The following is a 141,842-nucleotide window of genomic DNA, read 5'->3' as shown; positions in this document are numbered from 1 at the left end:
TAAAGTCTTGCTAGTTGAGTTTGTATTTTTCCCTACTTGAGTTTTGTGTTCTACTAGTGTTTTGTCCTAGTTCGTATTGGATTCAGATTTTCTGTGATAGCAGCAAAGCTAGACTCCTTAAGTAATGGTAATTTTTATATATTTTGAGAGCAGCAAAGCTAGAACCCGGAGGTCTTGTACTTCCTTCAAATGCAATGGTAATTTTCTGTCTCTTTTATCTTTCAATTGTTGTGGCTTGTACATCTTTAGTTATAAATACACGGTTGCTGTTTTAATGTCATTGAATTGACAATCATATCAACCTCATATGTTGTTAACTTGTGGATTATCAACTAGAGTACGTATGCAGCTTCGTCAATATATTTTTGTACAACATTAGATGCTAAATGAATTTGGTTCTGTCATGCTGATTTTGTTGTTGACTGCTTGCAGTTGTACATAGCACCTATATATTCATGTTGCAGGTTTCATAGCTATGTATGCTACACTTGCCAGTCGTGATGTGGACTATTGTTTGATTCCAGATTCCCCCTTTCTTTCTTAAAATGACGAGGTGGACTTTTTGAGTTCATTGAAAAACGACTTAGAAAATGGACATATGGTTATTGTGATTGCTGAGGAAGCAGGACATGATCTTCTTTTAAAGAGCTTGCAATCCATGAACCAACAAGATGCTTCAAGAAACAAGCAACTTAAAGACGTTGGGTTATGGATATCTCAGAAGATCAGGGTATTACTCGCAATCCTACAGAGTTAGTGCTTGGAAACTTCCAAAGCTAGACTCCAATGAGGCCATGAGAGCAGCAAAGCTTGCAAAGCTAGACACAAGTAAATTTCTAGATGTATTCTGCTATGAGAGTACTATTAGATGTACTCCTTTTGGGGATAAAAGATTAACTTTGCACAATTCATTTTGGTGCATGATGTGAATTATAACAATTTCTTCTATATATATATTGATCAGTTAATTTGGTCTTTTTTGATTCCACATCTAGCAAATATAATGCATTGAATCATTCTATTAGGACTACAATAACCACAAAAAAACTGTCGTATGTGCACAATAGTCACAATGACCCAAAAATAAAAACTGTCGTCTGAATGTAAAATAGATAATGGATACTTTGAAAAACTGTCGTCTGAATGAAAGACACACAACGGGCATAAAATAAAGCGACCTCTGAATTGCCTTCACACAACAGTTTCTAAAGTCGCCCGTCGTCTGAAGAATAGTCACGCAACAACTAATGCTGTCGACAGGTTGCGGACATGTTGCGCGCCATGCTGCCGAGCCCTTCACACGACGGTTCCCTACAATCGATCTTCATCAGACGGTGCCTCGATAGACGACACTTTGCCTCCATATCAGACGACGGTTTTTAGCCGTCGTCTGATTCAATTTTTGTAGTAGTGTATTGCTATGATTTTTGCAGTCATAGTAACATTGATAAGTACGTATACCGAAAAATATCAAGTGGTTTTTTAAATCCATGGAACCAACTCTGGAAGTTTCTTTAAAAGGCTAAAAATGTCTGAGACCGTGATTTTGCACTTAAAACCATGGGACTACAGTATAGCATACTATTTTTAAGCCAAAATTTCAAAATTTTATTTTCTCATCAAAATCTTCTCATCCCTAGATCAACAATTTTTAGTTCCATCACTGAGAGCAGCTCCTAAACATCATGTTTTACCAATACTGAGATTATGACACCGAGAATTTTAATAAAGAAAAGTGTGTTAGCAAATATTTAATATGTTATAACATGATATTTCATGTTATGTCAAGACTGCCACAGTTTAAAAGTAACCTCTCAAAAGAATTAAGAGAAAAATGTATCATTAGTGCCTGAACTCTTGTGCACCGGCTAAGTTGATACCCAGACTCTTGTGTCTCAACCTTTTTTAATCCAAAAGATTCAAAACTCTGAGATTGATAGTCTGTGTGCAGCAGAACACAAACTGGAATCGAATCTCCAACAGTAGAGAGATGGCGAAGATGTGGAGGATTTTTAAGGAGTCTGGACCCCCCCCCCCCCAAAAAAAAGTTTTCTAATCTACTCATTTATCTCCTATTCTTTCCTAATCGAGTGAAATGAGAATCCCATCGACAAAAGCATACTTTTGAACAGGAGTATGAGCCCCAACAAAATTTAATTTAAGCCAAATGATGGGTGTCCATAGTAATTCCATAATTTGACAGAATTACCATGTGACGAGATTATTAAGGAAATTTGAATTGTTATAAGAGTTGGAATTGGAAGTACTGGTAGAAGAAGTCTAGTGTTGGGAGAAAATCTGCACACAGTGAGCGTAAATGTCACCCAACATAATTTCACTCGTATTCATTTAGTGAATAGAGTTTTTATTATTTTGGGTTCGATCCATTCAAGACAGAATGTGTCTCTTAATTACAATCCCTTGTTACAGGGAAACACCCTTTGATTCCATTTATGAAGAAACCAATTGATGGGATGTGTGTTTGTTTATTTGTTTTTGCGGCTGCACCCGGATATGTGAATGGGTTGCCTACGTACCCTTGGAGAGGGATCAAGCCACTCGTAGTTCAAGAGTTCCAATGAGTGGATGACTCATTGGAGGCTTTTGATTCTGGAATTAGAGTAGTGTTTGGGACGAATTTGGTTTAAGTGGACCAGAGATTCGATTTTGTGTTTAGGATGCGGTTGCATCTAGATAGATTTGGTTCTAGATTGCCTACATACCCTTTGCGGGATCAAACCACATGTAGTTCCGGCTTTTTAGATTTAAATGGGTAAATGACCCATTTATTTTGAATTTGTGTTTGGGAAAGTGTTTAAAGCCCTTGAATTTGGTTTGGACTTTATTTGTGTGATTTGGGAATGAATTTGATTTTTTTCTGGTGTTGGGAGAATTTGACTGGAGTCAGTGATTCATTTGGGATTGGTTGAATTTGACTGGTGGAGTCAGGGATTCTGTTTGGAGTTGCGGTTGCATCTAGTGGGTCGCTAGACTGCCTACATACCCTGTGAAGGGATCAAACCACTGTAGTTCATCATATTTGGGATTTCGGTTTTGTACCGACTTTTTTATCCGACGGATGAGTGTATGTTTTTTTGAACCCGTCAAATGTATTTCTTTGGGACACCTAATTTGGTAGAGTGTCTGTTGATTTGACCCAGACCCGATGTACTGAGATTTGCAGTGAGCCTTGTGATTTGGAATGGGCTTTAGGCTGCAAATTAATCGGGCTCGAGCTTTAAAGTGCTCTGGACACCCATATTTATCCTCAGGCTTTAGTTTCATCAACGCCAGGTGGAAAAGTGATATGGGCATCATAATGGGCCTTGGACTTTGTAATGGGCTTTGTGTCACCTTCTTCACTTATCGGCGAAAAACAATTTGATGGGGCCTGAACTTTTGCGAAGTTGTATAACGGGCTTTTGAAATTGGGCTTCGTACTGCTCCGAAATTGGTTGAGCCTAGCAGCTTGCAACCCATGGATGGACACCCATAAGTTTTGATTTTATATCTACACCCATTTTGAACCGACTTCATGTCTTGGACAAAATTGAAACCCAAAGAGGCCAGGTCGTGGAGTGATTCCCCGTATACAGACTTGATTTGTATATTTTGAAGGCTTTTGTTTTTTTGTTCAAAGCTACAGTAGCACCATGCATATGAGACTTTTTGACCAAGTATGTTGATCAATTTCCCACCGCCAAGCCTCGTGGCTGTCAATTGGTCTTCCACTGTTTTTTTTTTTGTCTTCTTACAAATCACATCATGGCCTCAAGAGATTATTTAATTAATCTTGCCATCATTCTTCACTTTGTCTTTATACTGATCATGCTACGGCCCCAAGGATCATTTGGTTAATCCTTGCCACATTTGTCTTCTAGTTAAGCATACATGGTCAGGTTTGAATGCTTTGTTTAGACAATTAATATGGCCTCCACCATGTTTTGTTTCCACCGTTTCAAGAGACAAAGCTGTAGCCCACCACTTTGACACATAATTTCAAAGCACTTGTCCTTCTCTTTATGTGCCTTCAACGTCTTCTTCTCCAGGAACAATTGAGTTCATTCACCTCATTTTGGTAGAGTCTCTGTATGTATTGCAGATGCAGGTGAAGACAGGAACTTGGACAGCGTGGTTTCTGGGATTTGATGGACAAAGTGAGTCCAGATTTCTCACATAGAAGTGAAAGGCTTCTGCTTCACAACTTGGTCTCAGGTTTCTGATTTCTTTCCTCCTTGCTTGCAGGTTGTTGGAAATACTCCAAGAGAACATCAAGGGTAAATTATTTCCTCCAGACACCAATTTTATGTTTTGTGTGGTTGATGTTCTGGCTGTTGTGTTCTTTGCGTGGCTTATTTTGCAACTGGTGCAAGGCCATTTGCTGCACTGCGGTGGAAAGGAAAGGAAGGAGGCTTTCGGTGGTGACCGTTGTTGACTTCCAGAACGGATGGCATGACACTCCACCGATTGGTCATACACTCGTTGATACACATGTATCGTATACAAGATTGCGACCGTTCGGGGATCTCTATGGCTCCACAGCGACACCAGTAAAAGAGACCCTGCAAAAAAAACAAGAGGTAGCAGAGAGGCCTCAACCTTTTAGCGTCTGCTTGCCGGCTCCTCCTTCGAACTGCTGGAAACTTCTTCTCTCTTTTGCAGCAGGGCTTCACCTTTCTCTTGATGTGTTTTCTGTCCTCCAGTCCTTCTTGCTGCTCCCCTTTTTCTCATCTGTGTGGTAGCTCCTTTTATAGGAAAGTAATGGATAAGGTGGAGCTGAGGATGACTCCAGTTTGAAATTGAAATGATTTGATATTCAAAACTAGTTTGACCGAGTTTGTAGGTGTTCGGCCAGCCCCACAAAGCTGCTGGAATTTGAATTGATGATAGCTATCTTGGCTTTGATCTCATCATAATTTGAAAAGTCCAACTAACTGTTGTGGACGTTAATGTGCATGTATGAGCCAAACAACTTGAAATTTGAAAAACTGCATTATCTCTTCCAACTCTAACTGTGGTTGATCTCATCAGCTTCCTCTTTATTTGGTTTGAACGTACTTGGCCTCTTCTTTTGCAACTAATCTTGAAGTCATCATTTCATGCATAATTGATGCAACATACTGCATTTGAATTCCCTAAGATAACATAATATTATCATAAGAAATAATGCAGCAAAGCCACCTCTCCAAAACTTGAACGTCACTATTTTTTTTTTGTTTCAACATCTAGTAATTGAAACTTTATGAGATTAGTCGTGATTGGTCAACTTTGGTCAATCCTGGTCAAACCAGGAACAGTTGGTTAGACGATTAGATAGTCGTCGAGAATTTAAATACTTATTTAACGAATTATTAACAATCATTATGTCGGAATCTTGGACTACAGTTACCCGAGAAACGGAAGGTTCGTAAATCTCAGACAACATGAATTAAGCGACTTCATAATCTAGGTAGGGGATTCGGGGCATTTTCTCTGTTAGTAGCTTTGTTTTTTTATATAAAGTGATGCATGCATGATGCATGTTAAATTTCATGGTTTGGTTATGTTTAAATGCAATGCATATTAACCACTTCATGAGAGATAACATTGGTAGCTTGAGAGCGAAGGGTGGCACTGACTTTCTTGGGTTCGATCTCCAAAACCTCCAGAGGATTAGCTACACCTGTTGGATTGTGTGCAATCGTAATGACGACCCGATTCCGCATGTGTAGCTAGGTAGCGGACGCTCTTGCTACGCTTAATTACTTGGTTATGAATTGATTTGAGGTAAGGTCGTGTAGTTGGTCTATGGGACTAGCCTTCAGGTATTGTTTTGGGCCCGCATTCACTTGAAGTTCATGCATCAGATTTTATATCAGAAAATCATTTAAGTTGTCATTCTTAAAGAAAATGCATTTACATTTGTTTTTTTATACTGGCGCCACAAAAGATAAAAAGTTTTCAAATCTAGCAGGGGTGAAGCCCCCTACTGAGCAACGAGGATGAAAACTCACCCCTACAACAGTGTGGAAGCAGGTACTGTGCACTAGTGATGAGATTGATGAATGAAACGGGTGTGCGGAGTCATCTTGGGTAAATGTTTGTAATAGACATAAGTTCCAAAGTTTAATTCAATTTCTTGATTATTTAATGCTACCACGGAAGTCGTTGGTTGATCATTCATGTCAAATCCGATAATTCGAGGAGTTGATTATTTCTTGATTCCTTATTTACTCAAGCTTTAGACAAACAAATATTTGAAATAAAAGTTTTACAGTTTTCATCTCAAAATTATTTTAAATGATTCCGGTGTGCGTTTTACGGAAAATGATTTACTAAAATGCCTTGCAGGTTTTGGAATGTAAATAGAACCTTCGGTTTGTGTTTCAGGGCCTCGCGGCACTATGACATGCTCAAGCTGGTGAGGTGCAGTTTGGAGCGTTACAAGGAGTTTTAAAAAAAAATTGGGCAAAAATCCAATCTTTCTAGGGTTTCAGCAATGAAGATATAAAAATTGGTTTCTTTTAGTGCTTGAATAAAGAAAGAGTATTATGGAAATCGACATGTGTGTTCTAGGTTTTATATTATTTTTGTTTTTGGACTATGATGGTTAACTTCAAATATTAGGATTTTTGAATGTTGTAGTCTGAATCCGGAAAAAATCGATTTGGGAAAAGTTTGAATACGATTCAATATCAAGTATTTTACATCTGAATGAGCATGAGCATTTTGTTTGGATTCATAATAGTTGGAGAATTTGTTGTCTCTTATTGACATTGATATTGATTGTTCAGGTTCATATGTTAGATTTTGCAGCTTCTGACCATCTGTGCACAATGGAAATCTTCCATGGGACCAAGAAGTATAAGGTGGCTAGGTTCAAAAAGATTGGGGGGGGGGGGGGGGATCTATTTAGAGGGGCTAGATCTTAGAGTTGTTCTCATGGGTGGAGATGAACAACGTTGCATATGCATTGGGGGTACAGGGAGAAGCCTATCTCCTACCATGTCAAGCTGCCTCGAACATCAAGCAATGAAGGATTCATTCCAATTAAGAATGATGCAGATGCTCTAGAAATGGTGAAGGTGATACATTTGAGTAAGAGGCATATTAATATGTATATAACAGGGGGTGGTCCTAGGAGGAAGAAAGAGACTGAATTAGATGATCTGAAGCCAGAAGACCCTGACTGGGAAAATCCACTGAATAAATGGAGTGCAGCAGAGAAGGAAAGAATGTTTGAGGTAGTAAACTTACAGGCTAGTTAGTACAACAGCTCTCCAAGCAGATTACATGTGGGGACCAGTGCTCCAGATATCATTGATCTCACATATGGAGTGGTGGTTCAAATGGTAATAAGGTGAAATAAGGGTTGCTGAAGGCTTTAAAGAATGTGGAGTAAATGTTGGGGTTGGGCCAAGTCAAGACACATTTGAAAGGTTATCTGATATTGTAACAGATGTGTTGGGTTCACAAGCAACTGCAGGGCAAGAAAATGTGGGACACAGTAGAAAAAGTTTTGAAACAGAGAGGCATAAGGGTAACTTTAGGGACCCTCTACAAAACCTAAAAGAGTTAAGCATGTTGCTAAAAGGCCTTGGCCTGCCTCTGCTATAACAGCTCTAAAGAAAAAGCTTGAGGCAGAGGTTAGGGAAAGGGAGGCAATAGCTGAAAAAGAGACTGCAGAGGTTTAGGGAAAGGGAGGCAACGGTTGAGGAAAGGGAGGAAACTGATAGATTGAGAGCAAGAGAGGCTGCAGAGCAATTGGCTCAGGAAGAGGCAGTAAAGAGAGAGATGGACGCTGTAGATAACAGGGCAAGAAAGGTTTTAGCTGTGAAAGAGAAGTTGGCTGAAGAACTTAGGGAAAGGTTAGCTCAATCCAAGCAGAATAAGAGATCTAGGGGTGAAGATAGTTCTAGCAGATTTACTCCAGCTGAGAAGGGCAAAAGACCTGTTGAGGCTGCAAAAGTGAACAGGAGGGGGGAAGAAACCAAAGGAGCCAAGGTATAATATAAGAGGGAAAGGCAAAGGCAACGATGCAAGAGTTTAGGAGGTAGTTGATGATGATGGTTCAGACTTCTATGTCGATTCAGATTATGATCTCAACCATGATGAGTTTGATGATGCTGAATTTGAAGAAAACATCACAGAACAAAGAGTTGTTGAGGAGTTTGAAGATATGGGTTTCAGAGGCTATTGTTCAGATGAAGCTGGAGATTCTAATAAGTTAGAGAGTTTGAGTCGATCTGATACTGAAGAAGATGAGGATGGCAATCCACTCCCAAAGAAGCTTAATAAATGAGTGAAGATCAGACCTTGGATCAGATATATGGATCTAAAAAGTCCCAAGTTCAGGTTAGGTTTTGGCATTCCCAAACTCAGAGAGCTTAAGGAGGCCGTGAGGGAGTCTGCAATCAAGAATCAGCTTGGACTGTGGTTTGAGAAGAATTCTAAGCACAAGGTTGAGGTCAATTGTCAATGGGACTGCCCATTTAGATTGTATGCTTGCATTTCAAGGGGTAAGGGTCCAACTTTGATTATCAGGACTTTGAACAACAAGCGCATATGTTTTCAAGTGGAAACAAGCCATTTCTTAGAGTACAACAGGATTGCCAAAGAGGTGTAAGAAGATCTGCTGATGGATAAGAACTGGTCTAGAGCTGGCATCCATAGTCACATAGAGAAGAAATACAAGTTGGATGTGGGGGTGTAAACCATCAGAAGAGCTAAGAGAAAAGCGAAGACGATGAATGAGGGCCACTACAGTGAGCAGTACAACAACCTTGCTGCTTATAGGAAAGAGTTATTAAGAAGTAATCATGGTTCCATAGTTGAAATCAAGGCATGTATGAATGTTGAAATAAGGAGGTTTCAGAGAATCTACATCTGTTTTGCAGAATGTAAGAATGGGTGGATGAATGGTTGCAGCCTCTCATTGGTTTGGATCGGTGTCACCTAAAAGGGCACCATCCTGGACAGTTATTAGCAACAGTTGACATAGATGCAAACAATAAAATATTCCCAATTGCATATGCCATTGCTGAAGCTGAGAACCAAGAGACCTAGACCTGGTTCCTAGAGCTTTTGAAATGGGATTTGAAGATGGAGAGGGCCAGCAGCTATACCTTCATTATAGATAAGCAGAAGGGGCTGGGAAATGCAATAGCAGGTTTGGACTAAATTTTTGCTTTTAATTTGTACACTTTGTGTGAAATTAAAATGAGATATTGAGGTGTTGTTTTTGTTACAGGCTTTGTTGTATAATCTGTTTACTTTAGCTTTGTGCATTATAACTGCAGGTTGGTTTCCAAATGTTGAATATAAGCACTGTGTGAGACATCTCTATAACAATTTCAAGACCAACCATCCAGGAGAGGGGCTGAAGCAGTTGGTTTGGAATGCAGCTTGATCCAACATTGTTGTGTGGTACAACAAGCACATGGCTGAACTGAGGGAGCTTATTGATGATGCTTGGAAATGGTTTCAGGACAAGAATCCAGCACAATGGTTTAGGGCCTATTTCAGAGGTGTGATATACTACTCAAAAACCTCTATGCTATTGTACCAGGCAGGGATAAGCCTATACTCACTGTGTTGGAAAAGATTAGAATGGATATGATGGTGAGGCAAGCAAACAGAAGAGTGGCTTGTGAAAAGTGGAAGGATTTGGTTGGACCTAGAATCAAGAATATTAATGACAAGATTGGTCAAAGGACAACATTATACAGAGCACACAGATCAGAGGAATTCATATTCCAAATAATTGGTGGGAATAGTGGCAGCAAGCATGCAATAGACTTGGGCCTTCATACTTGCACTTGTAAGAGGTAGCAGCAAATTGGGATACCATGTGTTCATGCCATCTGTGCAATAAGGTTCAAGACACAGGAAGCTGCCTTATACTATGATGTCTACCTCATGCCCTCAACCTATTTGGAATCATACAACCCCATAATCTATCCTGTAGTAAGCCAAGAGGGATTGGCAACCTGTTGAGTACCCAATTGCACCTCCACTTTACAAACAGCAGCCTGGTATGCCTAAAATAAAGAGGTTAAAGGAACCAAGAGAGAGGAAACAGACCACAGCCCCCTGCACCCAAAGAGGGTAAATTTCCTAGAATTGGTATCAAAATTTCATGTAGAGTATATTAAGCAAGGACACAACAAGCTAGGTTGTCCAATCACCAAGGCATCAAAGACAGCAGCATCAGTAAGTACTTAAACTCGAGTTTAACCATTAGCACTTTTTACTCTGTTTACTTTTTCTTTAAAAATTCAACAGGGAGAAAGTTCATCAAATGGACCAAATACTGGTAACAAGAGGAAGATAACCAACAACAAGGTATGTTTTAAATTGTCCTGTTTGTGACTTGTGATATTGAAATTGCAATTGTGGTGAATGTTCTGTTTCTTTGTTTTGGATATGATTTTGGTAGCCCAAAAGAACATCTCTTCCAAAGGGGTGTTCTAACTTGAAGGAGCATATCATAAAGTCAAGGAAGACATGGCAGAAGGTCAAGGATGTTGTTGGTGGTACTTCTGGTGTCAATAACAATGCATCAACCTCACAAAAAGTGCAGCAACCTCCTACTCAAAGCAGCCAAAATCCTGCTGCAAAAGGTGCACAGAAGAAATCATCCCAGCCTATGCAACCAAGCCAAGCTTCCTCTGAATGGGCTGGTTTTTAAACCTAAACCTATTGAGTTTGCTGTTTCTTAGCCTATTTTGATTGCAACACTTTGGAATCTTTGGAAAAGAAGTTTCAGTTAGGGTAGCTTTAAACTCTTGGATTTCAATTTAAGTACAAGTTGTGTATTCAGTGCTGCTGGACAAATTATTCAAATTATGCATCATGGAACTGTATTTATTTTGATCTGCCATGATTTTTGCTTGTAAGAACTGATGTGGTAATTAAATGGGTGTTTTGGTAGAATTTGATTATGGTACATGTGTTTTCATTAGTTTCTTAGTTCTTTTCTAATGTTGATTTTGATGGAGAGAATACTTAACCCATTTGATCAGGTTCCTTAATTACTGGAAAATGGACTGATATGCTGTTATGTTGCTAAAGTTAATTTGGAGGGAAAGTTGTGTGGCAAATGAATTTTAGAGGGAAATTAGTTGTTGGGAGAAGCTAAGGGTCATTCAGGTCATTTGCCCTTTTTTTTAGCCTACGTGCTTGCACGTGATTTTTTTAACTTCGCTGTCTGAGAAATTGGAAATTATTCTATGCACCGACGGTGTAAGTGACCCAACCCTTATAAAATAATCTCAACCCTTGATATTTATTATCAACTTTATTTTTAATAAACAAAAAGTGTATTTAATGCAATCTAACCATTTATTTATGTTTGTGCAAGTGCACGGCGGTGCTCTGAATAATCTCTCCTGAGAAATTTGACGAAAGTATGTCAACAATAGTAAAATCATTGTTCAAGTATCATATTGGTAGCAATAAAAATCTGGGTATTAACTTAGCCGGTGCACAAGAATTAAGACACTAATGGTGCATTTTTCTAAAAAATTAACATAAGTAAAATGTTCAAAATAAATAGAACTACAACCACAAAGCCCACATACAATGTAAGATCTAGAAATGAAGGACACGAAGGACTGGTCTAACCTTTCACTCACTCCATTTCAAGTTCCAACAACAAAAGCTAAAAGCCTAGAACTCAAAACTCGCCCCTCTCTTCCTAACTGCGAATTCTCGATGATCGGAGTTGGAGACCTCTTCCCTTGATAGTGCTTCAAGAATTCCCTATACGATGAGTATTTCAGGCCCATTCATTCCGTAGCTGTCGGCGTCCAAGATCCTCAAGTTCATTTCTCATTTTTCTTGGTCCTCCGGTTTTTCCTTGTTTCCTTCCAGCACATATACTAGCAAAGAATCGGGGGGAAATGGGTGTACACACCAAAAAGAAATCTAGGATATTTTCATCGTTGAGCGTTGATTTACTTGGCCTAGTCATTAACAAGGTTAAGGACAAAGAAGATAGAAACTCGTTACCTCAGAACTGCAAGCAATGGTTTAAATTGGAAGGTCTAGACCGGTCATCACTTTCCCTTGATGTTAACAAGCCCGGATTTTCCCTTCCTGCACTAACTAGATTCCCCAATATAGTCAATTTGACATTATGGGATTTCAAGACCCACACCGACCTCGAATTCATAGCCAAAGTATGTCCTAAAATCGAGAGCATCATGATTGAATGCTGAGATGAGAAGCCAAAAGGTGATGGTTGTATTTTAAGCCGAAAAGGTCTCTGTGCTTTGGGAGATGGGTGTCCCAAATTGTCCGAAGTTGAGATTATTGGGCCAAACGCAACAGGGGATTCTGGAGTTGATGAGCTTTTACATTCAGCACAGAACTTGGAGCCCCTGGTTTTGCTAAAGAATAGCTTGATATCGGGTGAAGCCCTCAGAGCAATTGGGTTCACATCTTCCATTAGCATTTTAGAGCTAATACATTGTTATAACATTACAGATGAGGGATTGGCTTTTTCAGTGAATGGATCTACCTCAAAAACCCTTAAGAAATTCGTCCTTTATACTTGCCCTAAAATCACTAATACTGGGGTCGAGCTTTTGGGCAAAATGTGCAGCTTGGAGCACCTGGAATTGTCCTCTGGGGGAGAAATGAGTCAAATCACTGATATTGGAGGTGTGGCAATCTCTGCAATTCGAACCCTCAAGGAATTGAGATTGAATCATCTAAACGTGTCAAACCCTACCATAGTCGCTCTTGCACAGAATTTCCGCAACTTGGAAATACTTGATATAGGGGGTTCTGAAAGGGTAACTAGAGCTGGCATTTGTGCATTTTGCAGTCATAAGTGCTTGAAATTCCTTGAATTGCACGAGTTAAATATCAATCTTTTTAATGTGGAACGGATAGTGCTTGGATGCCCTTCATTGGATTCTATTGTCGTGGATTCACGTAGGAGGCTTGATCTAACTTGGAGCGATCAATTGATGCATGACAAAACTAAAAGAGTTGTTAAGTATGTTGTAAGTTATGCTCTTGATATGTATTTGCAGGACTTTTATGTTCTATGATATTTACTTATTTAGTTAGTAGATTGTGCTTACCCATGCTCTAGCTTCAGATTTTGCAAACTTTTTCCAAGTGGGAGAAAGATCTGTAATGAGTTTTGAACACATGTAGATGATATTTTATGAAAAAAGTTGGAAATTTCAAAACTCTTCATTATGGTAACTTCCCAAGATTCATTCATGGAGACTATTCTCCTCTGGATTTTCGTTGAGCTGTTGTTTCCTACTTCCATATTTATGCCTTTTTGCTCCAACTTCTTTCTGCTACTGTTTCTTGGCTTGTACTTCTTGTGGACACCATTGTTATTGTTGGTGTCATAGTTTTCATGGTTCAAGTTTTCATGTCTCATTTGTCTTCTCAGATAGCAATGATGCGCAGTCTGCTGTTGCAATGCGCTGCTCATCATAGATACTGTAGCTTTGATTCTGCTATGTTCTTACTACTGCTGGACATCTCCATTGCGAGTGACTTTGCCAAGAGAAGGCTCATATTTCAGGAAAAAAATATATATATACATATATATATATACATACATACATATATATAGGTAATTGATCCACTTAAATGGGTAGAAGAGAGGTCAAGAACTCCAGATAAACAAAGGTGGTTTTGTAGTTGCAATTTTCGTACTTCAAAGTAGCAATTGTTTGCCTAAAATTGATAATATAATTTCCTGGAAGTAACAATGTTGGTTGTAACCATATGCATTTGTGTATTAAGTCTTCCAACTTGCACAACTTGAATTAAAAATTTGGGATTTCATTTCATGATTTATGTAAGACCACTATGAGACTGTCATTTTATCACCAAAAAAGCAGAGGACAACCCACAAACTGTGCTATGGAGTCCCAAGTATAAGGTGCACTATTTGGATTTTATATACCGGAAGGTAGGCACTTTCTAATATATGGATTTCGATAGTAGTTGTGAAGGAGCTGCCATTGATGACACCCTGCTGTAATCTTCATCATCTGCACAAGTAGAGTATCTCCTGGTCTAGCTTAGCTGCACCAACTACGTTAACTCCCAAATGTGCATAGTAAAGGAGGAGGGATATTTAGGATAGATAGCCCCAAAATCAAAGACTATTTGTGGCGTCAGGAACAAAATTCTTCTGGCAACGTTAGCATGAATTTTTTCAATTGTTGAAATTTGTTAGTTAAATTTGAAAATCTTATTGGAGTTGAATATATATGATCCTCGAAGACGCAGAATCAGGAGTCAACAGTCTCTTATGGTTTGCAAGATACAAAATAGAAACATGAAAGTTTGCAACCAGGGATAGGACTATTTACTTGGTCTTATGCCCCTAACATTTGACTGCAATTGCGGTTCAATACACTTGTGTCTGCTATGTTCGAATATTAATTATAAGCAGTTGCATTCCCAGAGCAGAAAAAAAAAAAATCTTCTGTAATGTAAATAAAAGCATGATTGAGCGTGGAAAAATCTATCAAAGTTCTTATCTCTCGTGTGAAGAGGATGGTCCGATCCTCCATCATATTTGCTTTCTTGGTTTTTATTTTATTTTTTTATATCTTGTTCTTTTATCTTTTGTGATATCAACATTTTTTGATACCCAATATGTTCATTGTTGTTGTTCAATTTGATTTTTTTTTTTTTCAATTGCAATACTTGAAAACCTAATAGCAGTAAAAATGATTTATGAAACCCTCAAAACCCTAGGGTTAGGGTTTGTTACCATTCATCAAAGAGGAAAGCAAAACTCTCCAAATTAACAATGATTTTGTTAATGTACATAAAACCTCCTTCAGCAGTGATACCTACAGTTATTAGATATGAATAGTAATGACTGTAATGGAAATGATTCATGTGTGGAGCATTTAAAACTCAATGGTGAATGGACATGCATAGGACAAGTTCACTAAAGTCGCTGAATCCTAGTTCGATATGGTATATATAGTGGTCTCATACTTCTTCTTCTTCTTCTTTTTTTTTTTTCAGTTGAAAATGTTAATCCTGTATGCATTTCAGCAAGCTGTACAATAATAATTTTCCCATAGGGCCATCAAAAAAAGTCATTACGCAGAGTACACAAAACAAGCACACCCTACGAGAAGTGTACTTCTAAGTACACCGCTAGCATACCTACCTTTTAAGATGAAGCACAAGAACAAGAAACTACATAACTCCGAATTTAAATAAAACTACCTACGAAGCTACTAGCAACTTGTTGATCTTTTCCACTCAAGAAGAAAACAAAACAGCCTCAGCTTCCTTAGTTGAGGTAATCAGCTCCTCAAAAGGAATCAGACCCTTCTCAGCAAACACTAATCTCAAATGGCTCCTCCATTGAGTTCTTCTCCTCCTCAGGCATCCTCGTATCACCATCTGAAGTCATCACTTCTTCAATTGGCTTAGTTTCCACAGCTAAAGGCATCACTTCTTCAGCTGGATCAAATCCTTCCTCCACAATAGGAGTCTTGCTAACCTCCTCATCTTCAAGAAGTTTGAGATACCTCTTTTGACCTTTGACTTGACTCGAGAAGGCTTCTCAGACTTCACAGTAGTTGCTTAATTTAACTTTGTTTTTAGAATTTTTGGAAGAAAAAAACTTCGCTGACCAGCCCTGGTCAGCAAGGGCTGCTCATAACCAATCATAGTTCTACACATAGGCTACCTTTTGGTCCTGTTCCCTTTTATCTCTTCCTTTGCAGGTTTACTTCATTTACAATTATGATTAGGGAAACATAGTGGGCCCATATTTGAATTTGTTTGTTCTAATATATTGCAGCTCTATTCATCCTCAATGCTCAAGGTAAACAGTTAAAATTATACTATTCAGAATTCCTATTGCTGATAGACTTGAGCTGATTGCTATTTGCACTAATACGAGCAAAGAATTGAAAAAGGAAAGACAAAAGTTGGAAAAATTGAAAAATTTTAGAGTTAATCTTGTCAAAGAAACTCCCAATTATTGGAATATCATTTATAGACTTCAAACAAGAATCTATAAAGTAGAGCAAGATATAGAAGATCTCTTATATACTCTGCAAGAGGAACAAAAACCTCTTGATTACTTGAGCATTGGTTAGATCCGCAAATCACTGGTATCAGAGCTTGTAAAATAGCTCAAAAGGGGAATCCCCAATGGGGACAATGTCTGATTTGATAATAGAGAGACTGAATTCTCTATTAAAATCTTCTGATGAAAAATATCAGAACCTACAGCAAGAATTATCTAGATATCAAAATCATCTAGAAAAAATACCTGTTATAATCCACCAATTAGAAAAATTGAAAAACAAACTGGATTATATCAAGGATCTTCCAAAAACGGAAGTAGAAAATCTAACAAGTGTTAGTAGAAAAATCAATGAGCAGCAAAAAACGCTGGATTCTATGAAAAATATACTGAAGGACAAGAAAGTGCCTACAGTAAAAACAAAGAAAGCTAATGGATTTAAACCATTAGAAAGACCAGAAAAGAATCTTGTTCCAAACATGATTTTTCTGGATCCCTCAACTAGTTCTACTACTATTCGGTATTAAAACCCAAAAGAAACTCGAGATGTCAAAATGATAAGCATCTTCGGGAAAAAGAAAGGAGTACAACTCCTAACTGCTGAAGAATTTGAATATAATGAAATCGAGCATGAGGTAAAAAACGCTTCAATTCCAAAGCTAGATTTCAAATAAATCTACAAAAGGGGAACGTTTGATCTAATGGATAGCCATCATTTCAAACTATTGGAATTTACAACCCCTTCTACAACAGGAGAAATAGATCTTTTGATGATCACTCCTGCAGAAGTTGCCAGAGCAAGAGCAAAAAATTATCAATTTATGCACATTTGAGCAGTCCAAGTAGACATAAAACTCTTGGCTCGAGAAGGCATAAACTGTTCAATTCTATGTGTCCTCCAAAACAATAGACTAACAGATTTTCAAGCTAGTCTGCTGGGAACCCTTGAAGCATCTCTATGCATTGAAGTGGCATATTTCAACTGTTTCCAAATTTCTCAACCAGCTTGAAAGATGCAGCCCACTGTCTACGACTGAGAGTCAAGACAGATGGCATATCTATGAAAAGTGATATGCAAGAATTGGCAATAGTATACAGAATATACTATAAACTGATGAGTACCACAGTAGGGCCAAAGACAAGGATATCAAATATCCCTGGTCTTACTACTAGATTCCTCACTAGTCAGAAAAACCATTCACAACAAATTCACAAGGTTACTTGGAATGAAGTAACTTTTCCTATTGAATGGAAGTTATCTGGTCCGAAGCTACCAGCAGAAAGTGCAAAAGCAAAAATTTACGAAAGTAGAAAGACTGGAGAAATCAGTCTAAATTTTGACAATCACAGAAAAAGTGATGTCATCTGTCCTGAAAATATCAGGATAAACAAAAATCTTCTTAGAAGAAGCTAGAGAAGCTAGTGTTAGTGGTACTAAATTCTCTGACGAACCATCAGAGTCCATCACTAAAGAAGAATTAGAAGCTGATCTGAATAGACAAGCCAATATGCTTAGAGCACAAAAGCTCTATTATCTCTATGATGAAGCAGAAATCTGCGAAGATCCTGAACGATTAGAAAAACTAATCGAAAAAATGAAAATTTTCAATCCAGGAAAGGAAACAAAACTCCTTCCCTACCAAGATATTGAAATGGAAAAAGGAGATAGCTCCAAAACTTTCATCACAAGAGAAAAAGGAAAAGTAAAACTTCCTTTACAGAAGGCCGGCCCTACGGGCAGAAATGGAGAAAGAAATTCTCAAAGATTTGTCCCAGAGGACAAGATTCCCAGAGTACCAATTTCCAACTATGGTATCCGGCTAGATCTAGACAAAGCTCTAGACAAGAAAAAAACTCTTGACCAATGGGTAGACAGCCTGATGATGGCATATACTCTTACCCTTGGAAAATTTGAAGCTCCTGATCTTCAGATGTACTTTGAAACTACTCTCACTAGAGTAGCAAAAAAGTATTACTTCTCTTTCAAGGAAACAGCCAGAGGAAAAGAATGGCTGGAAGAAATCAAAAATTCAAAATCTCCTTATGATTTTGTAGTACCCCTGTATGATCAGTTCTGTGGAGATCTCTCAAATTTGAGTGAGAAAGCCAAAGAAACGGCAAAATCAAATATCTATGCTCTCAAAATCTGTGACATGAGATATTTTGAAGAATACTTGAATCAATTTCAAGAATATTATTGTTCAATTGGTGAACTAGATAACACTGATCTAGTCAACTTATTGCACAGAAAACTCCCTGAACCATGGAGAACAGCTGTGCGAGAAAGCATAGCCGAAAAACCAATTGAAAGATTTTCAGTTGGAGGAATTGCCGACAGAATTAGGCAATTGCTAAAAGAACAATGCAAAGCCAATCTTAGAGCTAAGATGGCCAAGAAACAACTCAAAGGAGTTGAGAATTTCTGTTATGGAATACTGGATATGCCAACCAACTGGGGATGTCATGAATCCAAGTTCCACAGAAAAAGAAAAGAAAAGTATTACTCGAAAAAATTCAAAAGGAGTAATAAGAAAAGAGATTGGAAATTCAAGAAAAGTTCCAATTACAAGAAACAAAAGGATGAAGATCCTAAAAAGAAATTCTTCAAAAAAAAGAAGAATAATAGAGTCAACCATCAGAATACTCAACCAGGCAAGAAAGCTTGCAGATGTTGGTTATGTAAAGCTGAAGGGCACTATGCCAATGAATGCTCGGAAAAGGGTAAAAGATCTACTAAAGCTCTATTTGAAGAATATGAGCCTATAGTAGAAATAGCAAATATGAAGGGCTAAGAAATAGCCTATTCTGATGATGAAGAAGACGACAAGTCAGTATACTCTGCCTGGTCTGAAGAAGAAAAATCATCTGATTCTGACATAGATTCTGAAGTAGAGTACTTAGAATCTAGACAGATGAATGTTTTGAGAATTAAAAATTGGGAAGAAAGTAAGACAGAAGCATCAATGTCTTCTTATTAGGTGAACCCTAGTACATTCGTTTGTGACTACTGCTTGTGTCACGAAAAGAATGGTCTCCCCATGTTTTGCGAAGAGTCGAAAAAGACTTACCACAAAGAATGTTTCATAGCTTAAGCAAGAAGAAAAACCAAGAATGGCCTTGTAAGCCAATTGGTGGAACAAAAATATGAAGAATATTTCTCCGAACAAAAAGAGAAAGAAGAAGAAAAAGATGTAGAAACTCTGTTCCAAAAAATTGTGGAACCTTCTCCTCCATCTTCCTCAAAAATGAAGGAAGAAATCATCGATGAAGAAAAAATCGATGAAGATATTGAACTGGTTGAACCACCAGAAATTGTTCCAGAAGAATGTAAACCATTCATTCCAAAGGAACAAGCTCAGGAAAATGAGCTTCAACAATCGAAGGTCGTCTCTACTAGTAGATACAACAACTACATATATAGAGATTGGACTAAAGTTGCCAGAGCACAAAAAATACCATCTACATGCTTTTGTAGATAATGGCTCGGGATTTACAGTTGCAAAGAGATTTGCAATTCCAGAAGAACTCTGGAAAGAAGATAAAAAAAAACAACTACTGGAGTTACGTTTGATGGAAGCCATCTTACAATGAATAAAGTAGCAAAAAATGTTCATATTACCATTGGTGGAGGAACATTTATCATCCATAATGTCTGGCAATCTGAAGGCCAAGGATCAGATTTCTTGTTAGGAAATGATTTTATTCTCCAACAGAGATTCGTCCAGGATGAAGAAGCAATAAGCTTCCGAAAAGAAGAGCGGGTATTCTGGTCAGACCGACTTACACAAGCAAAAAGTGTAGTAGGTCCCAACTTTACTCAGCAATATCAGAGATCGCAACAGAATAATGGTGATCTTACCCCCTACAAACCCAAATTTGAAACCATCCTCCAAATCAAACAACAAGAAGAACTACTTGTTGAATAAACTTCTTCCGAGGAAGAAGAAGAAACTAGTTTCATCCATGAGCATAACCTCAAGCACTTTCAGAATAAGCTTGAGTCTCGGCAAATTCCCACTCTTGACAAAATCAAGAAACTACTCGAGCAGAACATCAATGTAGACCCTCAGAAGTTTTGGAACACCACAAGGACATTACGAATGGTTAGTAATGCCTTTTGGTCTAAAACAAGCTCCCTCAATCTTCCAGAGAAAGATGGATAACATCTTCAAACATGTTGCGGAGTTCTGTGTCGTCTACATTGATGACATCCTGGTCTTCTCCAAAAACAGAGAAGAACATATGAAACACCTCCACGAGGTTGTAAAGCTGATATTTCAGCATGGAATTATCCTAGGAGAAAAGAAAATATTCTTTATCCTCGATGAAGTTGATTTCCTAGGAATAAACATCAAGAATGGAGTGCTAAAACTCCAGCCTCATATCCTTGAGAAGATCTGGAAATTTCCAGATAGAATTCCTGATGCCAAGAGTCTAGAGAGATTCGTAGGAGTCATAAATTATGGGAGAGATTTCATTCCCAAAATCTTAGGACTAACAGCAATGTTATCTCCTAAAACCAGTTCCAAAAGAAAATGGAACTTCACGGCAGATGATGAAAAAATTGTGAAGCAGATAAAAAATCTCTGCAAGAATCTCCCTCCACTCCAACAACCAGAGGAAAATGATGAGATCATTCTCCAAACTGATGCGAGTGACAATTACTGGTCTGGTGTTGTTCTAGCAAAAACGTCTGGAACTAACATTGAAAAGATCTGTAAATTTTGTAGCGGCAAGTTCAGCCCTGCAGAACTAAATTATCCCACAGGGGAAAAAGAAATTTTGGCTGTCAAGAAAATAATTTTAAATTCTCCAGCTTTTCTTGGAAAACCCTTTACTGTCCTCACCGATTGTGCTAGAGTAAAGAATTTCAAAACATTTAAACTTGATAAAGCTGCTGATAGAGGAAGATTAGCCAACTGGCAATTGTTTCTTAACCAATATGATTATAATGTGGAATTAATAGCAGGAAACAAGAATTATCTTCCAGACTCCTTAACTAGAGAACTGGCAATGTTCAGCCGAAAAGATGACGACGAAGGTCGTAATCCCAGAAGCAGAAGACCTAGGAAAGAACATGAACCTGCTGAGGATCCAAAAGAAAAAATCCTCAAAAGATTCCTGCTAAGTCCAAAAGGATTAGCTTCAACTGATCAATCTCAGGGGAAATGATTGGCTAGCCCGTCTCAAACAGCAGACGGTAAAGGCTCATCAAGACCGTTGACGGCTGCTGCTTTGCCAAAAAGCAGACCTACTCCAACTGGAGTTATAAATATTTTTAATTATGAATTAAGAACCTTTGATACTCCTGTGTTCAGAACTGGCAGGAGACTAGCTTACCACCAGAAAGCAATTCTGGATAATCTCCTATTTTCTTTTCAGGAAAGAAGCAGTGGTCTAATGTTCCCAGCTCTCTTTGCACTAGTTGAAGAACTCTATGAAAATGCTAGGCCACAGTTTGAAGAACTTCATACACAGCAGAGTGCTGTTAGAAAAGAAAAAATTCACTTCCGTGAAGATCCAGAAAGTGCTAGGGTCCCTATCATAGCACTCAAAGAATCAGACTGGCATGAATTCCATAGTCTGATCGGAAGTCATAATTCTGAGGACCGTATTCCTCCAACTCTCTTCATTATTGCAGGACCATATGTTGGAAGATACTTAGTTAATGTTCAAAGTGACATCCTCAAGAACACAAGCTTTGGCTTGTTGAAAATGGTTTTGTCCATAATCTGTAGACTAAAACAAATGATGATCTCAAAGGCTTGCCCCCTATCATTGTCAACACAGTCAAAAACATTAGAAAAAATAACTGCATGCTTCGTCTGAAGTTCATATCCACTCCTCCATAATGGATCCAGAAGGCAAACGGTGAGGTTGCGTATATTTCTCCATATCATTATGTGAGAATTATTCAAATGAAATATCTTCAGCCTGCCTGTGTTGGCTACAATGGCCAACCAAACTCAAGCATCCCATGGATGAAAGCCATGGCTCTAGAATATATCAAAATGATCATCTCTGAAGATATCAACAATACCTTCCTAGCAGCAGGAGAAAAAGCTATTATCACTGCTTACGATCATCCTGACGTAGTCAGCAGTGACCTCTTCCTATCTCTCACAAGAAAGGAGATAGATTCGACACTGGCATGCTTACAGTGGGTTGAAAAGCTAGAAACAGACAACCACTACAAGATGTATGTTGATATAGATGTCGAAGACAATGCAACAACTGCCCGTATGGCGCAGGCAGATAACGACTCGTTTGTCCTTGGTCACAATTCAGAAACAGACGAGAACATGTGAAGCAGCAGGTGTAGAAAGTACCGAAAGAACTTTTGGACTTAAGTTGCTTTTGCTTTTCAAAAGACATGTGAAAAACATTTCACCTAAAGGAATCTACTTTTCCTCGTCCGACCTCCACCAGCAGGAGCACTCAGGAAAGCAGGAATTCACGGAGTCGTTCTGTACATTTTGTTGTTTTGAATTTTAGTTTGGAGTCCGCTCCCTATATAAGGAGCTTTAAGTTTCATTGTAAGACATTTGAAAATTTCCATATCAGTTCTAGATTCGAAAAATAGCTTAGCAATTCTAGATCATAAAAATCGAGAAGAATCAGATTCTCTCAAGAAGTAAGAAAGCTATAGTAGCAGTGTGCTCTTCCCTTCCGGTTTAAGTGTGAAGCTTGCTTTCTTTACAAGTAAGTAACTGTAATCATTCTTATGGATAGCTAAACAGCTTACTAGTTGTTTACCTGAGAATGAGGCTCTGAATTTCTGTAATCATGTTAAATAAATAAATTCTATATGAAGCCCAATATGTAGTCTGAAAATATTTGTTTAAGTTTTGAATCTGCAATTTATCTGTTTATCAGTTAAAAGTTAAGATTGACTATTCAAAAAAAGAGCCTAGAACAACAGTGATTCCGCCCCGAAAGTAACGGTTTAGACAGGATGTCGTTACGTGAAATATGGCATGTTGAAGGCTAGATCTATGCTCTTTTGAATTTTACATTGCAAGCTTGATAATTGTGAAAACAGATAAAGGTAGAAAAGGTTGAAAAAGAAAAAAAAAGAGGGACAATTGTTATACACTTAGAGGAGTACCCAAAACCTGGTCAGCCAAGTACCATCATTTTTGGAATGACCGGGTTTCTTCTTTTGAGGATAGATGATCAGACGAACATCTTTCTGAGGGATAGAAAGTGACAAATCTTCAACTCCGTCCATTATAGGAGCAGGCCTACTCGTATATCATACATGGTACATCCAATCACAGTAATGCTCTGTTTACTTACAAACTCTTTCAACTTGGCGGAAATAATTTTTTTTTTCATTTATATATATAACCAAAAAAGAAAAAGAAAAAATTGGTCATTGTCATTTTATTCCAAATCAGTGCCTGCAATATCAATCAAGTCTATCCAAATCTTAACTGGTGTCTTGGATCCGTTAAGGATGATAAAAATTGGACGTGTGTTCATATGAATCTTGTTCCACTAATACACGTGCCATCCAGAATGATTAAAAACTGACACCATAGAAAATTAGGATTCTCAAACATATTTGAGACCGAAATTGGAATAATTAAATTCTCACAAATCACATGTTGGTGGAGACGTGGAGTCCCTTCAATAGATGAAGCCTCCCCTAGTACCATATTCATTGCAAGATTAGGTATTCAAGTTATAATATCAAACGTGTCAGCAGATTCAGCACACATCCTTTTTTAGAGAGAGAGTGTCTAATAAAACCAAAAAATTACAAAGCTTTGTCCTAATGGAGATTTGTTCTAATTAAGTAGCAACAAAAGCTGTAAATGTTTATCCTAAAAGTTTTTTTTATTTTATATTTTTTATATTAAATCTTAAGAGAATAACAACATAAATTCTATACTACTCTAAACGGAGAACGCGAACTAGTATAGTCTATATAAATAGAATAATGTTAGGTGAATCACCTTTTTAGATACAACTACATCCCATCTTATTTGGCACCTAATGTGACACAATCTATCATTTAATAAAATTCTGTGATAAGTCAAATTTTCTGCTACATCAGTTGCCATCTGGTTCATCCATGAGTTAATGAGGTCCAAACTTTATCCACAATAATCACTCTTTGATCTGGACTACTGATAGTTTTTCCTAAAAGTCTCGATACATCATGAAAGCCAATCTCAAGAAAAACTTGAACTTGTTCTGCACTGTGTCTCAAACTAATCAGACCACATGCAAAAACAACTCGCTATTGATCATGTCATAAGACTGAATTGGCATAATAAAAAATAAAAAGCAAAGAAGTTAAACTTCCTTGAATGTCTTTGTTATATTCTCCTCTATCTTTAGATGAACTGGATGATTTGAGGTTAATTTGCAATTATAACTAGTTGAACGCTCTAAGAATGTACTTTCTTAGTCCCGAAAGGTCTCATTCAAAAGATCACCTATGCAAGGAGGGACCGTCCATGAGGGGCTAAGATAAGTTGTAGCTCACCTCATTTTGTGAAGAGAATAAATAGTTTACACTTATAACATTTTAGATATAGCGACACAAGTTTTTTTTTAATAAATAAGATATCTTAAATTTAACTCAAGATCGACCACTTATTGTATAATTAAAATGTTGGTTCTATTAAACTGTTGTGAATAATAATTATTTCTAACAACAAATTCCTAGATTTTGGCCGTGTTAAGATATAGAACTCAAAATGCACAACCGTTACTACTAAAAATGACACAAATAGTATTCCATCAAAAATTTTGATCTGAGTACATGAACTACTGTTGTCGTCAAAATTAACCGTCATAACACGACCACAACCATGACGCACCACGTCCATAACCTAAAGATATGTCTAGGGCGCCTCTCCATCGCAATCATTAATAATAGAAGAGAAAACACAATGTTCGTGGACGTCGGAAGACAATGGCGTCATACGAATTCAGATCGGATCTGTGAAGCCCGAAAACAACTCCACCGTCAGATAGAGAACCAAGCACAACGTAGAGGTTAGAGTTTATCACGACCATGCATGAGAGAGAGAAATTAAACTCTCACAATCGACAATCGTCTTTTAACGTACACATAATCTTCTTCAGAAACACTGATTTCAGACATTAGATCTGAATAGTGACGACTATAATTGCTGAAAAACACTAGTTAGTTAGCTAGGTCGCTTTCGTCATGAAAGAGGCTGTTCTTAACATTTGGTCCCGCCAGGGTAGAAACCCCAGGCCAGGAGGGTGAAGCATCGAGTAACATGTATGGTGGCACATCATGGTTAACTTATTAGCTGGGTTTCATGTTACAGCTAGCCAACTGGAAACTCATATATAAAACTCTGCGAGTGTGTTTTGGATGGATCGAATCAGGAGAGGGTGAACCAATCCGATTTATTCAAAAGTGAATACAAACAAGCTTGTCCTTGAAGGCGTGAAGACTCTCTCAACGGCCCACACTCTTTTAATGATGAAGCCAACAATTTTCACCCCCACTATTTGTTTGTTGGTTTATGTGCATGCTTACAAAAGGGTCACCTGCCTTGCCATCACCCCTCTCTCCCTCCCACACGTGCTCATTGCACTTGCTTTGGCTTCTTCTCCAGTAATAGGGTGGCCTCCAATAATTAAGCTTCCAATTAGGTTTTTATGTGTTTTTGGTCCACCCACCCAGCATATATATTCACCCTGTTATGATAACATATTTTAACTTAATAATTTACCGATATAAATTTTAAAGCATCCTTTAAAATAATTATAAAAAAAAAAGTTAAAATAGAGATCATTTAGTCATTTAATTGAATCAAATAAATAGATGATTTATGCAACAATTACTACTATTATGACTTTATGATGAATTGACCATGTATTAGAGTAACTAAAATGTCTCCAATTTGTGTTGATTTTTTACAGAGTTGATTTTTACATTACGTAATAAAACTTAAATAGTTTGATTATAAATTTACAGAGTTAAAATCGTTAATAATAAGAGAGAGTGAATGAGCACGTTCACTCAAAAGATGAACTTAAGAACCATTCATAATGATATCTTAACACAATAACATAAAACACCATTATTATGAACAAATGTATACGCTTATATGAAACTCTACAAAAAATGTAATTAGAATAAAAACAGATGACTTAAAAATGATTGAACGATTGTAATAAAAAAAATGATTGAACAATATTGCGACCCTATCAAGTGTTGCAACCGAAAACTGTAGAGCTGGATAATACTAATAATCTTTTGTATAATGTTAGTGTTATTTTCTAATTTAGGGAACTTATATATAGATTTTGGAGTGTAATGAGATATTTGGTTGAGTGGATATAGAGAAGGCAAATAAATTAGTGAAAGGGAATAAGAAAAATAATTTATTAGGAAAGAAAATGAGAATTATCCGAAAGGATGTTGTGCACGCCATTCAACACACGCGGGACGTCAGGAGACTCTGCAACCGCTCGAAAAACAACTCACAATATCTTCAACTACAAAATATGAAACTGGGAAATTATTGTGTGCCTCCACCCTCACCATTACTCTAAAGTCCCAATCATATCACAATTCACATGCATTATCATGCTATTAACTTCCTAATACAGCAATCTACCCAATTTTGATCCAAATGCAGGCCCACATTTGGGATCGCAAAGAAATAAGGGTTACCAATCAAATTATAACTAAGCAATGCATGTGATCCCTCCACACGAACTAACTATGTGTTTGTGAGTTGTCAACTTGTAATGATCAAATGTAAAGAAAAAAAAAATAGGACAATTTTTTTTTTTTTTGGAGAGAATGTAAAAGATCACAGCTGGAGCATTATATAAATTAAGGTCCAAATACCAGCGATAAACATGTCTGTTTACTCGGCCAGAGAAACAAAACATATATAAAAGGAGTTCTAGCAAAACACTAGGGCTGGCATTTTAGGCCGAATGGGCCGAACCAGTCGATTTTCGAACCTGCCTGTATCGCATTGGACCGACTTATCGGCTTACCGACATTTCGGGGCAGATTGGCAGAAGCTTTGCAAAGTTCTTCACTATGTTCTTAAAGACTCAATTGCATTCGGTAGAAGCCCAATACTGAAATAAACTAACCAAAAATTCAGTATACCTATTTTCCGGTTTGAACATTTAACGGTTCGGTGACGATTGCGAATTTGGCTTACCGAGCAATTTCAATTCGATAGCGGTAGACCCAAATTATGCTTGGTTTTGAGCCGAATGCAACCCTACAAAACACTAACCATTAAGGTCAAAAGGAGTGCATGTATTGAAAGTAAAAATATTGCTTGTAGTCACCCTATCCAGAATATAAATGTCACTAACAAGAATTTTGAGGCCACACTTTAGGTGTGCATATTATAGATTTAGTTTCACGGTGCACCTCTTAGAACAACTCCAACAGATTCCCTATATTTTGATTTTCCTCTACTTTAGGCAAAAATGAGACTGTTTTGCTCCAACAGATTCCCTATAACTATCTCTATTTTATAGAAAGAGAGGAGAGAGAAAACCAAATTCCCTATATTTACAGCAAACTCCAAAATTTTAAAGAAGAATATGGAGATTTTATAGATTACTGTAAACTAGGGAATCTGTTGGAGTTAAAGAAGAAAAATAAGCTAAAGGTTTGACTTTTGCTTCTCTATAATACAAAAATTATAGGGAAGCTGTTGGAGTTGCTCTTACTCTCTTAGTCCTATTCTTAGTAAGATAACAACATGACAAGTCTTGAAAAAGCTTACCTTTTAATATTCCCGACTTTTTTAATATTTTATTGAACTTTTCTTTTTTAATGCTAAATGGAATTTTGCTGAATTTGTCATCATTCAGTACATTTGCAAGAGAAGCATATAAACATTGAACCTTTACTTGTACCCGAGATGGTTAAGATTACCCAAAATGCTTGAAAGATTAATTCTCTATATGCCTCTCTTCATCCAACGTTTCATGCCAAGATCAGAAGAATGAGGCATAACGTCGTACGTCCTGCATTCTTAGTCTGGGTAGGATTAGTGGTCCATGACGCTATGAGCACACGGCTGGTAGCAATAGTTGCATTACAATTCAATCATGCTCCATTAGCAATAGTCATGTTCATTACTAAAACAGAAAACCTGTCGTCACTCTAACCTGGAGGAGTGGCCATGATCTGTCAAAATCTTCTCACTCTAATTGGTAGACCAAATCTTAGGTGTTGGACTGGTCTTTGAGTATATACCTTACGAACTTTTTAGCCTCTTCCACATTAGGGTTGTTGGTCCAATGAACATGGATGCGAGGGTTAACGCTTAATTTTTCTTGTTTGTTATAATTACTTGATGTCTTGATGTACCATACAAATTCTCGTAATCAACGACTACAAGGAAAACATGAGTGGCTCACACTATATTATAAGACCAGTAAATGTTTAACCCTATTCTATTATATATATATATATATATCTTAAAGTGTCAGTGAAATTTAAATTCATGACTTTCACAGTGTTATCTTTTTTTTTTTTGATATAACCAACAAAGTCACGTAAAAGACATATAAGTTATACATAATGCAGAGGACAACCAGGTAGGGTTACATTCAGCTGGAGAGAAGATTGAGTCAATGAGGCATAACGTCGTTCTGCATCTTAGAGCAAGTTCACCCGTAGTCAAGAAATGTTAAGGTCGAGAAGTCCAGAATTCGACCCGTCAAGATACTGTTCACTGTCACTGGACATGGGTTTACACCCGTTGTTTTTCTTGACCGGTCAAGACTGTTCATCTTTTACTGTTCATCAATTTTACTATTGGGTCATTACTGTTGGATCACTGTTTCAATTGATACCAACAACCCAGATTAAAGGACTGTTGGAATCAAAATCACTTAAGAAGCCAACGGTTCGATGCCAAGTGTCCTGCCGCCCAGTCAATGTCGCTACGCAACAAAATCCTGCTGCAGGTCGGCCACGTTGCGCTTCTGGATTGGTCCGTGTCTTCCACCCTTGGATTTTGCCGCGTCTATCTCTTCGCAGCCTTCCTGATGTCACCCACGTTCTCCTGTCCTGCAGCGTTGGCAGCTCCATGACTTTGGGCAAGAAAAAAGTCACAGCCTTGCCCTTTTTCTTAGCCTGGGTCATCAAAAGCCATCTTTTGGCTGGTCAAAACACAACTGGTGGAGGAGTGTTTTTGACAATGGCTGGTCAACACATCATCATTCCCTCACTTTGCCCGGGCGGGCAAAGTGATACCGTTGGACTTGCTCTTAGAGTCTAGCTAGGATATTATTTCCATGAGCACAGGCCACATGCTAGTAGCAATAGTTGCATTACAATTCATACATGCTCCAAAAGCAAGTCACATGTTCATCACTAAAACAACAAACCTGTTATCACTCTAAACCTGGAGGAGCGGCCATGATCGTGTTAAAATCTTCTCACTCTAATTGGTATACCAAATCTTAAGTATTGCCGAATTGGTTTGTATACCTTACGAATTTTCTAGCCTCTTCCACATTAAGGTTTGTCGGTTCAATGAACATGGATATGAGAGTTAACTCTTACTTTCTCTTGTTTGTTATAGTTACTTGATATACTATACAAATTCTCATAATTAGCAACTACAAAAAAACATAAGTAGCGCGCTCATACACAGATGTTTAACCCTATACTATTTCACATATTCTAAGGCGTTAATGAGATTTGAACACGCGACTTTTACAATGTTGATTTTTTCATATAACTAACAGAACACATAAAATAGATATGCGTTATACAGAATGCGGAGAGATCAACCAGGTGATAGTACAAACATAAATTAGATGAGACATCACAGGGTTAGTTGCATGTTTTGCTGCAAGCTAGATGTGATATCACAACTCCATAAAGGTTAGTTGCATTTTGGTACATCATGAGGTTGGTGTTGCGAAGCAGCCAATCCCTACTCAAAAACATGAAAACAACAGCTCAACACTGAAGAATTTTGAGTAAAAAAAAGAAAGGCGATTCCGACATCTATGCGTCGAAAATATGCGCCAAGCTTTATTTTTAAGCACAACTCCCCCCCCAACTTTATTATCCACCACTGTCACCATTCTCCAATCCTGGCCGTCTATCAAAACCACACCACACCATACACCCACACCGCAGAGAATCATTTCCCAATATCCTCCTCGAATATGTGATTTTTTTTTCGGAATATAAACCCACCCGCGAGCTTCGCAAAAGGCTCTCCATATCTTTTATCTATCTCTCTCTCTCGCTCGCTCACACTCTCCAGCCTCCCGAGTTTAGTTTTTTTGAATTCTCCGGCGTACGGAAACCTAGGGTTCCGGCGAGGATGGCGGTGCTGCTCTCGTACCTTGCCACGGAGATTGTGATCCCGGTGTGCGCCGTGGTCGGGATCTTGTTCTCGCTCGCGCAGTGGTACTTGGTGTCGCGCGTGAGGGTCACGCCCGACCGCAACGCGCCGGCGGCGGGAACCAACACCAAGAAGAACGGCTTCAACGACTACCTCATTGAGGAGGAGGAAGGCGTCAACGACCAAACCGTTGTCGCTAAGTGCGCTGAGATTCAGAATGCTATCTCCGAAGGTACACCTGTCTTCCTCTACTCAATCCTTTCGACGTTTTATTAGATCTGGTGTTTTGTTTTGAATTTATGATGATCTTTTTTAAGGTTAGAATTGTTTAACTGTGCTTGTTTGCTCAGAAGAGCTCGAGTTTGGTACCTTTGAAAACGGAGAAAATCTAGGAAAGTGTAACAGTGGTTCAGTTAAACTCGGGTTTTTGTGGTCTGCTATATCTCAGCAGCCAATCAAACGGTGTCGTTTGTCTGTGAATGGATGTGTGTTTTTTCTTTAGTATTATTGTTCCTCATGAGTTGGGTGGTGATGAGGATCTGGTTTAGAAATGAGTTTTGTGTTTGAGTACATTATTCAGATCTAAATCTAGAGAAGATAGATTTTTGGTCCTTTGCTCCCATAGTGATAACTAGCAATTAATCATTTTTGTCCTATATAAATTAGAGTGAGTTGGCTTTGTGGGCGTTACCGTGTATTATCATGAATTGAGGTGCACGCACGTGTCACGTGATTTCATGTAGCAAGTGGTGGAGCATCTTTGAGTATAAAAAACTAAGGTTATCTTGATTTTGTGGGTATAGTATTCTGTCCGATTTGTCTGTATCTAAATTAAAGGTTTATTTTTCTTATAAAAAAAAAGAATATCTTTCATAAGGTTTTGAAATGATTTTGTTTCTTTCCTGAAAAAGAAGAGACATGCTATGTGAGCAAATGAGCATGTATTTAGTTTTGCTATTAACACAGGTAGTCACAGTACTGCTGGCAGTTATTACCAACTGCTGGTATTACTTTGACAGCAGTCACAGTCAGTAAAGACAGATTAATTTTTTATTTAAAATATAATTTTTTTTTTTGAAGACAGATATCTTTGCTCTAAAAAGATATGTTTGAGTTCTTTCAAAAAGAAAAAAGAAAAAAAGAAGAAGATATATTTAGGTTGCTGCTAAGCTTTGTTCAAATAATGAGATAAACATGAATCCTTTGAATTCTTATTCCTTCTCTGTGTTAGCCTTTAACCTAACTATATTCTATGCCACTTTGGAATCTGCTTTCATCATGATGTCCTCAACATTGAAGAGTTTAGCTGCCTTTCTGGTGTTAATTTTGGTCCTTTATCATTGGCTTTTATTTCTGATTTATTCAGATTATCTTATAATCTATTTCTTGGCTATGCTCTTAATCTATGTCTGTAGGTATTGGTTGCAAGCAATTAAGTATCTCCATTTTATTGAAAAATATGTGTTTATTGTTGTACAGGTGCAACATCCTTCCTTTTCACCGAATATCAGTATGTCGGGGTCTTCATGGTTGTTTTTGCGGTCTTGATCTTCCTCTTCCTCGGGTCGGTGAAGGGCTTCAGCACAGAGAGCCAGCCGTGCACTTATGATGTGACAAACACCTGCAAGCCAGCACTTGCTACTGCAGTCTTCAGCACTGTTGCTTTCTTACTTGGTGGTATCACCTCACTCCTCTCTGGTTTTCTTGGGATGAAAATCGCCACTTATGCCAATGCCAGGACAACATTGGAAGCAAGAAAAGGTGTGGGGAAGGCCTTTATCGTGGCCTTTAGGTCTGGTGCAGTCATGGGTTTTCTCCTTGCAGCCAATGGTCTTTTGGTCCTTTACATTACCATCAATCTCTTTCAGCTGTACTATGGTGATGACTGGGAAGGCCTTTTTGAGGCAATTACTGGCTATGGTCTTGGTGGATCAGCAATGGCTCTTTTTGGGAGAGTAGGTGGTGGTATCTATACCAAGGCTGCTGATGTTGGTGCCGACCTTGTTGGTAAAATTGAAAGAAACATTCCTGAAGATGATCCAAGAAACCCAGCTGTAAGTATTATTGATTTTTCTTAAACTTTGTCTTTAAGATCAAATTATGGGGCTTTGATGATAAAAGTTTTTGGTTTAACCTTCAGGTGATTGCTGACAATGTTGGTGATAATGTCGGGGATATTGCTGGTATGGGATCCGATCTTTTTGGCTCATATGCTGAATCATCTTGTGCTGCTCTAGTTGTTGCTTCCATTTCCTCATTTGGAATCAACCATGAGTTCACCGCTATGCTGTATCCCCTCCTTGTCAGTTCTATGGGCATTCTTGTTTGTTTAATCACAACCTTGTTTGCCACTGATTTCTTTGAGATCAAGGCGGTCAAGGACATTGAACCAGCTTTGAAAAAGCAGCTTATCATCTCCACTGTTCTTATGACTATTGGAATTGCAATTGTAAGCTGGGTTGCTCTGCCATCATCCTTCACAATTTACAATTTTGGAGTTCAGAAAGTTGTAAAGAACTGGTAAGATCTGTATGAGTTTTGTTACCAACTAAGGAAGTACTAACCTGACTTCAGAATCAATTCATTGGTTCTGGCCATAATTAAGTTTTCATTTGATTGGCCATTGCAGATGGTATAAGATGCATTGGTTCTGGCCCTAATTAAGTAGATGTATTGTTTTGCAGGCAATTGTTCTTGTGTGTATCTGTTGGTCTTTGGGCAGGACTTATCATTGGGTTCGTCACTGAGTATTATACTAGCAATGCATACAGGTACTACAATATATTTTATAATGCCTTTCTTCTTTTACTACTTTCAAGTCCTGTATCCACTTAACCATTTCATCTATTGTTCACAGCCCCGTGCAGGATGTTGCTGATTCCTGTAGGACTGGTGCTGCCACCAATGTTATCTTTGGACTTGCTCTGGGATACAAATCAGTCATCATTCCAATTTTTGCCATTGCAGTCAGCATTTTTGTTAGTTTTAGTTTCGCTGCTATGTATGGCATTGCAGTGGCTGCTCTTGGGATGCTGAGCACCATTGCTACAGGGTTGGCAATTGATGCCTACGGGCCCATCAGTGACAATGCCGGAGGTATTGCTGAAATGGCTGGCATGAGCCATAGAATCCGTGAGAGAACTGATGCTCTTGATGCTGCTGGGAATACCACTGCTGCAATTGGAAAGGTAATTTTTATTTTGGAATGTTCATATATTTATATTTGGAAGTAGCATGTTGTCTTTTTGGGTTGTGCAACCAATGCTTCAGCAGGAATATTCACTTGACCTCTCTTGTTCTGTTTGATCTCTTTCTAAACCTTAGAAATACAAAAATACCATGGCAAGTTTTTTTCTCTCCTTTTCAATTATATAAGCATACTTGTGTGTTTCCAAAGGTGGCTGCAAAGTCATTCAGCTAGATTTTGGTGCTATATTGCCACTATTATCAGTGGTGGTATTGAGTTGGAAGGCAAGTTAATGTGCTTATGTTTTTATTAAACTGCCTTTTGTCTATGTCCTCTGTAAGGACATTCCTCAATTGCTTCATGTTCCGGGTGCTTTGTCTCGGCATTATAGCAACAGTGCCCTGTGATGAGACTTTTGTCATGTTTAGCTGTTTCTATTATATTTTATCTTGATCTATACGAAATGTATTTTCGGTGTACCAATGAATTTATTTGGATATTTGATTCCAGGGATTTGCTATTGGATCTGCTGCTTTGGTGTCTTTGGCACTATTTGGTGCCTTTGTCAGTCGTGCAGCAATTTCAACAGTTGATGTCCTAACCCCAAAGGTCTTTATCGGATTGATTGTGGGTGCAATGCTTCCTTACTGGTTCTCTGCCATGACCATGAAGAGTGTGGGAAGTGCAGCTCTGAAAATGGTTGAGGAAGTTCGCAGGCAGTTCAATACCATCCCAGGACTCATGGAGGGTCTTGCCAAGCCCGACTATGCTACCTGTGTCAAGATCTCCACTGATGCATCCATCAAGGAGATGATTCCACCTGGTGCCCTTGTCATCCTTACACCTCTCATTGTCGGAACATTGTTTGGTGTGGAGACCCTCTCTGGTGTCCTGGCTGGTTCCCTTGTTTCTGGTGTCCAGGTAAATTTTAAACATAGATATTTCAGTATTTTTTTTTTTTGACTTGTTCCAGGTGTCTTTTGATTAAATGAGAATTTTCATTTGCTTAGTAGATGTTGATTTGCAAGTTTGTCCTTCTTATCAGGTAGCAATATCTGCCTCCAACACTGGTGGTGCATGGGACAATGCCAAGAAGTACATTGAGGTAAGCATTTTTTTACCTTTTAGGTTCTCTGGTTATTATCATTTCAAACCATATACATCATTTGCTAATGGGTTTATTTTGGGGTGATTGCAGGCTGGTGCTTCGGAGCATGCAAGGACTCTTGGCCCAAAGGGGTCCGACCCACACAAGGCTGCAGTGATCGGTGACACCATTGGTGACCCACTGAAGGACACTTCAGGCCCATCACTCAACATCCTCATTAAGCTCATGGCTGTGGAGTCCCTTGTGTTTGCTCCCTTCTTTGCCACTCACGGTGGCCTGCTCTTCAAGATCTTCTAAGGAAAGGAGGCTACGCCACTTTCCTGAGTATTGGGTATCTATATTTCTTTTTGTTCTATTTTTGTTCTGCAAGGCAGAGTTTTATCAGCCCTACTTTTGTTGTACCAGTATCTCTATCCTCCCTCTCTTAGTTAGTGTTTCAATTTGATATCAACTCTGAGAATTAATGACGAAAATTAGCTTTCTCGAAATGAAATTTCTCTATATGAAATGTTTTATTCAGAGAAATTGGATGTTTTGCTTATGTGTCCTGCTTGTGTTCGAACCAATGTCTTCCTAGAAGTTTGAGGATTAGTTTGGCGTTTCAGTTTTGTATTTTTAGCTATCGCAGAGAAAAAACATGTACCGAAGCTGCATGATGTCTTCCTACATCATGATGAAACATATACAGGCTCGCCAATTCGCATCAAGGAATGCTGCAAAGCATAGGAAAACCTGCTTGAACTGATTGCTTGGATGCATACACAATGGACTTGCTCGCTTAAGGTTGATAGAAACTGGTGAACCCTCGTTACCTCATTGGTTTCTATAGAGTGCCTTTTAACACCTCTTTGGGTGATTCAAACCTTTTGTCATTTTTCTAATGTGAAACTCAAGGTCAGTTATGTTCTTCTAAACTATGTGATTGGTTATTTGGTAGGAGAGGATTACTGGATGATTCCTTATAGTTTCTGCTCCTCAAAAGGAGAAGGTCTTCTGTGTGGTTGTAGCGCCATGTGGCACTTCAATCACACTTCTCCATTTAAAATGTTACACACATACTATCTTTACAAGTGTTCAATGAAATTCTAAAATTGCTCCACATTTATTCTTCAATTGACTTGCTGCACCACACAGTGGCACAACGACCGTACAGAAGAACTGCTCCTTCAAAAGCCAAGAACCGATTAAAAGAATCTTGACTAGATTAGTTTAGCAAGTAGGTTTATATCAGGATTAAGTGATTAACTAAAACAGCACCTGAATATGTCTCATTGTCCAGACTCCACTTTATTGAAAATGTTTTTAATAATGATTCTTAAGAGTTGAAAGAGTTCAAATGGAAAAAACATTTGAAACAGTAAATAATACTCTTGAAAATTTCATTTATCTCGGTCATAAAAAATGCAAGTAAATTATTGCAAGAATAGCTTCGAGTTTAACAGCATCTCCAACCGTCAAATTGCGCTTGAAAGCTCCAAAAATACAAGTTTAAGTGGGGAGATTCTATTGGCCCAGCAAAACAAAAAGTAGGAGATTCTAATATTCCATTGATGTTTTCATGCTTTTGCTGATGACTTCAACACGTTTCAAATCTGTGCTTGCAAACAAGAAAGAGTCAGATGCACTATTAAAAAGAAGGTCACATGCGAGTAACTTGCATTCATTATTTCCCAGCCAAAGCCAAATAACATAATCCTCATTTTCAGGGCATACTACTGTGGGAACCATTTCAGAGATTTATTTTCTATTAACGAATTTCATTTTAAAATTAGAAAGAAAAAAAAAAAACAACACCTTTCCTATTTTTTCACATGTACAATGGCAATGACAAGTTCAATTAATAATTTGAGGTGTTTAAACACCATTTCCTCTTTATATTCCAGAGCCAGTTTCGTGGACTTCGCATTGCTTTTCATTCCAACATCTCAAGTTTTTGACTCTCCCTCTCCCTCGCTCTCTGTCTTTGTTTCCACTTTCTAAAATGCTCTCATTCTCTTTCACTCAAACCAAACCTTCACTCCTCCCTCCAAATCTCTACCCATCTTCTCACTCATTCTCTCACTCTCTTCTCCCACCTCTAAAACCCGACAAAAACCGGACCCATCTTCATCTCCAAAGCCTAACAATCCAAGCCATCGATGCTGCACAGCCCTTTGACTACGAGTCTCAACTCAAAACCCACTACCAAAAATCCAATGCTCTCAAAATTGGCATTATTGGCTTCGGCAACTACGGCCAGTTCTTGGCCAGGTCCTTCGTCCAACAAGGTCACACTGTCCTCGCCCATTCTCGCTCTGACTACTCCAAACTCGCCCAAGAAGTCGGCGTTTCGTTCTTTACCGACCCCAATGACCTCTGTGAGCAACACCCAGAAGTGGTTCTCTTATGTACTTCGATTATGTCCAGTGAAAAGGTAATCAAAACCTTCCCATTTCAGAGACTTCTTCGAAATACCTTATTTGTTGATGTTCTTTCAGTCAAGGAGTTCCCAAGAGACTTGTTCCTCAATTACTTGCCTGCTGAGTTTGACATTCTTTGCACACACCCAATGTTTGGTCCACAGAGTGGTAAGGACTCGTGGGTTGGTCTTCCTTTTGTGTATGACAAGGTTAGGATTGGGGATTGTGGTTTTAGGCTCAATAGGTGTGAGAAGTTTTTGGACATTTTCGCAAGGGAAGGGTGTAGAATGGTGGAAATGTCGTGTGCCGAGCACGATAGGGATGCTGCAGGGTCACAATTTGTCACACACACAATGGGGAGAGTGTTGGAGAAATTCAGATTGGAGTCCTCGCCGATTAATACTAAAGGGTATGAGACTTTGTTGAACTTGGTGGAGAATACGGCTGGGGATAGCTTTGAGTTGTACTATGGGTTGTTTATGTATAACAAGAATGCAATGGAGCAGCTGGAGAGGCTGGACATGGCATTCGAGGATCTTAAGAAAGAGTTGTTTGGGAATTTGCATGAGGTTTGTAGGAGACAGTTGTTTGGGAGTGCTGAACGGGTCGAAGCCTTAAGAGAAGAAGAGGATGCAGAACCGCAGGAGTTGCTTTCGACTGGTAGTCAAATCGGAAGCAATGAGGATCGTCGGAATGGTGCGCTAAAAAAGGTTACGAAAATGGTCATGCTTCTCTGAATTCAGCTCCTGTGTATCTAAGATAATATGCCTAATGTAAACCTAAACCGTTTCTATGGCTGAAGAGCTTGTGGCTCGTGGTTGTGTATGTTCTGTTTCTATTTTCTAATGAAGAAGATCAGTGTTATTGCTTCTGTGCAGATGATAATGATGATCTGAATTATTGAGAGGATGTAGTTCTTCACTGCGGTAATGCATATTTTCAGTTAGGCTATCCATGGCTTTGTGAATCTTTCTACTCTTTCTTTAATTACTTATGTCAACCATTGACTGAATCCGATATGAGCTTGCACATTGCGGCACATGCTCTTTAGACTTATAATCCGATGGAAACTAAATCGAATGTGGTGTAGCGTTGGATCCAACTCATAGTAAACTATTGCAATTTTGCAATATAGAAATACCAAGGAAAATTAGAGACTGGAACTAGAGGGACTTAAACTTGAAAAATAGGGATGCACTAGACTAGGAGGAATCACCAACAAGGTCCACACCGTTAAATGAGGAATACTTGAACATTAAACAAGCTGTAACCTACACTCAACCGCCAAGGGATAGTGGGAGCTTTCAAAGAGAATTAATATCTAACAATAATGGGTGACCGATCGAGTGTTTTAGGAAAGAAAATCAGTGTTTTTTTTTTTTTTTTACGAAACCTAAAACACAAAACCACGAGGGACACCTCCCCCAGCTGATCCAAATGTAACGCTGGGGACACAGACAAAGGGAGGCAGAAAAACCAAATAGAAGGCTCAGGCTAGCCATGAGCTAGATCAGCTAATTTATCAGCCACAAAATTGGCCTCCCTGTGCACATGGCGGAAAATAACACTTTGAAACTGCCGAGACAAACTAAGGATATCCTGTACCAGCACTCGAATACGCCAGGGACTGAGCTCCTGCCCTCCAGACAATCCAGTAAAATTTTAGAATCCCCCTCAACCACAATATGAGAATTATGATGGTGAAGCAGTGCCGTGTGGAGGCCGTCACGAAGTGTAGTAGCCTCAGCCACCAAAACACTTGCCAGCCCTATGGACTTATTCACTGCCACTAGCGAATTACCAAACTCATTGCGTAAAACAAACCCAATAGTAGCCCTGTCATGCCGAACCGATCCATCAAAATTCAATTTCACGCAATTCAAGTCTAGAGGGTGCCATTTAACATAGAAAGCCTTCGAGGTAGACGACGGACTAGCTTTAGGATTCACCTTAGAATAATTAACTCCTACCATGATCGCAGTAAAGAAAGTACGTTGAGGAAAGGGTTGCTTCTGCTAGAAGATAAGCTGGTTCCTCGCAAACCAAATGGACCAACCTAGTAACAGGGCATGCTGAAAAGCCTCCAAAGGAACCATTCCATGTTACTAGGTTGGTCCATGTGAGTGGAGAAGGAAATGGCGATAAGGCCCAGACTTGAGACGAGAAGTCACATTGAAAAAACAGATGTGAAGTAGTTTCTGAAGCATGGGAATAGAAAGGGCAGAGAGCTGGGACATTGGGATGATGCAAGGAGAGGCGGTCCTGTGTTTTCAATCGATTCCTGAGTAACAGCCAAGCAAAAACTTTCACTTTAGGAGGGATAAAAGGTTTCCAAATTTTAGCTAGTAGGACAGCGTGAGAGCGGGGAGGCTTATGCTGAGATTGCAGCCAAGAAGTGCTCTTGATGGTGAAGGAGCCAGAGTCATCTGGACCCCAGACAAACTCATTAGGCGTCGGCGTAATTGGTAAAGGGGTGGCAATAATTTGATTGACCACCTCCTCTTGCAGTAAGTGAAGCAAAGCTTGTTGTTTCCAGGTAGAGTTCTGAATAAACGAGCTAACCTTGAGGTCTCATTGTATAGCATGCTGCTGCGATTCGGGAATGAGGGTATACAATGGAAATGGGAGAACCCAATTAAAAGACCAAAAGAAAATTGATTGCCCATCACCAACAATCCATCGTATTCCCTCAAGTAAGAGCTCGCGTGCATGCAAAATACCTTTCCAAGCTAACAAGTGGGTCAATTTCTTGTTAAGCGTAAAAAAATGAGAATTCCTATGATATTTCTGTTTGACGATAGAAACCCACCAATTATTAGGCTACGTAAGAAGCCTCCATCCTAACTTGGCAAGTGCAGCTTTATTAAAGACCGCAGCAGGCCTTAGGCCTAAGCCACCCGCTTGCTTAGGCAGAGTAGTTTGCTCCTAAGAAATAGGGGAGTGGGAATTACCCCAAGGGAAACGCCTACATTCTCTATCCAAGCGGTTAGTGAGCCGTTTAGGACACTTAAAGCATTATAAAATATGATTAGCTACACCGTAGAGATTGGATTTAACAAGAGTAAGCCTACGTCCATGTGATAAAGTATGAGCTTTCCAACCTGAAAGTTTTCTTTGCATCTTGCCAATAAGATCATTTAAGTTAAGCGGATCTTTCCAACACACAATATTATGGATGCCGAGGTACTTACCAATGGAGGTATGATGCTGGATGCCCAAACGAGCAGCCAAATCCCTCTTAGTAGAAGCTGCAAGATTAGAGGAAAAATAAATAGTAGATTTGTGGTAATTAACCTATTGACCAGAAGCTTTAGAAAAAATGATCAGGGTATTTAAAACATTCTTCGCTGCAGAATGAGTGGCTCGCGCAAAATTAAGACAATCGTCCGCAAACAATAGATTCGAAATCCTCACTCCATGTGGAGAAGTAAGAAGCCCTACATGGGACCTCGGCTTAGTGCACAAAAGATTAAGCGTACGAATAAAAGGTTCCATTACTAAAATAAACAGATATGGTGAGAGGGGGTCACCCTGGCGGATACCCCTAGTGCCCTTAAAATTACCAACAGGATTGCCATTAAGTGTAGTACCCCGGAAATTCGTTATTATTTTCTAAAGATTTTCCAAAATTAATGTAGTGGTTGTTGGTATGAGTATGTGGTTCGTGGATAAAGCGGAAGTATTTTGGACGAATTTTTATTCGAAAGGTATGGTTTTAGGGCGGGTACGAAGATTGACTTTTTATACGTTGGGTTTATCAGAAAACTTCATTCACAAAAGTCATAGAGCGCATCAGTATGAGTTCGTGGATATGTGGAACACATAAATTGGAGTTCATAACAAGAAGTTATGGTCAACGAAAGTTTCTACTAATTTTGGAAATTACTATAAATAGGAATTTCTAATTTGGTATTTTCATAATTGACATTTTTGGAAATTTTCCACTTCCGGAAACCTAGAAACGCTCTGTTCTCTCTCCTGAAACGCGGCCGACTCGACCCTGACCCGTGTATCCGACCCATCCAGCAGTTGGTTTTCCTGCGACCTCCGGCCTTGAAACTTGGACAGACTTCTTCGCCTCCACCGTACGCTCCTCCCTGTGGCATCCTCTAGCGACGATTTGCACCATGCGCGGCACTGGAAGGCAGTGACTTTGAGTGCTGTCGAACCCGATCGGTTTTCCGATTTCCGACGACGGCGGGGCTTCATACCAAGCTTGTAGAGCTCACAGCAGCCTCCTCTGTCGATCCTTGGTGGTTGTTTGGAGCGATTTACGTTAGAATCGGTTCAACTCACCGTGAACAATAAGTTCTATCTTTGGACGGCGATTGGCGGCGATCTAGACAGAGTTGGCTTGAATCCCATGTATTAAAGTTTCTCTACTTAGTATTCTTGACATTTTGGACGGTTGGATTAGTGTGGTTTTAAGTTTTGGCTGGTGGTGGTTGTGCCACTGCCTATGGTGGTACTTTGGAAGAGTTCCGGCTATGTATGGAGCAGTTTCTTGTATTAGTTATCATCTGCTCATCGATACGAGCATTTCGATATATAATACATAATTTTTGGAGATCGTATGAATATGTCATGATTTTTACGGTTTCGGACTGTTCGATTATTCGATCCATGAGGAGTCGAGCATTCGATCGACTTGTGGTTTTGACATATCGATCTTAGAAGTATTCCGAAGACTTTGGGTGGTCTCGGATGAGATTTTGCCTCGACTAGCATTACTTTCAGGGTTGTTGTTTGATTAGGGGATTAAAACTTTAATCACTTGGTGATTCGTATACTGATTTGAGACCATTGGTGATTAGGTGCTTCTCAAGGTTATTTGGACGAGTTAGGTGAGAGTGTTAGTTCGGTTCTGTATAGAAGACGCAGCAAGATTCTGAAGTTAGTAATCTCACAATGTTCATTTGCGAACGGAGTTGCCTTTATTGTTTTGAGAGTTATTTAGTTAACTACAAACTATAGTTGGTATTAGTGGCATTCCTGATTTAATGACCAAGTGTGTGTCTATATATATATATATATATATATATATATATATATATATATATATATACGTGAAATATGTATATTCTTATGGATTGATGGGTGATTTAAGCAATATGTATGATGGGTTTCATTCTATTGTTTTGAGGCTTGGCCTTTCGGGAAACATTGTTTTAGGAATTGAGAATTTCTATTGTTTGAAAAGTGTCAAGATTTGGTGTGAGTTGCTTTAATGTGATTTGAACGTTTTGATCTAACGACCAGGGGTTTGAAGATCTGAGAGTCACAGGTGGTGATTTCTCCATTTGATTTTATTTAACATTTTGGGTCTAGAGTGACTTGCTTAATGTTTTGAATCTGACGATCGGAGAGGTCGAATGATTCGGAGGTCTCTCCTTTTGATTTGGTTTAACATTTTGGGTCCAGAGCGACTTGCTTAATGTTTTGATCCGGTAACCGGGGAGGTCTGATGATCGAAGGTCACGGGGTGACATCTCCTTTTGAGAGTTGAGTAACATTTGGTCCTGAGTGACCGCTTTTAAATGTTTTGATCTAACAACCGAGGAGGTCTGAGGATTCGGGGTTGATGGGAGTGACCTCAGGCATATATATCGGGACTTCAAGCATTTGGTCGGGTGAGTGGATACGATCAGTTAGAGCTCTAGTATGTTGCCATTGTACATAATGGGGAGTAGTGAGGAGCTACTTGATGCTTATGAGTATGTGTTTTAAAAGGGAGTTTCGGGGATTCTAATGTCCAAGTGGGACTTGTGATCATATTTAATTGTCAGGGTTTCAATTAATATGATTTGTCACGAGGTGACTTTTGCTAATTTGAGAACGTATTTTAAAAGGGAGTTTCGGGGATTCTTTCTTTTAAACGTCCAGGGTGGACTTGTGTATCATATTGAATTGTTAGAGTTTCAATTATTATGATTTTGTCATGGGGTGGCTTTTGTTGTTTTCTTTTGGAAAAAGAATATTGTTTTGGGAAGCATGGTATGTGTTCCTTTTTCTCGAGTTGAGAGGTTTTCCTCGTTTTGGTATGAGTTTGGTGGTTTTCTATTTTGAGTTACTCATACGAGTTTTCATAAGCTTACCGGGTTTGTTGTGTAACAACTCGGTGCACTATTTGACAGTGTATGGGTTCATCCTGCAGGTCAGAGAAATTGTGATTGAAACTGAGGTAGCATGCTAACAGCTTTACAATAGGAAGCCAATTTTGTGACTTTACCATTATTAAGACTTCCGCTTGTAGTAAGTTCTAAGGAGCATTTACTTATTATTTTGTTGTGGCAATTTAATTTGTAAACTTGTGTAATATATGACTCTGCGGAGCGAGTATATATTAACATTGTGGGTACAGGGCATCAGTATGTACTTGGTTTAAAAAGGAAAAAGTTTTTCAGGTATTTTGTACTGATGGCTGAATCATCACGCATGTATAATTATGAGATTATATATCGATTTTTAAGTGTGTTTAAAAATCGGGGCGTGGCATTAAGCAAAACTGAAAAGGAAGCGGAATATAAACAAGTCTGTATTAAGTGAATCCTAGAAGGACTAAAACCAAAACTACGCAAGCAGGCAAAAAATAATCCCAGTTGAGCAAATCATAAGCTTTTTCTCATTATTGCCGAGATAATGGTCTTAAGAGTCATGAACGGAAACAAAGTATAAACAGCAAGATTTGCAACAACTCGATCCAACCGTTCCTTAATATCAGCCTATTGCTTATTAGTCCAAGTAAACGCACTACCAGTATAAGGCAAAGAAATCAATCCCGCACTATTCAAAAAGTCCTGAAATTGCACCATATAACGATTTATAACACGAAGCCCACCCCGCTTTTTAGCACTATTCATTATACAATTAAAATCCCTAATAATAATCCAAGCCTCAAAAGAAGGAACATGAAGATTTAATAAATCAAGCCACAACCCATTCTGCAACTCTTTCTGAGGATACATATACAAAAACATGGTAAGCCAAACAGTACCATTCAACACATTAGTGCAACAAATATGAATAAAACGAGGATGTTGATCAAGTACATTAATATTAAACATATTATCATTCCATAACAGGAACAAGCCACCACTATGCCCAACCGGAGGGATGCAAGCATATTTACAAAACAAAAGTTTAGGAACTAGTCGAGAAGTAGCATCCTCATCCAACATAGTATCTATTAAACATAACACATCAAAACGAAGCAGATTTCACAAAAAAATGGCTTGAGCTAGAAAACTCTATCGTGAACAACCACGATAATTCCATCAGAATATTTTCATATAGTTTGGTCAGGGGTGTAAGGTTTTGCATCCATATTTTCCAAAGAGTCTCGTCCTCTCTTCCTAGGACTGTGGAAAGGAGGAGTAGGAGTATCCTTCAAAGCATCAGCCAAGAATCATTGATTTGAATAGATTTCTCAAATCCAGGAGCCATATCCTCCTGAATCACGTTTTGCACAGATTTATTAACTAACAGAGGAACAGTAGGCAATGAAGTAGGATAATAGGAGCATGTAACGACGTATAACTATGTGCAGACACATCAGACTGAACAGAAAGTGAATCAAAAGACATAGCTTCAGTGTTAGAAGACATGATAAACGAAGAAGAATAAGATGAATAACTTACCTCCTCAATGTCAACATCCTCATTAAGATCAACATCATCATCCAAATATGCATCATCCTCCTGGCCATCCTCAGCTGCCATATCACCAGCAAAAGCATCCTGGTCATCATCAACTGGATGAGCAGCCACCAAAGCATTGTGAACACCATCAGGAGGAGGAGGAACAATGGCCAGCAGCTCGGGATCCTCCGGAGCCACCACAAGTGGCATATCAGTGGTCGAAGTTTCTGGATTAGGTAAAACTATCTCCGGCCCTTGGGCATGCAGTGGGAGAGAATCATGCATCGAACTAATGTTCACACCGAACTCCTCATTCATATTGCGAAGCACATCAACAAACGAGGTATTATCCCGGACCTCAGCATAAGAAGGAGGTTGACGTCTATGATTTACGGGTGGGGAGCCCCGAGTGAGTGCGTGGAAAGCCCAGTCCCCGTGAGGGTTGGCTGGGTGAACAGTGGGCTGATCATCAGGTCGATTAGCAAGGAAAAACATCTGGGCAGCCGTAGTATTCGGGCCTCGAATCACAGGAAAAACCAACAAGGTTTCATCGGGCACATTAGTAGGTAGAGGAGCAGTCAGCTTTGACGACTCAGGTATAGTGATGGGCTCACCATCGCTACGAGGAAGCATGAGAAATTTACGCCCTTTGGAGCTCTCTCTGGGCATGCCCCAATAGGATGATTGAACCCGCCACAAAAGAAGCAGGCTTTGAAAATTGTTTCATAATTGAGATAACTCAAGTTAATCTTATCAGACAAGGGGTCAGCCCGTAACCTCAATGCCCGAGGCTGAGTTTTGGTCAAATCCAATTCTACTTGCACGAGTGTAAAGAGAAGTATCCAGATTCAGGGAGTCCAAATCTAATCTGCAAAATTTTCCCATAGCATTGGCCGTGAGGATAACCTTCTCATCCTCCCAACAATGAGGGGGAAGGAGATGAAAGTGCACCCAAATAGATAATGTTGAAAGAACAGAATGAAATGGACAAAAAATTGGTGACCAACACTTTAACTCAAAGATCTGTCCCGTACAAACCAAGGTTTGATGGAGAGAATATAGATGAGATCTTCTTCGTGCGTGAATTTGACCTTAAAATAGTCAGGCCCAAAAGAGGTAATCTAAAAAGTTCCCAGAAGGTCTCTCTAACTTGCCATACAGCGAGCACAAACACTATTAATCGCAACTTTCTGGCCAAAAAATTGACCAACTAGGCATAGCCGACCTTGGTCTGGGGCCAAGTAAGAGGAAGGAACATCAAACAAATCTACCAAGGGTAGAGGCGCAGTGAAGTGGATAGTGGTTGTGCCTCTTCTGATATAAGTACGAGGTGAAGGTGGACATTGACTCGAGTGGCCCGAGAGAGACTGACGAGTCCGACTGGACCCTTTCCTGAAAGGAACTGGAACAGAACGATAGGCATGGGAAGGAGATGACCGGTAATTAGGAATGTAGGGAGATCTGATATGAGAGGATTGAGGGGAGAAGTGGGATGGGGAAAGTGGATGGGAGACCATGATTACTTGAACAAAACAGCCAGAAAGACCATGACAACAACAGAGTGAATGGGGTAAGATGGTATAAATAGAACCCAACACTGGGCAAAACCCTGCCACGCGTAACCTTGGAACTTGCATCGCAAACCCATCTGAGTAAAAGGAAGGAAGAAATCAAGACACTTTGACAACAGGAAACCGCTAAAACCCTAATCGGAACCCTAGTACCATAGCCCCATCAAAACCCAAGAGAAAGAGAAAACGCCATATGTGCATAGGAAGATTAAGTGTAGCCAAATCAACGAAGTATAGTTGCCATCGTGTCGTCCAGGGTGAGAGTAGAAGGAAAGGCCAACAATTGAAGCCATTGGATTTGTAGGTGAACCTTGAGAAGGAAAAAACATGATCTGGATGCAGGTCATAGATAGTGCCAGCATCATGATGGGAAGGAAGACCCACTGGGGTGAACAATAGCCATGCAAACCAATAGGAAGAGTAGTCTGGAACCGGATCTAAAATAAGCCCCCACGCCTATTGGTAGAAGATTAGGGTAGATGTAATGCAAACAACAGGCCCAGTAATCTCATTTGGGAAGGAAAATAGGAAGAAAATCCAGATGATGATCCATGATGACCAAGGAACACAACGAAGAACGAAGGTCGGTGGTCTATGGTCTCTAGGCATAACTAGAAGGTTCTTCCTCGAGCATGTAGGATTTAAGAAAACTAGCAATGGTACCCGCGCTTTGCCGCGGCATTTGCTGTTGCTAACCATGTACAATAATGTATGATATAACTGATTAACTGAGTAAGACTTTATTTTTGATCAAAGTGATAAAAGAAGATATATCACACATTTAATAGGAATAGTACAGCAAACAGTAATGCTGAATATAAGAGAGAGTTTCCTGACTCCAAAATTGTTTGAGTTTACAAAGCCTTAGCCTCATTCTTCTTCAGAAGAGTTGCTAACGTTACCAATATCTTCCATTTCAGCAACCTTGGACTCCTTCACCTTAAGCCTAGCCCTAGTGATCTCATGCAAGTTTCCTTCCATAAGTTTCACATGCTGTTTCAAACTCAATATCTGTGCTTCCAAGGAATTCAAAAAAGTTTGTCCTATGTTTTCAGAACTCAACATGCTTCACTAAATTATCACCTCGTGATATAAGTTCTTTCCCAATCTCCCCATATTTTTGAACCTCTGCATGAGTACACACGATTCAATTAACAACAGCCATAGCACAAACTTCCCCAACAATTGAAGGAAATTTTGAATCAAAGAATTTGGCCCCTCCAAAAGTTACAAAAGAAGTCACAAATAGCTTTTGCATGAAACAAACATTTCTACAAAGAGATGAGCATATGCATACACTACGAATCGCAAAACAGCAAGAACAACAATCAATCTAGGCTCATGAGAATTGTATATGATGCATGTAGCAATTGTCAATAGTATAATAAAATTACTCTTGTAAATTGAACAAATATTTTCAAATAGAATTGTATATGATGCAAGAGATTCATGAGTAGTAAACAGATTCTTTTCCGAAAATAGGGCACAACATAAGCACTTTATATGGCTACAGTAAGATGTCATTATGGAGAGCATAGAGATTACCTCCAATTGTGCAGCTGCCTCTTTATATTGTCATTTTGAAGCCATCACTTAAAGTTGTTCAACAGCAGAGGCTGCCATGTTAGAGAAAAAGTATTACCATGAGAATGAATTTAACTTTGCACAATTTTCTTAGAGTTAATATATATCCCCTAATCAAACTAACTTTGATACGAAAAGGTAATGTCAATACAGTCCAAACCATTGTAAGAGTAAGTCATTTTACCAAACTAACTGATTAGAACTTAAAAAGACTAAATATAGCAACTAACCTAGCATGGTCAGACTATGAAGAGCACTAATGGTGGTTTGTTATATCCTTCTTTGCAAAATCTAACTTTTTAATGTCACAGCATATATCTTGAACCATTGTCTCACTCTGCTCAGCCTTTTGATTTCTGGACTTCATATATGAGTTCCTGCCTTAGAAGATCACAAAAGAAATACCCTGAATACTTGATGAATCTAAATACTCTGTTAAATAGTCGTAAAAACAGGACATAGAAACATTAAACTCCAGAACCAATCTATTCGGAAACATCATAGAACAGTTTTTTGAAAACATGTATAATAAAAGAGGAACACAAACAATAGAAGCATTTAAGGGCTCAATGCCAATGTCATCATGCTTTCTCTGCTGTGATTCTTGCTCCATTCTTACTACATTATCAAGCTCCAAAATTCAATAAACATAAACCAAACAGTTCCATTATCAAACCAAAACTGTTATATCAGATTACCAATACAAAGAGACAGAAACTGCACAAAAACTGGAAAAGCAGAAATACTAAAAGCAAGAACCTAAGAAAATTGTGCAAAAACATAGAGAATACAAACGATTGATAACCATTGAAACATGAATAGAGAAAATCAATAAAGATGTAAACTATCTGAATCAGTAAGAGAACAACATTCACAGAGTATATATATCAACATGCTATTTTCATTGTTTTTTTATGAAAGGAGGTTGTCAAATAATGATATGTACCTGTAACTGGAGTCTCTTGCTAGTCAACATTATCTTGTCTTTGATGTTTGAAGTTTTGACTTTTGCTCTTTCCTTGCTTCATCCAAATCATCATAAATAAGCTACAATTAGATGATTGTCAAAATGATCAGCATAAATATACAATAAAGAAAGTCTACAAAGAAATATCAAGAGATTGTTGAAAAAGATGCAAATTATAAAAGTGCATTTACTTTAAATTGGTGTTGAAAGACCTCCTTGTTTATTTGAACCACTGATTCTTGAATCTTGGCTTGTACAGCAACAATAGCAATAATGTGTCCACGTGTGTTTTCAAGTTGTTTGATATGTCTTAGGTTTTTCTAAACAGAATGCATTCTTGTTGTATGAGATACTGCAAGCTTTTGATCTGTTCCAACAATGTAAAATTAGAGAGTAACATATAAGGCTAGTAATCACAGGAAAACGGTTAACAGATAAATAAGGAGATAACAAAACTTGGTAAGAAAATATACTGTAGCACGAAGCTGTTCCTCAGTTGAGCAAAACTCTGTTTCTCCTGCTTTTTTCTTGGCTTTGGCAATTTCAATGTGCTCTTCCTGTAGAATAGAAGTAAAAACCATTAAATAAATATAAAAAATTGAATCAAAGAACAAAATTTACTAAAAGAAAATCAATACATATAGAGCAAAACAATTTTTTTATTTACATTTTGTTTGCCATTTAGTCTTCCCAATCTTGAGCGCATACTAACAATACGGCCTCCTGCAGATGAATGCTTCATCAAGGGGATCAGAGCTTGAATCATATTTTTCGTGCCATAATAATTTGTAGTGCACATGTGAGTTTTATACTCTACAGAAATATCAAAGCTTTGCAAACACAGGGAGCGCATAGACAAACACACACACACACACACATATATATATATATATATATATCTTGCAACAAAACAAAGTAAAAATGAATGGGTATATTTTAAATACCAATGCAAATAGAGATATATTTGCAACCTATTTTTTGTTTAAAACACAATACACGCTGACAAAAGAAGAAAGCAGAAGAGAGAAATTACCCTCACTCGTTAGCCCACAAAGACTGAAGTTTTATAAAGAAAACCAAGATGGGTAGCATTGGGTTGTGGAGTAGCTACAGTGAAACTTCCAATGGCGAAACCATCATGGGCCATTGTCAGAGCCGAGCTTCCCAAAGCCCCTGATCTCTTTGCTGAGCGCTCTGTTTCTAGAAGTGAGTCTTCCTCCTCTCGCCGACGTGACCTCGTTTTCGTCGTCAATCCTTCAGGTCTATCTTTCTGTATTTCTCTCCGTTTGTTTTTGGTTTTGGGTTGTCGTTCTTTTGAGGATTGGTGAGTAGAGAAGAAGATAAAATGGATACACAGCAATAGCCGACTCTAGAACAGAAAAGAAGATAAGATCGATGCACAGCAGAAACCCCCCAAAAAAAAAAACAAAAAATCTCAAAGGAGGGCAAAATCGTCACTTGACTGTCCTATGAACAGTACCTGTGTGAACAGCTTACAGAAAATGGAGGGCAGAACCGTCACTTTACTGTTCTATGAACAGTACATATTGAACAGTGAACTCATCTTTGGTATATAGTAAATGAGTGTTTTGAGCAGTGACGGAACCAAAATTTTTTATTTCCTGGGGCACAAAAAAAACAAAATTAATAATATCAAAACATTAAAAAAAATTTGTATATGTAATATATATATATATATATATATATATATATATATTACAACGACACATAATTGTCTTCGACGAGATTTCATTGGTGTGAAAGCCACATGAAAAAGATAAAAAAGAGAGCTAGAAGAAGCCTACAGTATGTATATTAGTATTGTATATTAGAAAAGAAAGCTAGAAAAAGCGAACACTACGTATATTAGTATTGTGTTGTATGGAGATTTGTACATTGTCCCTTTTATATACCAAAAGAAAAAAAAAACAACATATTGCAAGTCTCGAACAAGGGACCTGATGTCGACAACAAAAGTTGCTGGACCACTATACGAAATTGGCAACTGGTAATATATGTAATCCAAGTTGTATTTGGATCAACTTTAGTGGGTGGCTCCGCCTCTGGTTTTGAGCGACACGTTAAAAAATAACAAGAAGATGAAGAATATGAATGTTAAGGGTTCATTGCTCACTGCTAACGGTCCATACCAAAAAATGTTGGAAACTTGAACATTATGAAGCTAATGTAAATAATTAACCCAAGCAACTCTCAACGAACGAGGAATAGTAGGAGCTCTAAAGCATGAAGGAGAGTCAATTTATAACTATCATTGATGAAAAGTATACTAGAAAGAAAAATAAGTGCTTTGAAATTTGAATCTCAAGTCAAAATTTAAAATAATGAAAAAGCCTTAAACGATTAAGCCAAACAACCCTCGAAAACCGTCAACTCAAGAGAGATGGTAGGAAATCTAAAGGAGACTCGATGGAGTGATTGATGACAAGTGTTCTATGAAGGAAAATGAATGCTTTCAGTCACACATGAAAAGGCAACACAATATATATATATATATATATATATATATAAAGAATTTGAATTTCAGGGGCTCATCGTATACTATTTACCGTCTACACCGTCAATGATGAAAAGCTTGAACATGAACAAATCATAAACAATTAAGCCAAACAATCCTCAACCGGCAATAGATAGTAAGAGTTCTATAAAGAAAAAGAGTTCTAAAAGAGAGTCAATTTCTAACCGTAAATGATGACAAGTGTTTTAGAAAGAGAAATGAGTGCTTTGAGATCCAAGTCAAAAAGTTACAAGAAGGAAAATAACAAAATAATTAAATGTCAATGGGTCATTGTACAGTACTAATGGTCCACATTGTTAAATGCATGGGGAAACTTGTACATTATGAACAAGTTGTAAACAATTAAGCCAAGCAACCCTCAACAGGGGAGTAATAGTAGGAACTCTAAGTAAGAGTTAACTTCCTTGATTAATTAAATCCCAACCCCCCCATCCCCAACCATAGTTGAAAGTGATTGACTATATCATATAATAAAGTGAAAGTACACAATATGGGTGACCTCTAAGTGGTCGTTGGTACCAAGAATAGGTGACACTTATTTCTTCTGAGAGGCTTTCATAATACTAGTTTGAGCTATGTCAACATATATAGGTATGGTGGGACTAGGATGTAAACTCATAAAAAGAACAAACCACAAACCACGTCAACCTAAAAAAAACCCACATAATTTAGATGAAAAAAAAAAAGTTGTAGTACAATTGAGCAAAATCCCAAGAATATATGTTGGAGAATTAAAGTTGTGGTTCAAGATATTAAGCATCTAGCTCAGCAGTTTAATTACATTGTCTTCCGACATATATACCGAGAAGCCAACTTTGTTGTTGATCATTGATTACCCGTATTTTTATACGTATAATTATTTCTAAAACACTAGAATTAAGTAAATCCTTAAGTCAATTAATATGTAATTAATCTATTTTTATTTATTTTATAGGAAATAAGCGGAGTTACAGAAATCGAGATAAAATTGTGCAAAATTGTGCAAATCGGAATATTTAGTAAATGGACAAGATGGACAATGAAGTCAAACATGGTCATTGTCAATGAGAATGCGGAACCTGCTATACAAAATGTCGTGGGCATGTAAATTGCAACATGCAGCACCTTAATTAAACCTGGATTTAATTAAGCTTTGGTTTCAATTAAGGAAGGTTGCTGCTGGAATTCATACTAAAGCCCATTAGCTAATCACTTTTTGACACATGGCAGATAGTTGAATCGATCATTATGAAGACCAGCCAGAGCTTTATCTTTATCTCTCTCTCTCTCTCCGAATCGGAGCCATCCATTCTATCTCTCTCTCACACAGTATCCATATATATTCATTCATTCTCTTCTACACTCTATCAATCACCCTAGCTAAAACAGTTGCCGCACCACCAAAAACAGAGGCAGCCCTTTGGGCTGCTCTCTTCTCCCATCTTCTTCCTCCATTTTCCCCCTCTTTTCTTTATAATTTCTTTTGAGATTTGAAGAACTACTCACACAAATCTTCAAGGATCTATCAAGGAGCTCAATCTCTACAAGATTCAAGATTTGAGTATTTTGTGGGGTTGTAATTCAAGGCTAGTCATGCTAGCTTCATAGCTATTTGTGACTATCTTTGTTTTCTCCTACACTTCTCTACTCTTTGTTATTTGAATTATGTAATTTTGATGTTCATGAATATGGGTTGTGAGTAGTTACTTTTGGGAGCTAGGGTTTCTGACTCTAGCTCAATTTTGATGTAATTGACATATTTTTCAAGTGATAAATAATGTATTTTCATATGGGTGCACTCTGATTACTATGTCAATTGATTCTTGATGCATAAATTTTAGGGAATTGACCACTCTCTTTGTTATGTTTTGAGATTTGTGTTGTGTGATACAATTGGTGGTTCTTTTGTTCACTAGCTTCATGTAATTAGTGTGGTGTGTCAAGTAGTTGCTTAATCGAGAATTAATGATTGCCTAAGTTTCTATTTTCTTGTGCCCTTTGCCTTTAATCCTAGATGTTGTGGCCCTAACAAGGCATAATGATTAGGGTTAAAGAGTTCATTCTTGCCTTAACCAGAAGAATGGATACCAAATAAGAGAAATTGACTTAGTGGCCTTAACCGGCATTAGGTAGAGAACTAAGTAATCATTAAATTTTAGGTTGTAACTATTGCATGCTTAAATCCCTAATTTCTAGAGCTCTAGGCCTTTAGTTCATGTTTTGGTAGCCCTAGTAAGGTACTAACTCATGAGTTAGAGAGTTCATATTTGTCCTAACCGAAAATGTGAATACCCTTAAGGAAATTCGGCTTAGTAGCCTTGACCGGCATTAAGTACGGGATTTGGTTCTCATGAAGATATGTTTGTTTGCTTGAAATATGTTCATTCATTGAAATTGCTAGAGAGCGATCCCTAGTGCCCAAAATCTCTCTATCTTATTTTTCTTCATTTTTAATTGTTGTTGTTCATTTAGTTTTTTGGCTTAGCATTTTAGAAAATTACAATTACAATTTCAAATGACAATTTCTATCTCATTGTAAATAGCCATCACTAGGCTCTTAGTTTTGATTAGGGTTTGGTGAAAACCAAAGCCGAGCATTGCTAGGGCTTGGTGCCTTAGATTAACATTTTTATTTGTTTTCGTTTTCTTTTCTTTGTTTGCTAAGTGTCTTTATTTCCGATTACCTAAGGATTGTGGGTTAGTCACTAATCTCCGTGGTACGATAACTTTGGGCACAATATTTCCTTATCTTGACAATGATACATACGCATGCGTAAATGGGTATCAAGTCAATCATCTTGCATCCTTAGCTCATCAATCTCAGAACTGTCGGTTCTTTTGCCTTCCCCTTTCTGTGTCCCCAGCATTCCATTTGAATCAGCTGGGAGGGGGAGTTAGTAGTGGTTTTGTGATTTAGTTTTTTCTGTTGTGTTTTTGTGTCATAAAAAAAAATCCCAAGAATATATGTTGGATTTGAGAAGACATAAGACCATATAGATCAACCCAATTAGATCAACTATAAATGCACCAGAGCAGAAGAGAATAGAGAAAAGTTGAAGGAGAGAAGCAACTTCATTGTATCCTGCAAAACACAATGAATCCAACTCGAAATATCCAAGGTTTGAAACTATATATAAAAGCCTCACAAATTAACTAACTCTTTCTCTCCTTTCAAATACGCAATTAAATTCAATTAAGAATAGGGAAATTTCTAAGAACAGTACAAGAGGTTTGGACAACTGAGAACTAAGGTTTATATACTTTACAAAACTGAAGAACGATGCCTGGGCTTCAAAACCTGACCCAACATAAGTACATGTCGTTCGTTAGTCCGTTGCAGCCCAAGTCATTATGAGTAATTAGAAGGGCACATCTGTATTTTCTCTCCTAACCTTATTCGATACTTGAGTCCAGCTGTGCGTAACTGAAGTCAAAACCCTTTGGCTCCCTTTTGAATCTTACCTTTGTCTTCACCTTCTGGGCTAAAACAAAGAGAGCAAAGAATTAAGTTAGAGAGTAAATAGGAAAGGTGAGCTTTTGCAGAAGATTTGATTCTCTAATCCAATCCTTTTGGAAGAATGGGCAATTTCTTGAGGTATTTTAGGCTGGATGGGGATCCACTCAACTATGCAGGTATGGAAAACGTGTTCATTTTAAGGATCCCTTGTCTTTTAAGGGCTTTGTTCCACGAATGGTGGTTTTGAATGGGAAGTGGTCCAAAGTTTTCATCTTTGTTTACTTAAGTCAAAGTGTAGTTGTCTAGGGTTTGGGGAGTACTGTTTATATGCAATTGTTTTTCGTCTGTCGCTTTTAGGTTATTTAAATCCCTCTAAATAAACAATAGTTTCATAGTAGGTAAATTAGTTGGGAAGTGAAACTTAATGGGATTAAGAATTCAGATTTGGGATAGGTTTGCTTTGATTAGGGTTTTGGGGTTGTTAGGCTTTTGATGTTGGAGTAAATGAGAAATTAGGTTCTGTTGAGGATTTATGATTGGACCAGAAATAAGTTGGTGAAGTACACCCAGAAACCTTTAATGAAAATTGAAACTGACATTGGAAGTTAATGACTTTTTCTGTTTTTGAATTTTGTTATCTCTGTTTGGAAGCTAACATTCAATTGTACTGATCGAAATTTGCAGGCACACAATGGTTCCTAGTGGCCATTCACCATGGGGGTAGGTTTAACAGTAAATCAGGGATGAATAGGGTGTATAGGATTGTTGAACCAGTTGTGTGGGTGGATCGAGTTGACCTAGATAAGCTGTCTGTAATTGGGTTCAATTATTAGGCATTTGATTTGGGATATATTTCAGGCCCAATTAGCTATTGTTTAGGATACCAGGTTTTGAGGAAAGGATTGGCAATCTGCCAATTGTCACTGATGCTGACACTTTGGACATGGTCCAGTTTATTCCAGGGGGTTATGAGGATTTTGGACATCTATTTGGTGACTTATGTTGGTATGAGGCATTTCAGTGACTGGGAATTAGAGCACTTTGATGAAGATCCTGACCACTTGTCTTACTTTGGTCACTTTATTAAGATTTACCTCTAAGATGAAGAAGATGTAGTTCCACAAGAAGCTGAGGTTGAGGAGGAGGTGCAAGCTGAGGTTGAAGATGAGGTTGAGATGGACAAGGTGCTTGGATTTGAAGGATGGAGCTTTGTTGAACTAGTAGTACATGCTGCTGATAGACTAAGACAATCTGATGGGCCCAGTAGTGGGTCAATGAGGCAATCAGGTATTGGACCAAGTAGTGGGTCAAGGTGGCAACCAGATATTGGGCCAAGTAGTGGGTTAAAGAGGCAACCAGATATTGGGCCAAGGAGGCAACCAGGCAGTTCAAGGAGATAGAGGTGAAAGGACTGGGCTAGTAATGGGCCAAGGATAAGGTTAAGATCTGGTATTCACATTAGTGAGCCATCTAAAAGGCATGCACATTCTGTTCCTACTTAAAATGTGATAGTCCCCAAAGGCAAAGGGAAGAAGAAAGTGGTTGAAGAATCTGCAAGAAAGAAAAAGGTTGGGAGACCTAAGAATAGGCCATATGACACTCGAAGTGGAGATGAGTGTAGTAGATCTGTCCCGAAAGAGGAGTTCAGTTCTGACTGTAATGATTCAGATGATCCTAGCTACGATGGAATCAGAGACAATAACTATGAGTTGGACGCAGAGGATAATGAGACATTGTTTGAGAAACATGTTAATGGTGATACTAATGGGATACCAGAGTTTGATGAAATAGGATTTGAGGAAAACATAAGTGATGGTGAAAGTGTAGAGTCTGATGGCTTTCAAAGTCTACATGAGTCTGACAGTGATGGCCAAGATATGGAGCCTTTTAGCTAGGGTTAAAGATAAGAGGAGATTCTTAGGTTCGACTAAGTTCAATGAAAAGATTGATATGAAGAAACCGAGGTTTGAGCTTGGGATGATCTTCCCCAACTCCAAAGTGTTCAAGCATGTAGTTAGGAAGCATGTAGTCCTTACCAAGAAGGAGCTAAGGTTTCCTAGAAAGACCAAACACAAGTCTTGGTGAGATGTTATACCTCTCCAAATTGCCCTTTCTAGCTTTATGCAAGCAGTCATTCTGATGATAACCCCACCCTCCAAATTAGGACTTTTAGGCCTAATCACACATGTAGCTCAATTGCAAAGAGGGTTTACCATTGCCATGTTCCCTTTATGGCAGAAGAATACAAGGATTGGTTTATGGCTGATTCTAAGTGGTCAAATGAAGTAATTCAGAATGTTGTTAACAGGGACTTAGCATGGAAATAGGGTATTAGCTTTGTTACAGAGCTAAGTCAAGGGCCACTAAGATGGCACAGGGCAGCTTTGAAGATCAGTGCAATCTTCGATAGTCCTATGCTTATGAACTAAAGAAGATAAATTTAGGTTCAAGTGTGTGGATCCAGACAGAGCTTGAAGGGGAGATCTGTAGATTCAAGGGAATCTATATTTGCATAGCAGCATTAAGAGAGGGATGACTTGTAGGCTGTAGGCCCATCATTGGCTTGGATGGCTGGCACCTGAAAGGTGTTCACAAGGGCCAGTTATTATTAGTAGTTGGCATTGATGGCAACAATGGGACGTACCCCATTGCATGGGCCATTGTTGAGCAAGAAAGCAGGGACTTTTGGACTTAGTTTCTCTCTTTTATGAGGGAAGACTGGGAAATATGGAGTTCCAGACATTATTGCTATATATCAGACAAACAAAAGGGGCTGGAACAAGTAATCAAGGATCTATTTCCTCATGTAGAGCACATACACTATGTCAGACATTTACACAACAAATTCAAAGGTGATGGCCACACTGGATTGGAGTTGAATCAGAGGCTGTGGGCAGTGGCAAGAGCAACCACAATGAATCAATATACAAAGGCAATGGAGGAGCTAAGAAATGTTTCATTCAATGCTTGGCCATTGGTGTGCAGACAGGTCTGCCAAGAACTGGTCAAAGTCTCACTTTGATGTGAAGTTTAATGTGATATTCTTCTAAACAAGCATAGTGAGTCTGTTAACAAAAGTATACTCGAAAGCAAGGAAGAAGCCTATATTACCCTGTTTGGAAGACATCAGAATTGCATGCATAGTGAGATTGGCCAATAGGAGAAATTCAGCTCGAAGATGGAAGGGCAAGGTTGGTCCACATATTGAGAAACTATTGAAGAAGAATGCAAGTTGGGCCAATGAGTATAGGGCTAATAAGTCTACTAGTGAACGGAGGTTTGAATCACAAGGCAGGGAGTGGTATGTGAGACTGGAGTGGTTGCTCAACACTCTGTACAATTGGATACAAGGTCATGCACTTGTAGAAGATGGGATCTCTGTGGATTGCCATGTGGCCATGCTATTTCAGCAATTTACTACAAGGACTGGTCGATCTCTAGATGATTATGTGTCATAATGGTATACTTAGCAAAAATATATGGAGGCTTATCAGGTGATGTTGCATCCCATAGCTGGAGTTTCAGAATGGCAAGTTATAGATAGGAAGATTGCTCCTCCATTGCACATAAGGCAACCTAGAAGGCCTAAGACAAAAATGACTAAAGAACTAGGTATATTGGTACAATTTGTTGTGTTGACTTAAAATCTAGCATTGACTTACTGACCATTATACTTGACTTTGATGTAGGTGAAGAACCACCACCTGCTGTAATTGAAAAGTTACCAAGGACTTATTATTCTCAAGTGACTTGTGCAAGATGTAACAAGAAAGGCCATAATGCTAGGACTTGTGAAAGATGGAACCAGGTATAAGAACTGAAATTGTACAATGTATTCTATGTGGATTGTGATGCAATGTCTGTTATGATTTGAATGTCGATCAACACATTTGTTTGTGATGGAGTTGTAGGTTATTCCCAATGTCTCTGATGTGGTGGAAGAAGAAAATGGCAATGATGTGATGGAAGAAGATAATGCTCAACAACAAGTGCCTTAGCAAAACCAAGCTCACCCCCAGACTCCTAATCAAGCACCACTGCCCACTCAAGAGTCAAACTTTCCAGATGCAGGACCTGTATACTCTCAGGCATCATCTGTGTAAAACTTGAACAATCACACCAACCATGGAAATGGGAATGTCAACCTCAATTTCAATGTCAACTTAAATGTCAATAAAGAATCTGGAGTTGATAACAACAATTCTATGCTTTCTCAACAAGCCCACAATGTTGTGCAAGGAAATTCTTCGGTAGCTTTTGGATATTTTAATGAAATTTTTGGATGTGACATTCACTTGGTATGTATTTAGATGATTGATGCCTTATTGTATTGTTAGTGTACTGTCGCAATGTCACAGGTTACCTCTGTATTACCTGTAACTTCTGGCAAGAGATACAAGATGTTTGCAGGGAGAATTAGGAATAAGCCAAGGAAATCAACTAGTCTTGCTGCAACATCTGGTACAAGCAATGATAATATTCCAGCTCCAAAGAACCAACTACAAAGGAGATTGTGGAAGCCATGAAGGGGTGCTATAAACCAGCTGTTATGGTGGCATTTGTGTTCTCTGTTTTTTTTTTTTTTTTTTTTTTTTGTGTTTTGGAACTTTGCAAAAGCCATGCTTTATATACGCTTTTGTGTAATAGTTGGATTTTTTTTTTAATTTTTTATTTATTTTGAACTATGTCAACTGGCAAGTTCAAAGAATGTTGATTCCCATATTTTAATTTGTTTTGTTTGTTTATCAGTTTTGGTTTGATTTTTGTTAAATTTGGTCCCAAAATAGCTTTGTTAGGTAACAGATTCTCTATTTTTGGAGGAAAAAATATTACTTTAGAGGGAGCTAATGTGATGTGGCCATGTGTATGGTACTAGATTGGTGGGAGAGTAGGGAGATCAGACAGATTTGCCCTCATAAAATTGATGGAAATCAAGCAGACTAACAGTCAAACTGACGACATGTACTTATGTTGGGTCAGGTTTTGAAGCCCAGGCACTGTTCTTCAATTTTGTAAAGTATATAAACCTTAATTCTCAGTGGTCCAAACCTCATGTACTGTTCTTAAAAATTTCCCTTAAGGATACTGAAAGAACATCGGTTTGGAAGAAGAAGAAGAAGATAGGAAAAAACACTTTGCTTTGCAAATGGAGGAAGAAGAATGGTGGTATACGTTTTGGAAAAAAAAAGAGGCAGAAGTTGGTGTTATCTAGAGACACCCAAAAGCTGTACTCTAGATAACGCAATCTAAGAAGGTCGAAAAAGAAGAATGGTGCTATGTTGCACCATTAATGGTAGTACCTCTCGACAACAAACACATAATAGCTAGTTAGTAATTCTTACGTAATATAGTACCACCTAATCATATAAAACACATGGCCCCTGACAGTTTAAAAAGAAAGATTCACTACCTAAGTAATTTCATTTGATCGATGGTTATAGGAGATGCCAAACAAGAAGTAGAAATCTTGGAATCGATACAATAAAGTTGGAAATTTAGGAGCTATAAACTTGACGTCTTGCAACCTTTATACCATATTAGAGAAACCAACATAGTGAACAAAAAGCCCATTAATACTCCCAACGAGAAGAAAGTTAGAAACACCGGTAGACGACTTAAGAACAAAAAAGTCATAGGTTGAGCAAACCCTGGCCACTATCAACACAGGCATGCCAACACACGACCACTGCCAAAACTCAACATCAGGGAAGGGATTCAGAGTATAGACGTGCACTTGCACCAAAAACAATAGACGACTAGATAACATCAAGTGCATTTTTGTGTTACTAAAAAGAAGATTGACTACAAATATTAAATGTGAGATCACCTAAAAAGTGCTGGGTCACTTGCACTGTTGATGTAGAGAAAATAATTTTTGACTTTAAGAATGGGTTGGGTTTTAGAGCGTCTCCAACAGTGATACTTATATTCATAGCCAAAAGTATCTAAAAGTGAAATATAGCTAGTTAACTATTGAGTTATGCTACAGCAGAATACCTAAATCCTAAGTTAAATTCTCTCTCATCTCTAGTTAAATATAGCTAGAGAGTTTAGCAAAACTTAAATTTAACTTTTTTTTTTGAACGCGTGGGGTGTCAGTCTATTATAGTAAAGTAGGAAACATTACAAGATGACTCACCCGGACTCCGGGCAACGACAGAAAGAGCCATGAATGAATAAACTAAAGCAAGCCCTAGACTACCCAAACATAATGTATCCATAGGAATAAGCTGCAATATTCAAGTAACCTTGACACTACTAGGGAGGATTTGAAATGCAGCCAAGACCCTTCCCCAATATTATTCTTAAAGCAGAGGCTCAAAGAAAAAAATAAAATGCTGGCTGAAATCTAAAAAATCTAGATTAAAAACCCTAAAGAAGACAGAGCCCAACAAAGCAGACACTGCCCTAGCCCAGCAACAGAGACCCAAGATGAGGCCCAACACATCAGCTGCAGACCATGAACCCGGCCAAACCCGCCTGAATGCCCGCCTTCGTCCACCAACGCCACCTGCATCCGCCACGTCGATCCAGTCCAAAAGAGAATGAAGAAACCAACGTCCTTTCAAGTTCCAGCCAAATCAAAAAGAGCAGCGACCACACGACCAGGAGAAGACCACTGCGAAACCAGACGAGTCCGACATCCACCTCCTCCACAGCTCAAACCCAGCGTGCAGGACCTCACCCATCATCTCACAAGCCGCCAGATACTCCAGATCAGACCCGATCTAGGGGGCTTATTTGCCCCCACTCTCACTACCTAACCCGAAAGGGGAGCAGATCAATAGGAGAGACCAAGGAGACCCGTCCGACGACGACATCAAAGCGACGCACCGTCGGACGAAGAGAAAAATAGGAGAGTGACGGCTGTTCCTCGGGAGAGAACAAGAGAACAACCCTAAGTTAGTATTAATTAGGATTTTAGTTGCACTTAAATTTAACTTTTGTTTATGTATTCTGCTGGAGTAGAATTTTAGTCTGTTAGAAGCTTAAGAGTAAGACATAAGGCTTCTTTTTGCCTCTTTGTCAAAATATGAAACGATTTACCGCCCATGAAAAATACAGTAAATTTTTTTTTTTTTGAAAGGCGAAAAATACAGTAATTTAATTATAAAAAAAGGGCAATTGACAACCAATAAAAAGACAAAAAAAAAGTAATTTACTTATTTTACCAAACAGTAATCTGCTTCTCATGTCAACCACACTCCCTCATGTTTGTCTTTCCTTCCGGCCCAGCCCATTCTACTCATCACAGCCACAGAAAACGACATCCAACGGTCCGTAGTCTTCTTCCACACCCCCTTCCATCAGCCTCAGGTTCATCGGAAATCTCTTCCCCTCTCTCTCGCTCGCTCGCTCAGTGTGACTGACTTCCGAGCTGAAACCAAAATGCTGGGCCGACTCGCCTCCACTCGGCTCCAAGAGATCCGCCGAATCTTCACTCAGGTAACTCCTCTCCCATATTCGTTCTTCCCCAAATCAAATCACAGATTTCTGATACAAACTTATCTGCAGCCTTCTTCGGTTCGATCCTTATCCACTGCTCTCAACTACGTGAGTTCCTCTCATTTCTTCACTTTTTCCGTGATTCCTTGTTTAATTCATTGAACGGATTGGAGTATTATTGAATGTGTTTCGAAAACATTGGGCAGCATATTGATTCGCCGGAGAACAATCCAGAACTTCCATGGGAATTTAGCGATGTTAACAAAGAGAAGGTAATCTCTCTCTTTTTTTTCTCCACCTTTTTCTTTTGTATTGGCATGTTTTCTTAGGTACCTTATGCAGTAAATGTGGTCAATGCGGGGTGAATTGGTAAAAAAATGTTGTGAGAAGATGGTTGGGTTGTCAGTGTGTGTGTCCAACAGTGTTGATTCTAAGGTTTATACACTGCGTCGTCACGGTTCTGTTTGTAGAATTTGTGCTGTAGGTACATAATACTGCATTTGCAACTTGGAATTGAAGCAGTCTTTGTTTTAGTGGTTTTGCGGTTGCAAGTTTGAATCTTTGCTCATACGTTATGCAAAATTGCTGTTGATCATAGGTTGACTAGGGGGTAGGTTAGGAACAACGATGTTCATTTCAGTGGAAGTTAGATTGATTCAATTGTAATGTCCGACAGGGTTTAAATAGACCAATTTACGTGTCATGTTTTCAACATTTTGTTGTGTTGATCGATCTTCATGATATAGCATGACATGTCTGACCATAGGCATTGATCATATGCATTGCTTGGCACATGTAAGATTATTTATTTGTTTTATATTCACGTGTAGGCGAAAGAGATACTTTCTCATTATCCATCCAACTACAAGCAGTCTGCAGTGATTCCTCTGCTGGATCTTGCACAGCAGCAGCATGGAGGATGGCTCCCTGTTTCCGCAATGAATGCAGTATGTTGCCTTGAATGCTTGTTTAAATGGTATTTAGCTTGTACACATTTTCTATACATGTCACTGAAACATCTGTGCAAGTCCCTGCATCTCTCTGGTGAATATAGATAGACATACTTATGTTTGTTGAACTTTTAAACTATTGCACCCCAACATACACTCGGCCCACGTTTCATTTGTTTATCCTTCATTTGCAAGATTTAAAACGTTAGTACTCTACCTACCTGATTTGGGTTTACATGCATAAAAAAAAAAAAAAAAATCTCTGGTAAGACTTAAGAGCATATAGTAATGTTGCAATCAGTACTGGAGAGATAATGACCAAGAATTGAAAATATGAAGGCCTGATAATTGCAGAATGTTTAGCATTGTTTTATTTCAGTTTTGGTGCTTTGGCCATCATTTAAGATAGAAGATTCTGTTATTGCAGTATTACATGGTGCAAATAGTGCCCAGACTAGAGTTGTTTTTGTTACTTTCTTTTGATCACATAAGCCTGTTTCATGAGCTAGTGGTGTATTCAGTTGTTCTTCTATTGTGAAAATTCATTGATACATTTATATCGTATTATTTTTGTAAAGTAGTGTAAATCTGCAATTTAAAGATGGCCATGGGCGGTTTTGGTAGGTCAGTGTCTAGCTGTGCATGCACAGGTTACAAATTCATTGTGTTTAAGGAATCCTAGAAAACAAAGGAATTTGTAAGGGCTTTACTATGTTAGTTCCCGGATTCATTAAGCTAATTGAAATGTTCAAATTATGGTATCTCAAGTGGTTAAATAGGTAGGGCGAGTTGTAAAGTATATATCTCAGTAACTAACTTGAACAAATCTAAATGATTGTTATTCGAGTAGTTATAAATCTGAACACATTTTGGTATGGCGGATCTTTTATTTTTGTTTGGTCGCCAGATCAACTTAAATGATGAGATACTTATAATAAAAAAATATATAATGAATACTACGGATGATGAAAGCAGTTTTCACTAATATGTATTTTGTAAATTACATCCATTTTTGCCCACCTATCAGTTTGGGTTGATAAATCATGTCTATGTTTGCCTAGTTATGAAATCTTTACTTGGACTGCCCAAAGCTCTTGAGTTCTACTCTTATTTCATGGTGTATGCTTTCCTGATAGCATAAACCATGAAAGATTCACTATTCAAACTGTATATAACTACATGATATAGTTAAATTATTTTTATTGCTTGAAATGTATGCTTTGGGGTTGCTGGCGTTGGAAATCCCTTTACCTTTCTTTGCTCTACGTTTGATTCAGGTCAAGATATTTGTTTATGTAATATATGAAATTTCCTTGATTCAAATGTGCAAAACTTAGGTTGGTTGGATCGGTCTAACCAAAATTCAAATCCTTTTTTGCATTACATATATGTGATACTGGCTTTTTACCTGAAATGGAAGTTTCATTATTCATTAAAATGTTTTATCATTGCTCAATACATTAAAAGCTCCTTGTTGTGCTGATTGAAGTTCCAGTTAAACTTCATGCTGCTGGATAGAATGTTATACTGCTTGGGAATGCAAGAGTCTATATGAATATTCATGTTGATAATTTTTGTGTGTGGATTATATAGGTAGCGAAGGTTATAGAAGTTGCTCCTATACGTGTATATGAAGTTGCAACGTTTTATTCAATGTTCAACAGGACAAAGGTGAGAAAGTGTAAATTTAGTTATTTTTTCATTGTATTTTATTATGTAAATTCTAGTACCCATGTTTTTTTGTTTTTTTTGGTTTCAGGTGGGCAAATATCATCTTCTGGTATGTGGCACAACACCCTGTATGATTCGTGGCTCACGCGATATTGAATCAGCTTTACTGAAACACCTAGGAGTGAAACGCAATGGTGAGTCTTACACAATATATTATGAGTATTTCGTTCTTCCTTCTACAGTTTTAAGATTTTGGAAGGAAAATAGTATGTGTAAAATAAGTTTCTTGCATTGCTGATATGCAGAAGTAACCAAGGATGGATTATTCTCTGTCGGCGAAATGGAATGCATGGTGAGTTGTTTCTTCAACTATTGAGTGGCCTGAACATTCAGCTTCTAGCTATTCTTTAGTATTGGTTTTGCTTGGTTCATGCCGGATTGCTGCTGAGAATTAGAGAATAAGAAAAAGAGACTGGTGGTCCCTTGATAGTTTTACTTTAACATCTGGTGAAAAGGCTTGTAAACAGAGTGGCGGAAAACATAAGTCCCTGTGTCTGATGGATATAAAGTTCATATTAAGAGAATTTAAACGTTTCCGTTGTTTACCTTAGTTGTGCTGTACATTCATTATGCTATTTGTACTATTCATTGGTTCACCACTTGGCCCATCTGCGATCTTAAATAGATACAGTAGGATCTTTGATCCACCTTTTACCATTTCTTTTTGTACATCTGTTTTTGAAAACTTATTGCAATCCATCGTGCATGAATTAAACATGACATGACTCAAGTTGTTGGTTATTTGCAGGGATGCTGTGTGAATGCTCCTATGATTACAGTGGCAGATTACTCAAATGGATCGGAGGGATATACATACAACTATTATGTGGGTCTTGACTCTTGACTTCACCTTTATTGCTTTGTGTCTACACTTTATTGGATTGAATTGATAAAATATTTGTTCTTCCAATTTCAGGAAGATGTTACTCCCGAGCGAGTTGTGGAAATAGTTGAGAAGTTAAGAAAAGGCGAGAAGCCTCCGGTAAGGACACTAGAGATAATTATTGGGTTTCATCCCAGTTTTTCTTTTATATGTATTTATATCGTTGGACCACTGTATAACTATAGTAAACATATAAAAAGTATATCACAAAAACTCTTTTAGTCCCTCCTCTCCTAGTTTAGGTCTCTTGTTAGATTGGCTTACCTTGTTTGGTATAACTTCATTTCCACATTTTCAGGCTGGCACTCAAAATCCCAAGCGCATTAAGGGTGGACCAGAAGGAGGAAATACTACGTTGCTCAGTGAGCCAAAACCTCCTCCATGCCGGGATCTTGATGCATGCTAGAATTATTTTGTATGTTGTCTATAATAATGCAAATCTTGGGGGCTGTCAGGCTTCCGTTTGCTTTGGGCACTCGTTGCATTTGTTACTCAATACTCAACATTTTTTGTATTCGAGTGGCAGTATAATTTCTGCCGGAGATGTAGTTTTCTATGCTTCCATCTTTCATTATATTGCGGGTTAAGCTATATCTACAAATGTTATGATGGGCTTGCCCATATATGTTTTCCTTCATGGCCGAAAGCTTGCCTCTGTATTGTCAGCACCAAAATACTTGTTCAAACTGATTCGTGCATGGAAAAAAGTATCTGGGCATGCATTGACACATGAATACATTGGATTTGCAAAGGAGGGAGGAGTGGCTTTACTAATGAGGTCTATTCACAGAACATTGCTGTTTGATTCAATGTCATGATCAAGAACTGGTGCAATGGAAATTGGAGTCGGCCATACAGTTTAAGCATTGAATGTGATAGTGTCTGACACTCTGTTCCTTGTTACTTGAGCAATCTAATATGACCTACCCTAGTTTGTTGAAGCCATCGTTTCTGTCCTATGATAAATGCAGAATTCTGTAAGTGGGGTTGTGCTGTGCTGCCGGCTTCACAAAGCCTCTGCTTTCGGTGGTCTTGATGACTTGCTATTTATAGTAGCATTGTGAGTGTGGTTGGTATTAACTATTAAGTAGTACATACTAAAGAAATTAAAGCCACATGTTTTGGTGAGAAATTGACTTCAGTAAACCACATTAAACATTTTGGAGAATGCTAAAACCAAACCAAATAAACTACATGATGATTTATCATCACTATCAACGGCAGAGGATCCCCCAAGAGAAAGATGAGGAAGTGATTTGGGAATTAACCAAAACAACAACTTCCTCATCGTCACTTCCCAAGACCAAATAATGTCTGTTTTTCCAGTCTATCGATGTTGACAAGGTAAGGCCCTTATCTTTATATTCTCCCAAAACAAATCGTAGCTAAGCTTCCAGCCAATTCATCTTTCACGGCTCAGCATCCTAGAAGATAAAGAAACAATTCTGGTAATTACCCTTTTGATCTTTAAGCATTTTATATTGAAATGGCTTCCCAAGATTTAGTTTTTCCTGCTTCTGCCATATTAGAACTTTGGACCCTGTAAAGATTTAGTTTTCCTTTTGCCGCCATTTTTTTTTCTCAGCAACCAAACAGTGCATATAACCTTGTGAAGTAGTGAATTATGTTGATTTACGCATTCGTTTCTGGGTTTTGGCTTTTATGTGTAAATCATTAATGGGTTCTTGTTGGTTTGTTCAAATATTGCAGTGAGGAGGAATGGGAAGTACCTCGTCGATGCTAACTCAGTATGACATTGAAGAAGTACAGGAGCACTGCCATAATCTATGTAGGTTTTTCTTTTTCTTGTTTCTTCAAGGTTTCTACTTTTTTTTTTATTGGTTCTTTTTGTTTTTGTTTGTTGTTGTTGTTATTGTTGTTGTGAGTAATGGTAATACGTGATCTGATTTTGCTTTCAAAATCAGTTTCCCAGCAAGAAATTGTATCCTTGTATAAAAGATTTTGTCAGCTGGATCGGAATGCAAAGGGTTTCATCTCATCTGATGAATTCTTATCAGTACCCGAGTTAGCAACGAATCCAATATCTCAGGTAGTCCACTTTATTTAGTTGTTTGAACCAGAATTGAGTCTTGAGTATATTTTCTATTTGATTGGTTGTGCAATTATGTGTTCAGTAACTTATGCTTTGTTATGTGCTTTTCCTTAGAGGCTGCTTAAGATGGTGGAAGGTTTGAACTTTAAGGACTTTGTGGCTTTCTTGTCTGCGTTTAGTGCTAGGGCTACTATGCAGCAGAAAATTGAATGTAAGTCTTTTGGTCATGTCAAGTTTAATCTTTTATAGTGAACTGCTTCTTGTGAAATCTATTCGATTATGTTTAAGTTACAAGTTTGATAGCATGCTCTAGCAAGTTATTGCATATGGTTAAGTTGGTAACATTGTTTTTCAGTTATTTTCAAGGTATATGATTCAGACCGCAATGGAAAGGTGTCTTTCAATGATATATTAGAAGTGCTCCGGGATATGTCTGGTTCATTTATGTCTGACGAGCAAAGAGAGGTAAAACCAAAGTTATACCAACTCTCTCTCTCTCTCTCTCTCACTCACTCACTCACTCACACACACACACACAGAATTGGAGGACAAGAATTAAGGGTTTCGATTGAAACTCGGGAAACTGGTGTATATTACTTCAAGCTATGCAAAATTTTGCTGAAACTTCATCTTCTAAATTTTGTTAAAGCTATCAGTTGCTGAACTATGAATTTTGCAGTGAGTATGATCTAGTTTTTCAACCAGATGAGATTGAGAAATTTTTTAGTTTAGGTTTATTGAAAAGAGATGGGAAACATGCTCAATTGATAGGTTTTCCTATGTCTAACTTCAACAATGCTTGACATGCTTATCACACTTCTTTGATAATCACAGTCCTTGTGTACAAAGTCACTGAAAATGTCTCAAATAAGGAGCTTGTGGATATCATAGAATTATAGAGAAACATGATGTATTATCAGTCGGAAATTCTATTCTAATGGATTTTATAGGAGATATAAACATTCATCAAGTGGATAGTATGTGATGGATATCTTCACATTTTAGTGCCATTTTTCACACTCGGATAATGTTTCTCTTCCTCCAAAGAAGTATATACTTCCATCATATTTAGTATTCATAAAGTGGATCCCGTGTTCATGATATTTGCTATTGTCCCATTCTTGAAAGTTTGGATAATAATTATAATAGATGACTATTGCTGAACATAAGATAATTCTAAAATAGAATGTGTGTTCTGAATTGTGTCTATCATGAACATAGTATCCTATTCCCTCTTTGTCCTAATCTTTGCAATACTTATATGCTTTGTTGTATTTACATCTCTTTGCAGGATAACATGACGTGTGTTGTATGTACCTGTTAAAATGTTCTTTGTCGTATTTACATCTCTTTCCAGCATAAAATGATGTGTGTTGTATGCACCTGTTAAAATGTTCTTTGTCTTAGATTTCACAGCAACACTTAACGTTATCGCATTCTGCCCGTTGTTCACTTTGGTCTTTCATTTGCAGAAAGTGTTGACCCAAGTCTTGCAAGAATCAGGATATTCAAGGGGAGCTTATTTGACATTAGATGACTTCAGTAAGGTATTTTACACTGTACAATCATAGCTTTCCTGTCAGAACATTTATTTGGCATGTAGAGAGGGGATGGGTACACTCGCGTATATTAAATGACATGAAATGCTCTAAACTTTTATAGGCTTCATATGATTGCTTAAATAATATAACCATTACTTCTATCATCTTACTCCTTTCTTCTCCGTTTTAAACACCATGCAAAAATAAGCTTGATATCAACTCTGGAGACTTCTCCAGCTAGTCTTACTGTATTATTATTGGTAGTTTTATGCACAAATCATGTGATGATTGAGGGTTCACTTAACTAAGTTATTTAAGTAGATTTGGGTATATCAGACTGATATTAAGAGCCTTGTTGGAAGGCATGTGAAATGTTCAGCATCATCTAATTGCATTAGCAGTTAACTGCACACTGTTGAAGGGGAGAGGGAGGGAGGGAGAGAGAGGGAGGGAGGAAGAGAGAGAGAGGTTAGTTCTCTTGCTTTATCTGAACAACTCAATGGTCCGTACAATAGATAAGGACCAAATATCTTCTTCTCCAGCCATTGGTCTGTACTCTAAAGGCAACTTCAGTTTGTCTTTTGCTTCATAAATTATCCATTAAGGCAGTTTCAGAAATATGCATTGCAGTTGCAGTAACTGAGGATGAAGCATCATAATACAGAAGCATATGTTATTAAGTTGAGAAATGTTTTCAGTCATCGCCTCGTGATCTGAGGCCAAGTCCTTGCTGTAATGCATTCACACTCATGATTATCGATTAAAGTGGACATTGAGGAATGACATAAATGCTGCATGATAAAGTCTTCTTTTTTCTATTTGATGAATTCGGAGGCTTGGTAGAGATTTCAAATATTGAAGTGATCAGAAATTTCATTGGATTCTCGCTCGCCTCCTTAAATCTTTAGGCTTATTCAAATTTAGATTTCCTGTGCAAATATAAATTGTTTGTCCAAGGAGTTAATGATAGAAAAAGGAGTCAAATTAGAAGGAATAACAAAGGTGTGATTTAGGCTGTAGAGTGTGATTTTATCTATAATGTATAAGGGATCACTTGAACCAGAACATAGGAGATTGTAGCTCATCAAATTTTATATGTATTTACTGTTTTGATACGTACCAATGACACCTCACTTGCGGTCATGAAAATCCTACTTCCATAAGTCTGCATTTCTTTATATATTTCATGATGCTCTTGAGGCATTCAAGGTGAATGACACTAATGTGTACTTTATGCGCTATCAGCAATAGCTATGCATTGTTTTATGAATTTTTTAATTAATTCAAAAGAGGCATCTGAGAAATTTCATTACTGCTCTGTGTCTACGCAGGTTCTTGGTGGTCATGGCCTAAAAATGGAGGTTGAGGTGCCAATTGACTAATTTTAGCTGGTCTGTTCTTAGATATATATATTTTTAGTTTTTCTATTTTTAGCTTGTTTTCCCTGCATCCGGTGAAGATGAAGTGGAGGCTTGAAATATCTACATCCTTGTAGAACCAATTAGATAAGATACTTTGTCCACCTGTATCTACGTTTCTGTTTGCTGTTTGCTGTTTGCTCTTGTTATCTCCCAATATAAACAAATAAAGAGCAAGCAAACTGAGTATATATATATATTTCAAGTCTCCTCTCCTGTATCTATTAAAGTTTCTTCTCTTGAACGTTTTTCTCCATTGCAAGAATCCAACGAGAAAACGAAGGAATTTATACTTTCTCCCTTCCCCATAATAAATGTATCCGAAATGGCAAAATCAATTAAAATTGTATAGAAGGAGAATGTCGAAATATCATAAACTCAATATTTGCTTACTCTATTCCCCCATTGCATAATGATAGTGGATGAAATGAAAGAAATGGATTAAAAGAACCCATTAGTTTATCTGAGAGAACGAATTAATCACTTTGTTTTTGGATCTGTAGAGGAGTAAAGAAGACTTCAGAGTAATCGAGTATCAGTTTTTTTTTTTTTTTTTCTCTTTTGGTTGAAAAAGTATCAGGTTAGGGAGAATTACACAAGAGATTACTGAATCATAACGCATTTAAAGATTATTAGTGTGTCTAGTTCTATTGGTCACTAGAAGTTCTGCATAAGACCAGAAGCATCTTCTGGAATGGAGCCAAACTCGCCTACTATACATATAACAGTGTGCCAAATTCAAAGCCGAGTCTTTATCAGCTCCTGAAAAGATTTCTGGAATGGATCCAAATATTCGCCTACTAATTACCAAAAAGATTACCTCATAACCAGAAGCTTTATTGAAGTTGCTGACATTAGCTGCCAAAATGAATGCAGATATATTTAGAGAGAATACACTCGGTGCAAGTGCATAGCAATTTCCTCTTTCACATTATAAGAGAGAAAGTAATCCTGAATTTCACTTCTTTCAACTCTACAACTCTGCAACAGGCACTGCTGCCCGTAGGGCATAACTCCAAACATCATCTGATCTCTTAGAAATGAAGCAAAGTATTGAAGCAACCATCATTCATTCTCCAACCAACTTGTCTATAGTACATGCCAATTTTAACTCAATAGTGTTGGGATCATCAAATACCTTTCACCAAACTTGTTCACCAAGTGATTCACAAACTATGCGTCAGTAGTCAGTACACAGCTCCTAAACGAATTCTCGGTATGCGCATACATATGTAAAGTTCATACTTCTCGGTATGAGCACGCATATATAAGTTTGTAGCCAAATTGCCAAGTTCGATGGGAATTTTTTGGTATACCAAATTGCAAACTTCCATTTGAAGTACTTGGTATTCTTTTGTTTGTGTGTGTGTATACCTATTATAAGGTATTTTTCATTCATCCCATCTTTTGTGAGATTAGAGTGAAAAGTTTGTACTTTGCATTTGCAGAACTCTGAATATTTCTTGGAATGGAAGCTTTCAAGCCTGGGTTGGAAATATGTTCATCAACTACGGAGCTTTCGAGATTCGATGGTGCAAGCACTAGTGAGCAAGCAATGAATAGGATCAAAATTGAAAGAGCATCGTATCAGTGCAACTTAGAGATTGAGTCAAGGACCAAGGGTGCTGAAATGGCTGCGAACAAGTCGCTGATACTTGGTTTTTCAAGCAGTCAGGTGAACCTTTCTTGCAAGGGTAAAGCTGTACTGTGCTCCTCTAATGAAATCGAAGAACTAAATGAGAGAATGAGGATTCTTGAAGAAGAAACTGAAAGTATGAAGCAAGAATTATTTGAGGGCGCAGAAGAAAGAAGGAAGTTGATAAATGAGATATATCAGCAGTTTCAAATTTTAACAAGAGAACTCAAGTTTAATGATGGAAGTAGAAGTGAGACCTCCTCACAGGTAAATTCTGTGGTCACTTTGAGGTGACCCCAAAATCTCAAATACTGAATACTGTGTTATGTGATTCTTGGGGTTTTATCGTTGCAACTATCATTTCATAATTTCTCAGCTCTCATATGGTTAACTACCTGAACTGCGTGCTAACTGATTTCGATGCATTTGGTGGATGAACAGGACAAGACAGCAGGATCAGATTTATCGGATGATTTACGACAAGATCTAGCTCATACTTTGTCAGTGCTGTTGTTAACACAATGAATATCAGTATCCTTTTTTTTTTTGGGTGGAGGGTTGGGGGGGGTGTGGTTTGCTTTTGTAATCCTTTGTTCTGCTCTGATTTATAGATTGCTAGAGAAAAAAAGTTAAAAAACAATGTAATTGTATTTGTAACAACCATGTTTGAAGAATTCGTCTTTGGCCAGAATATCATTGTTGGATAATCATAGTATATCACTCTTCTTCAATAGCTAAATTTGTCAAATTTAAGATACACAGTAAACAGGATTTGTTGAACAAGAGAAATCTGAAGAAACTCGTACCAATATGTACACAACAAAACTGCAGAAAAGCTCCAAACTGAAATTCATGTATTAATAAACAAAACAGTCCCCAAAATCAGTTTTCCATTTTTCAACTACAGTACAGGCCCATATGTAAGATATCATATTTCTCCTCTGTAACCACCAGAACCATAATAATCTCTTCTAGAGGAGGAAATTGCCATGCTTTTCTGCTGCTCTAGTTTTGGGCAATCACGGATACGATGACCAAGCCCACCACAATAGGCACAACCTTTAACTCCACTTGCATCAGTAATATCTTCAACATCTTCCATTGGATCATTAAGCTCAGCCAAAACAGGTGGAATCCTCTGTTTTGCCTCTTGCAATAGGTGCTTCAAATCTAGAAGTGTAGTCTCACTCTGGTTCTTGTTTATAAATGTTGTTGCTATTCCAGTCTTGCCACATCTTCCTGTTCGTCCAATCCTGTGAACATAGTTTTCGATTTCTGCTGGCATGTCATAGTTAATGACATGTTGAATATCAGGAAAATCCAAACCTTTTGAGGCAACATCAGTTGCCACTAAGACATCTTTCTTCCCTGCCTTGAAGGAAGAAATGGCATACTCTCTCTCTTCCTGATCCTTCCCTCCATGAATGGCCACTGCTTCCACTCCTTTTAACAGAAGATATTCATGAATATCATCGACATCAGCTTTATTTTCACAGAATATCAGAACTGGAGGTGGGGTTTTTTGTAGACATTCGAGAAGGTAAACAATCTTGGCTTCTTGCTTCACATACTCAACCTCCTGAATCACATCAAGATTTGCTGCTCCAGCTCGTCCAACATTGACAGTGACAGGCTTAACCAAAGCACTTCTAGCAAAGTTCTGAATTTTTGCAGGCATGGTGGCTGAAAATAAGAGTGTCTGTCGTTGAGCTTTGAAATGGTCAAAAACTTCTCTTATGTCATCTTCAAATCCCAAATCTACCAATCTATCAGCCTCATCTAAAGTTAGATATCTGCAGGGAAAAAGAGGAGAGCTCAGTATCCTTGTTATAAAGAAGCAATGCACAACATATGCAAGAGAGGGAGAAGCCCATCCTATCAAAATGAACAAAAAAATAAACTCTAAAACTATGGCGTATAACTGTATCCAGATGAGGAAAAGCACAAAGATAACCAATTTGTAAAGGATATGACACTGATTTCGTAGAGTTCCTAAAGCTAACACTAAAGTGTAGAGAGCCATTACCTTAAAGAGGAATGAGTGGATTAAGGTGATTTTCTATGTCGGTGCAAAAAAGGTATAATGAGGATCTAACCCAATACAAGAATAGAGATGAGACAAAGTTGGAAGTATGAAATCAACAACCCTTACCTGCAATTATCAAGGTTCATTTTTTTCTTTGCCAGCATATCCTTTAACCTCCCGGGAGTAGCAACAACTATATGAACACCTTTGCGCACAATATCCAACTGCGACTTCATTTCCACTCCACCAATGCATAACAAAGGCCTTATCTCTGGATACCCAGCCTCTCTCATAGGAGCCAGAAATTGTTCCACTACTTCATAAGTCTGCCTTGCAAGCTCCCTGGATGGACAAATAATCAATCCAAAAGGCCCTTCTCCTGGAACAATTGGCATCATAATCTCCTCCTGCATTGCCATCATAATCAATGGCAACACAAAAACCAACGTCTTTCCTGAACCCGTAAATGCAATACCAATCATATCCCTCCCTGACAAAATCACCGGAAGACCTTGCACCTGAATGGGCGTCGGTTGAACAATCCCCTTGGTTTTCAACATCTTCAAAATCGGTTCAGGAAATCTCATATCCTTGAAATTCTTAATAGGCGGTGGAATATCTTCGCCATTAACTATGATGTGCCACTGCTTTCGAATCAAATCACAGTGCTTTGTCGGCATCCTTCTAATCTGCAATGGGGGCTTCCAACCTGTGGGCAAAGGGTCCGTATAAGTGATTCCCTTAGCCAACTCACGAACCGACATGAGGGTCTTGCGATCAGACAAATGCTCAATCATCTCTTTCTCTTGCTGCACTAGCTGCTCGGCTTGAGTAATCTCAGGAGCATCACGTTTTAACTGTGAAGCTTTCACAAGAAGACTAGGCTTCACTTCATCAGCCTTGGCTTTCTCCGATTCCTCTTCAAGCCCGGAGGCATTCCCCTTCCGGTGAAGAATCCTCTGCGCTGCCATCGCTCTCCGCTTTGCCACAGGTATATACAAATCATCTTCTTCTTCCATGGTTCAAGTTGCTGTAGAACAACACAATTCTACGGAATTATTGAATATCCAAAGCTACTATACACAAAAGCCTAAAACTTAATAAAACCCAATTGCCTAAAATAAAATCCTGATCAACAACAAATTAGAATTAGGGCACAAAATGTCGAGTTCACGAACAAATTAACACAATCACAAATATCAAAAACAGAAACCAATCCAAAATTTACGTATAAATCAATCAACGTAATATGAAAACCACAGTCGAAATTTACCAATCCACGCAACCGAGAAGTTCAAAAAAAAAAAAAAAAACAGAGAGAGCCGAGATAAGAGTGAAGCAAAACAAAAAAGAAAATTTTTGCATTGAGTGTTTAGGGTTTAGGGAAAATTGGAGTAGAGAGAAAACCCTAGTGACAATTTGAAGTGAAAGGACAAATGGAAGCAATGATGAAATTACCTTGCGGGGGAAGTAGAGTTGGGACTTGGGAGGTTGAGAATCTGGATTTCGGAAGCAGCAGATTTTAGTTGCAGAAACAAAAGCCAACTTCGCTATGCAAGGAAAGACAACATTGAAATTCAGTCGGTCGGATGGGCCACTCTTGGGCTTGGGCCGCTATAACATTGCTTCACTTACATAACTGGACCATGAGAACTATATTATTATTATTATATAGGAAAAGATAGTCAGTCAAATGACCTCTATAACATAAAAAATATGTTTCAAAGATTTGACAAAAAACAAAAACAACTAGAAGTAACAATTCAAGATTTACAACAAGAAATACATCAAGTCAAGAAAGAAATAAGGGTGCGTCTATTGCCACCCTATTATTTTCTTACTTCACCCTATAAATATTTAAATTATTGAAAGATTATATTACCCTAGTATAAAATGATTAATAAGTACACTAATTGTCTAAAATCTAAATATGTAAGGATATCTAAATACATAACTAATTATTAAATAATTAAGTAGTCATTGGATAACATTAATCTTCATCTTCTCCACCAAATTTGAATTTATTATTAATTTTTTGTCTTTTTGTTGCATTCTTGTCGTTAATTCGTTATTCAATTCACAAAATTATTAGTGTTAACTTCGATTTTTAAAATCTTTGCAATACCCTTTGTGAACACCAAATGTAAAAATAGAAAACACGGAAAAAAAAAATCAATCTCTTCTTCTTTGCTCATAGTTGTTAACTTATTAATTTTTTGACATAAATTGAAATAGACAAACATTGAAACTGAAAGAAAAAAAAAATCAGATTATGATTTTATCAGAAAACTTTAATATATTTTAATTTTTATTGATACAAATTAAATTAGAAATTAACCAAATCTAGTTTCTATTTTCTCTAGCAGTGATCCGGTTACCATCCGACTCAGAATCTTGACCAGCTGATATCTTCACCGTCCGGCCACTGGGTGGTGCACTGGCCACCGATGCCATTCGAATTGCATCATCCTTCTCATCATCTCTGTGGTGGTGGCTTCAATCGATTTGGAGAATGGAAGAAGATTCAAGCCAAAAAGCATTTCTGAACTTACAACTCCGGCCACCTTCAGCGACGAAACAAATTGGGTTTTGAAGCTCTTCCAATGTCTAGCAATCCCTCCAAACAACATAGCATGAATCAAAACAAGGAAGGAGAATCGTTGCTTGGAAGATTTTGGTCCATTTTTCATTTCGAGGTAATTTTCTAGGTTTAAAATTTGACTTTGATATAGTTGGGAATGTTGTTGGGCTTGTTGTAAGGATTCTTTTAGTATAGGTATTACTACCTAATTCAGTGGTCAGAGTGGTGGCGCTGAGGGCACATGTCGCTGCTTCCGGCCTTCTACCTTGGCCGGTTAACTAGCTTTCGATGATACGAAGGTGTTGTTTGTATTTTGATGAAAATTAGCAGATGTTGAGTATTGATCAGAGAATTTCGCAGTTCGGGTTCTCGAATGTAGATTATTGGAAATCCAACTGTTGGATTTCCTTCATTTTTGTTTTAGAACGTTAGAATTGTGGAAAGAATGATAGTGGTGAAGTTTGGGTCGATTCCAAGGAGAACTCGAGCTTTAAGTTTCAAAGGATCGATGAATTAGGGTTTTCATTTTTATTTAACATAAAAATTACTTTTGACCTTCCAATTGGCTATCCATGAGTAATGCTATGTACAGGACGATGTATTGAGTTATTCCTCGACGAGGAATCCCTGTTCCTGACTAGTTAATGTTGTATACTTTGAGTGGACTTTTGATTTTTAATGATGCATGCAATTATTTTTTTCGAATTAATGATTTATTTAAATATCATTTTAATTGTTTGAGCATGTTGGTTTGGTTTTTCAGAAAAATTAATTACCTTGACGAATTTCTCATGCTCAGATTTGTTATTACGATTTTGGTCATGACATATAGTTTTACACTTATACTTGGGATTTGTTGTTAGTCATGATTTACAGCTTATGAATAATGTTTTCCAGTGAGTATTCTAGAATTAAGTATGAATTATGATTTATGATGATTTTTGACGAATTGTTTTCCAATGTGATTTTCGGAATTAAAATATTTTATTTTATTCGTCGATTGTGAGCTTTCCGAAAATTGGATTTTAGTTTTGGCACTGGGAATGCTTTAGTGATGATTTCTTTGAGTTCTATTGAGAATTTGGATTGGGGTCTTGATATATGGTTATAATTTAATCTTGCAAACATAGTTTTCTTATGAAGTGTTGCTATATCAAGAATATCTTGATGTGTGAGACATGTCATTAAGTTTTTAATCGTTTTCTCTTGGGATTTTTCAAGTACGATTGAGAATCATGCTCGTGTATTTTTCTTCTTGATTTTCTGAGATTTTTGGGGAAAAGTTTTATGTTGGTTTTTAAATTGTTTTGTTCACCATACTTGGGTTGTATTTATATTTCCAGCTAGTGTAATACTCTTCTCACAATACCTTGTGAGTTGCAATCGAGCCTTTAGCTTGGGAGGCTATTACAAGAGTCTAGGAGACTCTCTTTATTGTATGATGACCTTCCTTTTCCCATGTTTTATTTTTTTATAGGGATTTTGTCCATTTACACCATTTTTAGAGATTTTTTTCCCACTTACCCCACTAAGTTTTTTTAATTCCCTCTTACCCAAAACACTCTAAGGAGGTCTTCCCTAATACCCCATTAAGATTTTTTTTTGTTTTTATTATTTTTTTAATACCATTTTACCCTCACCTTTGTTACTTAGAGAGAGAGAGAGAGAGAGAGAAAATGGAAGAGAGAGAAACCATAGGGGACTTCGCCGGAGTCCGATCATCGGCCGCCGGATTCCGGCCAACTTCGCCAGAATCCGACCAATTTTCGCCGGAATCCGGTCACCGGCCGCCGGATTCCGATCACCGGCCGCCGGATTCCGATCACCGGTTACCACCCACCGGAAAGTTTTTTTTGCCCCCAATAGACGTCTATTGCCCCCTAATAGACGTCTATTGCCCTCCAATAGACGACTATCAGCCATGTATTGCCCCCCAATAGACGTCTATTGCCTCCCAATAAAGGGGCAATAAACGACTATCAACCATGTATTGCCTCCCAATAGACGTCTATTAACCATGTATTGCCCTCCCAATAGACGACTATCAGCCATGTATTGCCCCTCAATAGACGTCTATTGTCCCCCAATAGAGGACTATCAGTCATGTATTGCCCCTCAATATACGTCTATTGCCCCCCAATAGATGTCTATTGTCCCCTAATAGAACTTTCGGTTGCCAGAATATGAACTAATCTCTCTAAATTTAGACAAATAAAACTTTGATTACAGAAAAAAATAAGGAGATTACATAAATTCAAAACGTCTATTGCCCCCCAATAGCCGTCTATTACCCTCCAATAGATGGGTAATAGACGTCAATTAGAGAGCAATAGACATTCAAAACTTTTTTTTTTCCTTTTTCCTTTCCTTCTGTCTTGTTATTTAAAAAAAAAAAAAAACTAGAAATTGATTTGGGCACCCAGAGAAAAGCTCTGGGCACCCAATCACCGTTCTCCTCTGCCCCAGCCTGGGTCGAGCACCGGTGACGTCCAGGAGGCCATCGAAGACGTCGCGTGGTCGTCGTTGTCAGCGCCGGCCGAGCTTGGGCGAGCTGCAGCAGAATCCGAGCAAAAGTCAACCAGCACCGGCGAGGCAGTTGGATGCAGTCGAGCTCACCGGCGAGTTGCACAGAATCTGGGCGTTGCAGCAGTTGGACGCGGTCGTTGTCAGAGGGACAGCGGTTGGACGCTGTCGAGCTCACCTGCGAGTTGCAGCGGAACCTGGGCGAGAGGTCGAACCTCGCCGGAGTTGGAGATCCGGGAGCGATGAGAGAGAGAGACGGAGAGAGAGCAGATCGGAGAGGAATGAGAGAGAGCGGAATCTGGGCGAGAGGTCGAACCTCGCCGGAGTTGGAGATCCGGGAGCGATGAGAGAGAGAGAGACGGAGAGAGAGCAGATCAGAGAGGAATGAGAGAGAGAGAGAGAGAGAGCAGGTCGGAGAGCGATGAGAGGGAGAGAGAGAGAGAGAGAGAGAGAGCAAACGGAGAGGGATGAGAGAGAGAGAGAGTTCAGATCGTGGAGTGAGGCACGATGTAAATTCATTAATTAGCTTAGGGCGAAATTGTCATTTTGTTTTAAAATGGGCAAGTGAGAACAAAAATCTCTTACTGGGGTAAGTGGGATAATTTTCCCTCATTTTGGGGCTTTGGGTCAAGGACCCTTTTTTATATAACCAGCGGGGCAATGTAGCACGCATCGAAGATTTTGAAAAGAAAATGTGGGAAAGTAGTAAAACTTACTTCATTTCAGTTATCTTGATTATTTATTTGACAAGGTGGGGATGATCGATCTGACAGAGGGCGTATTATCGATGACTGTAAGTCATATTTGACAAGTTTTCACTTTATTCAGATTAGACATATTTCCGGTGAAGCAAATGGTGTAGCCCATAGATTGGCCCACCTTGCTAGTCTTAATTATCTGGATGATATTTGGTTAGAGGAGGCTCCTGTGATTATCTAGGATGTTCTCTACGAGGATTTATGTACTAGTACTAGAGTTCAAGGTTTTATGTCCCTCTCTTTGCACACTAATAATATTAATATAATAAGTCAGGTGTGAGGCTGGGTTCCAAACCCCTTTAAAAAAAAGTTACATTATCACCACCTTTTTATAAATGGGAAGATAACATGATTTTTTGGTGAATGAACATTGGAAATTTATGGAGATTTGTTTTTAGTTCTACAAATAGTTCTGATAGAGACCAACGGAGAATCCACTATACGAGCATGCAAAAGCTTACCGGGTGGTTGTCATAACCCGGTGCACTATTCCATGGTGTAAGGGTTATTGTGCAGGTTAGAGTAACCGTCGTCAAAGCTGAGGTGTTCTTCTAGTAGCTTGATCGTTGAAGAGTACTTTAGGTTGAGTCTTCCGCTGTGTAGTGAGTGTATTTACATATTGTATTGTTATACAGTTTATTTTGTAAACTCAGAGCCTCAGAGGATTGTAGTTCGTGCTGTTTAATGTTTGGTTTAAATTAAAAAAAAAACTAAGTGTTTTCGCATTTCGAATTTGAATTTATTTATTCAAAATTTGGGGCGTGACACCAACAACCATTGAATTAATTTCGAAAAATCCTCCGAAAATAATAATGAATTTTCGGGGTATTACAAGAAGAAAGTTGTGTTTTATGATTTGGGCTTTGGGTTTTAAAGGAAAAGTTGGCCAAAATCTCATATTCACCATTTCGTTATTGATTTAAGTCATCGGGCTTGTATTTCGGGCCTAAGATTGAAATTACTGATGACACTATATCAATAGACAAGCATTATGTGTTTCCATAACCTTCCACACAACACCCACTTCTATAAGCCCCAACAGCGTAGTTGTGGTTGAGGTCCACATGCGTGGCATGATGATTCGAGAAGATATGTAATTTTTTGTCTTTCTGAATTTGGTTTGCATGTGTATTTCTTTATTGAGCTAGAAATGGGCATACGGCATGCTTCGGGCTTTTTAGGGCATCAACAATGGTATTTCTAAGCAAGTATACAAATTGGAGGCCTCCGAGAACTTGTGGCTTGAGGCGACTGCTCCACTTGGCATAGCTCAGGATCAGCCTTGGTTATTATTGTTGGTTTGGGATGGCTGCCATTATAATCTTTTGTTGCTGAGATTTTGAAGGCTTTCAAAGGTGTTTTCTTTAGTATATGTTCCGTTGATATTGATTTTTTAATCTTTGCTACAACTTTTTCCCCCCTACTTTTGCTGGCATTGGTTTAGTGCTCCTTTCCCATTTGTAGTTATTATTTTGTTAGTAAATTTAAATGGCGGGACAATAATGAGTTCGAAACTGTAATTTTCCGTTTCTTTTATAGTTCTTGGTGGGTGCCATAACCTAAAATTTGTTGTTCTAGAGGAGTTAATATCGCTTAAACCGCTTTTTATTGAAAGGAAAAAAAAAACGTCACATAAATTTTTTATTTTTATTTTTTTACTTTAGTGTTATGTTTTAATTACCGTTAGTTAACAAAATGCTTCTTAGGAATGGCTCACTTGCAAATTAATCTCAAACTATTATTTCATTATTTCAGATAATTAAGGGTCCTTGACCCATAAGGAAAAAGTCTTTAAATTTTGAGTCCTTGACCCAAAACACCAAAATAAACTAAAATGATCTCACTTATCCCAACAACAGATTTTTATTCCCACCAACCCAATTTAAAAGAAATAACTATCCTACCCTCAACCTAATTAATAAATTACATTGTGCCACTACTCCTCTCTCTCTCCACCACGCCGGCACATTCTCTCTCTTCTCTCTCTCTCTCTCTCTCTCTCTCTCTCGAGCACGCCCGCACACGCTGCATTCGGTTTTTCCAAGCTGGTTTTTCAACGCCGGTGAGATTCTTGAGAACGATACTGTCAGAGCCGGTGAAGAAGGCGAGGATGTCAGTGATGGTTGAGATCGACCTCCTCGGCGACAAATTGAAGGCTTCTGCCTCCCCTGGGTCCTTGCCCTCTGGTCTCTCTCTCTCTCTCTACCGTGGAAGCTCCGAAGCTAGAGGATTAATCTGATTGAAACTCGTCGGAGCTGAGGATAAATCCAATTGGAACTCGCCCAACCTGGCCTGTCGTAGCGCAAACTCGTCGTTCTCGGTGCTTGAGGTCGACGAACACTGGAATTTGGATGAGGAGTGAGATCTCCGGTTGTCAATGATGCCGGAGTCAGGGATTGTCAACAACCGCTGAAGAACAAAAGAGACGTGGGTGCCCAAATCAGATTTTTTTTTTTTTTAAGTAATGGGATAGAAGGAAAGAAATTTTTTTTTGAATGTCTACTGGGGGCAATAGACGTTTTGAATTGATGAAATCTCCTTGTTTTTTTTTTTTTTTTTTTTTTTTTTTCTGTAATCAAAGTTTTATTTGTCTAAATTTAGGGAGATTAGTTCCCATTCTGGAGAATGAAAGTCCTATTAGGAGGCAATAGACGTCTATTGGGAGGCAATACATGGCTGATAGTCGTGTATTGGGGGGCAATAGTCATCTATTGGGGGTCAATAGACGTCTATTAGGGGTAATAGACTATTGGGGTAATAGACCTATAGAGGGGCAATAGATGTCTATTGGGGGCAAAAAAAACCTTTCCGGTGAGATTTTCAGCAAATTTCGGTAAGCGGCGGCTGGTGACCAGGTTCGTGCGATCGGTGAAGGGAATCCGGTGAAAGTTGGCTGGTAAACGACCGGTGACAGGAATCCGGCGACCTGTGACGGGGCTCCAGCAAATCTCATTTGGTTTCTCTCTCTTCCATTTTCTCTCTCTCCCTCTAAGTAATAAAGGGGTGGGGGTAAAATGGTATTAAAAAAATCTTAATTGGGTATTAGGGAATACCTCCTTAGAGTGTTTTGGGTAAGAGGGAATTAAAAAAATTAATGAGATAAGTGAGAAAAAAAATCTCTAAAAATGGTGTAAATGGACAAAAACCCTTAAATTTTGTCCACAAATCCACAAGTTGAGGGTCCAAAATAATTTATCCATAATGACACTAAACCCAAAATTTATTTGAATTACGCCTTTACCCCTACTCAGTTCTCCCCAACCTAAGGCATCCTCTCTGTCTCTCAAGTTACAGATAACTCAAAACACTTTCTCTCTCTCTGACTCTCTCCCTTTGTCACTGTTCTCCAACCATCGCCGCAACACACCACCACCATGAACTCACCCACCTCCAACAAGAAAAACTAAGGTTGAGTGTGTTCCGTTGATGCCGGCAAGAGGTCACACGTGACTCCTTTAGCCATTTCTACTCCACTTCTCAAGGAAAAAACATTTCTTGACCCTCAGGGAAAAATTTCTTAACCCTCAGTAAAATAAACAGAGGCTCCCAACTTATACTAACAAGAATCTTAACCCTCAGTAAAATAAACAGAGGCTCCCAACTTATACTAACAAGAATCTTAACCCTCAGAAAAGAATATTAACAGTGTTAGCTTAACTGTTTAGCTGTTTAGCTTAATTAGCTTAATTCGGGTTTAAGTCATCTTGTTAGCTTAATTAGATCACTTAGCTTTCAGTTTGGCTTTCATCACTATAATTGTATGATGCCAGGCTATTACAAAGTTAGTTAGCTCTCAGCTCAGATGATTGACACGTGGTCATCATCTGTGCATTCATTACTTGTATAAATAGGACTTGCTCCCTTGTTCTGTAACTATGACGCAATACATTCAGTTTCAGAAAACCTCTCTCTCTTTTTTCTCTAAGCTCATACACAAAGCTATCATGGTATCAGAGCCAGGTTCGATCAAGGAGCACAATAGGTTGGAGATTCAAGCAAAGATTGAAGATTATATGTACTCGTTTCAGATCATCATAAAGTTTCAGCAGCAACAGATATGTACTTCGTTTATCAATTCGATCTAGTAGACCTTTCCTTGAGATTTGTTGAGATTTACTACGATTCTTACATCATTGAAGCTCAGAATCACTATAATCAGTACTCGATTTCATTTTGAGGAACTTGAATTCACTATAAGGCTCAGAAGTTCAGTTTTTGTTCAAGATTCACTAGAATTGTTGAGATTTCTGTACTACTTTTTCATCTTTGAAGCTTAGATTCATCATAATCGGTGCTCGTTCGTGATCTAGTTGTTGTTGTTACTATAAGTTCAGAAAGTTGAAAGTTCTATTGAAACCCTAGCTTATTTTGGTACTTGTTCATCCTAGCAGTCCGATCTGTTATATTCAGTCCTTGTTCTCACTACTAGTAGATATTCTTTGCTTTCAAACTCAGAAAGTTACATAATCAAGTTGAAACCCTAGCCTTCTTGCTAAGGTTGATAAGATTGAAGCCATGACTATTACTCAAACTACACAAACCACTGTTTACCTACCTAATATTCTCTTGGATGAGTCAAACTATCCTACATGGCTGTTTAGGCTTGAATCATTTCTCAAAGGCCAGAATCTCTATGGCTTTGTGGATGGAACCATTCGCTGTCCACCACAATTTGTTCTTGACACTGATGGAGTTACAAATGTGATCAACAATGAATTTGTTACCTGGAAGACTCAAGATCAGAGTATTGTGAATATGCTTGGACAAACACTTAGTCCAGTTGCCATGTCCTGTGTTGTTGGTAGTAAGTCTGCTGCTGAAATGTGGGCTAATCTTAAGCTCAAGTTTGCTGCTCCTAATCGTCAAAACATTCTTCAGTTGAAGTCTAATCTTCAAGGGTTAAAGAAAGGATCAAATAGTATAGAAACTTACTTGGACAAGGTTAAGTCAGCCAGGGATGCATTAGAAACTGTTGGAGTCTTTCTTGATGATGAAGATATTGTGGTTGTTGTCCTGCGTGGTTTACCTTCTGAGTATGCTGCAATCAAGACAGTAATTCGAGCTCAATTTGTGACATGTTCAATGGGGGAATTGAAGACACTTCTAAAAGCAGCTGAAGTGGATATTGAAAATGAGATGCAGCCTAGCTCTTCTTTGACACTCACTGCCATGCTAGCTCAGAATCAAGCATCAACTTCTAGTGTCACAGCTTCTTCTCCGGTATCTATTCATAATGCCAGTACATCCAGCTCACCTGTCTTGTCATCTCAATCTCCAAAAGTACCTCCTCGTTTCAGTTCATTGCCACAACAGCCTGCCACTTAGTCTCTCATTCCTCCAACTCCACAATCTCCATATATTCCCATACCTGCTCTTCCTTATGGATTCTCCCCATATACACCATTCAGTCTCTTTGACACATCATTCCCCATAACTGGTCTGTATGCAAGAAGAGGCAGAAACAATAACTTCATTGGAGGAAGAGGCAATTTTGGTGGTACTGGCAGAGGTCCATTCTTCAATAGAACTAACAATGGTGGCTTTAATACTGCAAATGGAAATGTCTCTAATAGGAACAACAACCCTGGCACTTTTAACAGGACCATCAATCCTACTGGTGGTGCACATGTCACTTGCCAACTCTGTGGCAAAGTAGGTCATGGTGCAAGAACTTGCAGGTCACTCAACAACTCAATGCTAGAGGTGCATCAAGCTCGAATATTGAATGTTAATATTGTGGAAGGGACAATCACACTGCTGATAGATGTTATTACATCATTGATTTTCCTGGTCAACAACAACAACAACAACAACAACAGACTGAAGAGATTCAAGCAATGCTTGCTGCAGCCACTCCAAATCCTCAATTCTGGCTTGCAGATTCTGGTGCTACAAACCATATGACCAGTGAAGTTAAACTCCTCCATAATGTTGCACCCTACAATGCCATTGATTCTGTTCAAGTTGGTAATGGTAAATTTCTAAAAATCACACATACTGGGGATGCAATGCTTGGAAGTCTTAAACTCAACAACATATTGCTTATTCCTGAACTTGCTGCTCACTTACTCTCTATATACCAGTTATGCAAACAAAATAATTGCTCTGTCTGGTTTGATGAGTTCATGTGTGTTATACAGGACAAGGTGCTGGGTAAAATACTTTACCAAGGACTGAGTAAACAAGGCTTGTACCCTATACCATTTGACTTACCATTCCAGTTACAGAAGCTTTCTAAGGCAGCTACCTCAACTCAGGCTCAACACTCATCTGCAGCTTTTCTTGGCAAAGTTGTTAAGCATTCTCTTTGGCATAAAAGATTTGGTCACCCGTCTAATGCAGTTGTGAGTCAGATGCTGAATAAAAGTAGTATACTTAGTACACCTGATAGTAGTTCTATATGTGAAGCTTGTCTTCTAGGAAAATTTCAGAAACTCCCTTTTCCTAGCTCACAGATTGAGACTTTAAAACCCTTTGAGATTGTTCATTCAGATGTTTGGGGACCATCACCTCATGTTTCAATTGATGGTTTCAAATACTTTGTCTTGTTCATTGATGACTGTACTAGGTATACTTGGATTTTTCCCATGAAAAATAAAAGTGAAGTGTTGCAATATTTTCAGTCCCTTTGTGCCTTTGTTAAAAATCATTTTTCTGTTTCCATCAAAACCTTGAGATCAGATGGTGGGGGAGAATATATTAGTACTGCTTTCAATAATTTTCTCAGTCAAAATGGCATCTTGCATCAATTTTCTTGTCCATATACCCCAGAGAAAAATGGAATATCAGAAAGGAAAAACAGGCATGTGAGGGAAACTGCAGTAACCTTAATGCAAACTGCTTTTTTGCCCTCTGCATTTTGGTTTCATGCCTGTGCTTTGGCTACATATCTCATTAACAGGATGCCTACACTAACAAATAATATGGAGTCTCCCTTTTACACACTATACAATAAACAGCCTGTTCTAGATATTCTTAGGGTCTTTGGCTGTGCCTGCTACCCACTCATGACACCGTATAGGACTGACAAACTACAAGCCAAAACTGCAAAATGTATTTTCTTTGGGTTTGCTGCTGGATATAAGGGCTATATATGTTATCATTTAGGAACCAAGAGGTGTATCATATCCAGGCATGTCTTTTTTGATGAACAGACGTTTCCATATGCTCAATTACAACACAAGCTATCATGTTAGAAACCTACAGAGACAACACTTCAAAGATCAATGGTTCAACCTCACCAGTCTACTGTACAGCCTTGTCTTGTTCATAGTCAGTCCACTCCTCAACTTGTTTTGCCCACATCTATGTCACGTTCTGCTGCAACTACTTCCACAGGTTCACCTCCACACTCAACTACTATTCTTTCTTCTCATCATGACTCTTACACCAATAATGCCTCTACTGATGAGACACATAATGAATCATACAAAAATAATGTTTCTACTAGTGATGCACCTCATCTGATCTCTATGCCACTTAGTAATACAGCTGGTGATCTTGGTTCTCTTCCCAATGTCACACTACATGATCACATCTCCGAGCCAGATGTCACTGACAATTCATTGTCTCCCTTTAGTCCTACTGTTCACACCTCTATTCAGTTTGAAGAGCAAAATGGAAATATCAGTGTGACTACTCACCCTGGCATTGGTATTGATGTCGTTTTGGACAGTACCAATCAGACCATGCTTCCCAATAGTAATGTGTCAGAGTCAAATATCTTGCATCCTATGGAGGGTTTGACTAATGCCATAGTCAATGATCACAGCATGCTTACTCGAGGCAAAAGAGGAATTGTACATAAGAAGAGCTTCCTATCTGTTCTCACTGAACCTAATTGTGATCCTGCTGATTTTGAACCATCAAATTATAAGCAGCCTTAAAAATCCCTGCTTGGAAACAAGCTATGCAGGAGGAGTATGATGCTCTTATGCATCAAAATACTTGGAATCTTGTTCCATTACCACCTGACAAAAATTTAGTCTCCTGCAAATGGATTTTCAAAATCAAGAGAAATTCAGATGGTTCAATTGCTAGACATAAAGCAAGGCTAGTTGCCAGGGGGTTCAGTCAGGAATATGGGGTAGACTTTTAGGAAACTTTTTCACCTGTTGTGAGGCATACTACAGTTCAATTAATTCTCAGTTTAGCTGCAAGTTCTGGTTGGAAACTTCATCAAATGGATGTGAAAAATGCATTCCTACATGGGATTCTCAATGAAGAAGTCTACATGACTCAACCAAGTGGTTTTGAAAATCCTGCATGTTCTTCCTTTGTATGTAAGTTGCAAAAATCTCTGTATGGACTAAAACAAGCACCTAGGGCATGGAATGACAGATTTACCAGCTTTTTGCCCTCTATTGGCTTTAAATCATCTCATGCATATCCTTCTCTGTTTGTCAAAGTGTTTGGTTCTTCTAGAGTTTATCTTCTCTTGTATGTTGATGACATTATCATTACTGGGGATAGTGAAGATCTTATTTCAGAAGTCAAGACTGCTTTCCAAGCTCAATTTGATATGAAAGACCTGGGGGATCTACATTTCTTTCTTGGTCTAGAAATTCGATATATGCAAGATGGTATTTTTTTGTCTCAGCATAAATATACCAAAGATCTTCTGCATAAAGCTGGTATGGATGCTTGCCACACTCATCTCACTCCATGTCAGTCTGGTATTAAACTGTTGAAAGACTCTGGCAATCCTCTTACTCACTCAGATATTACACACTTTCGAAGTCTAGTTGGTTGCCTGCAATATTTGACTTTCACTAGGCCTGACATAGCCTTCAATGTTAATTCTATTTGTCAATTTTTGCATTCTCCAACTGAGGACCATCTACATGCTGCAAAACATATTTGAAGATATCTAAGAGGCACTATATTATTTTCAGGAGGGGTTCTTCTACTTTCAAACATGCTAGAGTTCAAGCTGATTTGCAGGCATATTGTGATGCTGATTGGGCTGGGGATCCCAATGATAGAAAATCTACAACAGGGTTTGTGATTCTCCTCAACAATTCACCAATCTCTTGGTGTAGCAAAAAGAAAAATGCTGTTTCTCGATCTTTTACAGAGGCTGAGTATCGAAGTATGGCTGATACTACCTCAGAACTGCAATGGCTTATCAACTTGCTTACAGATTTACACGTTGACCTTGCTCACATTCCTGTTCTTCACTGTGACAACATCTCTGCTTTAGCCCTAGCTTCAAACCCTGTTCAACATTCCAAGCTTAAGCATGTGGAAGTCGATGTTCACTTCACGCTAGAAAAGGTCAAAGCTGGGTCTCTTCGAGTTCAGTTTGTCTCTTCTCATGACCAGCTTGCTGACATTTTCACCAAAGGTCTATGTTCACCCCAGCATAACTATCTTTGCAGTAGATTAATGAGTGTTTTACCCTCATCAAGCTGAGGAGGGGTATTAACAGTGTTAGCTTAACTGTTTAGCTGTTTAGCTTAATTAGCTTAATTAGCTTAATTAGGGTTTAAGTCATCTTGTTAGCTTAATTAGATCACTTAGCTTTCAGTGTGGCTTTCATCACTATAATTGTATGATGCCAGGCTGTTACAAAGTTAGTTAGCTCTCAGCTCAGATGATTGACACGTGGTCATCATCTGTGCATTCATTACTTGTATAAATAGGACATGCTCCCTTATTCTGTAACTATGACGCAATACATTCAGTTTCAGAAAACCTCTCTCTCTCTTTTCTCTAAGCTCATACACAAAGCTATCAAAGAAAACACAGTAGCTCCTAATCTGTACTAACAAAAATTTCTTGATTCTCAGAAAAAAATAGAAGCAATAAAAACGCACAAACCAAAATAAATGTGGAGAATCCAACTCTTATCTTCATCCATAGCTTCAAAATCTCAACTACAGAGAAGATCGAAATAAGATAATCGAACAAGAGAGTTTAAAGTAGAGAATTGGTGAACAAAATCAACACCTCAATTGCAAGATTCCAACTCTTCTCTTACACCATGCCTTCATAATTTCTAGCTAAACAACTCCAAAATAAAAAATAAAAAAGAAGAAGATAGAAGATCTAAGAAGATGATCGAAAATTAGAGAATGAAGAAAGAGTGTTTAGAATTCTATTTGAATTTAAATTTAGTTATAATTGAAAAAGAGTAAAACATTTTTAAAAAAAAAAACAGAATGACTTGGCCGTCATTTTTATGCTTGTGGGAAAGAATATGAGCTTTATAAAAGCTACGGGGAAAACTTCAAATGGGTCTCAATTGTTAGACAAAACTTGAAGAGAAATTAGTACTTTTGGATGATTTACCTAATAATTAATGGCATGAACATTGCAAAAATGACCAATTAACGAATATTATGCAATTTACCACAATTAAAGAATATTATGCATTTTACCACGATTATGTTAAAAATATGGGTCAAATCATAAAGTAAATTTTTTCTTTCAAATCAAAGTAGCCATCCCAAACCATAGTTACCAAACGCACGACACTAATAAAAAACATAGTTGTTTTTGTTTTCCTCTTCGATCTATGAGAGACATGGTGGCGACGAATATTTGATGGCGTATTCCAGAGCTTGGTTTGTTGGGTCTGCACCTAGTACCTATTTCCTCTGTGGGATTGAATTATTGTAAAAAAGAGCCTAAGACATTTATCCATCAATGAGTGTATAGTTTGTTGTGTTCTTCAAGTCGTTGGGCGCTTATACGTCATCTGCGTACTACCATGATTCTAGGGGCTTCTTCCTCTCATTATTCCAATTCTCCTCAGCACCCTGCTACCCAGGCATGAGAGATAGATTTTCTCGTCCTCACTCAAACCATTCAGCTTTCGCTGAAGATGTCACACCTTGAGGCGATTGGATTTTACTTGACTATAAATAGCTCCATTGCCTGTGCTCGGAGTAGAAGCTTTGTATAAATGTTGTTTGTTGAATCAATCATCGAGGATCCTGACGAAGTGGTGTTAGCTCCGTGATTAGAGCACTCACTACCTAAGATCGAGGTCATGAGTTCGAGTCACCATGAGAGTATGGGTGAAATCTTTTAATTTCTTCTAAAATAATAATAATAATAATAATATTAAAAAAAATCATTTGGGATCCAAACATAACTTAAATCAAGTATATATATATATATATATATTGGTTGTTTTTAGATAATAAAAAAATTGAAAGTTTTGATATGTTTTATTTAATATATATATATATATATATATATTTGATACCTGATCTAAAGTTGGAGGTCGAGTTTTTATTTGTTTTTTAAATTAAACAAAATTATAATATTAATTTAGAAAGAAAAACAAAAGCTATTTTAGCGTGGACCCCACGCTGACTGTTAATCCCACGCGGAAATAGACGCGGAGCAAGAAGAGAGAGAAAGAGAGAGAACGGCGTGGATCCGACGCCAGCTGATGGAGTCGGCGGTCGGAGCCTATATATGAGTGGCGAAGCCAGTGTAAGTTTCCATTTCTCCTCTTGCTTTCGTTGTAAAAGTTACTACATTGCAGTGATCCAAAAGTGTGATCGAAATCTCAGATCGGCCTCTAGGGTTTTACATTCGATTGAAATCTCACAACTTAGATCGTGATCTTAATTCAGAGCGTTTTATGATGATAGTTCAGAGAGGAATTCCGATCTTCCCAATTGGGCCTGCTTCTGATTTCCAAGGTAGAGTTCCGGTGGTCTTCCACCGCCGACCTGTGCCTCTGATTCCTCTACACCACCGCCCTATACCCCTTTACCCTCCTCAATTTCAGAGCCGCGTCCCTGTTTTCCGCGTTGTCTGCGCCCCAATTTGTCGTCAAGGATCTGTGGAGAAAGCCGATCGGTTCGAGGTTCGAAGTGTTTGTCGCTATAATTACAAAGCCGAGATTGCCGTAATTCAGAGTCTAATCAGGGTCGGCTACCGATTTGCTAGTTTCGACACCGAATTCCCCGAGACAGTGGTTAAATCCGAAATTCCGAAACATCTGATATCTCAAGCTGTTCCGGTTGATGTGTATACGATGATGAAGACCAATGTGGACCAAACCCATATTATCCAATTGGGTCTTTCACTCTCTGCCCATTTGGGAATTTGCCGGTTTATGATGGTGCTTACTGTTGTTGGGAGTTTAATTTAAGTGATTTTGATGTGGACTGTGCTCAACATTTACGGAATAGTGTCTCGATTGATGTCCTGAAGCAGCAGGGAATAGACTTTTCCGACAACAAATGCACTGGTATTTGTTCTGCAGACTTTGCTGAGGAGATTGAGAGGTCTGGGCTAGTGGAGTTACTTCCTTGCGTGACTTGGGCTACCTTCCAGAGTGCATATGATTTTGGGTACTTGATAAAGATGTTCACTGGGAACAAGGAATTGCCAGAGGATATCAAGGAGTTCATGGGCAATGTGAAGACATATTTTGGACCGAATGTGTACGACATCAAGTACATGATCAAGTTCTGTGATGGACTGTTTGGCGGTTTGAATAGCGTGGCAGCAACCCTTGGCGTTGACCGTGTGGCTGGGAGTAGCCACCAGGCTGGTTCTAATAGTCTTTTGACACTGCAAACGTTTGTCAAGATGCTCAAGATGGAGAAGAACAAAGGGAAAGAGCTCTGGGAAGAATGTGGAGGAGTTTTGTTTGGTTTAGGAAGCTTGAATTTCTGGCATCATTGTTGATCCATTCTTTTATTTATGTGTTGTTGTAAATTGTGAATATTGTAACTTCCATTCTTTTGTATATATATACGATTATAATTTTTTCAATTGCCTTTTTAATGCATTTCATTAACACATTAATCGAACTTGAATTTCTATTTGTTTACCATGTTTGAAATGCTCCGAGGCACTTCTATCTGCAATGGCCATATATCTACATGTATTTGCTTTATGTGAGAATGGAGTATGATGATGCTTATATGTATGAACTATTTGTTATAGCCTTAGACTCAATTTTCAATCTACTAATTAAACTCAATTGTCAATCTACTAATCATTATGGTCCTATGCGTTCCATTTAAATCAACTAGGTAGATGAGTGATTAGAATTTCTCTTTGTAGTTTGTTTTCTTGTTTTCTGTCTTTCATTAAAAAAAATAAAAAATAAAACTATTAATCCTTCCTATCCTTCCATACATAATGCTCAATGAACTGAAATTCAAATTACAAATGGTACAACTGCAAGTGAAACATAAACACAATTTGCAGTTTTGCACAAATAGTCAAACTGCTCCACAAGTCCAGACCTCCATGACAACTCGACAAGTGCACAAATTTGCAACTCTGTGCATTCACATTTCAAACTTGATCAGTTTACAAATACAAAGTTAAAAAGTAAAGCAATAAAATGTATAATGATCTAAAATATGCAGGTTCCCATACAAACATCAACACAATACCAAATCACAAAGATACACAATTAACAACTTAGATACCAAATCACAAAGATACCGACACAGGAACACAACATTAAAGCAATAACCAATAATCCAATATCTTTAAAGCAACAAGTCAATAACCAATAAAATGCAGAAATTAATATCATTAAGGCCAAATGCAGAAATGCAGAACATTAACTAAATAAATGCATATTGCTAACTAAATGCATAAGCGCATAGTTTTAAACAAAAACTGGGGCAGATTGCATAACATTAACTAACTAAAGGCAGATTGCTAACCAAATGCAGAAATGAACAGTTTAAAGAATAACTGGAGCAGTACCTTATTTTGCTGCTTTACTTTTGCCTGTATTACCTACCCTTGAATTCTTTGAAGCTTTAGATGATTTAGACGTAGATGGCTTTTCAGGCTAATCAATTGTACTAGCACATTCCTCCCTTGCATGTTCTGCAAAGCAACAAAAGTACAAAGTTTAAACAAAAACTGTCTCGATTTTGGTAGACATTACTACATTGTATTATAAACTTGAAATAAATTAACAAGGCAGCCATTCCAAAAATAAAAATCATACCATCCTACACACTTTCATAAAATTCAATGTCCTCGATACTAGGAACATATTGAATGTTGTGGATGCTTTCGGATCTGATCCAATTTTGGTAGCATATCAATGCTTCCACCGTTTTGAGAGTTAGAGAACTCCTAAAGGGATCGATGAACCTTCTGCCTGTGCTAAAGCAAGACTCACTTGCCACTGTGCTCACTTGTATTGCCAAAACATCCTTGGCAAGGGCAGCAAGATTAGGATACTTGGCACCATTCAACTTCCACCACTCCAATATATCCCACTTATGAGGAATTGAAGGCTTCTATCCACTTCATGTGCAATAACAGCTTCGTCGGAGTCTTCCAATTCTTTCTCCCAATCTTATTCCATGTCCGCTATTTTTCCAGTAGGCTCAACCGTCCTTTTGGAGCTGGATTTGCTGCCTTGGCTAATTGAGCTCTCTCCACTTCTAGCTTTTCCATTTCCAGCCTTTGAAGACATCATTAAGGAGCTGTACAGATCACAAAGGGCCACTAGAAGCTCTTTAACGTCGGCAGACTTCTTCTTAATGTCATCGGACTTCATTTTCAGCCACTTATTGCAGATACTTTCAAAGTTTCTGATCTTGAACCTTAGGTTCAACACCAAGGCAATGAATAAAAGCTTATTGCAGTCTTCCAAGCTTCCAAAATACTTATCAAACTTCCCTCTCATCTTCACAGCCATATCGAACAAGATCATTTCAGTCTCTGAACCAGTGAAATCATACGGTTTATTGAACAATTGATCGATCTCCGATTTGATGGCCACTATATCGTGAAAAGCTTTCCATGATGTTGGGTGATTTCAGGCACTAATCCTCATTGTCACATCATAGAAGACCTTTAAAAACCTCACAAAAACTGCTGCCTTTTCCCAGTCCTCTTTAACCGGTGGCCCCACCCTTTTTGTCTTCTGTTTCTTCCTTGAATCAAACCCTCCAACTTGCAGCTCATCCACTTCATCATCGATGTCTTCATCCTCATCAAAGTACCGCGTGTACTTGTTGTCCTCCTCATCAGCCATTCTATCGAAGGCTTTTCGCAGCTGTAATGCAGTGTCTAGCATTAGAAAGGTAGAGTTCCACCTTGTTGGCACATCAAGGATGCATACTTTCTTCGACTCAACCTTCTCATTCTCTGCACACTTTTTAAAAACATCAAGTCTTTGTCCACTGCTCCAGACATAGCGTTTCCTAATTGAAACAGTTGATTTCTCCATCATTTTTAGGCCTGATCTGACAATGAGGTTCAGAATATGTGCAAGGCACCTAACATGCAGGTACTTGCCTCCAAGAACAGGTTGTTTCTCCCAGCCTATCATCTTCTTCCTAACGTACTCAATTGCAATCTTATTTGCACTTGCATTGTCAACGGAAATTGTCAACACTCTCTCAACTTCCCAATCGAGCAAACATGCCTCCAACAACCTATGTTATTGCCCTGATGATCAGGAATCACCCTAAAATTCAGTATTCTTTTGTGCAATGTCCAACCGGCATCAATAAAATGGGCAGTCACCACCATGTAGTTGATATTTTGCACTGATGTCCATGTATCGGTGGTCAAGCAAAGGCAATGATTCCTTAACTCTTTCTTCAGCTCTAATCTGGCTGCTTTATACATGGACAGAAACAGTTTCACAATAACCCTCCTAGAAGGCACATCCCACCTAGGTACAGCCACACTACAAAAGTATCTAAACCCCGGCCTTTCGATGAAACTGAAAGGCAGTTCATCCATTACTATCATCTTGCAGGCTGCTTCCCTGCAAGCTTCCTGACTCCATTTCACCATCACCAACTCCTTAGTGCCACCGGTACTTAATACCTGCTGCCCACTTTCTAAATCAACCCTACCCGGATATTTTTTGCACACTTCTTGTATATGTCTCCTAAGTGAACTAGTTCCATTTCCATAAGTATCACATGCAAGATCAGTTCCACAGTAATTGCACTTAGCTCTCTGTTTAACACAAGTTTGAACTTTCTTACCATCCTTAATCTCAAACTGAGGCTTCTCAATCTTCTTGATGTGCAACCACACCCAAGATCTTCCAGCAGGTTTTTCTTCTTTTGCTTCTTCTTTTTCATTATCTCCAGCATTGCTCGGTCCAGCACCTGCAGCTTGACCATGTTTTCTCTTCACACCAGCCTTCCTCTTCGAGCTTTTGAATGTTTTGGGAATCGTCTGAACCCTTGAAGCATCAGTTGATGTTGGAAGAGCAATGGCTTTTGAATTGGAATTGGAATCAGAACTTCGGGATGAATTGGAATCGGAACTGTGGGATGAATTCTGAGGAGAAGCCATGAAATGCTATGACTATGACAACTTTAAATACACATTCAATGGCCTGCACAAATAGTAAACAAGGAATTGTTAATTGCAGAAACTATATCAAGCTGCACAAATAGCATTACAGTTAACTCTTTCTAATTACATAGCAAATGTGGTTTCATTGCAGAAACTATATGAAGCTGCTGTAAATCATTGTATCCCATTGGCTCAGAATGAAAAGGGATGTATATACTGGGGAAGTAATACGTATAACATGAATGGGCAAAATCCCACAATAAGCAACTAAGGAACTTCACCAAAGCAAATACAATGCAAATTCGAACACCCAACTCATTTGAACAACTTAGGTGGTAAATACAAAACCCAACAATCCCTTCAACCATGAGACATTAAACTACAATAAGCTCAAGCAACAAGTAATGGGAAAACTTAATCAAAACGAGATTCAAGGAAAGCAGTATTACCCCAGTCGTCCATATTGAAATTGTCTTCTGTTTTCTCAAATTAACGAACAAACAGCTATCTACATAACAACACATCCATCATCAGAAATCAGAAAACCCACAATTTCAATAATTAATCATTATCACTAGTCTTCTTTAAGACTCAGAAAAGCAACCAGGTTGTATTCGAAAGAAAAGCAACAGAATGAGGACAAGAGATCCATGCTTAGTTGGTACATACTACATAGTAACCTTTAGCCCCAAGGTTAAGATCCCTATCTGAACTTTGAAACCTTTTTACAAAAGTTGAATGTGATATGCAGTTAAAATTAAGTATTACAGATCCTACTGCAGCCTTTATCACCAAAAAACGTAAAAAACCCAGAAAGATCATAACTTTATAAGAAAAAAAGAAAAAAAAACCCAAGAGGATTACTCACGGAAATTAATCCCAGCTAAGATTTGTGCCAGAGTATTCCCTTTAACCGATATTGATGCCGCCATAGATGGCTTCAACCGCAGAAGAATCATCGGTGAGGGCCGTTTGGGAACTGTGTATGCTGCAATATTCTAAAAGGGGGAGATAGCGACCGTGAAGAGAATTCATCCGAGGCTTGTGTTGGGAAATATTGGTTTTGGGTCATCTAGGCTGCGAGGAGCGAAGTGTAGACTGCAGAGTGCAGACCATCAAGGCTCAGGGAGAATCGACGGCGACGACGAACTTCTAAAGCTTCATTGGAGGAGGATTTCGATTTTCGTAGATCGAGACTGGAGATGGAGACTGGAGAGAGAGGTTGAGACTGAGATTTGGGGCTGAGACTGAGATTTGGGGCTGAGATTGAGATGGTATCGATACTATCAACAAGCAAAGAGAGGGAGGCTGAGGTCGAGTACTTGAGTTAGTCAACTGGAGACTAGCCTTTACTAAAGGCCCTTTAGGGTTGTTTATTTATTTATTTATTTATTTAATATTTAACTTATTATTATAACACCCAATCATGGGCTAACATGTGGCAACTGCTACAGTATTCGGGCTTTCGGGCCCTGAAAATATGAAACCCGAGACCGAACCGAACCGATTACATGAATTCGAGTCGGGCTTTAGACCGAACTGAAAATTTCTATTCTAAAACCGAACCGAATCGGGCTTTTTTCCTCAGTCTTTCGGGTCCGGACGCCCAGCCCTACTTATATGTATGAACTATTTGTTATAGCCTTAAACTTAATTGTCAACCTACTAATCATTCTGGGTCCTATGCTTCCATTTAAATCAACTAGGTAGACTCTACCTAGTAGAGAAGTGATTAGAATTTCTCTTTGTAGTTTGTTTTATTGTTTTCTGTCTTTCATTAAAAAAATAAAAAATAAAACTATTAATCCTTCCATACATATGAGTTTAGCATTATGTGCAATAACTTTTAGGGTGCGGCTATTGCCACCCTACTATTTTCTTTGTTTACTCTACAAATATTTGAACTTGAACTATTACAATACCATATAACCCAAACGCAAAATGACTAATAAGTACACTAATTTTCTAAAATTCAAATCTGTAAGAAAAACTAAATACATAACTAATTAAATACAAAACTAAATTTCTCATCTAATTAATAACATTAATCTTCATCTTCTCCATCCAAAGTTCAATTTATTACAATTTCCTTTTTTATCTTTTTGTTGAGTCCTCCATTGTTAATTCTTTATTCAATTCACAAAACCATTAATGTTAACTTCATCAAAAAATTTGTAATACCTTTATGAACACCGAAAGTAAAAAATTTAAAATACGAAAAAAAAAAATCATTCTTTTTTTCATTGCTCATAGTAGCACTTACTAATATTTTAATATGGATTGAAATAAATGAACATTGAAACTGAATGGAAAAAATAAAAAAAATGGAAGCAAATCAAATTATGATTTTATTAGGAAACTTTAATATATTTTAGTATGTCTTTTTAATTGATATAAATTAAATGAGAAATTTTCGTTAAACAAAATTTCTTTTTTAATTTGATATGTCATATGATGGAGGATATTCCTGGAAAGATAAATGGGTTAGATAAGTAAATATAATAATTGAAATTAAAATATAAGGTGTAATGAGCAAGTAGGGTGAACAAAGAAAATTATAGGATGGCAATAGCCACACCCTAACTTTTAATTTGTATGTGTTGTAGAGAAACTGAATTTGAGAGGAATTTGCTGTGTATTCTCATTGATAATAAGGGCCTCTTTATATAGAGGATTACAATGCATAGAATCGCAATCATACAAGGAAAATAATCGTACATTGAATAGGAATCTAGATCCTTCTAATTTAATCCTATTACCACTAGAGCAAGTAACCTAGAGTTTGGGCCAAACACAAATTAGGGTTTACTTGAACACTCCCCCTTGTGTTGCCCAAACACGGTGCTTCTCTCGTTGCCTCGTTAAAAACCTTGCCGAGTAACAAAAACTCAGTGGGACAAAAATAACATCGATCGAATGGGAAAAAGAGCACAACACACCCTTCACGATTCGAGACAAACATGTAGACATCTCCCCCTGATGTCTGCGCCTCCCCCTGATGACTACGATCATGGGAGTTCAGATAATTTCGACAAGCCAATTCTTGCCACATGTTTCTCGAACGTGGATTTGGGCAATGAATTAGTGAACAAGTCTGCCACATTGTCCTCAGATCGAACCTGGTTCACTTTGATCTTGAGGAGCTTCTGCTGTTGCTGATTGTAGAAGAATTTAGGCGATATGTGCTTGGTGCTTGGTGTCGTCGCCTTTGATGTAGCCTTGCTTCATTTGTTCAATGCAAGCAGCATTATCCTCATAAATGCTTGTTGGCTCATCTATGGTAGACTTCAGACCACAATTTCTTCGAACATGTGTAACTATGGAGTATGGACCTAAGCCATATACATTCACGAACTGCTTCGTGAAGAGCAATAATCTCTGCATGATTCGAAGAGGTAGTGACTAATGTCTGCTTTGTAGACCTCCAAGATATCGCGATCTTTCCCATGGTGAAAACATAACCAATTTGGGAGCGACATTTGTGTGGGTCAGAGAGGTACCCAGCATCAGCAAAACCTTCTAAAACACTTATATCGTTTTGGGGTAGGGAGAGGGAACGCGGTCCACCATATATGGCGTCCCTGACACTAGATGGGTCTGAATCCATCTTCTCTCTATAGGGATAGAACAAGCCCATATCGATCGTACCACTTAGGTATCGAAAGATATCTTTAACACTAGTCCAATGGCGTCGTGTTGGTGCAGACCTATATCTAGCTAGCAAGTTCACAGCGAATGAGATATCCGGTCTTGTGCATTGTGCTAAGTACAATAATGCACCTATTGCACTTAGATAGGGCACTTATGCCTCTAGCACTTCTTCGTCGTCATCTTTTGGACGAAATGGATCCTTCTTTGGATCAAGACTATGGACGACCATTGGGGTGCTTGAAGGCTTAATATTGTCAGTGTTGAAACGCCTAAGAATCTTTTACGTATAAGCTGATTGATGAATCATGATACCATCTCTAAGGTGCTCAAGTTCTAAACCGAGGCTAAACCGTGTTTTCCCAAGATCTTTCATCTCAAACTCAGATTTCAAGTGTTCAGCGATTTCCCTTAACTCTTTAAGGGTGCCAATTATGTTCATGTCATCGACATAAACCGCTACTATTGCAAATCCGGAACTTGTCCTTTTTATGAACACACATAGGCATAGTTCATTGTTGACATATCCCTTTCCAATCAAGTAATCACTTAGATGGTTATACCACATTCTTCCGAATTGTTTCAATCCATTAGTGAGCGTTTCAATCTAATCGCAAATGCTCTCCGTGGTTTGGAGCCACTTGATTCGGGTAACTGAAGTCCATCTGGGACCTTCATGTATATTTCCGTATCTAGATCCCCATATAGATACGCTGTAACCACATCCATTAGCTGCATGTTCATTTTTTTAGAAACTACCAAACTGACAAGGTAGCGAAACGTTATAACGTCCATTACGGGAGAATAGGTCTCCTCGTAGTCTATTCTAGGGCGTTGTGAGAAGCCTGCCGCCACAAGACGAGCTTTGTACCTTACAATCTCATTTTTCTCATTACGCTTTCTAACGAATACCCATTTGTGACCAACTGGTTTGGTGTTGGGCGGTATTGGTACAACATTGCCAAATACCTTTCTTTTCGCTAGAGAATCAAGTTCTGCCTGGATCGTATCTTTCCATTTTGGCCAGTCAGCTCTACGTTGGCATTCATCAACGGAGCGTGGTTCGACGTCATCGGTCTCAATAATCTCACGCGCCACTGAATACGCGAATACATCATCAATGATGATGGAGTTTCTTTCCCACGTCCCATGTACACTAGTGTAATTAACAGAGATCTCTACATTCTCAGGGATAGGTTCTGACATTGAGGCGTCCCCCAATGATGTCTCTTAGACATAACCATAATCCGGAACATTCTCATGAGACGGATTTTGAGTATCGATGATCAAAGGATTTGTGTGTGCCTCATTCGCTCTCTTTCTAGGGAGAGTATCCTTCGAACGAATCGGTCTACTGGGCTTCCTTGAGGGACCTGCGGCCATAGGCACCACATCAATGCCATTCTGGGCAATGGCGCCATCTCCTGGTGTCACAGGAGTGGCGTTATGTCCATTATTTGGGACATCAATCCTTGTAGGCACATTTGCAGTAGGTATATGTGATCTCGTCACTTTGGCAACATCAGAAAACGCATCAGGCGGAGTGTCTGCTATGTTCTGGAGCTCGATTATTCTTCACACTTCAAGTTCAGACTGTGCGATACGGGGATCGAGATGAGACATAGTGGGGACAGACCACGACAATTTTTATCGTTCCTGTTGAACATATGTGTTCTTATCTCCCTCTAACGATGGAAGACTGTCTCATCAAAGTGACAATCAGCAAATCTAGTGGTAAAGAGATCGTCTGTCAAAGGTTCAAGATAGCGGACGATGGTTGGAGATTCATATCCAACGTAAATGCCCATTTGTCGTTGTGGACCCATCTTAGTACGCTGTTGCTGCGTAATAGGCACATAAATGGCACACCCAAAAATGCGTAAGTGCGAGATATCAGGCTCGTACCCAGTCACTAGCTGTAACGCAGGGTAAGATTGGGTTGCAATGGGTCGTAGACGAATTAGTGTCGCTGCATGCAATATTGCATATCCCCAAGCAGAAACAGGGAGACTAGTACGCATAACCAATGTCCTTCCTATTGTAGTCGTTTGATAGCAGATTCTGCGAGACCATTTTGGGTATGAACATGGGGAACTGGATGCTCTACATCAATCCCCAATGACATGCAATAGTTATCAAATGTTTTCGATGTAAACTCTTCAGTGTTATCAAGTTGAATAGACTTAATAGGATGATTTGGGTAGTGAGCCCGTAGACGGATAATCTGGGCGAGGAGTTTAGCATAAGCAGCATTTCGAGTGGACAACAGCGCGACATATGACCAACGTGTCGATGCATCAACCAATACCATAAAGTATTTAAAACGTCTGCATGATGGTTGAATTGGTCCACAGATATCCCCTTGGATTCTCTGTAGGAACGGAATGAGTATTTTAGGATCCTTTGTGTAGGACGGTCTCGGTCCTAATTTCCCGAATGAACAGGCTTTGCAAAATGCACAAGGGGCCTTAGAAGCAACCAATGAGGATTTTGATTGGGCCTGAGCGTCCGTAGCGCTATTAGAAGCAAAAATGTGTGACTACATCTCCCATCATGGCATTAGAGCCATGGAAATTGGTGTGTGTGGCGTCATGGCCATGAGGAGAGGCAACCATGGCGTCATGCTCATGGTTGGCGCCATTGGTGGCATCATCACATGGGACTTGGGCAGCCCTATGGAGCCCCAAGACGGCTGCAGCGCCAGAAGCTGCAATTATTGCTGTCTTGCTAAATCCAGGAATCAATTTTCAATTCTTGCTTCTTCTCACTCTGAAGAATGCATGTCCGTGTGAAGTCTTAAGTATATGGAGCATCATATCATGACCAGGATGCCCTAGTCAGTCATGCCAAAGCCAATATGTGTCTGAATCCAAGAGATCTTCTCTTATGACATTATTGGATTCAATTGGTCGAATTGTAGTGACATAAAGTCCACTAGATTGACACATAAGCTTCTCTAAGATGCGCTTTCATCCGCAATCAATAGAGGTAATGCAAAGGAACTCCTTTCCGTTCTCATTATGCGTTTCCGCATGGAATCTGTGGGCTCTTATATCTTTAAAACTCAATAAGGTTTGATTTGCCTTAGGAGCGTAGAGAGCTTCAGTGACTTTAATCAAGGTGTCATTTGGCAATAGGAATTGGGCCATTCCATGTCCTTGAACTAAACCTGATGACCCAGCCATCGTAGTCACAGAGGAATATGTAGGCAACATCTCTAAGAATAATTACCTATGTCGTAGAATGGTGTGTGTAGTCGCACTATCCGCAAGACATTGTAGTTCATCCAATCCTAAAAGAAAAGCTCATAATTAAAAAGGAGTCATAAAGAAAAGCACTCAACTTTTATTAATAAGCCAAACGAAATTACATCATCGTTTCTTTAACCAAAGAGAATCTAATCCAATAAACTAGTTAATGCAAAACAATGGTAGTCGTCTAACTCCTTTTGGAAATTTCAATGCAAATGTGACCAGATGAGTAGAGAGATGTCGGTGGAGCAAAGCTCACTTAAGTACCACTTATCTCAAAACCTTCCTAGACATCATACTTACATTGAGTACGCCTCTATGAAGACAGACTAGTGCCATTGGCATTTACCAAAATAATATGGTAATTGCCTACATCTCTTGGAAAATAAAAAGACTTAATCAAAATTGCCAGTTTCTGGGTCTTAATTCTTATAGCCTTCCACCCTTAGATCGAGATCGCCATCTTGATCTTCTTGTTCCATGTAATTTGCCTCCCTTGCTTCACGATACGTCTTGTATGCGTTTGCAACTTGCTGAGGTGCTTTACATGCTTTTGCCCAATGTCCAGTTGATCTACATCTGAGACAAACATCATTATGGTCAGGTTCCCTTGATCGAGGCACTCTGGGAGCGTTTTGAGGATGGTTATTGCCTTTGGTGGCATTACCACCATAACCGGAGGCTTGGCCTCTCTCTCTCTTCACACGTTTACCTCCACGGTTCCGTGCACGCCTATCTTGACGTTTTCCTTCCTCTTTAGGGCGAGAATATGGACCAGAACGTCCAGAATTATCCCTACTCTTAGGGTTTCTCTCCTTGCGTCCTCCCTTGGAGGCGCGACTAAAATTAGACTCCGGATTTGGCTTGGTTCCCACGGGTCTAGAGTTATAGTTCTTCACAAGTATGTTGTCGTGCTTTTCAGCTACGTTCATGGCACCAATTAGCTCATGAAATCTTGTGATGCATCTATCATTGACATCAATTCGATAGTTCTTGGCTATCATCAATGCAGAGACGGGGAAGGTGGAGAGAGTCTTCTCGATCAACATTGTATCAGTGATTTTCTGTCCACATAATTCCATCATAGACTTGATACGAAGTGCTTCTGAATTGTAGTCAAGTACAGACTTGAAATCACAGAAGCAGAGGCTATGCCATCTCACTTCTAAGTCTGGAAGCAGGAAATCACGGATGTTACCAAAACGCTGCTCGAGTTCTACCCATAGTTTTCTTGGGACTTCCTCATTGAGGTACTCATTTTGGAGCGCGTCATTCATGTGCCTTATCATGAGAATGATGGCTTTAGCTTCATTCGCCTCTCTCTTAGCTCTATTTGCTTCAAAAGCAGCAACTTGTTGAGGAGTAAGCACGTCCTGACTTGGCTCTTGGGTCGTACTTAGCATCCCATCAGCCTTAAGATGCTAGCGCACATCACTGACCCACTTGTGGTATCCTGCACCTGTTGTCTCTAGTGGAGCGAAGCTCAACTTGTTCAGGTTACTCATCCTAAAAAACAACAAGAAAATATGGTTAGTTTCGGAGCGGAAAAGGCTACCACGAAAAACTAATAAATTTCTGAGCGTAGTCGCTTCCAAGAAATTAGAGATTTTCTTAGCGTAGTCGCTTCCAAGAAAATCCGATTCCAAGAGGGGTTTTGGATTAGATCGAAACAACGATGTATGTGGTCGATCGTTTTCTTCTCAACAAACTCTAAGTTTGGAGAACTCTACAAGCTCCAAGCTTGGAGTGAGCACGAACCCCCACAGTTTGACTTTTTTTTTGGTCTCCCCTATGAAGAAGAAAAGGGGGTAGAAGAAGGGATCTTGGAAGTCCCCGATAAAAAGAAGAGAAAAGTAATAAAAACTTCAAAAAACGGGAACCTTAAAAAAGTTTACCTTGAAAAATTTCCGGAAATCTTGACCGGAAAAGTTGGCTGGAAAAGTCGCTGGAAAAGGTTGACTGGTCGTTGACCGCAAGTGCTGACGTGGCAGGCTGACGTTAGTAGGCCTCGTTGCTGGGCTTCTGGGCTGCACTGTGCTTCTGGGCTTCTGGTTTGGGCTTACAGAGACAGGGCAGGGAGAGAATGCAGGTCGCCGGCGGTTCAGTGGTGCATTCACTTCGGGCGGCAGGTTCGGGTGGTTCTAGGCCGGTTCCGGTGGTGATTTTTCAGCTCCGGTGATCTGGGGTCAGGCTGCAGCTTCTGGTGGAGTATGGCAGCAGTAGGCAGGGAGGAAGGCTTCGAACCGAGCAGAGAGGTTTTCGGTATTTCCAGGGGCCGGTTCGGGTATTTGTCGGCCAGTTCTAGGCTTCTGGAGGTTAGAGCTTCAAGGAGGGCGGCGGAGGTTTCTGGGATTTGAAGGCTACTAATATTAGGTTTCAGGGTTAGGGCTTCGTGCTGATAACGTGTTGTAGAGAAACTGAATTTGAGACGAATTTGCTTCTATATTCTCATTGATAATAAGGGCCTCTTTATATAGAGGATTATAATGCATAAAATCTCAATCATACAAGGAAAGTAATCATACATTGAATAGGAATCTAGATCCTTCTAATTTAATCCTATTACCACTAGAGCAAGTAACCTAGAGTTTGGGCCAAACACAAATTAGGGTTTACTTGAACAATATGGATAATTTCAGTTATTATCGCTGAACTAGATAACTTTGATAAATATTAATGGCGCTGAACTCTTTGATAAATATTAATGGTTGGTTACTTCTGTTGGCCAGATTAAAACTAAAAGTTTTTTTTTTTGTCACGCTCCGAATTTCGAATAAAGAAATTCAAATCCGAAACGCGAAAACTCAACAAACACAAGAAGACACTTAGAAAATTTTTCATTTAGACTAAGCAACAAACAAACTGAACTCACAATGTCAACACTGACTCGTTCTCTATAGTCAAATATCACATCACCAAGTGTTTACAAATTAAACTGAAAAACAATTCAATAAGTAAACGCACCATCCACACACACTACACAGCGGAAGACCTGAACGAAAATACCCTACTATGTCCAAGCTAAGACAGCAACAAAACCTCAGCTTCGATGATGATTACACTGACCTGCACAATAACCCCTACACCATGGAATAGTGCACCGGGTTGAAACAACAAACCAGGTAAGCTTTTGCAAACTCGTGTGAGTAAACTCAATTAAAATGACTCACGTCACGCATGCTTATAATTTCTCAACTCGTGAGATAAATTAAAGCAACAACATTTAACTCCACAAAACACAACCAAACATACAATCACATCAGGTGAAAATTAGTAATCCTTGCATAGAAAATTAGTTCAGGAGACCACCTAAAATCACACAACTCAAAATCATAGTAATCCCTGCGTGTATTTTAGTTCAGGAGATTACAACTAAATCAAACAATATAATTCATAGTAATCCAAATCTTACATATAAATTAAAGAAAGAACACCAGAAACATTCTCCGATAACTACGTACTCATGATGCAGCAACACAGTATCACAATGACCATACGCATACGACAGACTACGTACTCATGATGCAGTAACCCAGTTACCGCCATGACCGCATGCATGCAAACAGACTAGAGCTCTACTGAATCGTAACCTGTCACCTCGGCCGAGGTTCAGCCTTATGATATTTTTGCACCCAAGTTACCACTGTAACCTATAGACTTCAAACCCTTTGGCCCTTGGAACAAGACATTTAACGAAATCCCACACGACTCACAAATGTCACACCATAACCCCAAATCACTCTTCCAACAATATAAATCATCAAATATACCTCCGGCATAAGTAAATGTTCAATTCAATAATGTGAATGAAATCACCAACATTCTACATATCACAATGCCACACCATCCAAATATATATGTTCCACGTAAATATATATTTACATAGTCGTTCACGCATGAATGACCACTAATACCAATTATAATTCATACGTATTAAAACCAAGAAATTCATTTTTTTACCTGTGAGCTGTAGCCCTATGAACCGTAGTCGATCGAGTTCATATTATTTCAAACAAATCTTTACTTTCGAAAACGATTTACAATTATCAATCAATTCCAACAATTAAATAACTAGATTCGTAAATGAACAACGTGAGATTTACTCACCTCAAACTCCTGCTGCATCTTCTCTAACAGTCAAGATAAATTACCGGATGTACTGTCAATCACCTAAAGTAAGTACAACCTCGATTCAGCACACAAATTAACAAAAACCATTTAATTCAGAAACTCCCGAAACACACTAAAAATCCGATAGTGACGCCAATCGAGGCGAAACTTCATCCTTGTCACGCCCCTAATTTTCAACCCAAATAAAAATCGATATATAATCCCATAATTATACATGCGTGATCGTTCAGCCATCAATATAAAATACCTGGAAACATTTTTCCTTTTAAACCAAGTACATATTGTGCCCTGAACCCTTAAAGTTAATATACACTCGCTCTGCAGAGTTATATATTATACAAATTTATGAATTAAATTGTCATCACAAAACAAAACGTAAATGCTCCTCAGAGCTTACTACATAGCAGAAGTCACAACAATGGCAAAGCCAACAAAATTTGCGGTTGCCACACAACAAACCTGTTAAGCTTGTGAAAGCTCATATGAGTAACTCATGAACATCAATCAACAACTCACACAAATCAACTTAAGAAAAGAATGCAACCATGATTCCTTCTAACATTTCATGTCCTTTCTACCGAAGGGACAATATAAGCCACCGCTATGACAATGTTCTATTTGCTAAATTAACCATCAAGAAGCAAATCAAGTCTCAGCTAGACAATAAAAGAAGAATACTCTCGGAACTCTCTTTTAAACTACATACTTATGAGTCTCCAGCAACCTCGACTGTTACCCTCATAAGCTATAATAACAAACAGACTAGGGCCCTAACTAATTGTAACCACTCATCCGGCCAAAGGCGTGATTCCCAATTTCTTGTCGTGGTCACCATCTGCAACATGTCACCATCTGTGACATATGATTTTTAGACCCCGTCTGGTCTTAGAATCAAACGTTAGACACCATCTACGACCTGTCACTATCTGTTACATATGATTTTCAGACCCCGTCTGGTCTTAAAATCAAACTTTAGTCATCATCTGCGACCTTGGTACAAAACTCAATACTTTTCAAACAATAGAAAGCAGTTTTTTTTCACAATATTGTTTCCCGAAAAGTTGCCTTCAACAATAATATGAAACACAATCATGCATATTATTCCATCACACATCAATCACAAGAATATATATATTTCACGTAAATATATATATACGTAGTCATTCGCTCAGGAATGCCTACTAATACCAACTATAGTTTGCAGTTAAATAATTAACGCCAAAACAATAATGGTAACTCCGTTCGTAAATGAACATTGTGAGATTACTCACCTCGAAAATCCTGCTGCGTCTTCACACCACTAAACTGCTTACATAAAGCCCTCTGTCAAGTACCTAAGGAATTACAGCCTTGATTCAGTCAACGAATCACAATTAAATAAAGTTCGAATCCCCAAATTGAACTAAAATCTTGAGATACTTCTGAGACCTCCCAAAGTCTCTGAAATACTTCCACGATCGATATGTCCAAACCACAAGTCGATCAGACGCTTGGATCCTCACGGATCGAATAAATCAATTGGTATGAAACCGTAAAAATCCTAACAAATTCATACGAACTCCAAAAATTGCGTATTATATATCGAAATGCTCGTATCAACGAGTAGAAGATATTAATACCAGAAAAAGTCCCTTAAATGGCCGGAACACCGCCATAACACCACCACAGGGGGTGGCGCACCGCCGCCAGCCAAAACTCACTATTTCACAAAACTCCCAACATCAAAAATCTTCATTTCAGCATGCTTAACAACTTTCATAACTATCCTCAAATCAGAATCTAAGCAAAAAGGTTCGAAAACTACCTCGCGAGCTGTGAATTACTGTTCAATCCGAGTTGAACCAAGTTTCACGTCGTGAATCGATCCAAACAATTACCACAGATCTATCCAGGAGGCTGCTGCGAGCTCTTCAAGCCTCGTTTGAAGCTTCGCCGATGTCGAAGATCTGAGAACCGATCGGGTCTGAATACAGGAATCTTCGCCACCTTCTAGTTCCATCACAGTCGAGAATAGCCGCTAAAGGATGCAAGAGGGATGACCGGAGCAAGAAGGCGAACTGATCTAGAGAGTTTCACCACTGGAGATCGCCGGAAAAGTCTGGTCCGACGGATATCTTCGATACTGAAGGTGAAGCTGAGAGAGAAGAGAGAGAGAATGAATGCTTTCCGGAAAAGGAAAATGAAATTATGAAGATATTTTCGGAAATTCCCCATTTATACTAAAACGGAAACTTTTTCCGAAAGTTATGACTTTCTCATACAAACTCCGATTGATGTGTACCGTATGTCTACGAACTCGTATCGACGCACTCTACAACTTTCGTGAAAGAAGTTTTCTGAGAATATCAACGTATCAAAATTCAACCTTGAAACCCCCCCCCCCCCCTAAATCCACACTTTTCGAATATTTATTCGCCCAAAACACTTCTGCTCCATCCACGAGCCATGAAACCGTCAAATTAGATTCTAAAAAATCCTCAAAAAATATATACGAATTTCAGGGGCATCACAGTCTAAGACCACCCCAAGTCTCCTGAATACTTATACAAGTCGATCAAACGGCCGAATGCTCTCGGATCGAAAACCGATCGAACTGAAAACCCTTAAACTTTGAAAATTCATAACTTGCTCATATAATTTCCAAAAATTACAAACTATTTATTAAAATGGTCATATCGATGTGTAGAATAAAAAGAGAAACAAAAACTGTTCCTGGGGTGGCCGGAAGTGGTCGGAAACCACCGCCGCCGGCCCAAAGTCAAAATTTGACAAAACTTCCAACACAAAAGATCTTCATCTCAACTCCAATTATAACTTTCATAACAAGCATAAAGTCATAATCAAAGCCATTTGGCTTGAATTTACCTCGCAAGGTTTGAAACCCGAAGAACCCTAGATTCTCAATCTTCAAAATTCGATCATCACGAGTTAAATCATTGTAAGCCATCTTGGGAGAAAGCTTCTAAGTCCACTGGGCTTCAAAAGCCCCCAGTAATCACCCCCTAAGGTGGCCAGAATGTTGCGCTCCAATCTGGGCGATTTGCAGGGCCACCGCCAATCTTTCCGGCCTTGTAGCTCAGTGCACGGGCCAACCCATGCCGTGAAACTTCTCAGACTTGGAGATGGGACTGAGGTGAAAAGAATGGAAGAAACGATTCGTCGATTGGTGGCCGGAGGAGGGAGAACGAAGCCGGCTAAGTCGATTGGGCGAAACTGGGCTCAAGACCGAAGAGAGAGAAAAGTTTCCCATTTTGGGAACTTGATATTTTCAGATTTTTTTTTCCGGATTTTTCCTATATATCCCAAAATGGAAACTTTTCCGATGACCATAACTTCTTCATATGAACTCCGATGCTCGCGTTCCACTTATCCACGAATCCGTATCGTAGTGCTCTACGACTTTCATGAAGGAAGTTCTCGCAGAATCTAAACGTATAAAAAGTCAACCCTTAAATCAATGCATTCCGAGCGACTAATTGTCTGAAACACTTCCGCTCCACCCTCGAACCACGAAATCATTCTAACAAACACTTGATTAATTCCCGAAAACCATTAGAATTTAATAACAAATTTCCGGGGTGTTACATTTTTGGTCAAACAACATGAAAATTCAATGATAGAACCAATTAGGAAACTAACTTTGTAGTTGATGCAATTGCAAATTTAGGTCATGCTTCCATTGATGGTCTTTCATGGACTAATTCGGTCCCGAAAATGCATCAAATGTTCTAGTCTTCGATGTTCTAAATTGCGGTTTCCCTAGAAGCTTCCACTCATAGTCATTTTCGCATCAAAAAAAAAAAAATTTGATATAACTGTTTAAGAAAATCCAAATTGTGTCTGGCCCAAACTCTAGGTTACTTAACCTAGTGGTAATAGGGTTTTAATTAGAGATATCCATTCTATGCATGATTATCTTTCCTTGTACAATTCAGATTCTATGCATTGTAATCCTCTATATAAAGAGGCCCCTATTATTAATAAGAATACACAACGATTTTCTCTCAATTTTTCGTTTCCCTAAAACATGTTATCAGCACGAAGCCCTAACCCTGAAACAAATAGCCAAACCTTGATTCAATAAGCTAAAAACCTTGAATCTGAATACAAATCCTTGAATCCTTTTTTGCCTCCACCTCACACATTGAAGTACTCGATCCCAGAAGTCCAGAAACGGTGGCGCCACCAGAAGAACCGGCAGGAAACCTACCGAACAGGCCACCGGAAGCTCGCATCAAATATTCCATCGGTTCACCATCTTCCGGGCATCCAATTTTAACAAAAAATTTTCATAATACACCACTCAATCTGATGATCCAGGAACCGGAAGAAAATTTCCAAAAACCAGCCTAAAACATGCTGAACCGGCTGACTGAATGTCTGGCAGAAAGAAAGAAGAAAAAAAAAAACAGAGGAGGAAGGAGGAGCCCACTGACGCGGCCTACGTGCAGCCCAGGCTACGTCAAGCCCAACAAGCACTTCAACCCAGAGAAGAAGAAAGAAAACTCGGCCCAGTTTGGTGTGGCCCATTGCAGAAGAAACAAAAAAAAGGGGGGGGGACGAAAAAGTCAAGGCCCAGCCCACAGGTCAACACTTCTGGTCAACCTCTCCGGTCAACCACCGCCGACGACTTTTTCAGTCCAACTTCCGGCAATTTTTCCGGCCAACTGCCAGCCTCTAACTTCTCCATCTACCAGGATGAGATTTCTTTCATAGTATATCGAAGAGACCAAACACCGAGATGAGCCGACCCTGACTGTAATCCCAAATGCAATCACCTAATGCATAATGTAATAAGTAAACATAGTACATGCTTTTGTCCTTGGTTGATTGATAAGATGGGGCATCCATTCAAAGAGAATAAAAGTTTCCCAGTGTACTTTTATATTGGCAACACTCCAAGCGCTCCTAAATGGTTGAGCTACTATGTATTTATTAGTTCCCTCAATTCAAACCCCTCCATATTTTACATGTGTAAAAAAGAATATCTAAAAAGGAGGTAAAAGAGCCTAAGACTTGCATCCATCAATGAGTATATAGTTTATTGTATTATTCAAGTCGTTGGGCGCTTATACGTCATCTGCGTACTACCATGATTCTATGGGCTTCTTCCTCTCATTATTCCAATTCTCCTCATCACCCTGCTACCCAGGGATGAGAGATAGATTTTCTCGTCCTCACTCAAACCATTCAGCTTTCGCTGAAGACGTCACACCTTGCGGCGATTGGATTTCACTTGACTATATGTAGCTCCATTGCCTGTGCTCTGAGTAGAAGCTTTGTATAAATGTAGTTTGTTGAATCAATCATCGAGGATCCTGACGAAGTGGTGTTAGCTCAGTGGTTAGAGCACTCACTACTTAAGATCGAGGTCATGAGTTCGAATCACCATGAGAGTATGAGTGAAATCTTTTAATTTCTTCTAAAAAATAATAATAATAATAAAATATTAAAAAATCATTGGGGATCCAAACATAACTTAAATCAAGAATATATATATATATATACACACACACACACACACACACATATATATATATATATATATATTTATGTTTTTAGATAATCAAAAAAATTTGCAAGTTTTGATATGTTTTATTTAAAAAAATACATATATATATATATATATATATATATATATATATATATATATATTGGTTGTTATTTGATACCTGATCTAAACTTGGAGGTCCAATTTTTTTTTTTTAATTAAACAAAATTATAATATTAATTTAGAAAGAAAAGCAAAAGTTATTTTAGCGTGGACGCCACGCTGAATGTTAATCCCACGCAGAAATAGAAGTGGAGCAAGAAGAGAAAGAGAGAACGGCGTGGATCCCACGCCAGCTAAATCCTATTAGCTGATGGAGTCGGCGGTCGAAGCCTATATATGAGTGGTGAAGCCAGTGTAAGTTTCCCTTTGTCCTCTTGCTTTAGTTGTAAAAGTTACTAAATTGCAGTGATCCAAAAGTGTGATCGAAATCTCAAATCGCCCTCTAGGGTTTTACATTCGATTGAAATATCCGAGATCTAAATCTCGCAACTTAGATCGTGATCTTAATTTAGATCGTTTTATGATGATAGTTCAGAGAGGAATTCTGATCTTCCCAATTGGGCCTGCTTCTCACTTCCACGGCGGAGTTCCGGTGGTCTTCCACCGCCGACCTATGCCTCAGATTCCTCTACACCACCATCCTATACCCCTTTATCCTCCTCAATTTCAGAGCCGCGTCCCTGTTTTCCGGGTTGTTGGCGCCCCAATTTGTCGTCAAGGATCTGTGAAGAAAGCCGATCAGTTCAAGGTTCGAAGAGTTTGTCGCTATAATTTCAAAGTCGAGATTGCCGTAATTCAGAGTCTAATCAGGGCCGGCTACCGATTTGCTAGTTTCGACACGGAATTCCCCGGGACAGTGGTTAAATCTGAAATTCCGAAACATCTGATATCTCAAGCTGTTCTGGTTGATGTGTATAAGAAGAAGCACCGAAACGGGTATGAGTTTCCTGATACGATACGATCAGAAACGTGGAAACGGCAAATCTTAAATGTAATAGGAAACGGGTACGTGAAGGAAACACCAATTAAATATATATATATATAATTAGAAAAAAAATGAAACATAAACATAAAAAATGAAATATATATATATATATATATATATATTGACAATCCACATGTCAATAATGTCAAGTTGTCAACCAACAATTATACTGATCATATCATATATATATATATATGAGATACCCATAGTTGCTGCTATACACACATCGCATAACCATATCAGAACAAGCTCCAAGCTCCAAATTGAAGAACAAATATTCCGAGCGTAAGAGGAACGACCGAACTGGGTCTCATCCGAGCAAAAGAGAAACGATCTCGATCTAGGTCTCGTTTTTGCAGAAGAGAAACGAGGGTCTCATTTGCGTCTGAGGTCGTGTCGTTTGCAATTGTCTGAGGTCGCGTCTCTAGTCTCTCTCTCGATCTGGTCTTTTGTTTGTTTTTTTTTTTCAATTTTTGCAAGGTAAAAAGTCAGTATTACCCCCACGTTTCCTATTTATTTACATTCTAGAGTTTCCGCATTGGATACGGACGTATCCAAACCATTTCCAAATCCGGATAAGCGTTTCCGAGTGTTTCCAAGACGTTTCCGACCCGTTTCCCGTTTTGATACTAGATACGCAGGCATTTTCGCGTTTCCGTGCATCATAGGTATAAGATGATGAAGACCAATGTGGACCAAACCCATATTATCCACTTGGGTCTTTCACTCTCTTACCCATTTGGGAATTTTCCGGTTTATGATGGTGCCTACTGCTGTTGGGAGTTTAATTTCAATGATTTCGATGTAGACTGTGCTAACCATTTGCGGAATAGTGTCTCGATTGATGTCCTGAAGCGGCAAGGAATAGACTTTTCCGAAAACAAATGCACTGGTATTTGTTCTGCAGACTTTGCTGAGGAGATTAAGAGGTCTGGGCTAGTGGAGTTGCTTCCTTGCTTGACTTGGGCTACTTTCCAGAGTGCATATGATTTTGGGTACTTGATAAAGATGTTCACTGGGAACAAGGAATTGCCAGAGGATATCAAGGAGTTCATGGGGAACGTGAAGACATATTTTGGACCGAATGTGTACGACATCAAGTACATGATGAAGTTTTGTGATGGACTGTTTGGCGGTTTGAATAGCGTGGCAGAAACCCTTGGGGTTGACTGTGTGGCTGGGAGTAGCCACCAGGCTGGTTCTGATAGTCTTTTGACACTGCAAACGTTTGCCAAGATGCTCAAGATGGAGAAGAACAAAGGGAAAAGGCTGTGGGAAGAATGTGGAGGAGTTTTGTTTGGTTCAGGAAACTTGGATTTCTGGCATCATTGTTGATCAATTCTTTAATTTCTATGTTGTTGTAAATTGTGGATATTGTAACTTCCATTCTTTTGTATATATATACGATTATAATTTTTCCAATTGCCTTTTCAATGCATGTCACGAACACATTAATCGAACTTGAATTTCTGTTTGTTTACCATGTTTGAAATGCTCCGTAGGCACTTCTATCTGCAATAGCCATATATCCACATCTATTTGCTTTCTGTGAGAATGGAGTATGATGATGCTTATATGTATGAACTATGTGTTATAGCCTTAAACTCAATTGTCAACCTACTAATTAAACTCAATTGTCAATTTACTAATCATTCTGGGTCCTATGCGTTCCATTTAGATCAACTAGGTGGAGAAGTAATTAGAATTTCTCTTTATAGTTTGTTTTCTTGTTTTCTGTCTTTCATTAAAAAAAAAAAAAAACTATTAATCCTTCTATACATCTTTTTTTTTTTTTAGAAGAATCCTTCTATACATATGAGTTTAGCATTATGTGCAATAACTTTCTTTGTTTACTCTAGAAATATTTGAACTTGAACTATTAAAAGACCATATTACCCAAATGCAAAATGACTAATAAGTACACTAATTTTCTAAAAATTCAAATATGTAAGGAAAACTAAATACATAACTAATTAAATACAAAACTACTTAATTTCTCTTCTGATAACATTAATCTTCATCTTCTCCATCCAAATTTCAATTTAGTACAATTTTCTTTTTTATCTTTTTGTTGCATCCTCCATCGTTAATTCGTTATTCAATTCACAAAACCATTAGTGTTAACTTCATCAAAATCTTTGTAATACCTTTTTTTTTTAGGGTGGCAATAGCCGCACCCTAACTTTTAATTTGTATGGCTAATTTCAGTTATTATCGCTGAACTAGATAACTTTGATAAATATTAATGGTTGGTTACTTTTGTTGACCAGATTAAAACTAAAAGTTTTTTTTTTGTCAAAGAACATGAAAATTCATTGATAGAACTAGTTAGGAAGCTAACTTTGCAGCTGATGCAATTGATGGTTTTCGTGGACTAATTCAGTCCCGAAATGCATCAAATGCTCTAGCCTTCAGTGTTGTAAACTGCGGTTGCCCTAGAAGCTTCAACTTTTAATCATAGTCGTTTTCGCATAAAAAAAAAAAAAATTGATAACACTAGTTACAAAGAGGCCCAAGGCCTCCCAAGAGGAACTACAACAAACAGCCAAGCCCTAACGGCCCAAACAAGAAGAAAACAAAGGACATCTACAAACCACCACCGATAATCATTGACAAGGAGAGAAAAAAACCATTACGCATCATGAAGTAGCGTGCTCGCTGTTCCACCCAAACTAGACGAGCGGAGACGAGTATCATGCCAATTTTGATGAACCCAGTCACCAGTTTTCTAAGAATCAGTACAAACACCACCTCCATCACATAGAACATAGTTTGCCAAGAAGAGAACCAACGAAACCAAAATAGCAACTGCCTTCGACGAGGCCGGTTGAAAGGAAGAGGTGAGATCTAGCAAAGAACCAAGGAGAGAGGCACTGACAGGTAACACACTCTCTTGCAGCATCACCAAGTGCACTAGTGGGCAAATCCCACTTTGATTGAAGCTCCGAGGAGAAACCGAACAGGGCTGGGTAGGAGACAGAATTTGGGAAAACCAAACCAAAACTGCAGGTGGGGAGAAAACGCAAAGGATAAAACCAATAAAAAATTATCGAAATCTGGCTAGAAAGAGGGAAGGAGAAGGAAAACTATGTTGAAGGGTTTTCTTGAGAGAAACTGAGGAAAAGTTTCTCGAGAGAAAAAAAAAAGTTTTGATGAACTATTGATTGGAAGCTCAAACTAAATGGTTGTTTAGTTTACAAGGGATCAAAACCTGGGGTAATGACTTGTAATATTTCAAATCTTAATTCAAGTTTTTTTTTTTTCCTTCATGATAAAGTCAATTCAAGAGTTTAATGTTGTCTTTTCATATCAATTTATTGATACTAAAAAGGGTTTGTGACAACTTACCCAATTTCTGCTTAAAAATTGCTCACTTACTCCACTAAGGGCACGTTTACTTACTTGGAATAGGAGGGAATGATTATGGGGTAATATTAGTGTGAGTCATAGCATAGTATTAGGAATAGAATATATTGTAATTATTTTGTAGTTAGTACCTTCCTATTCTTTGTGGTAGAGGGTAGAAACATAAGTCGATTATATACCTGTAATCACCCTTTTATACCTCCATTTGTGAGATGAATAAGATTATCAAACAATTCATTCTCTCAATACTTCCCAAGTACTTATCTTATTTTTGACTTGGTATCAGAGCAAAGATCCGGAAAGACTTTGTCTCTTTAGTTCTCTATCTTTTCTCAATCCGAGGAATTGATACAGAACCAAAACCCCTTTGTTTGGGTTTGTTTTTTGTCGTCCTCAGTTATTTATCAAAACTGGTCTTCGTCTCCTTAGAAACTGACCTTGCATCGCTTTCCTATCAATCCAAATCAGGTCTACTACGCCAACCCAGCCACGCCGGCGCTCAGCCCTCCAGACTGGTCTTCGTCGCACAGACCGCCGGCTTCGTCTCCCTTTCAGACCGGATTCTTTCAGCCGTTTGGACCCAGTTGCCAGCATCGTCCCTTGATTTCCAGATCAGGTTCACTACCTTTCTCTAGATCTTGACTGGTCCAAGATTCCCGATCGGTTCTTTAGATAGCTCATCCTCCATCGCTGCCAGTTTTCGGCATCACCTTACTACTCTGTTGAGACTAGTCGCACACCTCAGGCCATCTTCTCCGGTCAGATCGTCCCTTTCGTTCACCGTTTCACCGAGTCAACTCGACCTAAACTCTGTCTCAGTCAACCCATACAACAAGTTCTCTCTAAAAAAAAAACGCTGCAATTGTTGGAATTTCCTATCTTTTTTCTGATGCATACTCTGTGATTTTTACTACTATATTGTTGTGATGGGTGATGATAAAAGTGAAGGTCAGGGTTCTAAGGCCAATGAGGTTCAGAAAGTTCAGGTCTCTGTCAAGAGCTCAGAAGGTGGTTCTTTTGGAGCTTCCAAACTCACTTGTACCAATTTTCGAACATGGAAGAAGATTATATCCGTTTATCTTCATGGGATACACAAGATGGGGCATGTGACAAGAACAATCAAGGTTCCTAGTGAAGATGACGTGGAGGCCTATGCTAAGTGGAAAGATGATGATGGGTTTGTAATTTATTTAGAGCCATGACTGATGATGTGCTACAGATGGTGGAGGAATGTGAAACTACTGAGGCGATATGGAAGACGTTGGGAGATCTCTATACAAATGAATCTGATTTTATACAGGTTCATGAATTGATGTGCAAAGCTGCAGGAATGCAATAGAATAGGCAACCGGTGTCAGTGTTTTTTACCAAGCTAAAGAATGTATGGGCTGAAATTGACCAGAAGTGTCCTTGCAAGATCAAGAATTAGGAGGATATTGCTTGGTAACAAAAAGAGAAGGAACTTGAGCGGGTTCATGCATTCTTGCGAGGACTTGATGCAAAACATAATAGTGTCAAAGGAGAGTTGCTCAGGATGCCAGACCCTCCTAGCTTGACAACAGCTTTCACATACATTCGTAAGGATGAGTCTCAAACAGGCACAAGTTGAAGTATCTAGCCTAGCCATTCAAGCACCAGCATCGTTCCACCAGAAGTAGAGTTCAGTTCCACTTCATCAACAAGAACCTCCACCAGTTTTTGCTAATCGCTCTCATCCTCAGTGTTCTTATTGCAATGATGTTGGGCATGTTCAAGAGACTTGTTGGAAACTAAATCTACACCTTAAACCTAAGAAGCAAGGTTATCGTCCTAAGGTGAAACCGCTGCTGTTCACGTGGTCCAAGAACCAGATTTCTATGGAGTAGTTGGACAGGATCATCATACGGCAAGTGGAGCTACTCCTATAATCTCTATAGCTGGTCATGGTAAGATTGGTATGGCTTTAAAAGTTTCTAACTTTGTTAGTTCTGATACATGGATTATTGATTCTAGTGCCTCCGATCATATAACTTATGATAAATCATTTTTTACTAAACTATCTTCCCCTCCAGTGTCCTATGTAACCAATGCCAATGGTGAGGCATTTCCTGTGTTAGGGTCAAGGATAGATCGTATTACTCCTACCTTAGAAATTCATAATGTGTTATATGTGCCTGACTTGTCTCACCATCTGATATCTGTTCCCCAGTTGAATACTAAGTCTAAATGCTCTGTAACCTTTTATTATATGTATGTGATGTTTCAGGATCTTCTCACCAGGGAGGTCATCGGTCAGGGGTATCTGAGGGGCAGGTTGTTCCATCTGGATCAGACATACGCAAGGAAGAAACCAAGAGCACATTCCAGCACCGCTTTGACTTCGAGTTCTGATAAGTTAAGTGAAATTTGGTTGTGGCATCGCCGTTTAGGGCATCCCTCTTTTAGTCTTATGAGAAAAACCATGCCTACTTTGTTTATTGGTGTGGATGAATCCATTTTACATTGTGAAATATGTGTTTTGGCCAAGAGTCACCGTGCTACTTATTCTCCTAGTCTTTCTAATAAAAGTGTTCTTCCTTTTGAATTGATTCACTCTGATGTTTAGGGACCTTCTATAGAGCCCACTGTATCGGGTATGAGATACTTCGTGTTGTTTATTGATGATTGTATGAGATTTTCATGGGTTACTCTTCTTAAAACCAAAGATGAAGTATTTCCTGCTTTTCAAACCTTTCGCACTCTTGTTCAAACACAGTACCATAGCACCATTAAAGTCCTTCGTTCTGACAATGGGGGTGAATATGTTAATCATGTTTCCAAGAGTTTTTCAAAACCCGTGGGATTGTTCACCAAACTACATGTCCACAAACACCAGAACAAAATGGAGTGTCTGAAAGAAAAAACCGTCATTTACTTGATATGGCTCGTGCCCTTCTCTTTAGTGCTCATATGCCTAAGTATCTTTGAGGCGATGCTGTGCATGCTTCCTCCCATCTTATCAATCATCTTCCATCCAGTGTCCTCTAGGGAAAAATTTCATTTGAGGTTCTTGCCACTCATGTCTCCTTACCTTCATTTCATAATCTTCCAACTCGTGTCTTTGGTTGTGTTGCTTTTGTTCATGTTCCCAAAAACCAGATGTCTAAGTTGGATGCTCGGGCACTTAAGTGTGTTTTTGTTGGCTACGGAGGCTATCAGAAAGGGTACAAGTGTTATCATCCACCTACCAAAAAGTACTATGTGACTATGGATGTTACCTTCTTTGAGGACATGAGCTATTTTTCCTCTTCAGATACAACTCTTCAGGGGGATAATTCATATTTTGAAGAGCTGTATCATGGAGAGGGGGAGGAATCAAAAAGAGGGGAAGAAATCCCACAGGTAGGAGCTATTTTGACGGATCCAGTTGAGACCATCAGTAGCTCAACACCTCTAGAAGTAGAAGCTCCAAACATCTAGGCCCCAGTCTCAATCACTGAAAATGAAGTTGAAGACATAACTGCCCCTGCTGCCATCACTTCTACCCCTAACCCACAACTTCCTGGTACTGAAGAACATTCATTTGAGGTATGACCACCCACTAGTACTAGTAGTAATGAGTCTGATTTTGGGCAATATGTGTTACCAAATAGGACCACTGGAGGGCAATTAGCCAAAAGATATGAACCTACTCTTACTGCCAAATCAAAATACCCAATAGCCAATTATATGTCCACTAGGAGGTTGTCTAAGTCATATGAATCATTTGTGAATCAAATATCTGCTGTATCAGTACCTAACAGAGTGCAGGATGCATTGGGGGGGATCCAAAGTAGAGGAAGGCAATGGAAGAAGAGATGGAGGCATTGTAAAAGAACAATACTTGGCAACTTGTGCCTCCACCACAAGGCAAGAAGGTTGTAGGTTGTCGTTGGGTGTTTACTGTGAAACATAATGCAGATGCATCAGTGAATCGGTAAAAAGCACGCCTTGTAGCAAAGGGGTTTACTCAGATTTATTTTATAGACTACGATGAAACATTTGCTCTTGTTGCCAAGATGAACACTATTCAGTTTCTGCTCTCATTTGCTGCTAGTTTAATTGGCCACTCCGACAGTTTGATGTCAAGAATGCATTTCTTCATGGAGAGTTAGCTGAGGAAGTGTATATGAGCCTTCCACCTGGGTATGTAGTTGCTCCTCCTGGTGACTTTGTATGCAAATTAAGAAAATCTCTATATGGTCTCAAACAGTCACCTCGTGCTTGGTTTGGAAGATTTTCACAGTTCATGCGGAAGGTTGGTTACAGACAAAGCAACTCAGACCATACCTTATTCCTCAACATCAACAAGGCAAGGTAATAGCTCTAATTATTTATGTGGATGATATGGTAATCACTGGCGATGCTACTGTTGAGATGGATAGACTGCAGAGACAGTTAGCCTCTGAGTTTGAGATGAAGGACTTGGGTGAACTTAAGTACTTCTTAGGAATTGAGGTAGCCAGGGGGAGAGAAGGGATCTATCTATACCAGAGGAAGTACGTTCTTGACTTCCTGACAGAGACAGGTTTGTTGGATTGCAGACCTATTTATACTTCTATTGAGCAGAACCATTGTTTAGCTGAGTATCTAGATCAGGTACCTACTGATCGAGCCCACTATCAGAGGTTGGTTGGGCGCTTGATTTATTTGGCTCATACTAGACCAGATGTTGCGTATGCAGTAAGTGTGGTGAGTCAGTTCATGCATAACCCAAGTGAGAGTCACATGGATGTTGTTATGCGAATTTTAAAGTACTTGAAGTCAGCTCCACGAAGGGGAGTACTGTTTTCTAAACACAACAACATTCTTGAGGTTTGTGGCTTCACATATGCAGATTGGGCTGGAAATATTACAGACAGGAGGTCAACATCAGGTTATGTGGGAGGTAATTTGGTTACATGGAAGAGCAAGAAACAGAAAGTTGTTGCACGGTCTAGTGCTGAGGCCAAGTATAGAGGTATGGCTCACGGAGTGTGCGAATTGCTGTGGCTGAGAAATCTGTTACGTGATCTGCGTTTCAAACTCAAAAGTACTATGCAGTTGTATTGTGACAACAAGGCAGTTATTGACATATCACAGAATCCAGTACATCATGATGGTACTAAGCATGTGGAGGTAGATCGTCACTTTCTTAAGGAGAAGCTAGATGCTAAAATTATTAGCTTTCCTTTCATCCCAACTGAAGAGCAACTTGCAGATATACTTACCAAAGGAGTTTCCAGGAAGGTTTTTTATGACTCACTAAGCAAGTTGGGCATGGTTGATGTGTATGCGCCAACTTGAGGAGGAGTGTTAGCGTGAGTCATAGCATAGTATTAGGGATAGAATATATTGTAATTATTTTCTAGTTAGTACCTTCCTATTCTTTGTGTGGTAGAGGGTAGAGACGCAAGTCGATTGTATACCTGTAATCACCCTTATATACCTCCATTTGTGAGATCAATAAGATTATCAAACAATTCATTCTCTCAATACTTCCCAAGTTCTTATCTTATTTTTTACTAGTAAAACTATTCCTACGTTTAGTAACACATAAATGAATCGAAATGATTCCGATAAAAGTATTCTTGCATTTACTAACACATGAAGGAATCAAAATGGGTGTAGGCCCCACCTCCTTATAGGGAATCAATTCTTGAATACTCAGGAATTTGATTACGAAGGGGGGAGATCGATTTAGGAATCATCTCCTCCTTAATCAATACCGATTCATTTCTTCTCTCATTCCAGTTGTCTCCGATTCATGGTTATTTTTCATTCCAAGTAAGTAAACGTGTCATAAGAGTTTTTTAACCTCATTTACCCAATCTAACATCTATTGACAGTTTTGCCCCTAATAATTAAATTGAAACTCATATATATATATATATATATATATATCTCTCTCTCTCTCTCTCTCTCTCTCTCTTAGAGTTCATTGCAGGAACTTCGTCGACACCCTCCGATTACGTCCTCTGCCACCAAGTTCTATTACGTCCTCTGCGACCTCCAAGTCCGATTACTTCCTCTTCTTTATCTTTCTCCTTCGTCCCTCTGCCCTTAATCTTCGATCGGCTGTGTGATGGATCAGTTGCCGTCGTAGTTGACCTTAATTGCATCTCCGATCCCGAGCACCACCGCCATGCGAAGAAGACGCAAGAAGAAGAGGATCGTCGCAATTGCAGCCTCTGCAAGCCCTGGAGTTCAGGTCCTGGTTTTGTTCCAGGTCGGGGCTCGCACCGACATCGTCTGCCAAAGCTCACGGAGGTCATTCTAGTCTCGATCCGGCCAGTCCTTCAACCTCGTCGCCCAAAAGTCATTCTTCCCGACCTCGCTTCCGGATTTCCATCGCCGACCAATTTAACGTCTACACTTTTTCTTTTTTTTTGGTTTGAGATCGATGACCTCTACACCATTCCTTTTTTTTTTTTTTGGGCAGACCACATGCCACAAGTTGTCTAGTATGAGAAAAAATGTTTTAATTCCAGTTATGTACTAGAATAGCATCTGTTTGGTAGATTTTGTAGATTGGTGACTGCCTGTACTAATATTTAATTATTGTAATTGTCTTGTTGCAAGTTTATTGGGGGGCAATATTAAGATTACTGGGGGGGCAATAAAATGTTTATTGGGGCAATAATAAGATTATTTATTTGGAAAACCTCCTAAAACTTTCAAAATTAAAAATATCTTCGTTTTTCACTAATTATTGATCCCCAATAAACTTGTTACTGGGGAGCAATAACTTTTTTATTGGGAGTCAATACCATGATTACTAGGTATTATTGGGGAGTAATAAAATCAGACGCCGGAATCCAGGCACCAGTCCGGTAGCCAAATTTGGGATTCCGGTGACCGGTGACCGGTTGCCCGATTCCAGTCACCTGTCGCCGGAGTCCGTGGCCGGTCGCTGGTCACCGGAGTCCGGCAAGGTCTCCAATGACTTCTCTCTCTAAGTGACAAAGAAGGAGAGGGCAAAATTGTCCCAAAAATAAATAAAAAGAAATAAAAAAAATACTTAATTGGGTATTAAGGAAATTATCTCTTAGAGTGTTTGGGTAAGTGGACAATCTCTTAGTGTTTGGGTAAGTGGGGTTAATTAACCCCAAAATTGGGTAAATGATCATTTCCCCTACTAAAAATTGAGTCTGGGTATTACTTTGATAACTTTGTAAGTTCATGTATCATATTGTCAGTCACCCAAATCTCCAGACATTGTTGGTGCAAAAAACTCATTGTTAAATTGTAAAAGTATATGTTGTTGTATCTAAGCTGTTAAAAGTAGGCATTTCATAACATTCCATTTGACATCTCGCAACCTCCCTCGGACCCTCATGCATCCATGAAGGAAATTTACTATATACTAAACGTCCTACACTGTTCATAAGCACTGTTTACCCAAAAAGACGATTTTGTCCCCTCCCCCTCCTCCCCCCACTTTTGTCTAAAATTACAATTCTGCCATATCATTTTATTTTTTTAAATTATGCCACATTTTTTTTTTAAAGGAGAACCATTCTCTTTTGTATTTGTAAATTGCCACAAACCATGAAAAAAATTTATTTTTTGTTATATCACATTTATTGTTAATCTATATTAACAACAAGACAAATCATATTCTAAGTAGCGCTAATGTTTTTTAGATGCGAGTATTTATGGCTGCGGATCAATTTGCTAGTGCTTGCTAGCTACTCTATGTTGGAGACTGTAAAAGTCTACGCTGTTGTATCTAAATTGTTAAAGTATGCATTTCATAATATTGCATTTCACATTTCGCAACCTCCCTCCTCTACGGATCCTCACGCATCCGTGAAGGAAATGCTTGCTAACTACTCTATGTTGGAGACTTTAGAAAACCTCCCGCCGCTGCTAGGAGCTAGAGCAAAACCCTAGCAGAGAAAACTATTGATTCTAACCTCTAAAAAGCATTTCGCAGTAGAAAGAAATGCTATTGAACCAACTACATCTCCACATCTCGTTTGTGGAGTCTAAATTAGTAAAAGCACAACAAAAATTTGTTCTCTTTTGAAATGTTTACACTCACCACCACCTCATTATCATATCACTCTATCAATAGTATAGAACATCCTTCACTCGTTTATTTTGTGGCAACCAAAACAACAATGGAAGTGGAAGTGAAGCTCCGCCTCCCAGACGCGTCCACACACCAAAAGCTCTCCGACCTCCTCTCACCCTTCCACCTCCAAACCCTAATCCAAGAGAACATCTTCTTCGACGGCTCCAACTCCGAGCTCTCCTCCAACCGCGCCGTCCTCCGCCTGCGCTTCTACGACGTCGCTTCCCGCTGCGTCCTCTCCCTCAAGGCCAAGCCCGTTATCTCCGACGGCGTCAGCCGCGTCTCAGAACTCGAAGAGCCATTCGACCCCGTCCTCGGACGCGCGTGCGTGGCCGAGCCATGGCGCCTCCTGGGTGTCAGTTCCTCCACTCTCCTAAAGCGCGTGAGAGAGGAGTTCGGGGTCGGAGAGCAAGGGTTTGTGTGCTTGGGTGGGTTTAGAAATGTGAGGAGCGTGTACGAGTGGAAGGGGTTGAAGCTAGAGTTGGACGAGAGCAACTTCGATTTCGGGACGTGTTATGAGTTGGAGTGTGAGAGCTTGAACCCTGAGAAGGATAAGAAGGTTCTAGAGGGGTTCTTGGAGGAGAATGGGATAAGGTACAAGTACTCGGATGTTTCCAAGTTTGGGGTTTTTAAGTCCGGCAAGTTGCCGGAATGAGAGTTTGTAATTTTGATGATAACTAGTGTTTGAATTATATGAGTTCTGTTTTGTGTAAGATGCAAAGTTGATGGATGGTGCGTTAATTCTGAGCATGAAATTTGGATACGAGGCCGTGGAGTTGGGTGAAGCATTGTTCATTGTTCATTTTAATGGTAGAAAACCAAGATGCAGGCCAGCTTGTCGAGGATGAACAGAAAGAACAACATGTGCTGGCTTGCACCTTAGTTTTCCTGTTCGATGTTGATATCTCATTAGGCTAGCTAAGGCCAAGTATACTTGGTCATTGTCAGCCAAGTTTCAGTTTAATTCATTTCTTTGCAGGCTCAAAATTCAACATTTGCCAATGTAGAAGATAAAGAGTTGATACAAGAAGCATTCACAGATATGAGCCACTGTAGTTATAAGAGACAATAGTTGCCATAAGAGATCATATCATTTTATTAACAAAAGAAAAAGACTCCCTTCTCTGTATTTCAACTTGAAGGCTCTGATCCTAACAAAATATGACAAATAAGAACAAGTGTGCAGCTTGCCCAGTTCCCAAGGGAACAGCCTAAAAAATTGACGGAAATGAATTAAGTCACTTCTTTCTTTGTGAAGGTAACTTGAATTGCTCTTCGTCATCTTCATCTTCATCGTCATCGTCATCCTCGTCACTATCATCATCCTCGTCACTGTCGTCATCCTCATCCTCATCATCGTCATCACTTTCTCCGTAACCAGTGGCCTCAACCTCATCATCAGAATCCTCTTCATCATCATCACTGTCTTCTTCTGAGTCATTACCATCATCTTCATCATCATCATCACTATCCTCATCCTCCTTGTCATCGTCATCGTCATCGTCATCGTCATCCTCTGCTTCACCTGCATCGTTGTTTTCAGCATCAGGCTCTTTCACTTTACTAAGTTCAGACATTGGAAACCTGCAATGCAGTCTCACATGCACTGCTCAATTACTTTCCATCCCTCAGACTATGAAAAGTTAACAAATATTACAGAAAGTAAACCGTTCAGATGGCCAAAATGTGTTTCCTACCTCTGATCTGTTCTCACTGAATTCAGAAGCACATTTTTTTGGTTAGGTGAAGACCAAACCTGTTGAATAACAAACAAAAAATCAGGATGAGAAATGTAAATGAAACACAAAAGCCATATATAAACGTAACAAGCAGGTAATCGAGCAAGCTGAGATGCCAAAAGTCATGCAGAAGCATAAACATAATTCTCCGGTGAAATGAAGCAGAAAAGTTTCTGATAAGTCTGTAAAGGAAGAAAACTGAATAGCAATACAATGAGCAACTGGGAGAAGATACATGATCCCAAAATGAGATGCTGATACTTTGCAGTAGGATAATCATTATATACTAAAAGACATAATAAAATGAACCACAAACAGATAATTATCATCATTTTCTTGCAAGTAGAAATTCTAAAAGAGTACAAGATTAGAGAGCATGATGGTATGGACAGGATAAAGCCAACACCATTACCACTAGCAGGTAACTTCTATACAAATGAAGCCCAAAATACTTTTACACATGAAATTTGAATTGCTTCTACAGAAACAAAGCTCCATTATAGGTTTCCCAAGGAAGTGTTCGGTTTGAAAATCTTTAGTAGTTTCATCCCCTTGTTGAGGGAATAAGAAGCTAACCCACATAAAATTCTGAAATAACTTTAACTTTAAATAGACCCATATATTCTGAAGATGGACAAGTTCTACATTTGTTAGTGTCAAGAAACTCACTTGACTTCAAGACTTCTATTTGATAAATCTTATAACTGATTGTTCTCATTTTTGTATAAAGATATCAAACGCTTACGGTATTTGGTTACTGAATTTTGAAATGGTACCTCCTAAACTCATTATAGCTCTTATGCTCGGTTAGATTTAGGGGATTAAGCTTTAGGTCACCCTAAAAGTCTATTTCATTACCAGAATCTTCATCTAACAGTAGTCTCAGCCAGCAAACTGTTACAGCAGGGATACCCCAATTAAGTAAGTAAGTTTGGATTCATCTAATCTAGTAGCTTTTGAATAGCAAAACTCCCCAACCTAGTTTCCGAAACTTTAATCATAACCAAGTATGACTTTAATCACAGGATCCATAACAAAAACCCAAACTCTTTTAGCGCCTAACAACATCATTAAAAGCAACAAGCAAAGATAACCCATTAATTTCTATGAACAACAGAGGATTGACTAACAGCAAATTAAGGTACAAAATAAAAAATTTCAATTGCATCAATCTATGAGCCACAAGGTACGAAAAAAAAAAAAGGGCCAGTAAAAGTTAGAGAAAAATAATTGGATTCAGAAATGTCATACCAGCAAGAGTAGTAAAAGAAAAGACTTGTGAGCAAGAATCGCTGTCTCAGCCAACAAAGATTCCACTAGAGAGCACTTAAGGCTGTCGAGATCAGCAGCACCATTAGAAAGAGTGTGGATACCCATTGGAACAGAACTGTGTATGAAATGAGACACAGAGAGAGAGAGAGAGAGAGGGAGAGAGGGAGAGACTCAATTTACTGGGATCCAAGACAAGGAGGAGTTGTTTATGCCGTTTCTGAAGACGGCTTAAGCTTGAGGTTGTGGAATCCGGGTTATGTTTGGGAAGAAAGATCAGGATGTTGACCCCGATTTGACTCGGAGGCGTCGGCGTAAACGCTCGCGGGTCTATTATTAAGAGAAGAAGTTTTGTTAGGTAAAATAGAAATAACTCTAAAATATTAAAATATTTTGAGAATTAAATAAATTACAAGAATTATTATGACAATTACAAATTATATTTTTATTAACAAAAATAAATCTCACAAATTTTACTTTTCTCTCTCACTAACCTTTTTCTGCAATAATTGTTGTCATTCATTATCTTTTTTTTTCTTTTTTTCTGAAAAGAAAAATACTTACACTTAGAGCATGTGTAGAGAAATGCTAATACTATTATTAAGAGAAGAGAGGTGCTCTCTAAAACAAATTTTTTTTATCAATTTCACCTTTATATATTAAAAAACTATTAAATATAATTAATCAATTAAGATAATATGATAAATTGTAAAATAGAAAAAAAAATTAAGCAGAAAATGTGGTAATTGTACAGGAAGTTTTTCCATTACCTATAACTTCTCTCCACACACAGCTAGTATATCTTATATAATTAAGCCAATTCTTCAGGGAATGGTTAAATTTTTGAACTACCATATATGCCCTCACATAATATAAATATTAATAAATAAATTATTTCTATATGAGGATAAGATAGTCAATACACTATAACATATTTGAAAAACTTGTAATACCTCCCGTGAAAAAAGGAGAAGCTTCAGTAAAATTAGGAGAGATTTTTTAATTTAAAAAAAATAAAATTCAATTGCCATGTGCGGGGCACATGTTAAGGGGCTAGTATATATATAACGAATTTTCTAAAGAAATATTAGGTAAAATTATATATACTTTCAGATAAAAAATGAAGTATATATATTTTCTTATGGATTAACGTTGATGTATAATTTATATTTTGGTGTTGGGTAGTAGAAGGAATATTGATAACTGGTCTTTATTTTAGTAACTTCGACTATAGCTACCTATTGAAATTTGAATTCTAAATTCTTCTTTTTTTTTCACTAAGAAATAAATTCATTTAAAACAACTCATGTTTGAAATTATATTGAATTTGAAACCTTATTTTGTAGTATGATTATGACAAGCAATTCTAGAGGTTGATCAAAGCGAAAGCAGCTGCACCTCCATTCGTCAACTCTAACAGAGGCGCGATCTTTCGCCGAAGGTATTGGAGCTTCGGGTTTTTGCAACAGCAGGGCAGAGCGGCTACTTGTTGGGTGGTCTATCCTGTGATACTAATCAGAGGAGGACCGGTCCAATCTTGTGTGACAGGAGGTCGGACTGGTCTGCGAGGAACGGCAGGTCTATTAGCTGGTGTCGGCGATCAGGGCTGGAAGTGCAACTGTCCTTGTTCCTCCGGCATTGGTGATCGAAAGTCTTGGCTGAAGAAGACAACTAGCACGGGCAAAGTGGAGGCAGTGGTTGCAACCTTCATGGCCTTTTGGAGAAGTCGACCACTGAAAGCAGCAGTGATGGCGGAGATGACTTGGCATAAGCAAATTAGGGCTTCTGCTCCCTTTGCTTGGGTTTAGGCTTGGGCCATTGGGCTTGGACTCAAACTTGGGCTGTTTGGCTTTATTTTATGGGCATGTAGGGAGGGTGTCTTGCCACCCTCATTTATCACTTAATGGTGAGGATGGGCCTGGTCTAAGAGGAGGACTGTCTTGGGTATTTGAGTCAACTTATGGTCCAGGACCAATTGTTTTGGATCATAACTTCTGTAGGAATTGATAATTATCTATAATACGATTGGCTTTCAAGCGGCTTATGGATAAGGAGTTGCTCCTAGTTTCTGGCTAGGAAGTAGCTTTTTGTTAGTACCACAATTGCGTGATTAGCTAATAGGAGGCTAGTACATGATAATGTCCGGGTTTCATCCCTGTCCGGCAGCGTGCCCCTTTGTAGTCGTCGGACGGGACTTGTCGACCTCATGTGGGTCTGGAGTGCGCTAGATTCCTCGATCTACGTCCGTATTGAGGGGTCTTTAGTGGTGGTTTGCAGGGTGGGGCTGGAATTTGGTCTGTTCCTCTTGACTCTTTTCGGCGGAGGGACTCTGTGGCGTGACTTCGGAGGCTGCTAGGTGGTGGAGTGCTCGTGGCAGCGTGTCCTCTCTCTGTTTGGTTAGTTTCGATCTGGATTAGAACTCTTGGATCTGATCTGGGGACGGGATTTTTTGATAAGGGCAGCGCGTATCCACGACGTAAGGGTGATGCCACCATGATGGTGGCGGTCCGGCATTTCTGGCGAGGTGGTGATCTGATCTGCTGGCAGCGGCCGACAATGGATTGGGCCAAGCTTGGCTGGCAGCGTGCAATTCCCTTGCTTCCTGTGTTGAGGCTTGGGCTAGGGCCCATCCTTTGGGCCCGGCTTGGGCTAACTTGGATTTATGTTTTATTTTTATTGTTAGCTATATTTGTTGGTTAGTGTTGTCGCGCTTTTGGTGCGTAATAAATCCTTGCATTTATTTTACAGGGCTAGTCGGGCTGAATGCATGTGTATGCACTCAAAGTGTCTTGTCTGCTCTAAGTAGGCAGCGAGTTCCTTGCTTCGTCAAATGGTCGCTGCCCCCTAGTGGCAGAGTGAAGCTAAGTGTCGTCGGATTTATCCTCTGGCGGCAACATAGTAGGAAAGCTGAGGAATTGGTAATTATGCTACGTTGTAATCGGGTTACATATCGAGTTATCTTTTCGTTATGTCACTGACATGTCAAAGCAAATAGAGTAGCTAGTAGAGCACTCTCTGCTATTTTGTGCTTGTTTGAAGACATATACTATGTAGAGATTCTTGATATCATTTCGGGATATACTTCTAGATGCTTATTGTAATCAAGGGTTTAGGCTCAATGTCTTCCCCCCCCCCCCCCCCCCCCCCCGGTATTTAGCAGTTTTATTAATCGAGGCTTTATTCAAAAAAAAAAAAAAAAAAAAGCTTGCTATAGTTACAAATTTATCATCAATTTGAAATGAATTTCTTTGCTTAGAATAGAGTTTCTAGATTTTTTTGTCAGCTATCTTGTTATAAGTGCAGATAGACCTAGTCATTGGCTGTTGTCGGCTATTGATTCTAATAACATCAATTTCTATTAAAAAAAAATCAAATTTGTTTCATTTTACAAATGTTTGCAATTGTTTTACTTTTTCTTCCACATAAAATTTCCAATTTCGATCTTTTTCTTGATGTGATAAGTTCTTCTCCCAGTAAAATATGATACGTTATATTTTATACATGTAATGGTTTTCACCAGAGTATTCGTCCAACTCAAATGGGGCTATCTTTAAACAGTAGTACGATGCAACATTCTAACTTAAAGTAGCCTACATACCTTCATAAAGTCAATTGATGTATTACTTTATCAATACTCCACTGCCCTTGCACTGACATGTATATGAGAATTTGAGTTGGGAGACTAGAGTTTATTTTAAGTAGAGCCTATATGCTTTCCAAGTTATAAACTTCCTACATTTTAAGTGGATGATGTTCATCACCCAAAAACCAAAAAGTGGATTATGCATCAAGCTAGAGTTGGAAATCTTCAACTAGTTGATATGTAACATGACCAGCCCACTGAAACAAATATTGGATTAGGTGGAAGAGTACTTCTGTATACAACTATTAGTTGATTCTCACAACTCAATTCACTATTGCGCCAGACACCACATGTACAATCATAATATTCAGCTATCACTTATTCCATGTTCAATAGACTGGAAAAGATGGGGAGTTCAAATGAGAGCAGTTAGTAATCATAGTAAACAGCCTTTAAAACCCTTCTCCAACTCTTGTGCATCCAAGTTCTTCCCTATGAAAACAATCTTATTTGTTCTTGGCTCATTGGGGCCCCACAACCGATCGGGAGAACCTTGGAAGATATCATGAACTCCCTGTTTCAGAACAAAGCGATATATGTTTAACAAAGAGAATGGAAAAAAAAATAACTGAGAACTATATATGTAACTGCTCCATTAGCAGCATCACCAACTCATAAAACTAACAAAAGAAACTAGCTTTCGCTGAACCTGACATGAAGGAAGAATATCTCACCTGGAAGACAAATCTCTCATCCATACCCTGAACTGATAGAAGACCTTTCATACGATATATGTCCTCACTCCGGTCCAACAACAGTGTGCCAAGCCACATGTTGGCCTGAAAATATTAAGAGTACATCAGGACAATCTTTGTCGGGCTTCTATAAATTCCAAAAGGAAAAAAAACCATCTAAATATATATAATTATATATAGCAACTGCAACTACCCATACAATGTGAACTTCTTCAATTCATAGCCAACAGACAGGTCAGTACGACATGTTTACAAGAATCATAAAGGCAATACTCATACGATACATGATAAGCTAAACTATGTAGCGAACAAACCTTCTCCAGATCGAGGTTCCCTTCGCAAACAATACTGACAGAAGAAACACCAGGATCATGAACATGATCATGGGAGTGGTGACCATCATGATGTTCTGCATATCATTGCCAAATGCATGAATATCAGTTCATAACTATACACAAAGAGTAGTAGCAAGATCAATTTATGATGTTAGTGGATAATCAGAACTTGTAAACCAATTAACTATACAATCAAAAAGTAAATATAATGAAATGAAGCACCTGCATGAGTAACCTCATGAAAAAATCAATGTCCTCTAAGATATTGACTCAATCAGTTCCAAGAATAATTTAGACTCGTCTTAATGTCTCTTTGCATCTGAGCCTGTAGATATAGATTATAATTTCCACATCCAAACTGGTTCCTTTCTGGCAAAACATTCTTCCTTATCGGCTATCAACCAAAGAGATACTCTGTTTAAGCATTTAAGATCTGAGAGGCTGGCATTCCATATAAGTTTAAAATATCTACAAGGCTGGTGCTCATGAGAGATTGAATAACTGTTAAGGCCTCACGCTTAGTTACCTCATTGGTGGTGTGTGGTGTAAGGAGTGCAAGGAAGAAAGGTTATTTGGAGATCATTCTTTTGACATTGCAGGTAACAATGAGATGTGGTCCGGCTTGCTGTGATGTTTGGCTTGGTGTATGTGCTGGTAGCATGTCTCTTGCTCAGGAAGATGTTCAGTAGGAAAGTTAATCTTGAGATGTTTTATTTTAGCTCTCCTCTGGTATATGGAGTTACAATGAGAGAATTTTTGAAGACAAGGTGCATTCTAGAAGTGTTATAAGATAAGATTGGATAGTTGGTTTCTCTACGAACCTATGTGCCAAAGAATGCTAGTCTCTTTTAAGCTTGAAATTTGTTTTTTCTTTTCTTTGTGGACAAAACCAAAGATAAGTTGCTAAAAAGAGACTAGTACAAGAGTGGGTAAGGAATCCAAGCCTAGGGGCAAACATAAAACAAAAAGACTAACGACCAGAAACAAGAAACCAGCCTCACCTCACAACAGCTACCATATTAATCATAAATTCATAATAGAAGAGGAGGAATAGTCCCTAAAAGCATCAGTTACAGAAGCCCATAAAAGCACACTCGCTCCAAAGGTCATCCACTCCCACCCCCTTGTAAACCCGAAAGATCTTCTGTTTGGCTCCGTCCATAAAAACCAAAACACTGCCAGCAGCAAACACCCTCAAAGAATTTCGGATTTCTGTGGTACTGGCTTGATTTTCTGAACTGGAAAGGTGTGATGTAGTAAGAGGATCCTACTCTTTTGTTCTGCTGTGATAGTTGCTGACTTGTTTTTTATGGACCGATTGTTATTTCTAATATCTAATAATTTAAACTGAAGTTTTGTTCTTGTAATAAAATTATAAAATAAAATAAAGTCAACAAACTCTCTACGCATCTGCAAATAACACTCCACACTCCCACAAATAATGCTACCCATACCTAAGACTGATTCTGCTCTTAACTTTAAGAAACTCATACACTGAACACCTAAATTCCACAAATGCAACTATATGTTCAATCCAACAATGTTTTAGCCTAATTAATATTTAATTAATAATCATAATAATAACAATAAAACAAGAAACTTAAATTTTGTTTAAGAAAAAGCTACAAAATGCAAGCAAAATAGACAAGCGTATAGTTTTAATCTGTAAAGATAAACAGGAAACCACAAAGCCACCATGAAAATGTTCAGTTTGAAGTATGCTATAGTAATAATAATTAAAAGCAAATAAAAACTGTCATAGGTATTATAAGACTATAAAAATGAGCATCTGCTTCAACGATAAAGTAGATTTACCATGTTTGTGATCATGTTCTTCATCATGATGGTGATGATGGTGATGATGGTCATGGTGGTCGTGATGATGGTCATGATCTTCCTTCTCAGCTTCAGCATCAATAGCACTCTCTATCCTGGCAGGATTAAAGTAAGATTAGCATATAACATTACAAGTACAATCTCTGGCGCGATAATGAAGAACGGCAACATGTTTGAGCATTATACATCATATAGACAGCAACTCAATCTTAAAAGAAAACAAAGAAGACAATGGAGAGTATGTGCCCGAGAATCACCAACTCTATATCAGAAATGACAATTTCAACAAGGTTAACATTTATTAATCAGAACAAAGGTGTTCAAAAGAAATTAGAAAAACACAATGTAAAGAAAAAGACTTTATTTTGAGATCCATTTGAGAATGACAGTTCCAACAAAATATTAGTATTCTAATTGGATGTTGTTCTTAATACTCCCAAAAAGTCGATCAACAGTCCAAAGTCGATACTTCTATTATTTTCACAATCAAAATAATTGTAATATCGCCTTTTAGGGAGTGCCAATAAAATTCGCCCCAATTACATTACTATTGAACAAAATTAATCATAATAATTGTTCCAACAATGTAAAGAAATTAGAAAAACACAATGTAAAGAAAAAGACTTTATTTTGAGATCCATTTGAGAATGACAGTTCCAACAAAATATTAGTATTCTAATTGGATGTTGTTCTTAATACTCCCAAAAAGTCGATCGACAGTCCAAAGTCGATACTTCTATTATTTTCACAATCAAAATAATTGTAATATCGCCTTTTAGGGAGTGCTAATAAAATTCGCCCCAATTACATTACTATTTGAACAAAATGAATCATGTATCCAGAAACTTCATGCAACTTGTATAAAACATTAATAACCATCGTGCATTGAAGAGAACCTAATTTTGAGAAACAATCAGTATGCAAAATGAGCAGCAACTGGATGTGTCAAGCAACATCATCAAAGAACAGAACTGTCTAAACCCAACTCCAAAGAAATGGATAAGAAAGATAACCTCTCCAAATCAAATCCTCCGATACCAAGCACATAATCCAGGTTAACTTTTCCAAACTCTGTACGCTTCAGTTGAGCCATGCCATTAATGTTCTGTTTCCCAGCATAATGAAATTCGTTCAATACAAGAATCATTAACAGGCAGGTTAAAACAAAAGAAGAAGCAGGATACGCACCCTTATTCTCTGCACCAAAGAAGCAATATCTGACTCGCCAACAAGATCAGTCTAGATCAAAAATGGACAAATACTTCAGTCAAGCATCAGAACAAACAAACAAACAAACAAAAAATATAACTATCCTAGAATATTCCTCTAGTGATGAAGGTTCATGTTTAATTAAATGAGGCCATGGAGAAAAGAGGAAACACAGTAAGCACAACATCAGAAATGCAGATGAAACCATTATGCTATGAAACAAGCAAGTCAATACTATATTTTTCTCATGCAACTCAACCAAGGAAACTGTAAGAGCTGAGACAATTTTGCATATGGAACAGCATCAAGTAGCCTACAAGTCACTCACGTGGTTGAAGAAACACTTTGTCCCGGAAAAGAAGGTACAAAAAGACAGCACGGTAATCATCCATACCTTATTCACAATGATACGATCAGCATAAGCAATCTGCTCTACTGCCTCATTAACCACTCCTTCTGCCTTGACTTCATCCAGATGAAGTCGAGCATGTTTAGCATCAACTAACGTGACAACACCGTCCAACTTGACATCATTGAAAATCTGATCTTCCGCATAAAATGTTTGAATTATCGGTGCTGGATTTGCCAATCCTGCAAAGAGAAGTAACCCACGAAGTTCAACCCTCACCCCCAATCCAAACCAAATTCAGTTTATTAATGATTTCGTACGCCCTACAACTCTACAATCTGCGAACAAATGATTATCAAAACTTAGTACACTAAAGCCAAACAAACTTCATACCTGTAGTCTCTATCACAATATGATCAAACCTCCCTTTCTTCTTATTAACCAAGTCTGAAATCATCCGCACAAGATCACCCCTCACAGTGCAGCAAAGGCACCCATTATTCAGCATAACAATATCTTCGGCCCCAGCGGATTTCGCAGCCACCAAAGAACCATCAATGTCTACTTCACCATACTGCAAATACAACACAAGCTCACACCTTCAATACACAACACAAATTGGCCAAAAATAACAATAATTTAGGGAAAAAAAAAATCATCCTCATAGTCATACCTCATTTTCAATCACTGCAATTCGCTTCCCGTGGTCGGCAGTCAATATATGATTAAGCAATGTAGTCTGCCATTAAACTCATTTCAGTAACTAAAGATGAACACGATGGTCTCAAATTCACTGAATTCAATCGGAAATGAAATACCGAACCTTTCCGGAGCCCAAGAAGCCGGTAATTATGGTCGCCGGGATACGATTATCCGGCGGAATCTGGGTCAAAACGTCGGAGCTGTCACTCTGCGGTGGCGTGGCAGTGGTGGCGGCCACAGTGAACCTTCTCGAGCCCCGCTTAGAGTTGGAGACGAGTCTCTGGCGAAAGGAGGAAGTTGAAGTGGAGTAGCTGAGGGTATGGGACAGTGGGGAAGTCCGGGGTCTCCATGTGAGAGGGAATAGGGCCGGGGCTCCGACCCGGATGGAGTGACGGGAAGTTAGGGAGAGAAGGGTGGCGGCTATGTCGGCCGATATGGAAGCCATTGCAGTTTGGGTTTTGGGTTTTGGGTTTAGAGAGAGAAGAGGAGAAGATTTATCATCTGGGCTAATGAGAGTGAGAGACTGATACGGCGGCAAATTCTAGCTCTGGATTGTTCTGCTCACACGTATCTGTCAATCACCACCGCATGCGCTAGATTTTTCTTTTTTCTTTTCTTTTGTATTTAAATTTTCCATCGGCCAATGTATACAATTGGATTTTTTATAAAATTAAAAATTTGTTGAAGGAAAACCTAATTTGTGTTTAGCCCAAACTCTAGGTTACTTGACCTAGTGGTAATAGGATTTAATTAGAAGGATCTAGAATCCTAATCAATGTAGAATTGCTTTCCTTGTATGATTGAGATTCTATGCATTGTAATCCTCTATATAAAGAGGCCCCTATTATCAATGAGAACACACAGCAAATTCCTCTCAAATTCAGTTTCTCTACAACACGTTATCAGCACGAGCCCTAACCCTGAAACCTCCACCACCCACCTTCAAGATCTCAACTCCAGGAGTCCAGAACCGGCGGCCCCACCCCCAGAACCGGCCGGCAAACCACCGAACCGGCCACCGGAAAAAGCAAAGGTTCCCCTGCCCGGTTCAAAGCTTTTCTCACCACCTCCTGCAGCCATACTAGACCACCTGCAGCGTCTCCACCCCAGAAACCCGGAACCGGAAATTTCATCACCAGAACCGGCCAAAATTCCACCGAACCGGCCACCGGAATCCTCCAAACCTGAACCGGCAGAAGAAGAAAAAAAAAAAAAAAAAAGGAGGACCTGTGCAGCCCACCTGCTGCAGGCCCAAACCCACAGATTGAGCCCACGTGCAGCAGGCCCCAACCCAAGCCGCCAAGCCTTCTGCCACGTCAGCACCGGACCTGCCACGTCAGCACCCGGTCAACGACCGGTCAACGTCGGTCAACGCTTTCCGGCCACTTTCCTGCGACTTTTCCAGCAACTTCCGGCGACTTTTCCGGTCACTTTTCCGACCATTTTCGGCCAACTTCCGGCGACTTTTTCCGGTCAGCTACAGTAACTTCCGGCCGCTACAGTAACTTCCCGGTGACGCCTTTTCCGACCATCTTTTAAGGTAATTTTTTCTAAAAGTTCCCGTTTTTGAAGTTCTTTTTCAATTTCTTCTTCTTTTCTCGGGGACTTCCAAAATCTCTTCTTCTACCCCCTTTGTATACATAGGGGAGACCAAAAGCCGAACTGTGGGGGTTCGCACTCACTCCAAGCTTAGAGCTTGTAGAGTCCTCCAAACTTAGAGTTTGTTGAGAAGAAAACGATTGACCATATACATCGTCGTTTCGATCTAATCCAAAACCCCTCTTGGAATTGGATTTTCTTGGAAGCGACTACGCTCAGAAAATTCCTAATTTCTTGGAAGCGACTACGCTCAGAAATTTAATAGTTTTTTGTGGTAGCCTTTTTCGCTCCGAAACTAACCCTAATCTTGTGTTGTCTTTCAGGATGAGTTACCTGAACAAGTTGAGCTTTGTCCCACTCGAGACAACTGGTGCAGGATACCATAGGTGGGTCCGAGATGTGCGCCAACATCTTAAGGCTGATGGAATTCTGGAAACCATCCAAGAGCCTAGTCAGAACGTGCTCTCCATTGAGCAAGCTACTGCTTTTGAAGCAAAACAAGCTAAAGCCATAATTCTCATGACAAGACACATGAATGACGCGCTCCAAAATGAATACCTCATTGAGGAAGACCCAAGAAAGCTATGGGTCGAACTAGAGCAGCGATTTGGCAACGTTCGTGACTCCCTGCTTCCTGATTTAGAAGTGCGATGGCATAGCCTCCGCTTTTGTGATTTCAAGTCTGTGCTTGATTATAACTCGGAAGCTCTTCGTATCAAGTCTCTGATGGAGTATTGTGGCCAAGCCATAACTGATACGATGTTGATCGAGAAGACTCTCTCTACCTTCCCCGTCTCTGCACTGATGATTTCAAAGAATTATCGGATTGATGTAAATGCAGGACGTATCACAAGGTTTCATGAGCTCATTGGCGCCATGAACATAGCTGAAAAGCACGATAATATCCTTGTGAAGAACTATAATGCTAGACCCGTGGCAACTAAGCCTATTCCGGAGTCTAACTATAGTCGCGCCCCCAATGGAGGACGCAAGGAGCGAAACCCTAAGGATAGGGACATTTCTGGAAGTTCTGGTCCATATGTTCGCCCTAAAGAGGAAGGAAATCGCCAAGAGAGGCGTGCACGGAACCGTCGAGGTCAATGTGTGAAGAGAGAGAGAGGCGGATCCTCCGACCATGGTGGTAACGTCACCAAGAGGATAAGTCGTTCAAATCGCGCCCCAATTGCGCCTCGATCAAGGGAGCCTGACCATGATGATGTTTGTTTTCGATGTGGATCAACTGAACATCGGGCCAAAACATGTACCGCACCCCAGAATGTTGCAAACGCATACAAGACGTATCGTGAAGCAAGGGAAGCAAATTACATGGCACAAGAAGATCAAGATGGTGATCTAGATCTAAAGGTGGAAGACTACAAGGATCAAGACCCAGAAACTGGCGATTTTGATTAAGTCTTTTTATTTTCCAAGAGATGTAGGCGATTGCCATATTTCTTTTTATTGGATTAGATTTTCTTTGATCATAGAAACAATGATGTATTTCGTTGGCTTATGAATAAAATTTCGAGTTCTTTTCATTATGACTCAATTTTGATTCTGAGCATATGACTTTGTGATTACGATGGCTAGACCATCAATATTAATTTAAGGACATGGAATAGCCCAAGTTCCACTTGCCAAATGGCACCTTGATTATAATTGTCACAGAAACTCTCTACGCTCTTAGGGCAAATAGTACCCTATGAATAGCCAACGAATTCCATGCGAAAATGCATGTAGAGAACGGAAATGAGTTCCTTTGCATTACCTCTAATGATTGCGAACAAAGACGCATCTTAGAGACGTTTATGTGTCTCTCTAGTGGACTTAATGTCACTATTCGAGCTATTAAATCCAATAAACTTATGAGAGAAGATCTCTTGGATTTAGACACATATTGGCTTTGTCACGACATGATAGATCATCCTAGTCATGATATGATGATCCGTCTACAAAAGACTTCACATGGACATGATTTCTTTCGAGCGAAATGAAGCAAGATGCCGCCATAAAAGTCGCCAACCATGGGCATAACACCATGGTTGTTCCTCCTTGTGGCCATGACGCCATACATGCTAATTTCCATGGCTCCCACGCCATGATGGGAGATGTAGTCACACATTTTGCTTCTAATAGCGCTACAGACGCTAAGGCCTCACCAAAATCCTCATTGGTTGCTTCTAAGGCCTCTCGCTCATTTTACAAAGCCCATTCCTTAGGGAAATTAGGACTGAGACCGTCCTATGCAAAGGATATGACAATACTCATTCTGTTCTTACAAAGAATCCGTAGGGATTTTGTGGATTGATTCAACCAACTTGCGGACGCTTAAATATTTCATGATGTTGGTTGACACGCAAACACGCCGGTCACGTGTTGTGCCATTGTCCACCTATAAATGCTACTTATGCTACACTCCTAGCACATATCATGTGACAACGGGCTCACTCCCCGAATCATCCTATTCAATCAATTGGATTTGACTATGCTAGAGAGTTTACATCGAAAAACTTTCGATGGATATTGCAATGGGTTTGATGTTGGACATCACATTCCCATGTACACACCCAATTGGTCTCGCGGAAACGACTACGATGGTAGTCCGAACATTGGCAATGCGCACCAATCTTCTTACATCCGCTTGGGGTGATGCAATATCGCATGCAGCTATGCTAATTCGTCTACGACCTACCGCCACTCAATGTACCTCTGCGTTACAGCTAGTGACTGGGTACATGTATTTTGTACTTACGCATATTTGAGTGAGCCATTTATGTGCCAATTGCGCCGCCACAGCGCTCTATGATGGGTCCTTACAGACGAATGGGCAACTACGTTGGATTTGCGCTTCCAACAA

At 38.8% G+C, this 141,842-nt stretch overlaps 12 protein-coding genes and 3 long non-coding RNA genes across 23 annotated transcripts in view; 11 read left to right on the top strand and 4 right to left on the bottom strand.

The window, feature by feature from the left end:
• The window catches only part of LOC112188938, a 3,103-nt gene extending 2,936 nt beyond the window's left edge, over nucleotides 1-167 (top strand). The window contains exon 4 of the long non-coding RNA XR_002931633.2: nucleotides 1-167. This exon is cut by the window's left edge and continues 1,313 nt beyond it. This is a non-coding gene — a long non-coding RNA (uncharacterized LOC112188938).
• On the top strand, nucleotides 163-986 carry LOC121051965. The gene is made up of 2 exons (XR_005807655.1): nucleotides 163-197; nucleotides 433-986. It is a non-coding gene; the product is annotated as an uncharacterized LOC121051965 (long non-coding RNA).
• A 3,048-nt stretch (nucleotides 987-4,034) lies between these two features.
• Nucleotides 4,035-5,006, top strand: LOC112189750. Its single transcript, XM_024329098.2, has 2 exons — nucleotides 4,035-4,157; nucleotides 4,246-5,006. The coding sequence occupies exons 1-2, from the start codon at nucleotides 4,103-4,105 to the stop codon at nucleotides 4,740-4,742; spliced, it is 552 nt and encodes a 183-aa protein (XP_024184866.1). The 5' UTR covers nucleotides 4,035-4,102; the 3' UTR covers nucleotides 4,743-5,006.
• Nucleotides 5,007-11,882: 6,876 nt separating this feature from the next.
• LOC112184484 lies at nucleotides 11,883-13,040 on the top strand. The gene is made up of 3 exons (XM_024322745.1): nucleotides 11,883-12,161; nucleotides 12,210-12,779; nucleotides 13,023-13,040. Exons 1-3 carry the CDS (start codon nucleotides 11,883-11,885, stop codon nucleotides 13,038-13,040), a joined length of 867 nt encoding a protein of 288 aa, XP_024178513.1.
• Nucleotides 13,041-30,217: 17,177 nt separating this feature from the next.
• On the top strand, nucleotides 30,218-35,214 carry LOC112186295 (pyrophosphate-energized vacuolar membrane proton pump). 2 transcript variants are annotated; one of them, XM_024324654.2, is made up of 8 exons: nucleotides 30,218-30,604; nucleotides 31,852-32,426; nucleotides 32,513-32,892; nucleotides 33,057-33,143; nucleotides 33,230-33,560; nucleotides 34,070-34,480; nucleotides 34,605-34,664; nucleotides 34,758-35,208. In XM_024324654.2, the coding sequence occupies exons 1-8, from the start codon at nucleotides 30,352-30,354 to the stop codon at nucleotides 34,962-34,964; spliced, it is 2,304 nt and encodes a 767-aa protein (XP_024180422.1). In that variant the 5' UTR covers nucleotides 30,218-30,351; the 3' UTR covers nucleotides 34,965-35,208. The 2 variants fall into 2 exon arrangements, with proteins under 2 accessions (XP_024180422.1, XP_040369848.1); XM_040513914.1 differs by lacking the exon at nucleotides 30,218-30,604 and adding an exon at nucleotides 31,553-31,689 and having other exon boundaries at nucleotides 34,758-35,214.
• A 1,382-nt stretch (nucleotides 35,215-36,596) lies between these two features.
• LOC112186297 (arogenate dehydrogenase 2, chloroplastic) lies at nucleotides 36,597-37,970 on the top strand. Its single transcript, XM_024324655.2, has one exon. The coding sequence runs from the start codon at nucleotides 36,649-36,651 to the stop codon at nucleotides 37,801-37,803; it is 1,155 nt and encodes a 384-aa protein (XP_024180423.1). The 5' UTR covers nucleotides 36,597-36,648; the 3' UTR covers nucleotides 37,804-37,970.
• Nucleotides 37,971-47,090: 9,120 nt separating this feature from the next.
• Nucleotides 47,091-48,894, bottom strand: LOC112183477. Its single transcript, XR_002929914.2, has 4 exons — nucleotides 48,805-48,894; nucleotides 48,089-48,239; nucleotides 47,820-47,890; nucleotides 47,091-47,402 (listed from the first exon to the last, which is right to left on the bottom strand). It is a non-coding gene; the product is annotated as an uncharacterized LOC112183477 (long non-coding RNA).
• A 13,143-nt stretch (nucleotides 48,895-62,037) lies between these two features.
• Nucleotides 62,038-66,440, top strand: LOC112190863 (NADH dehydrogenase [ubiquinone] flavoprotein 2, mitochondrial). The gene is made up of 10 exons (XM_024330367.2): nucleotides 62,038-62,243; nucleotides 62,313-62,351; nucleotides 62,450-62,515; nucleotides 63,074-63,190; nucleotides 64,787-64,864; nucleotides 64,953-65,058; nucleotides 65,170-65,216; nucleotides 65,673-65,750; nucleotides 65,841-65,906; nucleotides 66,106-66,440. Exons 1-10 carry the CDS (start codon nucleotides 62,187-62,189, stop codon nucleotides 66,211-66,213), a joined length of 762 nt encoding a protein of 253 aa, XP_024186135.1. The 5' UTR covers nucleotides 62,038-62,186; the 3' UTR covers nucleotides 66,214-66,440.
• A 263-nt stretch (nucleotides 66,441-66,703) lies between these two features.
• LOC112190865 (calcineurin subunit B) lies at nucleotides 66,704-71,063 on the top strand. 3 transcript variants are annotated; one of them, XM_024330369.2, is made up of 7 exons: nucleotides 66,704-67,151; nucleotides 67,518-67,596; nucleotides 67,733-67,857; nucleotides 67,975-68,071; nucleotides 68,216-68,325; nucleotides 69,333-69,407; nucleotides 70,733-71,063. In XM_024330369.2, the coding sequence occupies exons 2-7, from the start codon at nucleotides 67,527-67,529 to the stop codon at nucleotides 70,781-70,783; spliced, it is 528 nt and encodes a 175-aa protein (XP_024186137.1). In that variant the 5' UTR covers nucleotides 66,704-67,151; nucleotides 67,518-67,526; the 3' UTR covers nucleotides 70,784-71,063. The 3 variants fall into 3 exon arrangements, with proteins under 3 accessions (XP_024186137.1, XP_024186136.1, XP_040369321.1); XM_024330368.2 differs by having other exon boundaries at nucleotides 66,704-67,255; XM_040513387.1 differs by lacking the exon at nucleotides 70,733-71,063 and adding an exon at nucleotides 69,764-69,805 and having other exon boundaries at nucleotides 66,704-67,255.
• Nucleotides 71,064-71,366: 303 nt separating this feature from the next.
• On the top strand, nucleotides 71,367-73,137 carry LOC112190866. Of its 4 annotated transcripts, none has more exons than XM_024330374.2 (3): nucleotides 71,367-72,165; nucleotides 72,268-72,722; nucleotides 72,897-73,137. In XM_024330374.2, exons 2-3 carry the CDS (start codon nucleotides 72,288-72,290, stop codon nucleotides 72,978-72,980), a joined length of 519 nt encoding a protein of 172 aa, XP_024186142.1. In that variant the 5' UTR covers nucleotides 71,367-72,165; nucleotides 72,268-72,287; the 3' UTR covers nucleotides 72,981-73,137. The 4 variants fall into 4 exon arrangements, with proteins under 4 accessions (XP_024186142.1, XP_024186139.1, XP_024186141.1 ...); XM_024330371.2 differs by having other exon boundaries at nucleotides 71,368-72,035; XM_024330373.2 differs by having other exon boundaries at nucleotides 71,368-72,129.
• A 144-nt stretch (nucleotides 73,138-73,281) lies between these two features.
• Nucleotides 73,282-76,072, bottom strand: LOC112190862 (DEAD-box ATP-dependent RNA helicase 35). Of its 3 annotated transcripts, none has more exons than XM_024330366.1 (3): nucleotides 75,940-76,072; nucleotides 74,608-75,511; nucleotides 73,282-74,248 (listed from the first exon to the last, which is right to left on the bottom strand). In XM_024330366.1, the coding sequence occupies exons 2-3, from the start codon at nucleotides 75,498-75,500 to the stop codon at nucleotides 73,384-73,386; spliced, it is 1,758 nt and encodes a 585-aa protein (XP_024186134.1). In that variant the 5' UTR covers nucleotides 75,501-75,511; nucleotides 75,940-76,072; the 3' UTR covers nucleotides 73,282-73,383. The 3 variants fall into 3 exon arrangements, with proteins under 3 accessions (XP_024186134.1, XP_040369320.1, XP_040369319.1); XM_040513386.1 differs by having other exon boundaries at nucleotides 74,608-75,529; nucleotides 75,940-75,997; XM_040513385.1 differs by lacking the exon at nucleotides 75,940-76,072 and adding an exon at nucleotides 75,755-75,916.
• A 37,653-nt stretch (nucleotides 76,073-113,725) lies between these two features.
• LOC112184482 (probable CCR4-associated factor 1 homolog 11) lies at nucleotides 113,726-115,522 on the top strand. Its single transcript, XM_024322743.1, has 2 exons — nucleotides 113,726-114,207; nucleotides 114,856-115,522. The coding sequence occupies exons 1-2, from the start codon at nucleotides 113,726-113,728 to the stop codon at nucleotides 115,520-115,522; spliced, it is 1,149 nt and encodes a 382-aa protein (XP_024178511.1).
• Nucleotides 115,523-125,538: 10,016 nt separating this feature from the next.
• LOC112190952 (triphosphate tunnel metalloenzyme 3) lies at nucleotides 125,539-126,596 on the top strand. Its single transcript, XM_024330471.2, has one exon. It carries the CDS (start codon nucleotides 125,563-125,565, stop codon nucleotides 126,262-126,264), a length of 702 nt encoding a protein of 233 aa, XP_024186239.1. The 5' UTR covers nucleotides 125,539-125,562; the 3' UTR covers nucleotides 126,265-126,596.
• Nucleotides 126,597-126,678: 82 nt separating this feature from the next.
• Nucleotides 126,679-128,938, bottom strand: LOC112190953 (phosphopantothenoylcysteine decarboxylase subunit VHS3). The gene is made up of 3 exons (XM_024330472.2): nucleotides 128,600-128,938; nucleotides 127,307-127,365; nucleotides 126,679-127,193 (listed from the first exon to the last, which is right to left on the bottom strand). Exons 1-3 carry the CDS (start codon nucleotides 128,723-128,725, stop codon nucleotides 126,848-126,850), a joined length of 531 nt encoding a protein of 176 aa, XP_024186240.1. The 5' UTR covers nucleotides 128,726-128,938; the 3' UTR covers nucleotides 126,679-126,847.
• Nucleotides 128,939-132,439: 3,501 nt separating this feature from the next.
• On the bottom strand, nucleotides 132,440-137,947 carry LOC112189983 (COBW domain-containing protein 1). Its single transcript, XM_024329398.2, has 10 exons — nucleotides 137,508-137,947; nucleotides 137,358-137,423; nucleotides 137,078-137,258; nucleotides 136,730-136,926; nucleotides 136,315-136,365; nucleotides 136,140-136,231; nucleotides 135,106-135,221; nucleotides 133,270-133,364; nucleotides 132,935-133,039; nucleotides 132,440-132,774 (listed from the first exon to the last, which is right to left on the bottom strand). Exons 1-10 carry the CDS (start codon nucleotides 137,829-137,831, stop codon nucleotides 132,637-132,639), a joined length of 1,365 nt encoding a protein of 454 aa, XP_024185166.1. The 5' UTR covers nucleotides 137,832-137,947; the 3' UTR covers nucleotides 132,440-132,636.
• Nucleotides 137,948-141,842: the final 3,895 nt, after the last annotated feature.

Source organism: Rosa chinensis, chromosome 2 (genome assembly GCF_002994745.2).
Source record: "Rosa chinensis cultivar Old Blush chromosome 2, RchiOBHm-V2, whole genome shotgun sequence".
Lineage (NCBI taxonomy): Eukaryota > Viridiplantae > Streptophyta > Magnoliopsida > Rosales > Rosaceae > Rosa > Rosa chinensis.
This window is presented reverse-complemented; position numbering and strand designations above follow the sequence as displayed.

Bases quoted from the DNA above. Each gene is read 5' to 3' on its own strand.
- LOC112189750 (XM_024329098.2), top strand. From the start codon at position 4,103: ATGCAGGTGAAGACAGGAACTTGGACAGCGTGGTTTCTGGGATTTGAT. The intron at 4,158-4,245 runs GTGAGTCCAGAT...CCTTGCTTGCAG, and splicing joins TCTGGGATTTGATGGACAAA to GTTGTTGGAAATACTCCAAG.
- LOC112189983 (XM_024329398.2), bottom strand. From the start codon at position 137,831: ATGGCTTCCATATCGGCCGACATAGCCGCCACCCTTCTCTCCCTAACT. The intron at 136,232-136,314 runs GTGCGTATCCTG...GCTGGGAAACAG, and splicing joins CTTTGGTGCAGAGAATAAGG to AACATTAATGGCATGGCTCA. The intron at 133,365-135,105 runs GTAAATCTACTT...AATGATATGCAG, and splicing joins AGAACATGATCACAAACATG to AACATCATGATGGTCACCAC.
- LOC112186295 (XM_024324654.2), top strand. From the start codon at position 30,352: ATGGCGGTGCTGCTCTCGTACCTTGCCACGGAGATTGTGATCCCGGTG. The intron at 33,561-34,069 runs GTAATTTTTATT...ATTTGATTCCAG, and splicing joins CCACTGCTGCAATTGGAAAG to GGATTTGCTATTGGATCTGC. The intron at 34,665-34,757 runs GTAAGCATTTTT...GGGTGATTGCAG, and splicing joins ATGCCAAGAAGTACATTGAG to GCTGGTGCTTCGGAGCATGC.
- LOC112190865 (XM_024330369.2), top strand. From the start codon at position 67,527: ATGGGAAGTACCTCGTCGATGCTAACTCAGTATGACATTGAAGAAGTA. The intron at 67,597-67,732 runs GTAGGTTTTTCT...TTTCAAAATCAG, and splicing joins GGAGCACTGCCATAATCTAT to TTTCCCAGCAAGAAATTGTA. The intron at 69,408-70,732 runs GTATTTTACACT...GTGTCTACGCAG, and splicing joins CATTAGATGACTTCAGTAAG to GTTCTTGGTGGTCATGGCCT.
- LOC112190952 (XM_024330471.2), top strand. From the start codon at position 125,563: ATGTTTACACTCACCACCACCTCATTATCATATCACTCTATCAATAGT.
- LOC112184482 (XM_024322743.1), top strand. From the start codon at position 113,726: ATGATAGTTCAGAGAGGAATTCTGATCTTCCCAATTGGGCCTGCTTCT. The intron at 114,208-114,855 runs GTACGTGAAGGA...CGTGCATCATAG, and splicing joins TTAAATGTAATAGGAAACGG to GTATAAGATGATGAAGACCA.
- LOC112186297 (XM_024324655.2), top strand. From the start codon at position 36,649: ATGCTCTCATTCTCTTTCACTCAAACCAAACCTTCACTCCTCCCTCCA.
- LOC112190862 (XM_024330366.1), bottom strand. From the start codon at position 75,500: ATGGAAGAAGAAGATGATTTGTATATACCTGTGGCAAAGCGGAGAGCG. The intron at 74,249-74,607 runs GTAAGGGTTGTT...TTTTCCCTGCAG, and splicing joins ATGAACCTTGATAATTGCAG to ATATCTAACTTTAGATGAGG.
- LOC112184484 (XM_024322745.1), top strand. From the start codon at position 11,883: ATGGGTGTACACACCAAAAAGAAATCTAGGATATTTTCATCGTTGAGC. The intron at 12,162-12,209 runs GTATGTCCTAAA...TGAGATGAGAAG, and splicing joins ACCTCGAATTCATAGCCAAA to CCAAAAGGTGATGGTTGTAT.
- LOC112190863 (XM_024330367.2), top strand. From the start codon at position 62,187: ATGCTGGGCCGACTCGCCTCCACTCGGCTCCAAGAGATCCGCCGAATC. The intron at 62,244-62,312 runs GTAACTCCTCTC...ACTTATCTGCAG, and splicing joins TCCGCCGAATCTTCACTCAG to CCTTCTTCGGTTCGATCCTT. The intron at 63,191-64,786 runs GTATGTTGCCTT...TGGATTATATAG, and splicing joins CTGTTTCCGCAATGAATGCA to GTAGCGAAGGTTATAGAAGT.
- LOC112190953 (XM_024330472.2), bottom strand. From the start codon at position 128,725: ATGGGTATCCACACTCTTTCTAATGGTGCTGCTGATCTCGACAGCCTT. The intron at 127,366-128,599 runs GTATGACATTTC...GTTATTCAACAG, and splicing joins TTCTTTTACTACTCTTGCTG to GTTTGGTCTTCACCTAACCA. The intron at 127,194-127,306 runs GTAGGAAACACA...ACTGCATTGCAG, and splicing joins TCAGTGAGAACAGATCAGAG to GTTTCCAATGTCTGAACTTA.
- LOC112190866 (XM_024330374.2), top strand. From the start codon at position 72,288: ATGGAAGCTTTCAAGCCTGGGTTGGAAATATGTTCATCAACTACGGAG. The intron at 72,723-72,896 runs GTAAATTCTGTG...GTGGATGAACAG, and splicing joins GAAGTGAGACCTCCTCACAG to GACAAGACAGCAGGATCAGA.